This window comes from Populus nigra, chromosome 5, assembly GCF_951802175.1.
Source record: "Populus nigra chromosome 5, ddPopNigr1.1, whole genome shotgun sequence".
In the NCBI taxonomy this organism is placed as follows: domain Eukaryota; kingdom Viridiplantae; phylum Streptophyta; class Magnoliopsida; order Malpighiales; family Salicaceae; genus Populus; species Populus nigra.
This window is the reverse complement of record NC_084856.1, coordinates 19564916-19692607: the sequence shown is the minus strand read 5'-3', so window position 1 is coordinate 19692607 and position 127692 is coordinate 19564916. Positions and strand designations below refer to the sequence as shown.

Sequence of the window (127692 nt, the reverse complement as noted above, 5' to 3'; positions counted from 1 at the left end):
GCCAGAAGATTGAATTCACTAGAACGTGTTTGCAGATAGTAAGCAACAGCACAAGCAGACATCAACTTATCTCTTACAAATTACTCTCTAGTCTCGTAGATATGTGCCACCCTTTTATATAAAATCCCTCTAGATTATACTCAGGAAGGTTGCCCTTCTAGATTATCATGTATTGCCGCCTTGTTGTTCTTTAGATGCTTTTTGATAGCTCACCTGATTTTAACATTTGTTCTTTAGAATTTGGTTTTTGATATTTCACCAGATTTTGACAGTTGTGTTTCTGACCCAAAAGTAACAAGAATAGGAACTTACTTGGAAACAGAAAAGGCCATATTGATGATGCTTAAGGTCACGTCAACTCAATCAGCATTTTGTATAAACAAGAGGTTATAAGAATATCCATACATGTCCACAAAATACCAATTTGTAAAATACAAATTTGATTTAGACACTTTATTTCCTACTAAGTTACAAATCTGATATACATTTGTTGCCTAATGAGTAAGGCTAAGATATTACTCCTTGTCCTTAAACTGCCTCCTCCTCCTCCCCTTGGTATATTATATGTCAATCATAATCCTAATCTCGAATCTTTAATTGCAGTACATATTGAAACGAACTGTCAGATTGGCTTCTAGTTACCTTTGTCATCTTCTATATCCTGAAGTAAGGCACCCCTCACTTTTGCCCTGCTCAAACACCATGAAAATTAGATATTGAAAATGCAGGTTCATATGTAGAACTAAACAGGAGATGCTGATATACCTGCGAAATGCTGGTACAACACGATTGGTAACTTTTGTTGAGGCAGGATCTCGGCCTGCTAGTTTGTCTGATTTAAAGCAGGAGAAGGCAGTCTTAGTTTCTAAACTAAATTTCAATTATCAGCATCTACTGAACGGACTAAAATATCCAAATAAAAAGGACTAATTAAATAGAAGAGACAAATTATTTTAATCAGTCCCAATAGTTTAAAAGGTAAACATTCTAAAAGAATCCAACGAAATAATAATAATATACTATGCACACAAGAAATCATTGTCAATTTCATTAAAAAAATAATAATAACTGTAAATTCTGTATATTGTTTCAATATAATTATCATGTGCTATCTACCCCTAGCATATTGACCATGATATGTTTTCCGGTCAATCCTTTTCACAGTTATTGAATTTTATCAGATTTCATTTACATACGTCACTTGCAAGCAGGCCTCATTCAACACAGAATCAAAATCAAATTGTGGCATACCAGCATCTATTATCTGGTTCAGAAATATTTTGTTTATAGAAGATACAGTATCATCACATTCAGTGATATATATAGAAGCACTCAGTTTACAGATAATCTGAAAACCTCCAAGGCTAAGCACACATCCTAGAAGATATTGCAGGTAGATTAAAGCAAAAATAAAAATGATGCAAACCTGGAGAATTTTGTGCTCCATTACTGGCTGGAGGACCAGAAACATCTAGTCTGTCTGAAGAATTCATCTTTTCTAACTTCTGTCTCTTTCCCAATTGACTCTGGATATTTTCACTCCTCTCCTGACAAAAGAAAGGAGAAATTCAGCACAACAATTCAATAAGCCATCATAGGCATAATTGCTTCACGTCTTTTACACACACCCTCTTGAAAAAACTCATCAATTTAACAATGATGCTAGCACCCTGTTAATTAGATTTTACATAGAAAGCACGACCATGACTAGCAAGCATAAAGTTTATCCACTACTACAAAAACTGGACTTCCCAAGCATGGTTGAGCCGCACAAAAACTTGAAGTGACAAATTACATTTGCACTATTTACTTTTGATAGGAAAAGATTGAGTGGTGTTTGGAGTTTAAAAAAAGAAAGAGATTAGTGTCCAGACGTGTCATATTTTGTATGAAGAAGTAAATTACTGTTTCTTTTTCATCGGGATGGTTGATGGATAGTCATAGGAGAAAAGGAGATCTCCAGATGGCAAAGAAAGTTTCAAGAATAAGAATTGTTGCATACTCGGATGAATAATGAAATGGAGTCCTACGAGAGATATACAAGTTTTTACAAATTTTGTTTTTCTAATGAAGCAAAAACTAACCAAGGATAGTTGAATGAAAGAAAAGTAACCTTGAAGAAATTTTTTTTTGCAACAACAGCATATTTACAATTTAAATGCAGAAAATTCCATGGTGAGTCTATAGGATCTCAATGACTCAGTATTAACTGTCCAAAAACCTAAATCTTTTTATAAGAACATATGGTATCCACAAGCATCTACATCTAACGTTACTGAATAATGCAAAATGACAACTACAAGTAGCATATTGTTGATACCATTTAATCAGGAAGACACTAAGACATCAGACCAGGTCAGTCAGTGCAGGAAGCTTTGCACAAAATGGAGGTTGCGCTACATTAAAAACGGGCATACATCTTTACACAAAAAAAGTTAAAAATCATAACAGTAAAACCATAATATTGTCTGTCTATAATAAGCAACATACCTTCTCGGCTGATATAACTTTTGTCAACTGCAAAGAGTGCTCTTTCTCTGCAAGTGCAATCAAAGAATGTGACAATTAATTGCAGAATTGCTCATTTCGCCCCAAAGTGTTACTGTTAAAGAGAATATGATAAGAAAGAAGTTAAAAGACAACGAAAAATGTAAAGCAGGTAGACACTTACAAGGCATCATGCATGAAAAATGAAAAGGAGTTGAAGACATATGACCATATAATAAGAACATGTAAGCGCACATAAGAACATGACCATATTATAAGAACATGTAAGCGCACATAAGAACAATCATAGACAGGATAAATCTTTTAATTTATCAAGATGTATCATTTGGCTTAGTGTACAATCATGCAATACACTGGAAAGAAAGTCCACTTTTTTAGCATATACAAGTCTGGATACTACACAATTCTATCACATGTTAAAGCAGCAGAATACATCAATATATCAAATTTCCTCAGATATGAAAATCGTTGAAATGATCGTTTCTTGAAAAGTAACTCAAACTATCATCGGACAATTAGCTGTCTTTCTTTAAAAACAAATTGTCCTTCAGTTCTAAATGTCATCACAAATCTAAAAAGGGCACATCTCCATCTTGATATATTTTGAAACCAATACTATTATTAGCAGTTGCAGAATACAACAAAACCAAGTAAATTTTTCATTTGGAAATCATCTGCTAGCTAGTGCGCGAACCAGACTATTAAAATATTTTTCAAACACAGTGACTTCAATATACTGAAAAAAACAATCAAAAGCTTCAAATAAAAGAGGAGGAAACCTCATATATTAGATAAATAAGTCAAAACTATATATCAATATATGAAGAAGAGAAGGTGACCTTGTAGAACCAAATTCTTCGTGCATTTGAATGCCTTGAATAGCCCAAAAGACATGTTTGACATGGCATCCCTAGCTGCATTGTCCAGAAGTTTTGTGAGGGAAATGGAAATTAGTGGCATTCCTTTCGATTTCTGAGCCACTAATTTTGCATATGCCACACCTGAAACACATAAAACAGGAACTCGCGCAATTTAAATGCATACATGTTTGGTCCATAAAAGGTTTCGACATAAAATTTGGATATATAAAAGACTTTTGAGCCATCATCCCCATTAATTCAATTCCACAAATAATAAAAATCTCATTTTTTTTTCCTTTTTTGAATCTTATAAGCAACGTAGTTAACATGAGTCAAACTCGTAAATGCTTTATTTAGCATCTAATCAAGTCTGACTAGAACTACCTTCAGATATCCCAAGGGAGCAAGCAAACCATAACAAAGGAAGAAAAAAAACACAACGCTTTACAACATGTAAGAAATGATATGCCTAAAGATCGCTTCACTTCATTTCACCCTATATCTTCATTAACTATTTATAAATTATAATAAAAATGCAACAAAATTCAATAACATTAATCACCATCCGAATCCGAAAGTTTCTCAAGGACAAGCTTTACATCTTCAGCTTTAAAAGAAGCAACAAGGTACTCAACAAACTCAGTCCAAGACCCTCCAATGCCAATACAATCCCTCTGCATTACCCGATTAAAACAAAAGGAGAGTTACAAACTTTAAAACCCAAATTGCATGAGCTTTAAAATCCATGATTATAATCCAAGAACTAACCATGTCATCAAGCTGCATAACTGACTTAACAGCCTCAAAAGTATTGGAATGATAATCAGTTACTTGAATTTTAAGGTGATTGTCATCAGGAGCAAATATATGCATCAAGAATTGATCCATCAAACCCGAACCCTGGTTTGAATTCTTTGCCCATCCAATTCTGGGTTTATTAAAAATGGGTTCAAATTCTTGAAAACCCTCCATCTTTTACTTCTGTGATTAAAAAAAAACACAGAGAGTTTAAAGTTAAGTTCTTTTCTTTTTTTGAATTTTCTTGGAAACCAAACAAATTTGTATATTTTGAACTTGGGAGGAAAGGATGAGAAACTTACCTGAGAGTAATTTCAGACAGAAAGAATGAGACTTTTTTTATTTTCTCGGTAACCAAACAAGCTTCAACTATACTTCTCGTGTCAAAGAAGCTCCCCTGCACTCGTGCAAGCGGAACTCCTTCCTTTTTCTTTTTATTTAAGTAAATTGAAAATTAAGCCGAAATTTAGAAAACCGATTTATATTTTAATATTCGGTATTGCCCAAATCAATTTTATTGATCTGTTATGGCCCAAATAAATCCTGAATTAAATCATGTTTCTCTTTAGTTTTTACTTCTGGTTTATTTTTATATTTTAAAAATATTTAAGATTTTTTTATTTTTTTATTTTAAATTAATATTTTTTTGATATTTTTAGATTATTTTAATGGATTGATATTAAAAATTATTTTTAAAAAATAAAAAATATATATTATTTTAATATTTTTCTAAGTAAAAAACATTTGAAAAATAGCTGTAACTACCCTCTTAAATATATTTATATTCCTGCATTCCTGCCAGCGAGGCAGATAGCTTACTAAACATGAAAATTTGATGAGAGTTTCTCAGTGATCATAAAATATTAAAACAAGATGATTTATGGGATATTAGCATTCCACCATTTAATATAATTTTTATAAATTGTTTTAAGTTATTTTTTAACATTTGACTATTTAAAAAATCATAAATATATTTGATTAGAAATAAATTTTAACTTAAATCAAATATTTATTATAAAATCCAATCTAATTTTTTATTTAATCTAAAATAGCTATGGTAGTGATAATTACCCTTATTATTGTAAAACTTCAGCCCATGATCTTCCAATAAGAAAGCAAGTGCACATTGCACTTATCATGCGATTGCTTGTGACTATGATAGGGCTTAACTCAAGTCACGGTCAAACTGGAACTGTGTAGAGATTTCAATGCGTTTTTATATCACTATTTATTGTAATATTGTAATTATTATTTTGCTCTTCCAATAAAAATTAATTAACTTGCTATTGAGTAAAACAATCTTATGTTCTATTAGTCATTATAAAATTAAAAATAATTCGGTCTTATATAATGTAAAAGTTTTATTATCCTTAAAATCAAATTATTTCAAAGCATTGATTAGAAATAATTCAGATATATAAAAATAAGTTTGACTTGAATGAGATTAGAAAGAACAGGGTCTTATATAAAAATAATTCGGTCTGAATTTGTTAATATTTTCCATCTAAAATCCCAATATTATGCAATTAAATGGAAAAAAAATCTTTTTTTTTAATTGAAGCTTCAGATTAAGTATTTGTGATGTGATATAAAAATAGATCAGGGATTACAAGAGTTGGGATTCAATTGAGATATAGGTAATAGATCAGGGATTAATTGTTGGGATGGTCTGCATTTACAAGAAAAGGATAGTCAACAATTACAAGAGTTGTCAATGCATGCCTAAACTAGTGAAAAGATTGTAGGAATGCATGTGCCAAGGTTTAGGTTTTCCCAGCTTAACTAGTCCCGGGGCTCTCTAAGTTGCTATTTTTGCAGCATTGTTATAATTTTAGGCCAAAATTTGTGAACTTCCGGTTGTAATTTCACTGGAATTAATTATTGAATCTCGTCTTATGGAGGTTCCAGCACATCATATTTTCCAGCAACTTTTTTTTTTATTTTATTTGCTTGATTTGTTGTTGTTGTTGATAGACAACATTTTGTTCAACATGACCACCTCATCAATTTCGTCAAATTATCATAGGCCACCAACCAAGTCATCAAAATCTAGCCCATCAACATGGTGGTGAAAGTAAAGTGATTTATGATCATTAGTAAAGTGATTTATGAAAAATAGATTGACCGAGTGTAACAATTTCAAGCGATTAATCCATTAAGAAATGGTTGACTAGTTCAATTGATAAAATATAATTTTTATTTATATTAGAATTTTTTTATATTAATTTAATTTCTTGATTGTTTAAAATTTTATACTAATAAAAATAGTTAAGAAAACTTAAATAGCAATACTTAATAAAAATATATTTTTCTCTCCATCTTTTTCTTGTTCTTAAGTTTTTATTTTGCGTAACCATTTTTTTCTTTTCTCTTCTTCCTTTTCCTTGAATCCGGCACCATACCCTCCAAAATCCCCCCAAAGTTTCTTGATTGCCAGCCCAAATTCCCTTGGATCCCTTTTTCAAACCCCTTACTCTCTATTGTTTAGTGTTTAATTTGGTGTAATTTAGGTGAAAAATCAAGAAAAATCACACAAATCCCTCTCTTCTTATTTACTCCATTAGTCGGCCATGAACGGCTTCCCAAGGAAGCTAATCATGTGTAAAAATACTTCTCAATAAATAATAAGTTGTAAATATTTATTTAAAAGTGTGGCTGAAGTTGATAATACATGTTAAATTACCATAGAGAATAACTAATTTATGTATTAATTTGAATTGTATTTAAAGATATATACATTTTCATAAGATAAACTTAAAATATGATGTAATTAATTTACAAAGGTTGATATTTAACAATACCCAAAATTACATACCGAATACTAAAAGTTTTCATTACAAATATTAATTAACAGTTCATTAGCTTGGTGCAATTTAATGAAGACAAAGATCAATCTCCAGTAAATGGCACAACATGCAAGCAATCAGAGTGTGACATGGAAATAAATATAGCTGGAGAGGATGGGATGGGGTAATTTAAGAAGTCTAAAAATTCGTTGTAATTCCAAGGAATATAACTCACCATACGATCTCTGCGAGTGCCTTCAAGCATTCAAAGCCTGATTTCTGCCAATATGGGCAAACCAATGGCATTGCTACAATCCTATGGAGGAGCACATTCACCATCAGCACACCTCCATTACTGACACAAAACCACCATTGAAACAAAGTAGCGCAGTATTTTACATCGAAGGAACCAAGTTTTAGCTTCCCTTTCCTTATTTTTCTTAGCAAGCAATCAAACAAAAAAAGGCTAAAGCATTTATAATAATTTCTTGAGCTCAACACTTTTTCATACCCATCTTCTCCGAAATCCCTAACTTCTGCAAGAAAATCCTCTAACAACATGTGATAATTTGAAAATCTAACACATACCCATTTCAATTCACAGCAAACCACATAAAACCCATCTGAATCTTTTTGAATATATGAACCCTTAATTCTTTGTCAATCTCTCATAGAAGGTAATTGCAGCAAGTTTTCAAGAGCATGGATATAATTGCACTGTACTTGGATAAACAAGAAGACATTTCCCTAATTATTTAGAAAAAGAAACCTGAAAGTTATATAGCTTTCCAATAAGTAACAGTAACCAATACTAGAGGATAATCTGATGGTGCTCAAGGGATGAGCTTGTATCGACCTGAGCCATCGTAGCAACGATCATGATATAATTATCTAGCCATCTGGTGCTTCCTCATCTCCTCTTTCTTCTGTCCTTTTGATCTGAAAAAAAGGAGTTGGACTCAAGAATGTGATCTTAGGTGCAAGAAATGAAAAGGAAATGAGAGAAATATGGCAGCAAAGTAGAAGAAGGACATGGACTGTATTTTTCAGGAGCAGCCCTCTCCCACGGTCCCACCTTGAATACCCAAATTTAGAGAGAGAAAAACCTTCTAGAAAAGAGTGAGAAAACCTTTTAGTTTTTTTTTTTTTTTTGTCAAATCAATCTATCTCATCACCCAGATTCAATAACTGAGCTGGATTAACAAATTTAAGGTAATTATTTGTGTTCATAATTCGTATTTATCAGTCTGTTTTCTTGTAGGTGTTAGAAGCACAGGGCATGAGGTCCCACACGGCTGCTACCACTACTACTGAACTGACACTGATTGGCAAGTTTCAACTACAATCTTTCTTTTCTTTTTTCCCAAAAATGGAGATCAAAAGTTGCAGTAGACTACGGACCAGACGGAGATCAGAGATGTCAATACGCTATTCATGCAGTGCATGGGTCATGACTCCCCACCTTACCACATGTTAATTAGCATCCCCATCCTAGGAGCCGTCAAAAAAAAAAAAAAAAACCGTGAGTTTTATTCATCTCCACTGAAAGAGTTATTTTACAGTGCCTCGAGTGAAGAGATGCTGGCTAGTTCTGTGCACAGCACATTCAGTAAGGAAAGCTAACAGAACTGCATTAACACTTCTGCTATTCAATATTTCTTACATGATTTACTATATTCAGGGATAGAGACACATAAAGAGCAAGAGAAAAAGGCTGGCAACTAGGAGGGATCATTGGAATTGCAGAAGAGAAACATGAGGCTGTTTTGTGTCCAATGTTTCATCTTTTTCATCAAACAAGCACAAATATGCCGCTTGATCTGCCCTCTAACTGGTGGAATCATTTTCTCATTACCGCTTCCTTTCTTAGCCACCACTACTTCAAGCTCGCTTGATCCTAGAGTTGGCGCAATCATCAGCTTATCCATCGATCACTTGAACTCAAAAAAGGGCAAGAGAGGTAGCTACGCAGCTAAAGGAGGGAGGAGGGCTTGGGTATCAAAGGCAAGTGTCGAGTTTCTTTTTGTCGCTTATGTTTCATGCAGTAATAGAGTTTAATTGCTCTGTATATAGAGGGGGGGCCGGGTTGCGTGACAAAAAACCTCTAAATGTAAAGACATTGAAAGAAGTCCATATTCACGGCTTGAGATGGAAATAACATGTAAGAAGAAGGTATCAAAGAGAAACAGACGAGAAATTGCATGGTCAGTGTGAAGGTGGACTGGTGTAAGAAGAATTTATCAAAGAGAAACAGACCGAGAAATTGCATGGTCAGTGTGAAGGGGAACTTGAAAGATTCGATAATTTTTAAAGTTCGCACCAAAAAAATTAAATTAATTTGATTTTCTTTTGTGTTTTTTATAGTTTTAATGTATAGATATCAAAAATATAAAAATATATAAAAAAATTATTTTGATATATTTTCAAGAAAAAGATAATTTTAAAAAATATCATGCACCACAATATCAAACATGTGAACGTTTAGATTGTACTAGATAATTCCTCACACTAAGCTATAGAAGGACCAAAATTGTTTACATGTGAGAAAATAATACCCAGATCAAACGGAATTATTTGATAGTGTTATTAAACCCAACTCAACAGGTTGAACCTGAAGCCTCTCGATCATATTCCTTGCCCAGCTCGAGTTTCAAATTAAATTGTGTAAAAGTTGTTCTGGTGTGACTCAATTGACTTGAAGGCTTAAAGAAAATTTTGACAATTGGTAAAAACATGGTTTGAATTTAAAAATATTTTTAAAATAACATCTTTTCTTAAAAAAATATTGAGACGACGACACATTAGATCAACACGGGTCAACCTAGGTTACTCGTCAAACTCGTGTCCTGGACTATGAACTCCATTTAATTTAATAATTTTGTTTTTTAAAACTATTTTTATATAATTATATGATAAAAAATAAACGTTTGTAAAATTGAGCACCAACTCAGTACCAAGATGGTCTTTTAAGATCATGATAATCTAAAAAAATATAAATCAAAATAAATCATGAAGCTTAATTCTCAATAATTATATTTTTTTTCTTAAAAATATTATTTAATAATATGATAAAAAATAAAAATGCTAAAAAAACCAAATACTCACTCAATGCCAATATGTTTTTCTAAGATCACGATAACCTTATAGAAAATAAATTGAAATAAAATACGAAGTTCAATTCATAATAAATACATTTTTTGAAACCATTTTTTATTTGACAATATGATAGACAATTTGGTTTTTTAAATAATAAAATAGAAAAAAATAGATGATCATAAAATTAAATATCAATCCAATATTAAAATATTTTTTCAAGACCATAATAACTTTGTATAAAGAAACCCAAAATAAATAATAAAGTTCAATTCTCAATAAACTTTAAGATATAAAAATTAAAAAAAAAACCAAAAAAAAACAAAACATGTTATTGTCGCAATGACCTGCATATGAGATATGAAAAGGGGAATAGTGATTTCTCCTCTTGAATTAGTTCTTGTTAATGTTTTTAGGCCACAAAAATAAAACTATGTTTTTTTTGTTTTGAGTTTTACAACATATGTATTTTCATATCAACTTTTATCTATTTATCAATATTAACTCATACTTTTGATCTAATTAAAAATAAGATAAATATATTAAGATTGAGAGATTTATGAGAATTTTAAATTTTCACAGCCTAATTAATCTAGTATTGAAACTTGATGACTAAAAAAAAATTGAAATATTGAGGATGAATTGTCCAACTTGGTACTCTTTATGTGCGGTAAAAGACCCACTTATACTAAGATACATAAAGAATTAAAGATAAAATGCATTACAATAATTAAAAAAAAAGATTTAATTTGATTTAATAGACAAATAACTAGATTTTTTTTGTTTTTTTTAATTTAATGCCCAACATGTTTTTGAGGAGTGAAAAGAGAAAAAAAAAATGAGAGAAAAAACACTTCCTTAGAGCTCATCAAATATTGCTGCTTGTATGGGCATACACATCACCACTATAAGGGGGCGAAGAGATGCATTAAATGTGCCCTGATCAAAGGCAATCAGACTTCTATGGCATTGTATGCACCAACTAATTTTTTATTTAAATAATATTTTATATATATTAAAAATATAATTACTCGAGACTCCACATAAAAATTATTAAAAAAACCAAAATAAAATGATGAAAGTGTCCTTATAACAAAATCCAAAAAGTCTTTAGCAATTATACTATGCAACAAAAATATAAAAAAAATTAACCATTTAAGTAGTAGCTTGGTGGTAAAAGTTTGGGATTAAAAGGTTTGCTCCCTCTATGGTCTCAGGTTTGAGCCATGTGGTTGTTCATATGATGACCACTGGAGATTTACATGGTCGTTAACTTCAAGACCCGTGAGATTAGTCGAGGTGCGCGCAAGCTGACCCAAACACCCACGTTAAACTAAAAAAATATATATAAAAAATTAAATAACTCCATTAAATTTTGTAATAATTAATAAGTCCTATATAAAAAAGACATTCCTACCCCTCAAACCGAGTTGACTAAGTTTGCCCTTCAAGGATAAAAATGATAATTTTAATGTGTGAATTAGACAGTGAAATGCTTAGCTTTTTTAAGTTTTTTTTTCTTAATGATAACTTATAATTATGGCTATGTATCCACCAAAAACATAAGACATAATATTATCTTATAAATAACATATAATTTAACGGTTATATATCTAAAAAAATAATCCCCATTTGACTATAGATCCCACACCTTAATTATGCATGAACAATAGAAGTGACAAAGCAAATAGTATAGTTATTAAATTCACCTGGAGGTAAGATTTGGATTATTAATTAGAAGGTTAACTTAATTTAACCATAATCTTTTGAAAAAATTGTATTAAAAAAATATTATTTTTTTAAAAAATCAACATATTTTTAATCATATTTAATTAGGTTTTACCAAGTAAACCCAATTTCTTTATCAAATCATACCATATCATTCTATCCTCTATTTTTTCGCGAAACATGGACTAGTATATGCCTGGGTTCGGCCCGCCTAAATGGTCTGATTTTATAATAGTGGCCAATATTACTCGTCCAAATAGCACCTACTAAAGTTATTTCTATAGGGATACATTGATTAATTATTCAAAAACTTGAAGATTTTCAATTAATTTGTTTTATATGTACATTTGATACATTAGCATATAAATTTACAGAAATATTAATGAAATAATGTTCATATTAACAAGGACATGCTGGATGGCCTCAATACTTCTTTTTTTTATTATTATTCTTGGATTCGAGGAAACTCTACTTTCTGGAAATTGTATTTTGTGAGTTCAGGTGAGTAAGTAAAATTTCGGCTGTCATAAGCTCTTACAAAAAATACATATCCTGACTCAAACTCAAAATATATTGTGCAGATCTCAAACATTTTGTCTCGATACAATTTGCAGCAGCATAGCAAACAAAGCAGGTGGATCACAGAGTGAAAAGCAATTAGGAAAATTGCAGTACAAAAATATAAAAATGATTTTTTTTATTTTAATATATTAGAAATAATATATATATATATATATATATATATATATATATATATATATATATATATATATAGTTTAGTGTCATAAAGTCATTTAATAAGTTAATAAGACCCCTGGAGGATTACTCTAATCGACTAATGAGTTTGCCATAGAGTGGGCAAATATATAAAAACAAGTTAATTATTGTAAATAAAGAAATTAAATTATTTAAATTATAAAATTAACTAATTATTTAATATATTAATTTTATTTTTAAGCATTTTAAATTTTGACGGTGATCAAATATGCTAATAAATCCTCAAGGAGCATAGCGTGGTGGCAAATGGCTTGAAATCTGCACAGCAGGTCTTGGGTTCGAGTCAGGGCGTGCATCTCTTGTAAGAGCCTAGGACAGCCGGGGTTTTACTTACTCACCTGGACCCACAAAGTGCACTTTTCAAGAAATGGGGTTTTCTCAAATCTAAATATATATATATATATATATATATATATATATATATATATATATATATGCTAATAAATAATCAGTGACACCTGATATCGATGAGTCATGTTCAATGTATGTATTACTTACGTGCATTAATTTTCTTACATCATTGTTTACTCAAATCACGGAGACAAGAACCCTACTTGTCAAATTTGAATTTTTTGAAAAAACTTATATGACAATAATTTTTTCCATCTCGTCTTACTTCTCTCACGATCAACAGAGACTTGGGAATTCTCTCACGTTTAAAAATAAGAGTTGAAAATACTTCAGAAAATGATTTAGTAATCTAGATATCAATACATTTCTAAAGATGATTAATTTAGGACTCGATCGGCTGATTTGTTTTGAGTTTTTTAAAAAATTATTTTGATATAATCAATCGAACCAGTCAAAACTCGTTGATGAATTTAAAAAAAAATATTATTTTAATATTTAAAAAATTAAAAATTTAATAAATATGTTTAGCAACTAGTTACGCACCCTTGCTTGCTTAGGATATTGATTGATCAAGTATCTTTCTCCATAACATGCATAATGAAAATTTGATGAATAAAAGCACGTACAGGGGCAAATATGAGTGTTACATGCATGAATCACAGTCAAAATGTCACTGGTAAATGTGTGCATATTATGATTAAAAAGGCACTGGCTGTTCTAGTAGGTCAATGAAAACGATAATATAATATAATTGAAAACGTTTTTAATTGTAACATGAAAATGAGAGATATGAGCAATCAACTTTTGGCTAAAGTCATGAACTGGTGTGTAATGAAGCTTTACATCTAGAAAATCAAACTTTTTTATGATAAAAGAAAAAAAATCACATTTCATAAAATCATTGAACGGTATTGCTGCTTAATTATTGCGCTAAATCCTATATACATTTAGAAGTGTGGTCGGTCTAAATAAAGATAGGTTAAAATTTAATTTTTTATGTTTAAAATTAATTTTTTTTATAATTTTACATTGTTTTGATGTGTTATATAAAAATACATTTAAAATAAAAAAAATATATATATTATTTTAATATATTTCTGAAAAAAAGCCTCAAAACCTTTAATTTTTCAATGCTAAAGTGTATATATATATATATATATATATATTTAATAAAGATAGGTATTTCATTAAATTGAAATTGAGAAAAGCGTATACATCTGGATAAGAAGTCAACAAAGATATAATATAATTATAGGTGAAGCGCTCTAAGTGACAAAAGGTGCCAAAATAAAACATACGAAAGAAAACTAAATATTTAAAATTCAGATATTAAAAACTAAGGGAAATTTAAAAACATACGATATAAATTTTACAAACAAAACAAAATATTTAAAATCCATAATTTCCTTTCTCTTTAATTACCTATACATTATTTTACTGTTTATCTCTTTTTCACAACCTCTATTTAAGCTGCATTTCTAAACCAGGTCGGTATTACAATAGCTGTTGTAGTTGTGGTTTGAAAAAAATTATTTTATAAAAAGTATTTTTAGTTAAAGTTGATTTGGAAAAATATATGTTTGATTAAAACTGTGGTTAAAATTGAGGTTGAATAAAAAGTAATTTAATGTGTTTGGTTAAAATAATACTTTTCAAATTGAGATTATAAAATAATTAATATATATATATTGATGATTTTTAATTTAAATATTGTAGATTTAACTGATATTATTACACCATGAAATAAATAATATTGATATCAAATATTTTTTATTATCTCATTAAATTATGTGCAATTTTATCACATACAAAATCTATCCAATAATGACTATATTTTCCATGGTTTCTTAAGCGTGCAACAACAAAAACTGAATTTTTTGTTATGTCATCATCTGATCTTCTTCTAATTTTTCAAATAAAACACAATTAAAAATAAAAATAAAAACTGATTTTTTTTAAAGTGAGTCGGACCCGGTAAGAACATAATTGGAATATCGATCAAATTTCGCAAATGCTACGTCATCATGCAATATTCTTCTAATTTATGTAGTGTTATTAAATAATATTAAAAATTAGTTTTTCGAGTAAAATACAATTTAAAAAAAAAATACCGGGTTAGACGCGGTCCAATCAACATCTGAAACACTGTTTACATAAACAGTGTCAAGTGAATCAGTACTGTTCACTTCAAGGGCACTGTTCACTCTTGAAGTGAACAGTGCCAGGTGAATTAATTCACCTGGTCACAGACGCGGCCGCATGAGCACGAATCAGCGGTTTTAACAGGCCCCACATACACAGTATTTTATATTTTATTATTACCAAATATATTGTTTACGGGATCAGCTTCTTAGTTAGTAGGCTTTAACTTAAAAGAAAAAAAATCAATTTGAATTAATCTTCTCAACTCGTGATTCAATCCTCATTGCAGGTCAATAAATAAGTTGGATTTTATAACTATGCTGCAAAGCAGAATGGAAATTTCAGGTTTTGCATGTATTGACCACTGTTTAAAACTAAGAGCGTGTTTGGCAGTGTAGTTGCGGGTGCTTTTCAAATAACTTTTCGTGTCAAAATGCATGCCAACGATGTTTTTTCATTTTTTAAAAATCATTTTTGACATCAGCACATCAAAACGATCCAAAACGTACAAACCATATTAAATTTTAGCAAAAACAAAAAAAAAATTTCAAAATTTTTAGGAACGCGGCTAAGAAATCGGGGCCGACCAGGCAATTTGGTCAAAGGAACACTTATTTTATTATCTTATAATTTATTCTCTCTGTTTTTTAAAAGTACAAGGTAGTCTCTTGATTAATCTTTATTTGAAATTTATAAATTCATTTCTCAAATTCATTTTTAATTTTGCACGTAGCTGGTAAGATTGGGAGATTTAATTATGAAGAGTAACTAATAAAAAAACAGTTTGACTGTGATGAAAATCAACACAAGAACACAGTAATATAAAAGCAAGAGAAAACGAAGGAAAGAAAAAAAACAAGATCAGGCCTTAAACTAAGAAAAATAACAAAAAAAAAAGATAAATATGATAAAAAAAAAACTAAATTTGGGATTATTGAGAAAATAAAAACAAAGAAGAAAGGCTTTGTCGCCACTGACAACAACGATGACAGGCAGCAGCCCGCAATAAAATCGTACGAAAAATAAGTCAAATTAGAGATAGAATAGAGGAGAGAGAAGAGGAGAGTTTATTTTATAAAATTGTTTACGCTAAACCCGTCAGTTGATAAATTTTTAATCCTTCCTTTTTTAATTACTGAATGAATAAGTACATGTTTGGAATTAAAATATTTGTTTGAACACAATAAAAACATAAAATCAGAGATTTATTTTCTTTTTATTATATAAGTCATAATTAAGATATAGTATTTGGTAAAAAAAAAACACATTATATAAAAAGTTTATTTTGTATTATTTAAGGTTTTATGTGATGCATACAAAAGCTTATGATGGAAAAATGGGATTGATAAGAGTTGTATTAATGTTTTAAGCTAATTATTATTAATTACAAATAGAGTTGAGTTTACATATTATATTATTTTTTTTATAGAGAAACATGTATAAAATAAAGACATGGTTAATTAAGCTTTTATTGAATTTATATATTAGTATTGACACGTATTTTTTATTGTCTTATAGTTTTCTTATATGTATAATTCCAAAACTTGACCCAAAATAATGTTCAGGTTACGGATATTGAGAGTTAATCCGGCCGCCGGGTCTACCTTTAAATGTTCTATCCAACTCTTGACAAAAAAGATATGCAGAAGACATCCTAAGACCAAGACAGACTTCATCTCATAGGTCAAGAAAAAATAATTCTGTACAATTCAAAGTCGTAACATGGATTGCGTGATGACAGGAGGGCAGCTAGTGATCTTTTAATTCCCAGATTTTTTTATAGTATTAAACTGCCATGATTTTACGGGTGAATTCAGTGATTGGTGAACTCGAGTCAGGTTTTTTAAAACCAAATTGAACAATGTTTCTATTATTTTGAGAAAAATCTATGTTAACCCTAATTAACTCGTGATCTGAACTTGAAACAACTCCCGAGCAGAAGTATGGTGACTATGGCATTTTCAACCTATAATTTAGGAAGCAAGAAACATTTGAAAAAAGGAAAAAAAAGCTCGATCAAGGTTTCAAATATCAAGAACTTCAATGGTAATTCTTGGTAACACGTTGATAAAATCTAATTACAACTACGCAGAGCAATAACAGAAACGGTACTGCTATATATCCATGTGTTCAGGAAAAGGTCTCGCTTTCTCTTCTCCGTCTGCTAAAACGCTTTAGAATTCTGCGACCAAATCTTGTAAACTGCGAATAAGATCAACCATGTCACAATTGATATCATGCTTGCTCTTGTGCCCTTCTCTATACAATTTGAATTCATGGAGAAAAACTTTTAAGCTTTTCTTATACAGTCTGACGAACAAAAGAGCATCATCCATGTGTTCCGGCGAAGGTCGACTCGCTTTTTCTTGATCATCTTTTAACATGATTTCGAACTCTTCAACCAAATCTTGATAACCATGAAGAAGATTAACCATGTCACAGTTGAGGTCATGTTTGCTCTTGTGCCCTTTTTCGTACAATTTGAATCCAGGGAGAAAATCTTGTAAGCGTTTCTTGAAAATACTGACAAAAAATGGAGCCGCTTCCATATTCCCTAGAATCCAAGAATCAAGACCTATATAATTGTGCTCTCTTGATTAAATCTTGCTTCAAAATTTTGTTCTTTTGGTTCATATAGGAGAGGGGGATGTTGTACAAATAGGATCCTGATGGGAGAGGGAGTTTTACTACTCACAAATTAAGTATCCTGGTTGAGCACAAATTCTATTCAATAATGCAAACTCTATCTACACTCATGAACATGTATTCTTCTTCTTTGTTTAATTTTTAATTTTATTTCTTAAATCATTGATTCTCTATTTCCTTCTTTAACTTGGACATTCATTAATTCTTCTCTTTCTTCTAAGTTTTTTTTAATTAACTACTCACTCACCCTATTTTATTTTTATTTTTTTAAAAGAATCTTGCATCATATCAACTCTTTATACCTTCATTTCATCACCCATTTTATTATCATTTGCCCAAAACTATCAAAGCCAAACTCTTTAGTATGCTATTACATGTATGAGGTGACCTGTCATGTATGTGTGTGTGTATATATATATATATATATATATATATATATATATATATAAACTTTATCAAGTCTAGTTTATAATTATGGCATGTTATTTTTATAGTTTTAAAATCTGATTTGGTTTAATAGATCATCTCGGGATTCAGTTTATTCAAGACTGGAATCGAGTTGGGTTTAAAAAAAATAAGAAAAGTTAAAAACCTGGGTGACTCGACTAACCGGGTGAATTGACCCGGAAAAACCCTGTCAAAAATCCGATTACAACCTATTGACTATTTATTTTTTGACCAAAACAATATCATTTTGATTTATAAAAAAAATAGGGTTGACCTGGATAACCTGGTGACCCGGAAAAAACCCATGACCCAAGCCTTGGGTCGGGTTAAAATCACTGAAGTTGACCCAACCAAGTATCATTCAGTCTTGGTTGAATCAACTAGGTTACAAGTTGTATCAAGTCATCCGGATTTTACTAAGTTAATTTCCTAAAGTTAGCGGGTTACTGGGTTACTGGGTAGATTTGTCAGGCTAGGATTGATATTGTTAAAAACCATGGCATAGACTCGCCAAGTGGGGAAAATTGGTTTTTAACATAGGAACCATGCGCTACAGCTAGAACATCAAAGACTCCAGATTGAAAAACTGCCTAAATGGATAAACAAGTTCAATTTACAAAATGTCTAGCAGCCTAGCAGGTCCGCTTGATGACTTGCATGACTACAACAGCTAAATGGTTCAACACGAATTAGGAAGCTGAGTAAATCTTTTCTTTGTATTGAGACAATCGTGAATTACATACATCATTCCTCAGAAAATGTCCAACTCCAGAATGGAAACTATTTCTTCGAGCTTTGCCAGATTTATCTGGCAACTACTACGTGGTGGATTCAAACTACAATTCGCGAAATCAATTCCTGTATGGATATGAGAAATGGGCAGAACTGGCTAGATGCTTCACTGTTCTCTTCTAATCAATAAGATAGTTGTCACAAAAAACGACGTGTATCAAAAAAAAAGTTGATGATAAAAGTTTCCCTTGTTGGTTTCTAGCTCTCTGCACTTGTCCATCTTGATCTTAATTGGTGTGGTTGACTCTATACCTGTGCAATAAGAAGTTCATTCCATGTGTCTGGAATGCCAGGAAGGCACCAATGCAAGCAGTCATTTACACCCGTTGTTGCCTTAACACTGTACCTTGAGATGTGACCTTCATCTCTTAGCTCAGAGAGAGCAGTGATATCCAAAAGCGTGATATTTGTTCCTTTAACAGCAGCCGCAATAACTGGATCATTCGATTCATCCTGTGAGATTTCGCTCCCTCCAGTCAAAGGAGTGGTATTATCACAATTACCTCCAGTGTTCCAGTCCCCGTTACGAAAATGCCTTGGTGAGATGGTCCTGAAGAAAGCCTTAAGTCGGGGATGAGAAGGAAGTTGAGAATCAAGCCACCTGGCAACACTATGCACTGTAAAATTCTTGGCATTCCCAATTTCCAAGAGTTTTCTATCTTTAAGGGGCTTCCCATTGACATACATCACCCAACGGTTCGCTGTTATCTTCCCTCTGTTCCAATGATGTCCTGTATTAAGAACTAACACATCAAACCGATGGAGGAATCGTCTCATGAAGGCTGGTGCACGGTCCAGATGCATAGCAACATCAGTGGCTTTGTCAGTGATGTTCAAAGGCTCTAAGTCAGCAAGGCTTGCTGACCAGTAATACAAAATGGTGGTATTGGTGTTTGAAAACCGATAAGCCCAGCCATCAGGACGAATGGCTCCACGAGCTTTAACAAGACCATATTCTTTTCCCACATTTCCAATATCTTCCCTCCGTTCCCCACCAGATGCCATGCACATCAAAGACTGGAATTGTTGCCTGCCCAGTGAATCTCCTATAAATGCAATTGTTCTGTCCTGCATCCTGGAATGCAATAATAATCAGGGAACTGAACATATGACATCTTTGTTTGATGGGTCAGAGAACAAGACAACACATATTCTTTCAGAAATCAAACACAAAAAACAGAACCCACCTTCTCAAGAATGCAGATTTCTCAAACTCCAGCATTTTGCAGTTTTCTGGTTGCCATCGATATCCCTCAAAGGAAAAATCTGTCCGTTGGGTTAGTCTACATGCCCACATTTCAGATAACCATTGTTTACATTGAAAACCAGAATACAAAGGCCGCCTGCTATCTGCAACCCATCTACCCTTGGAATAATTGCAGTCTGAAAAGATGACAACACACTTAATATTCAATCAGCCATAAGACTTTGAAGCATGCATAACTCTAGCTGGTGCACCAAAGATTCACGACAAATTTATTGATTCATAAACATACAGGAGAGTTACAACTTCAATGTGTAGTTTCACTATTCCACAGGTCTTTTTTTAATTTTCAAGTTATCGCATTCATTGTTCTGTTATCATAGGAGAACAAACTAACTAAATAACTCACGCCATCCAGACCCCATAAATATTATCATCACCCCTACTGTAGCTTCTCAATTTCATGTCTATTTTTCATTGCAATGCTTTTGATTTCTAAAATTATTGCTGTATTACAAGGACCTTCCTTGCATTTTAATGAAATAAAGAAAAGTCTCCTAGTTTCAATCTCATACTAAATTACCCTAAAAGTAGTAATATAGTAAGCCATGATTTACACCATAGTACAAATCTATAAATCATTCACAAGGATAATCAGTGTGGTTGATCCTTTTTTTCCATTCTTTCCACTTTTCTTTCTATTGCCTAACATCCCATCTAACTGCAAAAATTATCTTAGAAAGCTATATGGCAAATAATGGGATGGCCTGGGCCAGCACTATATCAAAAGGAGAACATATAATTGTCACGCTAGAATAACAAAACAATAAAAAGTAAAATGAGCGGCATGAAAAATCATAAAACTCAACCATTCCGCTATCTATCTTTAGCATGCTGCTAACCCATTCAGTCTCTGGTTAAAAGCCCAGTGCTCCACCAACTGAGCTATATATATATATATTCTTGTCCTCCTATAAGGTTCCCATGTTCTATATAATTGTTGTTGTAAGTTGATCATAGCTTGACCATCAACCAGTAAAGCTTAAATGCAAAACTATAGTTGTAAATGGCAAGTGATAATTACAGGAAATCCTAATAACAAGGTTATTAAGGACACAGTAAGTCGTCTTATGCATTTTCATGTACTCTTATAGGTCATGAAGACTGAACTAAATATTTTTGACACTGAACATGAAAAGAATGCCACAAGCTCTTGACAAGTAGTGTTAATGAAAGGCAAGATGGTTCGACAAAGGAATTTCAACAATATGCATCTCTAAGGATAGTGTAACAAAAATCAGAAATAAATCATTCCACTAAAAGTGCTGCAATAATAATGAGTTCACTGTGGACAAAAATTGTTCCCTAAAAAAACTAAAATAAGAAAGCACCCAAAACAGTAAGGAAATATAATATTAGCCAACGGTTTACATGGTCCCCGGGAAAAAACTATATATATTTCTTATTCTAACCGCGCCAAGTGAGTAGTTTAAACAAGCATTTCAATCATCTAATAAGTGCCAAAGTATACAAGTACAGCAGTGTGATTATAGAATGGAAAGACCAGAGTTACTAGATTTATTAAAAATGATATTTTGCAGGTGTAAACAAAAAGGATTCAACCTTTTATCTTAGAAGACGATTTCCTATCTGCATCACCATCCTCTGTTTGAGAAACAACTGAGTTGGTAAAATTTGAGGCATCAAATTCTTTTTCTGGTATTTTAGATTCTTCTGATCTTGTAGGATCAGAATCTGTTTCCTGAACATGCTCATTTGGGGTCAAAGAATCAAAAGAAGAGCCTTTGGGAGTATCAACAACAAACTCTGAGACAGAACAAGAGGAAAAAGAGTAAGTCAGCCAATAACCATGATATAAAGTTAAGAAATATCATGATTTTATATAGTACCAAAGTATAGAAGTACAGTGTGATTATAGAATGGAAAGACCAGAGTTACTAGATTTATTAAAAATGATCTTTTACAGGTGTAAATGAAAAGGATTCTACCTTTTATCTTAGAAGATGGTTTCCTATCTGCATCACCATCCTCCGTTTCAGGAACAACTGAGTTGATAAAATTTGAGGCGTCAAATTCTTTTTCTGGTATTTGAGATTCTTCTGATCTTGCAGGATTAGAATCTCTTCCCTGAACATGCTCATTTGGGGTCAAAGAATCAAAAGAAGAGCCTTTGGGAGTATCAACAACAAACTCTGCGACAGAATAAGGGGAAAAGAGTAAGTCAGCCAATAACCATGAAATAAAGTTAAGCAACATCATGATTTTATATGGAGTGCAGAAGATTTCAATAACACTCATCACTAGCAAAAATGAAAACTAACTCAACCAGCAAAATATAAAATATAAACAAACCAAACCTGGTTTACAAGTCATTCTTCTTATGCCCAAAACAAATCTTATTGTCTGGTCCATTATCTAGTTCAATCCCAACACTATACACAACTATCAATAGAATAGTCCTACATTATTCCAGTCATTTATTCTACTTGGAGCTATCCAAAAATTTATGTAATGAAAAGGGAATGAAATATGAAAAGGGGACAATAAGACATCTGCCTAAATACAGCAAAAAAAAAATGACAACAGAGCTAACCACTGAATGTTGGCTAAGGAGACTTCCTCTTTATAGTAAAAATCCCCTTATGCATTACCCAATAAGAACTGGAAAAATGTTGCACCATAACGATTGCCTCAGTAGAATGATCCTTCAATAGATCTGGAGCTCTGCTCCAAAAAACACACCTCCACTCCATCCTTCCCTCTCCTAAATAAATCAAAGATACTTCCTCCAGCATATGTGGGACCATCTACAACATATACCAAACCATTGAAAACTGTAGGAATAACTCTATCTCCCACTATCGTGGTACGTAATGCAAATGCTAGGTGATAAGGTCTTATGACACCTCCTAACTCACAACAAGTCATGTTTCAATCTAGCTAACTACCAAAATCCAATTAAAATATTTAACCTTAAGAGGTTACCTTAGCTTTTGAAATGTAATTACCCAAAGGAAAAATTAGGGATCTGGGGTTAGTGAAAGATGAATCAGAAAACATTAACAAAGGAAATTGGCTAGCCCCCCCAAGAGAACATAATCATTCTACTGGTGGATCTCAATGTCAAAGAAAAGGCACTTGGCATTTTCTAGAAATAAATTTTATCAAGGATTTGGCAGTTTTCCTAGAAGTAAGAAAATGCAGATATGAACCTTACAAAATTGCATTCAGCGAGGAACTTCTCTCAGATGTTGAAGCAAAAACTTCTATCAAGATTTTTACCTTTATTGTTATGTGGTATCTTCAGTTGCATGGGCACTTCAGAAAAATGTGAAATTCAAGACAGGGGCCAAACACGACTAGACAAATAAGATCAAGGTAAACTTTCTAGCTACCAACCATGTACCCTTCAAGATTTGAAGCAAAAAGGTAAGGACATATCTACACCCACCTAGAAGATCTCTGATACTTCATATTCATTATATGAGTTCCTATCTTTCAGAAAGTGAAAAATAAGGTAATCAAGCAATCATGTTGCCAAGCTATATCATCAGTAATTTATGCTCTCTTGTACATACTCACCCACACACAAATAAGATGTGTATATATCCGAATGATCAGTGAAATGAGAAGCAAACCTGAAGTATGAAAATTGAACTGCTCTTGCGCTGACCGCAAAGTAGTAACAAAAGGATTCTTTTCCCACGCCCAGAGAAATATGGTTGTAAAAGTAAGGACAAGCAGAGTAACAGAAAGGTGCCTCCCCTTCAATCTACAAAAGTTTCCTTTCATCTCTATTACACGGGAAAGGGGAAAAATCCTGCAGATTTCAATGTATTCTAAGCATTCCAAGTGATAATTTAAAATCAGTAATGTTGAAAATGTTCAGGAAAAATCCACTTTATGATGCCACAGGTCGTCCATTTGTCCTACAGGAGGCTTCAGCTGCAAGGCAAGCAAAAAAAAAAAAAGATCATTTACATGTGGTTATTCATGCTTCTACGTTCTACGTTTCAAATACAGCCATCTCAAGATCTACGGAGTTTTTCCCTATATGAGCTTCCACACAACACTCATTAATAAAAACAAGTTGAGCTATTACATTCCAGTCTCCTTGATGAACAACTACCATTCACATCAATTACAAGCCCTTAAAATTGAATATAAATTTCCACATATCAATCACCCACTTAAAGACTAAAACATTATTGCCACCAGAAAAATTTCATGGCAATCATAGCAAACTAGGAAAAAAAATAGAGAGAGAGAGAAGCAGAGAGTGCAATATCACATGCAGAAACTGTCAAGTTACAAAATTTCCAAGTCTACAATTCCTAGAAGTTCAAAAATCACACAAAATGTAGACTTTCTGCAAGAAGCAAAAACATCAAGAAGTCATAAGATGAACCTACCAATATTTAAAAAAAAAACATTTATTTCCAAATAATTACACTTTAATTAGCACATGAATTCTAAAATCTTACATCGAGGTCCACAACTCCATTAAACAGGCATTATTATTATCAACACAACTTAAAAAAAAAAAAAAACTTGAATGCGTGTAACCACTAAAAAAGGAACTGCCCAGAATTCTATTGGTGAAAAGAAACAAACCCTATTAAACTTGAAAGAGAATTTGTACAATAACAATAAAAATGCGAAGAACAGGAAACAAAAAATAAATAAATAAAATGAAAAACAAGAGCCTGATATGATGGATGACACACCCAGTAGCATATTAGAGCCTCCTCCTCTCTTCAGTTCTCTTCTTTCCTCCAATTTTATTCCTTCCTATAAAATGGCAAACTTTTTTTTATGATCCACAGATCTGCTAAACTGAACCTCTCTCTTTTCTTTACAAAGATCAACTGCAAATCGCAAAGAAATTAATGTAGAACACAAGGGGGAGAGAAAGGCCCACAACCAGCCAAAAAGAAAGAAAAGAGAACGGAGAATTTGTTTTTGGCCTAATTATGTTATGACACTTGTGTGCTGTGGTAAGGTAGAGACTGCTAGCTAGGAATTGTGTTCTAAACAGAAAGTAGAAAAAAAATATTATAAAAAATTAACTCTTTTATATATTTAGATTGTTTTAGTATGAAAATGTTAAAATTAATTTTTTAAAAAATAAAAAAAATATTATTTTAATATATTCTCAAATTAAAAAACACATCAATTTTATACTTCAAACACCCGCTACTGCCCCCATCTGGATCGTTCTGGGAAGCGCGGAGAGTCTCCTGTGTTTTTTGGTTTTAAGGTGAGAGAGAGAGAGAGAGAGAGTCGAGACGGGACGTCATTAGCAAGACTTAATCTGTTAATCATAGTATCTAAGACCAAAACGGTCTATTTCTTCAGTTACTGACTTGGAGTTTTTTATTTTATTTGCTGGTCCACTCAGATGTGCATAGTAAAATGCATATTTGAAAGTTTCTAAATATTAAAATAATATTTTTTATTTTTAAAAATATTTTTTAATATCAACATATTAAAATAATTTAAATATTAATATATTGTTTAATTTAAATACAAAGTTGACTCTCATTAAACTTTGATTTTTAAATTTCTCGAATTAACATGTTAAGGTGGATCGAATTTACTAATATTTTTTTTGTGATATGGTTATTAAATTAATTTATTGTTGCATCAAGCTTTTAGGTTAACATTTGGCAAAATTCCAGATTGTATTTTATTATTATTCAGGAAAAAAAAAAAACTTAATTTTTGGGCTGTAGCTTTGTTTGCGTGTGTCGTGTTTTGTGGAGGTTGGGATGCACACGAGAAATGGCTTCCAAGAATAAAGAAAAAAGGACAGGACCCACCGACCGACAGGAAGACTTTGACGTCATAGTGAGCTGGATCCCACCTTGACTTCATCTTATTCACATGATTACAAGGATTGATTTTTTTTATAATATATATATATATATATATATATATATACACTATTGAAAATTTTGAGGCATTGTAATTAAACATGATTTAAATTTGAAAAGAAATATTTAACTTTTTATTTAATTTTACTTTTAAATTAAACCATGCAGAAACTAATATATTATCACATATCTAAATTAAAAATATTTAAAAAAATAATAATCAGATTAATATTAATCAACCTGCTACACTTGCGACTACCCCCACTAAATTAAATTGATTTTTTATCTTATTATATAATAAAAAAATTAAAAAACAACTCATTTTAACTAAATATTAAAAGGTAAAATATATATATATATATATAAAGGGCTAAAAACTTTTATTATATATTGCATCCCTCAGCCTCAAACCCGTGACCTTGTCTTCACCCAGGGTGCATCAACCAATTCACACAGGGCATGAAGTTGCTAACCAAATTATTAAAAATAATATATCAACCTTATTCATTATTTATATAAATAATTAAACTAACCCCACGTCTTTTTAGTTGTATTTACTAGTTTATAAGTCACTCTATCGTTGCAACTTTGATTAAAAGTTTTTGGAACGTATGAAAATAATATATATATATATATATATATATATATATATATATATATATATATCATCTAGAATTTTTGGGCATTGTTATTAATATTGAGGTTATAAAATAACTAAAAAAGATATATATTAATATTGATGGTTTTTAATTTAAATATTGCAGATTTAACTACTATTATTACATCATTAAATAAATAATGTTTTATATCAAATATTTTTTATTGTTCCATTAACTTATTTATAATTTCATCATATATGAAATTCATCCGATAAGGACTACAGTTTTCATGGTTTTTTTAGCGTGCAATAAAATCAGGTAAAATATCATCAAAAACAAAATTAGAATTGCAATCAAATTTTGTAAATGATACATCATCATGTGATCTCCTTCTAATTTATGTAGTGTTATTAAATAATATTAAACACTAGTTTTTCAAATAAAATACAATAAAAAAATAGATTTTTTTTTGCTGGATCGGACGCGATCCAATGAAGAATAAAGACATTGTTCATGCGAACAGTGCATGTGAAATTCAGCTGGCACTGTTTCAAAATGAACAGTGCCACATGAATTAATTCACATGGCACTGTTCACTTCTCCTGCGAAACTAATACAGATATGCAAGAACAAGGAGAAAAACGCAAGGTGAAAAAACAGAGAAAGGAAAGGGAAAAAAATAGAGAAAGAGAGGGAACAAGGAAAAAAAAGTAGAATAAGATCGGAGAGACAATGAGAAGACCCAGATAACACAAAAAGGGTAGGAGATAAACGGAAAACGGGATAGAACATCGTCTGGTCAGATTGTCACCATTGTCTTCATCTCCAGCCTTCAGCACCAGGTGAGCCTTTCTTCTCCCGCTCACAATTTTAATTACACTCGTAGAGCGTGCATGCACAGATGCGACAGGGAGGGAGAAGCAGATGGATGTTGCTTTCGGCCAACTCACTTTTGAAACTTTAATTGTGGTGGGTCCTGAACACAGTAAACATCGTTTGTCATTTTACCAAATATTTTGTTTCTATGATTTGCTTCAAACGCAAAAGCAATCAGGAAAACAAACACGCTTTTTTATATTGTGGTATAGAATGCTTTTTAAAAAATATATCTAAATAATTTTTTTTATTTTTGATATGAGCACACCAAAATCAATAAAAAAACACTAATTTGATGTTTTTCATGTCAAACATACTTTTAAAACTCATCTAAACATCAATATCATACATTCAAAGAAACCTTTTATGTGTTGATTTCAAAATTAGGTATTGTAATCCTAGATGTATGGAATATCCAACCACTCAACCAATTTTATATGATTATTCTCTTAAGACTAGTAAATGTTCTTTTTTGTGTGATCAACCTATCTATCCATCCATCTTTAACATTCAAGATAGAGGGACAATTGGCAAGGATTGTATTTTGATGACCCTTTTTTTTTGTTGCTAAAATATTTTGACAACAATTGGCCATTAACAGTTCGAACCATGGGCTTAGAAAACTTAACCAGCATTCATGTCTTTCAAAATCAATATCGGCTGGACCCCTCATGGGCTAAAAGGCATGGGTGTGGAAGGATCGATGGGCTCCCCCTTTTACTCTATCGAGTCTCATTTATAGAGATCCATTTCAATGTACAGTCCCAAAGCATCTTTTAGCCTAAACACAGTTTGCATAGCCAAAGCAGAAACATCGTGGTTCTTCCTTACGCCACGCCACTGCATGATCGATCCCACGACAGCATGTGAAGTTGTAGTCATAGGGAGCTGGCTCCCCTTATTAAATATTTACTAGAACTAAAACCCTACAAGGCAAGGCAGCGAGCCATGTGGCTAACACGTTGGGGTTCTTCCTGGGTTCTATTCACTTGACCATGTTTCAGAACATTCTAGCTCATACGTGGACGATCGAGTGGGACCAGACATGCGATCGAGTGGGACCAAGCAGGACCCAGGGCCGTCTTTTCTCGGCGGTGGATATATCAGATGTGCCAGTCCTCTCGAGCTGCATGTGCATATTAGATTGGAATTCGAGAGGTCATGGATGGCTTTGCGTTTGTTCAGCGGAGAGTTGATCTCTATTCTCTAGGCACATAGCGGTATTCTCGAGGAACAAATATTTCGGAGAGGAAAGTCGTGCTTCTTAGCTGTGCACGGTGAGGCCTGCATTTCTTAATCCACGATTAGTCATTTCTTAAATGGGATTCTTTATTAGGTTTGGAAGGTGTTAGGGTAGTGGCTAGATCCATTCTAAAGTCAATTTAGTTGTAAAGTCTTCGATTTAATTATATTGATTTTATTTTTATTCTCCTGAGGTTTTGACTTTATTAGTTACTTCTTCACCACTATCTTCCATTTTAATTAATATTGTTACCGTTATTATTAATAATATTAATTATTAGTTTTATAATTTTATAATTACCGTTAATTATATATATATATATAATTTCATAACAACGCTGTAGGAATCAAATATTAAACTGAAATTTTGGTATAGAATTAATGCTCGCTTACTGACTCCTCCTGGTGCCCATCACGGCCTTTTCTTTCATAATAAAATCGATGCCCATACTTTACTTTTCCACCTTACAAAATAAGGACTTGTTACCTGTTGAAAGAGCCTTGGAAACTTACCAAAGAAAAGAGTGATCATGACAATATATAGGACTGATCAGTTGCTATCGATCTATGATCGGCAAATTAAGCCACTGGAATATATATATATATATATATATATATATATATATATATATATATATATTAATTTTATGATCAATTAATGGAATTCACATCTCTAGTTGTACGTAGTTGTGGTGGCTAGACGGGGGAGATAAATTAAATGGTATACATGATCTCAATGTACTTCACGTTCGATCGATCTGAATAATTCTATGTATTGAAGCGTGAACAAAAACCTCGTGATTGTCATGTTAAAACCTAGCTAGCTAACACACAAAGAAATATGTGGTCTCATAAACAAAAATTAGCCCAACAACACCTCGAATATTGTTAAAAGAAGAAGAAGAAGAAGAAGACAATATTCTCCATTCCCCTTCGAATAGCCAAGGTCGATCGAAGGCTGGCATCATATATATATATATATATATATATATAATCATTAAAAGTTTCATGTAACCTTGGTTATATTGAAGGGGAACAATTAGTTAGAATATCAGTGCCCACCAACATATCAAGATCTAGAAAGCGTCCATAACCATGCACCTGATATGGCATTGAGTAAGTTCTAAGACTACCAGTCCATGACTAGTTTCTTCAATCCCACGTCATGAAAAACCAAACAAATCTTTTAATATTAAGGGGATGTTTGAAAATGTGGTAATGGTTGTTTTTTAAAATGTTTTTCGTTTAAAAATGTATCAAAATAACTTTTTTTATTTTTTTAAAATTATTTTTGACATTAACATATCAAAATGATTTAAAAACACTGAAAAAAGTAATTTGAAGTAAAGAAAAGAATAAAAAAAATCTAATTTTTTAAAATATTTTTAAAATATAAAAACAAATAGATTCTAATATAACATAGGATAGACTAAAAACTTTAAACCATAATTACCAGTTGTATTTAACAACAAAAACAGGAGAAAATGACAATTTAGACAATCTGTCAAATGCTTTAAAACTATATTTTTAAAAAAATTGATTTCTTTCTTGTTTTAAATTATTTTTTTTTATTTTTTAACTCTTTTAATTTTTTAAAATAAAAAATAATTTTAATTATTTTTAAAAACAATCATTATTATATTCTTCGTACACCGACATTTCATGGTTCGAGACTTTAGTAGTTTTATTCTTTGTACTTGGACATGCAGCCCTTCGCTAATTTCCACAATTAAATAATTTGTTAAATGAGAAGAATGAGAGCATATACATGGATCTGCACAAATGATTACAAAACTTGCATCTCCAGACAGGAACAAGAAACCTTAAACGCAGCGACTTCGTTACTTACTTATTAGAAATTAGCTGGTTTAATTGGCTCTTGTTGTGGTGATATTATAATTATAATATTTAGTTAATATATAATTTAACTATATTAATATCATATTCTTGATTGTGTTATCGTAGTCGTTATAATTAAATACATGTATTTGAATAGAATTATCAACAAATCTTTTACCCATGAAAATGTTTATCCTAAGTTCTGTGTAGTTTTATAGCATCTTATTTTTTTCCCAACTTCGTATTAATTTCTATTTTTTTATTAATTAAAATTGAACTTATAAAACTTCTATACAAAAACTAAAATCAAAACGTAATAATTTCTTAAACTATATAATAAAAATATATATTCAACGTGGATCTTAAACTAAAATTTAAAATATGAGCTTTCTATTTATTTAAGAAAAAAGAATTTACAATAAACCTATGCCAAGAAATTGTGATTTAAAGTACTTAGTGTAAATGTAATTAACATCAACAAAATCATACGCTTGGATCCCCTAAATACAAAACTCAAGATTAATTATCTTTGGTCAAATGTAATTATCTACAATAATTATTATGATTATATATTATGTTAAATGTAAGTATGTCTTAGTCTACAATAACTATCTTTGGTTTTTAATTAATTTGTTTTAAATTGATGCCATGTCTTTTAACCAAACCTTCCCATCTTATCTACCTTTTTATATTTTCCAAAAAATAAAAAAAATCCAAAAAGAATATAAAATCACGGAAGAAAATAATTATGAACAGATTTAAAAACTCATTAATTTAGTAAAATCAATGTTTAAAATACAAGGACTATCTGATTGTTTCTTGAAACTATAGGGACTAAGTTTATGATAAACTCTCTCTTCCACTCTAATATAAGTAGGAGTAGAATTCCATCAGGGGATTGCTGATTTCACGGCTGTTCTCGTGGCCTTCACTTTCCGTGTCTTGTTCGACCGTCCCTTTTCCTCTCCCTGGCACATAGTTTATAGGAGTTTTGTACTAACAAAACGAAACCAAACTTATTTCTTCTTCTTTTTCTATATATTTAAACAAGCTCCTCATATATCCATCTCTGTCTTTCTTTCTCCTTTCAAGTTGTAGTTTCGGATCAATATGGATAAATAAGGCTAGACAAGCTTGCATCCTTTACACCCCAGATCTGCTTCTCTTCATTTTATCAACACAAGGTTTGTTAAATGTGATTTCGCACTCGCTTATAATCTTCAGCTCATTTATCATTGGATCTTGATTTTGTTTGTACATTTGTGACTGTCTTTTTTAAGTGTTTATCTGGGTTTCTTTTCTTTTTTGCAAAACACATGTGAGACATGATTAAGGTGTAATGGATCTTGTGCGATTTTAATGGGGTTCCTTTTGGAGTTAAACGTGGTAAATATTTGTTTTCAGCGAAAGGATTGTCATTGTAATGGCTTGATTATATAGATGTGCATTGTTTAATTGTTTTTCTTGTTTCATCTTTATTGGTTTTGCCTGTAATGTTGTGTTTTGTGGTTATTTGTAATGGCGTTTTCAAACTTCTTTTTATTAATAGTTAGAAACCTTTCGAAAGCCAAGCAAGCATTTGGTGTGGTAGTAGTGTGTTTTCTCCCCGAAGATTGGTATTATATACGCTAAAAGTTCGTCAACTTTTTTTAAAGGGTAGTTGATTTGACCCATTCTCGATCTTAGCATTAATATTTGTTTTTTTCTTTTTTTGGCAATTTGTGCTCGAAGCCAATTTCATTTCATTTCATAAGTTCAGAAGATTGTATCTTTTTTCTATTATTTCTACGATTTTTTGAATCTGGATATGTTGTTGTCTATTTGGGGAGCTATTCAACTTCGTGTGTGTTAAATATTGATGAAATGTGATTTGAAGTTTTTGACCGATGTGTCAAAATGTATGCTTTTTAGGCTGTGCTGCGATGAGATTTTTTTGAGTTTCAACTTTGATCTGCAGGTGTTAAAAGTTTTGAGAATTGATTGGCTATAGTAAAGCATGGCGTTAGGCAAATATAGTAGGGTAGACAATAGAAGACATAATTCGAGTTACTGCTCAACAGTCACGATTGTGGTGTTTGTGGGTCTCTGCTTGGTTGGGGCATGGATGATGACATCGTCATCTGTGGTTCCTGGTCAAAATGTAGACGTTCCTGCTCAGGAAAACAAGAATGAGGTGAAACAACAAGTGACTGAGAGCAATGAAATCAACACTAAGCAATTTGAAGATAACCCAGGTGATTTGCCTGAGGATGCAACAAAAGGTGACAACAGTATGCCCGAAGAGAAGCCAGAGGAGAAGCCCGAAGAGAAGCCAGAGGAGAAGCCAGATGCAACAAAAGGTGACAACAGTGTGCCTGAAGAGAAGCCCGAGGAGAAGCCAGAAGAGAAGCCCGAAGAGAAGCCAGAGGAGAAGCCCGAAGAGAAGCCAGAGGAGAAGCCAGATGCAACAAAAGGTGACAACAGTGTGCCTGAAGAGAAGCCCGAGGAGAAGCCAGTAGAGAAAACCGAGGAAAAATCTAATGAAGAGACAAAGTCGGATGATGGTTCAGATACCGAGACACAAAATGGAGTCAACAATACAGAAGATGGGGATGCTAAAACCAACGATGGAGAAACAAACACAGAAGATGGAGGGACAAAGGCAGATGATAGTGAAGGTAATGCAGCTGGACAAGGAGATTCCGAGGAGAATTCTACTGAGAAGAAACCTGATACTGATGAGACCGAAACAAAATCCGATGAGAATGCTGGTGAAGATAAGGATAGGGAAACAGGGAATGATCAGCTAGATGAGAAGTTGGATCAGAAAGATGATAAGGACTCCGATAAAAGTTCTGATGGGCAGGCCAACAACCAGAGTTCAGGCGAGCTACTTCCTTCAGGGGCTCAGTCAGAGCTTTCGAATGAGACCTCCACTCAGAGTGGGTCGTGGTCAACTCAGGCGGCAGAGTCAAAGAATGAGAAGGAAACTCAACAGTCTTCTAACCAGCAAAAGGGGTACAATTGGAAACTGTGCAATGTCACTGCTGGGCCTGATTTCATCCCATGTCTTGACAATTTGCAAGCAATCAGGAGTCTTCAATCTACAAAGCACTATGAACATCGAGAGAGGCACTGTCCTGAAGAACCTCCAACCTGTCTTGTTCTGCTTCCTGAAGGATATAAACGGCCAATTGAGTGGCCTACAAGCAGGGAAAAGGTACGAACAATAAGTTCATGCAAGTTCATTGACGGTCTGCCATTCTTCTTGCAATTTTGGATTAATCGACTGCTTTGCTGCAGATATGGTACCACAATGTTCCCCACACCCAGCTTGCACAATATAAGGGGCATCAAAACTGGGTGAAAGTTACAGGTGAATTCCTCACTTTCCCTGGTGGTGGAACCCAGTTTCAGCATGGGGCTCTCCATTACATCGACTTCTTAAATGAGGTGAACCCAGTTATATGCTATTTTTAAAGCTTTTTTTTGTGTCTTATGAATGTATGGTTGCTGTTTGCCACTCTCCTCACTCTGGGTTGCAATTTTTCTGGAGTTACTATTATAATTGTGCGTCCTGGCTTTGTATTATTATTAGAGATATCATTATCTTTAGTTTTGTAAGTTATTTGTTTTTGTTAGTCTACTCCAAAGGTGTTGGTTGAGGTAAGAACTCTTGAGATCTTGGCCTCACAAATTAGTAACTTGAATTCAAATCCAACTTCAATAATTTTGGTGGTTATTCTAAGCAATAGAGTTCTAGTTTGACTAGATGTGGGTTACTCCTGCACTTGATGGATCAGTATCTTGGATATAAAATTGAATACGTGTTGTAAATCCAAATTCATTAGTCATCATCATATCAGCATAGTATTGGAGGCTTTGGGTTGTGGTTTGAAAAACTTGAAATACAGGTAAATAATTCGAAGGGAAATGCAGAGGTTATTTTTAGGGAAGAAAGATGGATAGAGCTGCAGTGTGGGAGCTGACTTTGAAACTGCTGGATCTGTGTGGGCTAGCATAGATTGATGCAGGGGGGAAATACTCAACTTAAAGTTAGCATTTCCTTTAGTCTCATGTGTGATTGAATGATTATCTGTACACATACACTGTGCCAATTCTCTTGCGTAAATTACATCTGAGTAAGTCTTTGATAATACAGCACCCTTCAACTTTTCCAAATAAAAGTATTTGATAATACAGCATCCTTCAACTTTTCCAAATTCAGAAAGTAAGCATTTTCATATTGACAAGCTTATTTCTCAATTGCTTTTACTTTTTGCATTTTGACAACAACATGCCCAAGCTTTTGGTGGTTTCTTCCTTAATTGTGTGTCATTCTCTTGTGAGATAATTGTGAATGTTGAGATGTATATGCTGCAGTCTGTGCCTGGCATTGCATGGGGAAAACGAACCCGTGTGATTTTGGATGTTGGATGTGGAGTTGCTAGCTTTGGAGGATATCTTTTCGACAGAGATGTCCTAGCAATGTCATTTGCCCCTAAAGATGAGCATGAAGCTCAAATACAATTTGCTCTTGAAAGAGGAATCCCAGCTATATCTGCCGTGATGGGAACAAAGAGGCTTCCCTACCCAGGCAGAGTTTTTGATGCTGTCCATTGTGCACGCTGTAGAGTACCTTGGCATATTGAAGGTATGCACATTATTTTGTATTTCTTCAGATAGGTTTAAGCTCATCCAAACTTTTGATTTTTGTTGGCTGCATTCTTTAATTTGCTCCATCTGCCAATCTCTTGCTCATGTTCAAAACATCATAGCATCTGATTGCAAATCCTGTTTGGTTGCTATATGGTGACTAATGAAAAGATTCAGTGCCTGTTGAAACTATCTTAATTGAGATTTCTTGGTTTTAATTAACAAAATAAAGAAAGCAGTATAGAATATAAGTTTGTTTTATCTTAGCAATTGACATATGCAGGTGGTAAACTTCTTCTGGAGCTGAATCGTGTGTTGCGACCTGGTGGTTTCTTTGTGTGGTCAGCCACTCCTGTTTATCAGAAACTAGCTGAAGATGTTGAAATTTGGCAAGGTGGGTGATTTTTGTAACCAAATATGCACTAATTTTTGAGAGAGTTGATTGATTCTAACAAATTGTGTTTTTCATGGAATTATTTGCAGCCATGACTGAACTAACAAAAGCTATGTGCTGGGAACTTGTGTCTATTAACAAGGATACACTTAATGGAGTTGGTGTAGCTACGTACAGGAAGCCTACTTCCAATGACTGCTATGAGAAAAGATCAAAACAAGAGCCTCCACTTTGTGAAGCATCTGATGATCCCAATGCAGCCTGGTAATTTTACTCTTAAGCCATATTTTTAAGTAATAATCCATTTCTCACTGCTAAAAACTCCCTGTGGATATGTGCCTTTTTAAAAATTGGACCATGCATGTGTATCTTATGAAATCTATGTTCTTTTACATTTTTGTGCACCCACAAAAAAAGAAGAGAAGTTGCATGTGAATTTGGATAATGGAACATCACTGAATTTGAAAGAAAGTGCTGTGATATTTCTTAGATCAAATTTCCATTATTAGAAATAGCAAGCATGCATCACAAGGTGCATGACTTCTATAACTTTATTTTATTCCTGTGCTTAGGAATGTGCCATTGCAAGCATGTATGCATAAGGTGCCTGTAGGTTCACTGGAACGTGGGTCTCAATGGCCAGAGCAATGGCCCGCAAGGTTGGATAAAACACCTTATTGGATGTTGAGTTCCCAAGTAGGAGTTTATGGTAAACCCGCACCAGAAGATTTCACTGCAGATTATGCGCACTGGAAGCGGGTGGTCTCCAATTCATATCTAAATGGAATTGGATTAAACTGGTCATCTGTGAGAAATGCCATGGACATGAGAGCTGTTTATGGAGGGTAAGCACGGCTTTTGTTGTTTCTTGTAGAAAGTGTTTAATGATTAACTCTCCTTTTTATTTCAATGGGAAATACATAGTTAACTTGTTTTTTTTTTTTTTTTTAATCTTTCTGGCCATACTTCTTTGTAATGTATACCTTTGTTTTTCTGGCATGGAGAATAATCTACTTCTCCTTGTATACCTTTGAGCAGGGTTTGGTTCTTTTGCGAAATCATATAATAAAATGAAAATATTGTCTCTTTCCCTTGGTTTGATATTCTTGTTGTGTTGGCAGTTTTGCTGCAGCTCTGAAGGAGTTGAATGTGTGGGTCATGAATGTGGTCACAGCAGAGTCACCAGATACTCTACCTATAATTTATGAACGTGGGCTTTTTGGAATTTATCATGATTGGTGTGAATCATTTAACACTTATCCAAGATCTTATGATCTTCTCCATGCAGACCATCTCTTCTCCAAGGTTAAAAAGAGGTATGTAACAATAATTGAATGCTCTTTTCGTGCTGCTGGAAGTTCCACTTGATAAACCTCACTGTTTCTCTATTTTCTGCCGTCTGATTTTGCAATGTTTTGTGGATCTTACAGGTGCAATCTGGCGGCTGTATTTGCTGAAGTTGATAGAATTCTTAGGCCAGAAGGGAAGCTCATTGTCCGGGACAAGGTGGAGATCATTAACGAGCTGGAGAACATGGCAAGGTCTATGCAGTGGGAGGTTAGGATGACCTACTCTAAGGACAAGGAAGGATTACTGTGTGTTCAGAAATCCATGTGGCGGCCCAAAGAGTCAGAGACGATCAATTATGCTATTGCTTAAGCATGCTTCCAGCCCAATTGTCGGCACTTCCATTCTTGGTATTACTATTGCCAGTGAGCTTAGGAATTCATTTCGCTCCGGTTGCTAAATACAATTCTTGTTACTGTCTGTATCTCAATGTTAGCTGATGTACCATGATAATTAGGCTCGTCACCATCCAACATTTTCACTTGTCTTTTGGTTTTATGATTTCTGTCCCAAATTTCTGTCACAGTTTTCGTTGTAATATTGTTATTAAAAGACGATACATTCTTTAAGTGTAAAGCCCAATTGTTAGAAGTTTGGACGAAAATCAAAGTTCCCATTAAAGAAACAATGTAACGCTGAATTTGTTTCTATTGTATTCCCATGAAAGAAAAGTTTGATTTTGCACAATCATCTACACCTTTGTGTGGAGCTCAAGTGTGGATGGTGAAAAAGAATACGATAATTCTGTTGATAGTTCATATGGAGGAGATTCAATTCTTGCATTTATGATGGAGAGAATGGATGTTTGCAGGCTCTGTTTTACTCCATGTGCCCAATGTCTAGAGATCAATCTGTCACAAACTGAACCACATTTATTTCAGCTGTAATTTGATGTATTCGTTCTGCATGGAGTTGCAGTAACAATCACAGGTAAATGGTGCGAGTGGCACGTAATAATAATAATAATAAACCCTAACAGGGGAAGGTAAAAACACCGTGTACAGAGACTTATTTTACTATTCATTATAATATAAAATGACTGTTTAATCTTTTCCAAAAAAGCCACTTCCTTTTGTTCCGGGGCATGTCTTTTTATATCATCTAATATTGGTCACTAGAGAATTATTTAGGGATGTAATTATATATTTTATTTTTTAAGTATAATAAAATGATATAATTATAAAATATTAATAAAATTGAAGAAAACGGGCTTAATTATCTTTTCACAGTAAATTAATAAGCATACCATTGGATTTAAAAACTTCAAATCATCACTTTAGAGGCCTTTTGATCTTTTCCTTCATTTTTTTTTGTAATTACCATCGCAATGAAATTTATCTTTTAATATCAATTAAATATCAATTAATTCTAAAAGTTATCGTTGTACAGTACACATGCTAGCCTAAGAGATGTTCGTGCTAGTGTGTAGGAGACTCTCACACCCTTTGGGTGGCATAAATGATGTTTTTAGTAACCTAAAATGCTTTTTTGTCATGTTGTTAGATAAGCTGTCATGACTTTTTTCTCTTAATGCGGCGCGTGTCAGTGATGATGGGGTGGTCTATCGCCATTCAACCTTTTTCTCCTTATTCTCTCTTCTACCCTGAAAAATACAGATTGATCTTCTTTGTTGTTAATATCTCAACTTCAATCCTTATTCTTTTGATTTCTAATTTTTATCACTAACTTTTTTGTTAAAGTTTTTTCATTTATGATATTTTCAGTCTAATAATCTTAATTACAGGTTTGAAAAGTTAATGCGAGTTAATATTATTCAAAATATAAGGATTATACGGTTAATAGCTAGTTTAGGGTTTTAGAGAAAGTTGCAAAAATAAAAAAGAAAGAAGAAGAAGCTCTCGGTGAAGAGAAAGAAAGAAAAAAGAACAAATGAGGTGCCCATATATATATATATATATATAAAGCCAAGCTTGAGCCAAGCTAATTCTATAAAAATGGGTTAGAGTTAATGGCCAACAATTATATAAATACACGGGCCTCAAATTTGTGTCAGTGTCTAACTGCAGTAATTAGAATGCTTAATTTAACAGCTCTAGATCTTGCATGGTTTCCAATTTCTGGAACTGTGTAAAAGTTTATTTTAATTACTGTAGACTTAGCATGCGTGAGCCTTTTGAATTAAAATATAAGTTGTATTATACTTTATTTGATATTAAATGGTTAAATTTAGGAATTTAGTGACTTGTTAGATATTTGGGCCTAAAAAAAGCATGTTTCTTCCTTAAAACGAATTCCTCTCACGTAATGTATATATTTTATTTCATTTTAAAAAAAATAAGGGTCCTTGTTTATAACAAAATAAAATAAAACTTATAGTTTAGTATTTCAAATTAAAAATAAAATAATCAAATTCTTAATTTAATTCATTTTATAAGTATTTCAAACAATAAAATTTAATTCAATTTTATAGTTTAGTATTTTATTCCAAATATATTATCAATTAAGTTTAAATTTACTTATAAATTTAATTTCACACACGTAGAAATTTCCAAATCTAACAACTGGACGATTCCAAGGAGAGATTCGATTCGATCCGATCCGATCTATGATCACAACGTAAGATAGACAACATAATTGACTTCCAAAATTCAGTGGCCAGGAGAGGCTGGGAAGAAACAACGTTTGTAGAAGTTTCATTTTCCAACAACTAAATCTAAGTTTTATTCAGTCATGAAAATATTCTAATTACGGAGGCAGTTAACTAATCTATATTTTGAACAGAAGTTAGATTAGGTCATGACAGTTAACTGCCTTCTCCACAAAATTAGCTTATCTGTTAAAAAATCAGCCAAGTCTTTTCTGTTCCCCTCTTCGGAAGCCTATTTTCCTGCTCTTCTTTCTATTTATTTAGTCCATAAAACAACCCTTAACATTATCAAAGTCAAGACCAATCTCTTACACTTTGGTGAGAGTGTGTGCAGAAGAGAGAAATGGAAGATGAAAACCATAAAAATGGAGCAGATGGTCACAGTGGAGAAAGCCCAGAAAGCCCATGTTTAAAGAGTTGCAGCAGCAGCAGCAGCAACAATCACAACAATAGTAAGGAGCAGGATCACTTCCTTCCTATAGCAAATGTTGGCAGAATTATGAAAAAGGAGATTCCAGGCAATGGGAAAATCTCGAAAGATGCGAAAGAAACAGTTCAAGAATGCGTGTCCGAGTTCATCAGCTTTGTTACTGGAGAAGCATCTGATAAATGTCAAAGAGAGAAGAGAAAGACTATTAATGGTGATGATATTATTTGGGCCATCACAACCCTAGGGTTTGAAGACTACGTTGCTCCACTTAAGCTGTATCTCAACAAATATAGAGAGATCGAAGGAGAGAAGCTTAATGTTCCAAAGCAGCAAAGAATGGAACACCAAAGTTCACAACAGCATCATCAACTAGAACAAGAACAAAATATGATACCACCTTACACTAGTATATATTCTTCCTCAGCTCTTATGTCTCAGCCACCATCTTTCATGGTAGCTGATCATAAACCATATCCCTTGCCTTTCTCTCCTAATTCCATCCAAAAACATTTGCAGCACCAAGACAAAGTCGATCCTGTCGAGCATTGGTAAGAGAAAGAAACTATATATAGTAATTGAAATCATTGAATTTTTGTTTTGTTACACATAACTGAAAAGATATTCTGATATAATGTATACGTATTGGAGAAATTAGCTTATTGCCTACTGCCTCCATAAATGAGGTAGTTTATCTTGCAATGATGTAAATAATATGAACAGCTGAAATATATTGCTGATGAAAATTATGCAACTAAGACAAGCAATCAAGCATAATTAATTACAGATAATTGTTCATCATTGTCTGTGCTAGTTCTGGCAATTACTTAAAAATGTTTCTGTAATTAGATCATACATTTTATGAACATTTTGTCCGTGCATTATAGAGCATATGGGAAGGTTTTTAATTTATTTAAAGGCTCATTGGATCTTGGAGACTTGAACTCATTGAAGGGCGAGTTTCTTTTCTTTTGTCTTTTTTATAATTTATGAGTCAATATCATGATTAATCCAAAACTGAACAGCATGAGCAGCTAAGAGCACCAAGATCGATTAAATCGATTATTTCTTTTTTACGATAATTAGTTCGATTTCTAATTGTTACACATATCAAAGACCGATTTCCGAAACCTATTCTTGATATATAGACTAATTTACAATATTGTCAGGAGAAGACACATGAGCAGTACTGTGCCACACATAGCGTTTCTTACTTAATTTTCATGATACAGTTTACATGATTAAAGGGTATATATATCAACTTAAAGTTTTTAGGTGATAATTAAGCATGCTATGATGAGATTGTAATGTTAATTAACTTAGGAGTAGCTAAAGCATTTTAAGTTATTTTGATGACTACATTGAGATTTACTAAATTAATATGCTCCTAAGGTACATAACTTAATTGAAATTCTTTTACAAAATAATGTCTTGGCTATTCAAGAAGGTTGTTATTTTTGTGATTTAATTGGAATAAGATAACAAATAGATATTAATTAAAGATGAATTTTATTCTGGGCCTTCGGGTGTGAATAAGTTTTATTCTTGGTATTTGATTTATTAGTCTTGTTATTAAAGAATTAATAAGTTCTATGCATGATGCAACCTCTGTCTATAAAAAAGGTTTCAAATTTACTACTATTAATTTAGATAAATATTTGTTTCATAGCATTAAAGTATTTTCTTGGTTATTAATTGCAACTTTTCCTACTGTGTTTATTGATACATATAATATTCCTATGTTATGTGGTGATAATTTTGCTTATAAAGGAAAATATTCACTTTGCATTGGGGCATGTGAATTTGGATTCGGCCTTATATATGTATGAACCACTTATCCCCGTTGAATCAAGAAATGCTTAGGATAAATACTGATTATGAGCGGTGAGAGCAATCTAATTGCTTAAGTTTAATGTTTATAATGTCTCGAATAAGTAAGAGTATTAGGGATTTCATTCCTCAATGCTCTAAGATAAAAGATTTTCTGAAGGTCGTAGATGAACAATTTGTTCATTCTAATAAGGCATTGGGCAACACCTTAATGAAGAGGCTTTTGGATATGCCATTTGACTATTCTAAGGATGTGCTAGGCATATTATGGAAATGATTGACTATTCTAAGAGTGTGTGCAAACATATTATAAAAATGAAAGACATTACTACTCAATTAAAGTCTTTGGAGGTTGAGATTCTTGAGTCATTCCTGACTCATTTCATTTTGAACTCTCTTTCTATAGAATATGGTCCGCTTAAGATTTCTTATAACACATATAAGAAAAAATAGTTAATTAATGAATAATTAACCATGTGTGTTCTAGAGAAAAAAGATTGAAACTTAAGAAACTTGAAAGTGATCATTTGGTTTCTCAAGCTAAGACGAATGTCAAGAAGGGTAAAATGACCTTTAAAGTGAAGAAACATAGAAATATACCAATAAAGCAACATGGAAAAAATAATCAATGTTTCTTCTACAAAAAAATAAGGACATATGAAGAAAGATTGCTCTAAGTATAAGAAATGACTCATAAAGAAAGGCAAACTCATCTATTTAGTATGTCATGAATATTTATTCATGGAAGCTATTAGTAATACATGATGGATTGATTCTGGTTCTATAATCCATATTGTTAATATCATACACAACTTTTCAAGTCTAAGAAAGCTTAAAGGAAATGAAAGAGAGGAACCTATTTAGGAAATTGGATGCACTCTAAAATTGAAGTTATAAGGACTTTTAGATTAATTTTAAAACCTAGATTTATTTTGGAAAAATATCTTTTATGTTCAATCATTTTCTAGAAATTTAATTTCAGTTTCTAAACTTTATAATGTTGGTTATGGACGTTCAGATTAATTTTAAAATCTAGATTTATTTTTAGTATTTGCAAAAATAAAATTTTTATTGGTGGTGGAACATTAATTGATGGTTTATATAGAATTGATTTAGACTCTATTTTTTAGCTTAACTATTTATCAATGCATGTTGGTTGTGGCATTAAAAAGAGCAAAATTAATGACAAAATCCTCTATATTATGACATAGGATATTAGGTCACATCTTTATTGAAAGATTAGTAAATGATGAAGTTGTAAACACTCTTGATTTTATTAATTTTAGTACTTGTTTAGATTGCATAAAGGGAAAGTAAACTAACAATACCACTGAAGGTGCCACAAGGAGCTAATAAATTTTAGAAATCATACATACTAATATTTATGGATAATTTAATACATCATGTTTGAATGATCAAAGATATTTTATCTCATTCATTGATGATAATTTTAGATTTATATATCTCTATTTCTTATTCAATAAGGTTGAAGCATTTGATGCTTTTAAGACCTACAAGGCTGAGGTAGAGAAACAAAAGGAAAAGATCACAAGTATTATAAGGTCAGATAGAGGTGGAGAGTATTATGATAAATACATAAAAAAAGAATAAATGTCATGTCTATTTGCAAAGTTCCTTAAATGAAAGGGTATTATTCCATAATATAAGGCTGAAGCATTTGATGCTTTTAAAACCTATAAGGTTGAGGTAGAGAAACAAAAATAAAATACCATAAATATTGTAAGTTTAGATAAAGATAGGGAGTATTATGGTAGGTATATATATATATAAAAGAATAAATGCCAAGTTCATTTGCAAAGTTCCTTGAAGGAGTGGGCATTATTGCACAATATATAATGCCTAACACTCTACAATAAAATAATGTAACTAAAAGAAGAAACCGTATATTTATAGACATGGTAAAGAATATGATTGGTAATTATAATAAACTATTATCCTTATACAATGAAGCACTAAAGACTATTGTGTATATTTTAAATAGAATTTCATCTAAAGTTGTATTTAGAACACATTTTAAATTATAGAATGAATGGAAACTCAATTTAAATCATATAGGATTGTCATGTTGAGGTAAGGATATATAATCCTCAACTAAAGAAATTGGACCCAAGAACAACTATTGGATATTTCAATAGTTATACAGTGAACTTTAAAGAATTTAGGTTTTATTGCCCTTATCATTGTACAAGAATAGTAGAGGCAATAAATGTTAAATTTCTTGAGACTTATAATTTTTTTATATAAAAAAATATATTTAAACTATTATTAAAGTATTCTAACACAGAAATTCAAGTTCAGAAATTATTTATAAATAACAAATCATTGAAAAAAATCTAATTTAACATTTTAGATCTAAAAATTCAAATCATATTTTTCCATTGAAATAATTTATTTTTTATATTTATGAATTTGTTATTTTTTTAATTGAAATAATTTATTTTTTACATTTTTGCACATCTCATGCGTCTATCATCTTCCTTGACTACCTTTGTAAAAAAAACCACACACAGTCTCTTCTCAAGGCAACATTTCTCTGGTTCAAACAGATTTGTTTTGTGGGAGTTCGTGAACTACTGACCAAGCTCTTTTTATCGAATTTTCAAAGCCTAATAATCAGGGCAAAAAGTTCATTAAAGTCTGTTTCAGGTCTTGTCTTATTGTATGATCGTTAGTTTGCGCTTTTTAAAAAAACCTACTAAAACTTGAGTAACTACCGTTCATTTTTCCAGAACTATAAACTTGTGAAGACAAGGGAATGGATATTGGAATTGGGGTAACCCAAGAATTATCTGAATGCTCGAAGGGTAGAACACTAGCAAGGTCTTAGTTTTTATTCTTTCTTCCAATAAAATTCAGAAAGCTACACAAAAGCTGGTGGAAATTGTACCAACCTGAGAAAATAGAGAGAACATAGCTAGCCTAGCTAGTACACAGGATACATAAAGGCAACCAATCATCAAAAGCATCCAAAGCAACTACAAGGTTGATGCTTTATGATTTAGCAGATAGAAGCCATTGAATGAAGCTTTGGAGTGTAGCGACATCAGCTCTGTAGTGTTTTTGCGTGAACTCCAGCAAATCTGACCATGTGAAATCCGGGTACTTCCTCGGCCCTTCTCTGCAAACAAGATCTTGTGGGGGTCTGACGACCTTTTCCTCTTTTGGACTCACAAAGAAAACCAATGATTTCCTCTCTCTCTCCCTATTCACCACTGCTCTGTGAAGGCAGCTCTGGTACCTCCCATTGGATAATGCCTACATATCAAAGAAGCTGGGCACGTATTAATTAACTCGTACTATTCGTTTTGACCTCCAAGAGGGTTGATGGCCATTGGATTTGTGTGGGTGGGTCTCGATGCCATTCATTTTGAGTTGACAAGCTTATAGAAACAGCCACAGTCCAAAAGCTATTACTATATTAAAAAAAAATCATGTCGTTTCAAATTTATTTTCAAAATTTTGGGTGATGCTGTATTTGTCTAAAATCAAATGTCTTAATCTAAAAGAAAAATAATTGATCAAGACATGACTTTGACAACGTGAAATTTCCTTTCGCATCAATGTTGTAACTACCTAGACCAATCGTAATCATCCATTGCTAATTGAGCAACAGCATTTTTAATAATCATTTCGATCATATAGGATTTGAGATTATAATTTTGTATTGTTCTTTGATATCTATTCCTAAGATCAATAATTGTTTCACGGTTAAATCCGATTTAATAATTAGAGAGAAGAAAAATGATAGAGTTTAGAGCAACTATCCATGTGGTTAATCAAATTTAATAAATGACAAAATCTTAAACATTCTTTGATTTTATATTAATCTAACAATCATGAATCAAAACTCATTGTTCTAAGAATATAATCCGAGTCTTATTCTTGCAATTTAAGAACATAAAGCTGATATTGCAGAATAACTATGAACTAGTGCTGGTGAAAATAAAATATACTATATATGCTGCAATTAAAATAAGAGGAAATTAACTTACCGTGAAAGTATCACCAATGTTTACAACTAGGGCATCTGGACGAGGTCGGATTGCTTGCCATTTGTTGTTTGCAAAGACTTCAAGACCACCAACTTGGTCTTGATGAAGGATTGTTAAGGAAGTTGGGTCGCAATGAGGACCAGTGCCAAGAGTGAGGCTAGAATTATTGCAAGGTGGATAATTGTTGCACCTCATTATTGAGCTTCCATCTTCAAAGAATTTCCGATAGTGTAAGCGATCAACTCCCAAGCTAATGCCCAGCAGCTCAAAAATAACTAGAGATACTTTCTTCATTGCTTCGCAATATCTTTGGTAAACCCACCTTCAGAAAGCAATGTTATGTTCGACATTATGCATGATTTTAAGAGAAAACGTACTAAACATAACCAACATGAGAAATTAGGGTTTCTCTACTTTAAGGGTGGATTACTTTTTTGAGAAAGATGGAATTTAATTTTATTACTTTGTCATCACATCAACTAGTAGGAGGCATCGTTTGATTGATGAGGGCATTTAGACCTTGAATTTGGATATTCAACTGGTGACTCTCTAACATATGTATCAGCTGGTAAAACTCCGATCAAAGTTGATAATCAAAACTTGTAAATATATTTATAGAATGATAATATTGGAGCAGGGAGAAGACTACCTCAGCCATGGCAGGCCAGATGGACTTTTCAAATAATTAACAAAGGAAAAAAAATCACTTCAAGAGTATTACTATTAGAGAGACAAGATCGTAAGACGCAGCTGGCTTACCCTGTGTGTTCAAAGTTTTCTCCCAAGACAGATTTGAAGTAATCAACAACAAGTGGCTCAGAATCATCATCCCCATGGTAGCCAAAAGAAAATGTCTCCTTCCATGGCAACTTGGATGAATATCGATGTGCATGGGCACCAGAATATCCACTCACATCGCCTGGCTTCCTACGAGTACTGAGTTTCTTGTCAAGAGGCAGCTTAAAAATTTTATCAATCTCTTCGTGAGCAGCATGAATGAGGCCTATATCAACACCATGGTTAATGACTTGAAAGAAGCCGTGGTTCAAGCAGGCAGTCCTAACAAGCTCAGCCGCATCAGCAGTTGCTCGCTCATCACCTTTCAAGAATCCATCCAAGTCTATCAATGGCTCTTTAAGCTCATCTTGGTTGTGAACTAAGTCTCCAATGGGCCAAATGAACTCTGTGGGCATGTTGGCTTGTTTTTGCAAGAAAGATGAGTAAAGAACAGGAGCATCAGTTTCATCTTTGCTGTGAAATGGAGGAGGAGACAGGAGAAGACTTGAAGAGGTTGAGTCCATTAGGAGAGACATTGATGAGGGCCGGTGTCTCAGAGAAGCAATTTATAGAATTTCATATAGAAAAGCAGAGCTGCACAGTGGCTAGATGTTAAGAGTGTTAACATCAAACCACAGCTCATCTCACTTTTGAGATTTTATGCTAAGATATTTTTTAACATGATATGATATTATAGGTTTTTTAGCTAAATAATGGGAAGTTCAAGTCCTTACTTATCTCAATCGTTTTTATAATTAACAACGGATTTATACAAGTTTTAAAGTTAAAAACTTTAACTTTTATATATATATTAGAAAGTAATATAAAATTATTTCTAAAATCCCATGTAATAAATTAAATAATTACGAGTTCTAATTTAACATCTTCAATTTATTTTTTAATTAAATTTAAATTAATATATGATATATAGTGGTAAGTCATTCTTTGATCAAAAGCTTTTATTTAAGGCAATGTATTTAAATTGGAATGATTTGGTGACATTATAGAAAAAATAATATAAACATGATGTATTTAACTAGATGAGTTTTTAAGATGGTTTTATGTTTCTTTATTCCTTTTAAAAAATCCAAACACATGAACCAGACAAATTATAATTTAACTAGATATTTATAATTAAAATCCAACCATGGTTCATAAAATCGCCCTTTATCGGGTGTTGTGCGCAGCTATTGAGGCTTGGGCAATACCCTAATTTGAATTTCTCATTTTTTTTTCCCATGGTTTACAAGATTTTGATATTTATAATTGTTAGAACATATATTTCTTATAGAAAAGATAAATAAACAAATACTCTTAATATATAAAATTAAAAATGAGATACCAATCTTTAAATTTAAGTTGATTTTTAGAAAAATCTAAATTTGATATTGGTAAATACAATGAGTCATTAAAATAATATTATTTTTGTTTTTCTATTTACATACATGCTTTAGAGTCTGATTATTTTTACGTTTCAAAAATATTTTAAAAAATTAAATTTTTTTATTTTTTCTTTACTTCAAATTAATATGTTTTGGTGTTTTCGTATTATTTTGATGTGTTGATGTTAAAAATATTTTTTTAAAAAATATATATATTATTTTGATGCATTTATGAGCAAAAAACATTTTGAAAAGAATTCACTACCACACTCCCAGACATTCTCTAAATAAAATAATTAAAAAAAAAACAATATCCAAAACAAACAGAGACGAGAAAGAAAGAAATGAAAGAGTTTGAAGACTATATTATTATATATTGTTGTTCATCGCAGAAGGCCCACATAAACACATAACTGAGCTGCATTATCCCCAATTCATTCACCCTATCTTGGCATATATATGATAGCTTCGTTTTCTAGCTTGCTTGCTCGAAATCTTGACCTCTTGTGGCTAGCAAGAGAGATACCACTAAATTTATAAAATCAAATCCGTGGGCTGTTGATAAAATAAATAAACAGAGTATGGGAGCATCAAATGAACATGGATTCCTAGCCAAGGAAAAAAAGGTAGAAAACGAAAAACAGAGAGGAGGCCGGTGAATCAAGGGAAAGGCCAAGGAGGCCGTCACCACTGGAAAGGATGAAATTTAAAGATTTGGAAGGTTGTCAAGGTGCCAACAGCTGAGACGAGTGGTCGTCCTTGAAGCCTCTCTGGCCACTCTCAAGATCAAGATTAACAGAACTTGTACTCTTAACTTTTGGGCACTGAAAACAAAACTAAAATCACCATGCACTGCCTCTTCTTTGTCTCTTCCACCGCTCCAAATTGCGTGTTCCCCATACCAACTTACGTAGATATTTTTTTTATTCAATAAGACGTGCAATAAAATTGTTAAAAATGCATTGAACTTAAAAAAAAGCCTTCCTTCTCTATAATTAGCTTTTAGTTGACACCCGTAGAAGAGACAATCCAATCGAGACTCTACGGATATTGATATGACTCGACCTCGGTGGATAATTTTTTCATTAACTAATTTATTTTTTATTGGTTAATAAATAATAATAGATAATAAATACTTGAAACTCCATGGATAGTTTATGAATATCTAAATTTTTAATCAGATTAATAATGGATAGGATATTGATATCGAGAAATTCGATAAGCGGATACCCATTGCCATCCTTGGTTGTGAGTGGAATTTTAAGTTATTTTTTATATTAAAAAAATCTAGTGTTAGAGATTTCTTTTAGCATCATAAAACTTGTTAATTTAGAAATAGAAATGTTTATGTTTAATACAATGAATTAACAATATATAAACTGATAAATCATATAAAAAGAGTTGTGAATATTAATTAAAGATTAAATTAAAAAGTTGATCTTTCTAGTAAAAAATAAAATATCCATGCACCCATAAATATTTTATTTTAGCTATCCTTTTTCATTTTATAGATTTTATTTTATTTATCTTGGAGGTTTATTCAGATGGTAATAAGTACATAAGATTTTTGTTCTTATAAATGAATCATTCAAATACAACCGATTTATCTCAAATTTAATATAAAAAAGATATTACAATAATTTCTTTGAGGTATTATGAAATTATAGGAACCATAAAAAAGTTTAATTACTAATTAAATAATAGTTAAGCTATATATATAATTTAAAAAAAAATAAAAGAGAAGATATTAATTAAAATTAAATTTGTTTTTAATCAAAATTTTATTTTAAAAAAGATTGGTCACCTTCGTGGTTCAAAAAATTTAGGCTTTGACTTTTAGGATCTCAAAACTTAATTTCAACTTTTCATCTCAAAACATTCCAAAAACATCCTAGAAACCTCTATAAATATACTTTCAACTCTAAAACATTTTTTAATCAATTAGAAATCTGAAAGTTAAACCAAATAAAAAATACAATACTAATCATCATCTACTTTTTGAATTTCTCTCTACTCTTAATATCCAAGAACTAAAATGTAACAAAAATGAATCATAGGACCAAAATATAAAATAGAGACTTAATAATGCAAACTTGAGAACTTCGGAAACCAAATTGAATTTTTTTAGCTATTTAAACAGTGAAAATAAAAAAAAACAATTACCTTTTTTCTATGTTAATTTTGGTCTTTGTTCTTTCAAATTGTTTTCACCATAACTCAAAATTCTATTTTCTAATAGCAATCTTCATTAAACTCCCATTTTTAATATAAACTCATTGATATCAATATTATCTTTTTTATGATCAAACTGTGGTCGATCAAACCCTTTCTCCCCCTCTTTTTTTGTTGAATTTCTCTCTACTCTTTTAATATCCAAGAACAAAAATGTAGCAAAAATAAAGTTTAGGGTCAAAATATAAAAACCTAAAAATAGGAACCAAATAGTATAAACTTGAAAACTTGATGGATCAAACTAATTTTTTTTAGCCTTTTAAACAGTGAAAATAAAAAAATAATTTTTTTATGTTAGTTTTGGTCCTCATTATTTTAATTTATTTTTTTCACTATAACTCAAAATTTTATTTTGTAATAGAAATCTTTAATAAAATGTAAGAATAGTCTCTGACATATTACATATACGTGAACATGGACAACACATTATAATATATAGTACAACACTAATATAACTTTTGAATATCAAAAAAAAAATAGAGTTTAATAATTGAGGTGTTAAAGGACAAAAAATTTCAGAGACCTAAAAGAAAAAAACCCTTGAACAATGATATGAACATTAAAAATATATGGAGATGAACAGTAAAGAAGCTATACTAAAACTTTGAGCTTCTTTAGTTTATTGTATAATGATTACATGATAAATGTAGTGTTCGTTTTGCTTACAATAGTTTTGAGAAAATATTTTCTATAGTTTTTTATGTTTCTTTGACACCAAATATTTTATATAAAAATAATTAAAGGAAAGTATATTTTAGTTAACCCACCAATTTCATTCTATTTGCAAAAAAAAAAATTATTATTCATGGAGTTTCATAAAATATTTTACAAAAATAATGAGCTCGTATAATCACTATCATCAACAAACACAATTATTATTGTATGTGATATCACCACCACTTTATCATTATCACATTTTCATGTCAATCCTTAACAAACATTTAAAAAATATATTCTTTATAAAAAAATTGATCATAAAAGATTTTACACAACAGATGCTAGTGAAATAGTTTTCGAAAGCATTTTTTTGTATAATTGGGTGAGAAATTATTTTTCTTGAGCATGTATGTAGAAACTCTAAGTGAAGCACATTCGCTCAATAATACGTCAATTCAAACAAAATAACCTATATAGTAAATACTTAGTGAAAGATGAGAAATGTTGTAGTTTGTGGCTCATAAGCAGATGTAGAAGTGGAGCAGAGCAGAGCGAGGAGAGAGAAGTGTACTGAGTGAAGCAAAGAAAAACAACTAGGACGGTTAAGATTCCTTAAACGATTTAGGGTCTACTATAAATACATCATATGTAACCCTACTTCGATATAGTGAAAATAAAAGTTCCTCGCTCATATAGATTTAGGCATATTGCTGAACTACATAAATCTTATGTTCTTTCTAGTTTCTAGTTTCCTCGCTCATAAGTTTTTCACAACAATTAGTATCATAACTTGTTTATGATGTCAGAGATTTCTTTTGAAAAACTCGACATAATCAAGCTTGATAGATCAAACAATTTTGGATTATGGTTGAGGAGGGTGAAAGATCTGTTGGTGCAGCAGGACATGGTGAAAGCGATATGCAGAAAGCAACTAAAGGCATGAACAATAAAGATTGGCAGGAGTTGGAAGCAAGGGCTATGAAAACTATCATGCTTTTTTTGGATGATGATGTGATGTATCATGTCATGGATTAGTAGTCACTGGCGGCAGTTTGGGCAAAACTGGAAAGTCGGTCTATTTCCAGGTCATTGTCAAACAAATTTTATCTTAAGAAGAAACTATTTGGTCTTAAGATGTCAGAGGGTATATATATGAATCAGCAAATCAATATGTCCAACGACGAAGACAAGGTGTTGATGTTACTGAATTTCCTACCTACTTCTCCTATATACAAATATTTAGTTATAACTCTAATATAGGGGAAGACACTCTTATATTGAAAGAGATCATAAGTGCCTTATTAAGCTTTATTATGAGAAATAAAACTGGTGATGAGAATTCACTAGGCAAAGGGCTGGTGGTGAGGAGTAATCAGGAGCATGAGAGACACAAGTCGAGAACAAATCGAGAAATAACAAAGCTCGATCTGAATTAAAAAAAAGGAAGTGTATACGATGTTATAAGTGTGGAAAAACAGGGCACATAAAATGAGAATGTCCAAAGCTTTTTTCACGTTAGCCTTGCAAAATTGTTAGGGCTTTTTTTTATTTTAAAATTTATTATTTTTCAATTTCATTACTTTTTTTTTATTTGCTTTTTATGAAGTTATCCTAATCTCATGACCTAAATCGCAAGTTTTACGAGTTAGCCATGTTGATTTGGGTTATTTTCTTAATTAATTTATTTCTCAACTTCATCCTTCAACATTGGATGATTTGGTAATTAGGCTTTATAATTATTCTTTTATTTATTTTTTATGAGGTTATCATGGTCTCATGAATTAGGTCGCGAGTTTTGTGAATTAGTCAGGTTGACACGGATTTGTTTTGTTCTTTTTTTAATTGAATATTATTTTTCAATTTTATTCTTAAATATTAGGTTGATTGAAGATTGGACTTTATAATTTTTTTTATTTGTTTTTTATAGAGTTATCCTGATCTCCTGGCTCGAGTGTGGAAGGTTAACTTAGGTTGACTCAACTTATTTTTTTTTGTTATTTTTTTATTTTATTTTTTTTAATTTTATCATTCAACATTAGGTTGATTGGAAATTAAACTTCATAATTTATTTTAATTTATGTTGTCAAAATTTATCTCGATCTCATAACCCAGGTCGCGAATATGGTTCGTCATCTCAAGTTTACCCGAGTGGTTTTTTTAGTCCTTTTTTAATCTTTTTTTTATTTTATCCTTTAACATTTAATTAATTGATAATTAAGCTTCATAACTTGTTTCAATTTACTTTCTATGGGGTTATCCTGGTCTCATAACCTAGGTTTAGAAAGTTAATTCAGGTTGACTTGACTTATTTTTTTTGTTGGATTTTATTTTTAATTTTATTCTTCAACATTGGGTTGATTGAGAATTGAGTTTAATAATAATAAAAAATTTACTTTCTATAAGGTTATCAGAGTCTCATGACCTGGATAAAAGATTTCATAGGCTAACTCAAGTTGATCTGAATCGATTTAATATGTTGTCATTTTAATATTTAAAAATATATGTATTTTTTTTTCAAATTAATCATGATTTTTTTTTTTCATTCAAGTTATTTTTAGACTTGCCAAGTTAACCAGGTCACATCAAGTTAATTTCTATATAGTTAAAAAAAACAAAATTTGCTAAAAAAAACATTGATAACATCTAAATATATTTTTTATATAAAAATAAATAAATAAATTTAACCCACAGCACAGCATATACAATCTAGTTTAATTAGCATATGTTCTATAGGTTTTAAATTTTTTATTGTCATTTCCTTTACGGCTCTCTTATCCTTTCACTTTCACCATCCTAATTATTTAGGCTGATTTAATTGTGGGTTTGAAGAGGCAAACAGTGGTATTCACGTCCAACACTTTCATTCGAATCCTGCTCAACAATGATGACACCAAGCCATTAAATTGTGAAAGAAGAAGTTATAATACAATATCCATACGTGATAATCTGATTTTTTTTCCCTTTTGCTTTTTTCCAATTTTGTGGTAGTATTTTTTCATTTTTAATTAGTTTTTGTGTGTTAAAAAATAAATCATACAAAAAGTCTGGAAGTTAAGAAAATTTAAAAAAAAATACATAGTTGGGGGTGGAAATTAGACCAATAATTAAGTATTACAAGCAAAAATAAAGTTTATAAATTTTTAGGCCATAATTAAGATTTGAATTGAAAAGAAATTTGAGAAAAGAGCTTAATTTGATTTAATTTGGTTAAGATTGAAAATTCAATGATAAGTTTGAAACAAATAATCAATTTAGAAATCAATTGAGGGCTTAATTTTAGAAGAAAATCAAAATTAAAAGTTAGACCGGTCAAAATTGTATAATTTTAAAAATCAAGAATGAATTTGCAACAAGTGATTAAATTTCAAGATCTAAATTGATTCAATTAGGGATGTAGCTGGAAAGAAAATAGAAATTCAGGATAAGTTTGGTTGAAATTGCATGAATTTGAAGAACAAGGACTAGATTAAAAAGAGGCTAAATTGAAAAGATTAATTTAAGGGATTAAATTGAAAGAGAATTCAAGATTTAACTCTATTTGAGTAAAATTAAAAAAATTCAAAAGTCAAGGATTGTAATGAAATGAGAAAATATTACAAGGACCACTTGACTATTTATATAACATCATCTCAGTCTCATATGTTTCATTCCAATCAATCCAGTCCAATTGAATTGAGTTAAACAGGCCATTTAATTCATATGTTTAGTCCAACTATTTCCAATTGATTCGATTTAGTCTCAATTTAGTCCAATAATTTTGTCAAATTGATTCAATTTAGTCCAAATAAATTGAATCAAACAATCCCAACAATCAAACCAAGATTTCAACCCATCAATTCAGCTCCCCAATCCCAGAATTCTAGCATATCAAATCCAATCCCAGAACTCCAATAATCAAATATCAAACTCCATCAATCATATACACATATACATCAATGTTCATGTTATTTGTATCCATTTTACATAATTTCTTCGTTATAATTATTTTCTTTAACATGATATATATCACTTTTCAATCAATACCTTTAATTTCATTATCTCTTATAATTATAAACTCTCATAGTTTCATTTACTCTATAATGACTTCTCGTTGACTATAATACTACTTTAAACCCTTTAATACATAAAAACCCATATTATTATCACATATATCCACAAGTAGACCTTTCAACATTGACCCACATTCCTTTCAATTTTATATCAATACATTAGCATATGATTTCCACTTTTCTTATTAATTTTTTATCTTCTTTTCAACGCCTTTACATTATTGTTGTTAAGTATTGATTTCATTTATTTCCTAATTTACTAACAATTTAATCTACATCATTAATTCAATATCATTCTCCTTCTTTTTATCTCATTTCTATACATCCTATTATGTCATATTGATGATCATCTTTTATAATTAACAACAATTTCTTTAGTTATGTCTTTTAATGTTTTTTTTTAAATTTTTTTTTGATACCAGCATATCAAAACGATCCAAAAATATATAAAAAAAACATAATTTAAATCTATAAAAAAATTCAAAATTTTCAAAAAACAAGGTATAACAACAAAAGCAAATACTTTATTTAACATTATTATAGCGGTCTTTTTTCTCAAAGTGTTTTTTATATATATATTAAATAATATTTTTTGTTTTATGAAAAATAATGTTTCTAAAAAGACAGTGCTGCAACGAAAACAAACATGGCCCGCAGGCTTACGTTAGGGAAAGAAAGAAGTTACTGTGGCTTTGAACAAACCGCCCAAGGAAGGCATCAGACAAATAGACAGGATTTCCAATGTCACTGTTTCCAAATTCCAACACCTTGACGTTTGTCTTGCAGATCGAGGGCATGTGACCACCCTTTTCAATGCAGTATATTGCAAGGAAATCACATATAGCATTTGTGTGTGTCCCCACTATCGATCCAACTAAAGCATTCTGTGTCTTCTGATTAGGCTGGTGTTTATTTAAAACTATATTTTAATTTTTAAATTTTAATTTATGATACTGGTATATTAAAACGATTCAAAATTATAAAACATATTTTAAATAAAAATAATATCTCAAGAACTCTTTGTAATTACAAAAACAAATACGCTATAGGCAGTCTTAATAAGATTTTTAAAAAATGATTTTTTTTAAATTGAAAAATAGAAAAGAAAAGGTTACGGTGGCTGTTACTCCATAAGCTATATCTTTTTTATAGCTAGTTAGATGGATGTTTTACTTTCTTTTATGGTAATTAGTGCAAGGCATTTACATCATGAAAGTTGGTACCTTGGGGTTAACTAAATGAAAAAAAAAAGTGATAAGGGAAAAAATTAAAAAAAAAAAATTACAGTGAAGGTAAACAATTAAGTCCTTTTACAAAAACATCAAATCTAACGATTAAATTTATTTAGAGTATATTTGTTTTCTTCAAAAATCAAGTATCTTAATAATCCAATGAATATGCATCAAATCAAAGGATATCTTAATCCTGCTTTTTTTTTGAAATATTTTATTTTTATTTAAAATGATATTTTTTAATTTAATTTTAGTTTGTAATACAAATAATTAATTAGATTAAAAGGATACACATGTTTAGATTGGATAAATGCAAACAAAAACAGATTTAGTGAAAATAATGAAATGACTCAAATTACAAATAAGTTTAAAGAAATTGAGTGTTAATTGTTTTAAGATTTGAGTAAACATTTTTAATTATTGGAGGGTGGCATATATGATACCAGTTTCCACAAATACGCGCTTGTACGTATACACATGTATCCATACACTAAAAACAATAATAATAAAGTTGAGTTCTTTGTTAAAACAATTGTACTTCCAATGAAAAGCTTAATTTAAAGACAATGAAGGATAGTATTTTCAAGGGAAAAAGGAGGAGAAAAAGGATAGGCACTTTTAATTCTCATGTACTTGTTCTAGAAACCTGGGGAGAAGCCAAAGTAGATTTTGGTAAGCAAGATAGACAATTTGGTGATCGAAAAGGTAAATGGAAGCCTTGGCATATTAAAAGGATTGTAAAAAGTTTGAAAGAGATAAAAAGGGTAAAAGAGAAGATGAGTTCGATAGGGTAAAAGGTTAAACAACTCTGAAGGTGTAGTTCACTAATCAGGTTTTAAATTTGTTTTCTAGAAATTATTAATTTGAGTTTTATAAATTTTAGAGTCACTGAAGGTGTATATAGTTATTAATTTCAAGGCTCGTGGAATTAATCGAAATACACACAAGCTGACTTGAATATCCATATTAATTAAAAAAAAATTAAGGTTTAAACTCTTGATTTTCTAGATTTTCTATATTTTAAGTATATGTAAAGCGTCTCTTGATTTTCCACTCATACGTCCAGCTCAATTCACAGCCAAAATGACATAGCATGTATGCTGACAGATTGAATCTCTCGTTTTCCTGAGCTATATTAATAACCGTAGAGAAAAGGGAATGGCGTTTGTCAATATTCAAGAAGCTGATTAGAAGAGCATAGCGTCCCAAATCTTAGGAATTGACATCACAATACACCTTAATCGTTTGCCTGACATGATCACACTTGGCTTGTACATTTGGGGCCATGAAACCAAGAAAATACAAAGAGCTTCACGTGGCCTGATGAATTTTTCTTCTTTTTTGTTTAGCAAAGTGGATAGATTACGAGATATTTTATAGTGTGGTGTTGATTGTTTTTCAAAATAGTTTCAGGTCAATTCAAAAGGGGTTATAAAGTCAAGAAAATACAAAGAGTTTCACGTGGGTTGGCGATTTATGTTTTTTGACAAAATAAACAGATTCATAAGTTTTTAAGATTTTGGTGTAGATTACTTTTTGAAGTGATTTTTCGTTTGAAAATACATTAAAATAATTTTTTAAGATTTGTTTTTTGTTTTTTGTTTTTAATATTAGCACATTAAAATCATAAAAAAAAACACTAAAATAAGCATTAATTTAATATCTTTCAAGCCAAAACTATTTAAAAAAAAAACACATAAAAACAGAAGCAGAAATTATGCCAAATTATAACTTTCTCCTATTATACATATGGTCTGCATGTCTCCTCAACCTCAAGCTCTTTTAACCCTATCTGCATATACACTCATATTGCCCCCACAAGTATATGCTGTGTTCTTCTTAGCTTGTGGAATAACATATGGCATGCACGTGAATAAGATTCTGATCTTAGCCCATATCTTATATATTGCTGGCAGATTCGCCAGAAGAAAAACAAAATTCTGCTGTGTGTTTTATTGACGAGATCACAATAAACGACATTATCGTTAATTATTGAACAAATGGAGATGTAAGATCAATGATCGTGATCGATGTATTAGAATCCTAGGGAGGATTCGATCTGGGGATGTATATCTTGTACGTGTACCAAGGGAGGGAGGATGTGATCTATGTGCTTATAGCTAAACCACATATATAATTGAGCGTTAATGAGACAAGACTGATCAAATTATTTCCAAAGATTTAAAACTTATCTTAAAATTAATTAAAACTTATCGCTTGCTATATATCCAAATTAATGAATATTGGGCCAATCTTCGAGTATCAAGATTAATCCCTCTCTAATCATGTTTTAAGAATGCCATTCGTATTCAAACTAGTGTATTAGTGAAAAAATCATGCTTTCAAATCTTTGGAGAACAGAAATCTACTTGCCAATTATCCACGTTAGGCCTCTCCAAGCATTTTTCTAACAAGGATCATCAAACAACAAGCAATATAAACTTGAGAATGGCCCATTCCCTATCATTAACTATTCTTTTTTAAAATAAAAAAATATTCAGAAAAAAATTTAAAGAAAAAAAAAAAAAGGACATGCACCTAGGCTGGACAGCCTATGCCATGCACGCCAAGCCTAGGCACAATCGGTTGGTCTGTCCAACCCAACTTTTAACAAAGAAAAAGTGGACAAAAGAATGGGCTGCTATAAAAAATTATTATATATTAGAAATCAACAGTAATCTTAATAATGATATCCTAAAAAAAATCAAGGAGTTTGGGGTAAATTTTATGTTTTGGATAATTTATTAATCTCTTAATTCTAACAATTTAATTTATTTTTTTTAGTTAAGCTAGTTGTAGGCAGGTGTCTAATACCTATAAAATTTCATCCTTATAAATTTGAAGACTCTCTAATAATTAAGTTCATGACTTTTTAAGAAAAAATAAAATAATATTACAAAAAAGTACTTTGAAAATAGATATGCAATAGAGAATGAAGATTCCAAACCTTTTGTTTAAAAGATTTATAATTTATTTATAACTTATGAATCTTTTTATGAGAAGAGGAGTTAAAGTGTAATATTGTTCTAATAGTATTAAAGAGTTAAAATATCATTGACATATGTATTAATGTGGATGGAAATACGATGAGCTCTTAGAGGATTTTTATATACCTAATAAATACAGGGAGAGTAAGATTCAAAATATAGTTATATCCAAAGAAGATGAGTCCTTCTCTTAACTGAGTCCAAGGAAGATGAGTTCTTTTCTTGACAAAGTCTAATAAAAATTGAGTTTTTTAAGCTCTTAAATAATTTATCAATTATCTTTAAATTTTTATGATATTTATATATAAAAATTTATAAAAGTATTTTATACTATGAGGTTGTATGGGCTATAATGATAGTAAGAGTGGCAATCATGAAAGGAAGAAGGTGATTCCTATAACAAACACACTTGCATGTATAGTCATAATAGATCCCATAAATTATCCAAAAAAAAAATCCTATAAATTAATATGCGTAGCTTTATAATTAAATTGTTTTTTATTTAATTATAAATATTAGTTTTCCCCTATGCTAGGCTAAATTATAATCTTCGACGACAAAATACAATTAATCATTTCTACACAAACACACAAAGTCACTCACAATAATAATCTCTTGCATGTCCAATCGATCTTTAATTATGAGGCAACTGCTTAGTATGAGCTGGACGGCATTATTGTGCGCTTACTCGAATATTTATTGAAGCATCTTCATTGTTTCTCTAATTAATTAAGATTCTATAACATTAAAATTGATAATTTATATTGAATTATTTACTTTAATTAAATGTGATGAAGATTATTGAGTTTTTGTTAATTAATATTTTTTCTGGTCAAATAATAATTTATATATTGTTCATGAAAGATAAATCAATAAATTTAATTTTAAATAATACTTTAATAATAAATCAATTTTCCAACTTCTTCTTCTCTGTTTTTTTTTAATAAAAAACCATCAGGTTAAGGAACCATTTTGAAAATTGGGGACCAGCCACCAATTTGCCGTTTTTAAGAGAGCATCCTCTATATATGATTAACTTGCATATTCAATTATTTGTGTTTTCCATAATAAATTAGCTTCATAATCCATTTTTATCATTGCTACAATTTTGCAATCTCATGCACGTAAGAATTAATGGCCAATCTTAATTTACTTAAACATAATCCTCAAATTCAGAATAATTAATTCATAATATCAAGAATCTATCTACAAATTAAGAGATCTAAAAAGCATATAATTGAAGAAAACTTGAAAGAAAAATGCTATTAGTACAAACAAATGATATCATACTATTAATTGATGCACCAAGTGACAACTAATGAATTGTGAATCTCATAAATATTAATAATTCATTAAGCTTTTGATGAGGTGCCAAAAATTCAAGCAATCTAGGAACATGATTCCTGGATTAGATAATTGGTTAATCAATTGATCCTAACAATCTCATTCATTTTTTCCAATAAAATAGTTGATAGCTTATATTTAATGCTTGGCAGATCAAGATGGCTCGTAGTTAGTACCTACGAAAGGTTCTTTTTGGTGGAGGTAAGGATTTTTTAATGCTTAAATAAGTTTTTTTTTAGAGAGAGAAAATACAATAATATTATAGAGAATGAAGATTATGAACCTTTGTGTTTAAAGGTTTCATGGTAGCGCTCTTTAATCAAATACCCTCCCTGCAAAGGCATGAAATCCAACACCTAGATAGAGTCGAGTCTAAGGTAGAGTGATAGGGCCCTATCCACTCATACTACAATAGATGTCAGAGCACCTCCACTCACAAGAAGAAGCATTTCTGCGGGCTATAGATTTTATTTCAAAAAGATTTGATTTTTCAATAGTAGCCATCTCCAATCTTAAAAGAGAGAAGGACTGGCTGGGGTAGATGAAAAGTTTTTTTCACATTCACAGACCCAATAGATTACTTGAAAAAAACCTATGAGTTTTATCCTTTTATGAAGAAAAGGGATTTGAGAGTAACTTTATCCTCGTGATATTTTGAGTTGTATTGTAAGCTATATTTCACTTATTTTTCCAGCTAAAAGATAGTGTTATGGCTAGCCATAAAAGACTTTAACACATCTAATTATCTTGGTTAGTATAGACTTGTTTAATTAAGTCTTTTTGTTGATAAATAATTCATATACAATTTTATATAAAGATTTATATAATTGATGGTGTTAGATTCAATCATCTCTCTAGGGTCTGGCCAGTTTCAAACTCATCATTCATGTGGCTTGGTATACTGCCAACCTTAATGCGCCTTCATAGGGACATGTTTATTTTTCTCGTAAATTTTTTTTCATCCAGTATTTTTTAATAAAAATACAGTAATAAAAACTTACAAATCAAGCTTAAACCGAGTGCTAATCATATAAATTGTTGTATGATTCAATTGTGTATACAACATTGCCAAACTTGAAAACTCCCATGTATACGTACGTGAACCATAAATTGCCAAGTTTCTTGCTGCATAAAGGTTCAAAGTAAGTACAAGAATTAATTTTGCAACCAAAGAGGGTGAAGAATACGAGGAGAAGGAATGAACGCAAGAGGTAAAACTTGGGAGAGAAAAGGAGGGTTTTCACATGGATACAGAAATTTACGAAGAATGTCATTCCTGCAAGCCAGGCAGGCCAATCCCAAGCCCAATGGTTGTTGGCAAATAAAAACTTTTAACCCACCATTATGGAAAACTATGCAAACCCAGCTCAACAAGCACCCATTTTACAAGTGCATTCATTTCAAGGATGGAACACCTTTCTTCACAAAAACAAACAAAACGTCACTTCAAGCTCAAAGATCATACCATGTGAAGATCGATAAAGAAATTTCCAAACCATGTGAAGATCGTTCTGCAACAAAATATTAGTTATGTTTCTAGATTTGTAGGACCAGAGAAAAAAAAAAACATTTATGCCATGCAAGCACATTTTTTTTTGATAAAAAATAACTCGGGATATATATATATATATATATATATATATGACCAAGAAAAAAAAAATTGGTATATAGACTAATTTTATTGAAAACAAAATAGAACTATGGGAACATGAAAAAAAAACAGTTAAAAAAAATGATGATGAAACTAAGAACTCAGCCAATCAAATATAAAAGAAAAAAGAAAAAAAAAACTTGAGACAACCCGAGTTATTTTTAAAATAAATAAAAAATTTAAAAAATAAATAAAAATAATAAAATTTAATTTTCAATTAAATAAATATTGCATGATGAAATTTAAAAAAAAACATGATTTAAAGAAACAAGTAAAGAAAAAATAAAACAAACTCGAGCGAACATCCTAAATCTGGGTTAATTTCGGTCACGAAATTCATTTCTCAATCAATCTAGTGTTGAAAGATAAAATAAAATAAAAATATTAATCTAAAAAAATTTCCAAAGTAAAAAAAAAACAATAAAATTTGACAGAAAAAAATATATGAGGATGAAATTATAAAAAAAATTAAAATTTATATCAAATAAAATAAATAACACTAAAAACAATGGGGGCTATATTTGATAAGTTGAAAAATAAAAGGGGATGAAGTTGAAAAAGAATTCTAAATTTATAAATTATAAAATAATTTCAAATATCAAAAGATAGAATCAGGAAAAGGTATCAATTTAAAAAATTAGCCCAAGAAAACTCAACAAAAAACAAAAAATAAAAAGACCTGACATAGTCAAGGTTGTTTAAAAAATGAGTGAGAAATTGTACGAAAAGAAAATAAATAAAAAATAATGGAGTTCAATCTCCAATTGAATAAATACTAAAGAATAAAACTAAAAAAATATATGAAGTTAAAGAAAGGACAAAGAAAAACAAAGCAAACCCGGATTACCCTCTAAAATCCATAACCCGTGAAATCCTAAACTTAAACGCAACTAAAATGCTCAACCCCTAACAAATTTAATATTGAAGGATGAAATCAGAAAAAAAAAATATCAATTTAAAAGATTTGTCAAAGTAAAAAAAAAAATAGCAATCAAAAAAATATAGAAAAGATCTGATAGAAAAAAAATAAGAATGATAAAATTATATATAAAAAAATCAATTTAGAAATTAATCTCAAATAAAATAAATAGCAATAAAAAAATATGCACCAAATTTAAAAAACTAAAGAATAAAAGGAGGATAAAATTGAAAAAGTATTTCAATTTTATAAATTATCCAATATTTAAAAAAATTATAATAAAAATGGACCAAGTATGAAGGATTAACAAATTCAAGGGTTGTTTATAATTTTGAAGGGGCTAGTGCGAAAAGCTAGGAGAAAAAAGAAAAGAAGGAGAAAAAAATGATTGCTGTCTTTTGAAACACGCGTTGTCATCCTGAAGAAGATGCCAAGAAGATTCAAAAACCGTCACAGAAGAAGGCTTTTGGTGGTCGAACAACTCTCACTTACCGCTCAAAAGGCACAAAGGTTATGTATACACGAACAACTTTTTTTAATATTTAACATTTGTTAAAATACAAAAACACTCCAGAGTTAACTTGATATTACAAAAAAAAAAAACATAGTAAAAAAACCAAAAAACTCTTGTAAGAGAGTTTATTTGATTTTGTTTTCTAGAGAAATAAAGTTATTTACTTATTCCAAAAAAATAAAAAGACCAAAACACTCATGAGTGAAAGATAATCTATTTTTTTATTTTAAGGTTAAATTAATAATTTTATTGTAAAAAAATAAAATAACTAATGTAACCCTACATAATTTATTAAAAACAATTGAAAAGATCACCTTGTTTTTAATGTCTAATTCAAAGATTTTATGGCTTGAGAGAAGCGAATAGTTGTTTTTTTGTTTTTGTGTCTTGATGCATTGATGCATACTAATTCCCCTTTCCCTCTAGGTATATTTTTAATGTATGATCCACTATAAATTATTGAAATAAAAGAATCTGTGATTTGGTCTTCCGGCTGCTTCCTTTTTCCATTTCAAAAGTTTCCAATCAAGTCGCTCTGTTTTTTTCTTCAGGTGGGGATCACTTGCCTAAAAGTTGATTCTAGACTATAAGATGCCACTGCCCATAATAATAATAATAAATCATCTGGTGGTCCAGTAGGAAGAGTATGGGATCAAGAGATTTGTTCCCTCTGTGGTTTCAGGTTCGAGCCCTGTGGTTGCTCATTGATGGCTACTGGAGGCTTACATGGTCGTTAACTTCAGGACCCGTGGGATTAGTCGAGGTGCATGCAAGCTGGCCCGGACACTCATGTTAAACTAAAATAATAATAATAATAATAATAATAATAATAGTGAAATTAATTAATATTTACACAAATTAAACTAAACATCCACGTATGTTAATAAAAATAATAATAATAATTAGTAGTAGTAGTTGATTGTAGATGATGTTAATTATGTAAATATCTGTTTGGCATGTATCTTCTAATTCCTTGAGTATACCTAATTAAATCGTTTAATTTATACATATTTTTTTTTCATGTGCTTTACGCAACATCCTTCAGTAAACCATGAAATCATATATACAATATATATAGTTTTCTAATGATCGAGATGAAACATACACGACTAATGAGAACATTGAATATAGAGGCTGTAGATTAATGCATTTAATACGTGGAATTAGTTCTTAATTAAGGACTAATTAATTGTAAAAGGAAAAGGAGTTTATGGCAAGACATTGATATTTTATATTATCAGATGACAAGGCAGGGTTTGTTCCACATTACATTAAAGTCAAAAGAGCACGTGGGAATCCTTGAGACTTTGATTGATTGATGATCACGTTACTTCATCCTAACTTAAGACCACGAATTATTGAAACGTGACCGAAAATTCAACCCTCCTAGAAGTAGTTCGTTAAGCAATTGACCAAACTAGGATTAAAAACAAAAATAATAGACTGTAGGTTTACCTGCATGGTAAATTGGTAAATACTATGTCTCGTAATTCTCTACGTAGAGTTCAAATTCTAGGTATACCATGATTATATTAATTGGGAGTTTGGTAATTTTTATTTTTATATTTTTTTAAAAATATAATATTAAATTGGTATTTTTTTTATTTTTTATTATTTTAATGTATTGATATTAAAAATAAAAAAAACTATCTAAAAAATTTATTTTAATATATTCTTAAAAGAAAAGTATTTTTTGAAAAGCATGTTGGATGACGTGATAACAAAAGCTAGTCCTTATGTTATTTATATTGATTTCTTTTTTTATTTTTGAAAGTAAAGGATATTTTCAAATTTGTTTGTATGTGAATGGAGATGGATAAAGATTCAACATTACTTGTATCCTTAAAAAAATATTTAAAAAAAAAAAAGAAAAACAAGGAAGAAGACGCAAGTGGAAGAGAAGCGGACACAACGTGGAATGTGAAATATTGATTGATTTATTGTTTTTTAAAATATTTTTTTATTTAAAAATATATTAAAATATTATTTTTTTAAATTTATTTTTCATATCATTCTATTAAAATAATTTTAAAATATAAAAAATTAAATAAGAAATGCCGTTTGGGTGGCGATGGAAATGCATAAAGAGAAAAGTCAACAAACAAGCGAAATGGTCAAATAAAGTAACTTCAAACCGTACTGAACATTTTTTTCCCACGGTTCTCCCTGTCTTAAGCTTTTTAAAAGGACCAGTGAAGGCATAACCAGAAATCATTGAAGCTACTTATAATTATATCTCTTTGAATTTCATCTTTTGCCTATCCCCCCCTCTCTCCTCTCACCTCTGTTGATAACAGGTGACTCTCTCTTTCTAAAAGTCTTTTTTTTATCTTTCTTTGTATGTGCTCTCGTGGTTTATTTTGTTTGACTTTAATGTACAGCCTTTGATGTTTTTTCTTTTTTCTTTTCATGCAAAGTTTTGGATTTTGATATGTTTTTGTTGATGGGTTTTGGGTTTTTGGTGCTTTGTTGGCATTGGTTTGGTGGTTAAGTGAGAAGCAGCAAGGTGTTTAAGTTTTAGCTTAATCTGTATGATTTTTTATGTCTTTGATAAGTTGATAGATGGAAAGTTCTTCATTTAGTTGGATAGGCGATGTGGAGATATAGATTTCGGGTTAGTCTTGTGGGAAAAATCGGGTTTGTAATTAAGAAGAAGAGAGAAATATGATTATGATGGAAATTATGTGTGTAGTGCTCTTGGCAATTCTGAGTTGAATCTAATCTATTTGTTTGTGATAATTGGTTTGGTGAAATTAGCTATATAATTAGTGTTAGTTTGGTGAACTTTCTAGTTTTGAATTTAGAATTTGGTCACACTCCCACCACTGAGTTGCTGAAATGGCGGTACATGAAACAAATTATGTTGTACTAACTTCAGTTGATGCAAAACCATCTGGAGTATGCTATTCTTTGCAAGTCGTTCTGTTCTTTTTAAAGGACCTGTTCTTGCAGCTTCAGAATGCTGATGTCTCTGTGACATAACTAAAATTAACCTCATCCTTGAGGGTTTTTCTTTTTTTGGTAATATAGGTAAAGAAGTTGTTAAGCATGGGGAACGGGGAATCAACTTTTGATGATCATCAATATGATTTTCAGCAACAATCCCCTTCTTACTCGGAAAGATCGATGGACGATAACTATCAACCTAGGCAGCATCCGGCTTATATAGCTGATAATTTCAACTCGATGGACGATAACTATCAACCTAGGCAGCATCCAGCTTATATAGCTGATAATTTCAACTCGTTGGATCAGGTATGACTCTTGGTTCATTTATTGAATTGTAGAAGAAAACGGATTTCATTAAATACTGTTATAAGATTATGCGCTACACAACAAAATATGACTGGAACTTTGATAGTTCGTGATCAAAACGTCTGCTTCTAAAGGTGTTATAAGCAATGATTTTCATTTAACTACGAAAGGTGTGTGAAATTTGTATATTGATTTCATATATTGCTTTGGTGGATAAGGGAATATAAACTTCTGGGGATGGTTTTAACAGCAAGCCAAGTATTTCTTTGTTTATGAGCGTCATTGTCCAAATAGAACATGAATGAAGCCTAATTTCAGCACCTGGCTCAGCACATAACAATGAGTGGCGACATCAGCCTAGGTATTCTCTTACTGAGAGTATTGCACAAAATATAGGACTTTAGTTGACCGATGTACATGTTTGGCAATTCATATCAACACATGCATGATGACCATTGACCGCTGGACAATCTCATCATCAATCTGCTAAAGCTGACAGGTTTTGAAATATCCAGTCTTGCAGCCATTGGGACGTATTTTACTAAGAACTTTCCACAGTCGAATAGTTATAAGTTATTGAAGTCTTTAATCCAAAGCAGATTATATGACAAGCTGATCATTGCTACTGTACAGTACATGACAATGCAGCTATCTTTTTGTACAGTAAACATACTCTTCACTGGTTTATAAGGAGCTTGAAGAAAAAGTTATATAAATAACAAATCAGTAAAAAATCAAGGATATCAGATAACTGAAAGATGTCATGATAATTGGTGGGAAAATTGTCACACAAACATCTTCGAAGTTGCACGTGGCTGAGTATAAATCTTAAGAAAAAGGGTAAAAAAAATAGAGACCGAGTAGCATACCGCTCAGCTTATTTATTACCTGTCTCAATGGAAAAAAAATTAAGCAAAACAAGTTGTGTATTCTCAGGTTATTTCTTCCCTGAGAGAAGCTGGTCTTGAATCATCCAATCTAATACTTGGTATTGATTTCACCAAGAGTAATGAGTGGACAGGTGATTCTTCCATTCCATTGAGATCTATTTAATTTCCAATTTCATCATATCTGATAAGTGCAGAAAATATGTTTTTTCCTGATGATATTAGGTAGGCATTCATTTCACCGGAAAAGCCTCCATGCAATCGGTAGCACACTGAATCCCTATGAGCAAGCCATCTCTATCATTGGCCGTACTCTGTCTCCTTTTGATGAAGATAACTTGATACCTTGTTTTGGATTTGGCGATGGTTAGTCTCTCTTTATAGCTTCACTATATGTACCCCTATGTACTAGAGTTTTCATGGATTGGTTATTGATTTATTTCTTATTTACTTTTGGTAGCATCAACACATGATAAGCATGTATTCAGCTTTTATCCTGATAATCGACCTTGTAATGGTCTTGAGGAAGCTCTTACACGATACAGAGAGATTGTTCCACACTTGAAGTTGTCAGGTGCGACATTTTCCTGTTTCCTTCTTGCTTATTTCAAAGTGTGATTTGCATTTCTCTTTTCTTTCATTTCGACACCTTGGCTTTTCAGAATGTCATTCATTTTTCTAGTATTGTTAATTCCTCCTTTAAGCTGCTAAGAGGCAATGGAGTCTTGTGAATGAATAAGAAATGGATAATTCCTTATGCATGAGAAGTCTATGTGTTAAATTGTCAAAGGACAAGGACTGAGAATAGCAACCTTCACCCACTTCTGTAGGTCCAACTTCATTTGCTCCAATCATTGATGCAGCGATTGACATTGTGGAGAAAAGCGGTGGACAGTATCATGTTCTCGTTGTTATTGCAGATGGACAGGTTCTTAAATCTCCGTTATATTCATCCCCTTTCTCATCTGCTACTGGGAAATGTGAATGCATTTTGACTTTGTGTTCTTTGCAATGCTTGCTGGGTTTTTTTCCCTATATTTAGGTTACCCGGGGTCCTGATACTCCTCCAGGAAGGTTAAGTCCTCAAGAACATGCAACTGTAAACTCCATAGTTGCTGCTAGGTAAAGTAATGGCATCAGTAATATTGTATGGACATTGTGCTTTCCTCACTGTATTGATGCTTGGCAATTTTATATACAGTAAGTATCCTATCTCAATTATACTGGTTGGAGTGGGGGATGGACCGTGGGATGCAATGCAGCAATTTGATGATAACATTCCTCAACGCGCGTTTGACAACTTTCAGGTACATTTGATATGTATGCTCAGCCTTAGATGGCATGTGTCAGAAGAGAGACCCTGAACCTCTTCTTCTTTGCGAACTAATCTTAGGGCATGCTTAGGATTGAGTTTTCAAAACTATAAGTGTCTTGGAATTTCAAAACCCGTGGTTTAAAATTGACAAGACAACCCACACGGGATACCAAACTTGTTTTCGTCTTGAAACCTGCTGTGTGTGTCAAAACCTCACGTGTGCCGACGCATTTTTCTTTTATCCTCGTGCAGTTTGTAAACTTCACAAAAATAATGTCAGAGAACACCGAAGCATCAAAGAAAGAAACAGCCTTTGCACTTGCTGCCCTCATGGAAATTCCATTTCAGTACAGAGCCACACAAACTCTTCAGCGTGCAAAGTAAGGCAGAAGGTTCGATTTTTAGTTATTGTCGGAAATCAAACCAGGGCGTTCAAGTCTTGAAATATTTATCACTTTTGCAGCTACAATTCAGTTGGTGGTCCACACATAAGGCCACTTCCACCTCCTCGTGAAGTGATTGATCATGATAATGCAGTCAAATCAATCCCGCACATGGCAAACTTCAAACCAGTTCAACCAACCGCTCCAACAGCTTCAGTGGAACCGGTACCCTTTCCCCTCAATTTTTACTTCCTTCGGATTCATATCTGTACCAGGATTTCGTTTTGATATACAAGTTATATTGTTCTAGGTCTGCCCCATTTGCTTGGCAAACCCGAAAGACATGGCTTTCGGATGCGGTCATATGGTGAGTGCATTTCCCTTGCAATTACACGCCAAATGAACTTATGACTATTTTCGCTGGAGATTGTGTGTTCACTTTCCTCTTGTTTCTGCAATGAAGACTTGCAGGGATTGTGGAGCAAGCATTTCAGCCTGCCCTCTATGTCGACAGCCCATAACAACACGTCTGAGATTGTTTACTTGAGCCAAACAAGACTCCCTGCGCTCTGTTTACTCCAGAGAGAATGGCGAAGCTTCCACGACAGGGTGGGGTTAGTTGGCAAAGCCGTTAAACATTAGCAGTTCGTTAGATTTAACGTGTAAAATTTTTCTGCAAAATGACCCTTGAGATTAAAGTCCGTACAAAAGTCACAAACGAAAAATATAAATAAATAAAACCTAACATTTTCTCGATCAACTATTTATGATACATGTGTAAAACATCAACAGATTTCATTAATTTTTTTCATCATGGTTAATCTGTTCTTTCAGCCTAGTCTTTTGATTGGGCTTGAATTGGAAAGGCGTAGTATTAAAGAACTAGGGTGGTAGCTGTAGAACAGCCTCTAGGCCCTAAACAAAAGATGAAGAGCAAGGAGAGCTGAGGAGGAGATGTCCCTTGAGGATTGACCTATACAAACACATCGGGCGTTTGCCTTTCTCGCAGAAGAACAATCATTTATCATTCATGGAATCTGAACTTTACTACAATATTGTAATTTTAGAGCAAATAATTTGTTTGCAGATTTGAAATAAACCCATCCTAGTTTGTATGATGTTTTGTCCTCTATTATTATAAGCATCGTCCTAGACAATTATCAGCAGTGTTTTCACCCCCTGATTTGTTAATAGTTTCCACTTAACATTTTACTTTCACCACTGAATCCATGCGTTTGTCTGGGAGTGAGAAAGAATAAAGTCTATTAATAAAAATAAAGACCAATAAAAAATATACATGCCCTACTTCCACTTGTATACAAAATCACTGATATTAATTAATACAAACAGGATTAGAAGGCTATGCCTGTCATACTTGATTGAACCCCCAACCACCGATCACATCTTTCCCTTGTATCCAGCAAAATTGAACCTCATCATACTCAGATCTTGTTCTTTATGGTGAAAGGAAAAACTGATAAACAGCTTATCCAGGGACTCTGCATCAAAAGAGTTTCCACGAGTGCAAAACCATGTTGCCAAATTGCCGTCTTGCCCATGAACTTTGGAAAACACCTCTGAGAAGTGAAGTTCCTCATTTTCTTGTGTTATCCTCGTTAAGTTGAGAAACATTCCCGGCATATCTATGATTTTTTAGCAATATTTGACTTTGTTAGGGGTATAAGGTACTAACCTTGTTAGAATGTTAGAAGCTCCATCGATCTAATTGCGTCTTAGCACCAGCCATATCTTTCTGTGCCTTTTTCCTACGATAAAATATTGGACAATCCCGACTGGGTCCAAAAGGGAAAAATTACTTAGAAATAGAATAAAGAAAATACACACACACAAAAAAACACATTTTCTTTTCTTTTTTAATTTTTCCTGCGGTTTGAAAAAAGAACCAACATCCACAAGGCAATCCTTACTAAAAGTAAAGAGTATGTAATAGTTTTAGAAAGGGAGGAGATGATAAACCTAGTGCAAAGAACATCCTGGTGAAGAGAGCCTTGGCACTCTTGGCACTGTGTCCACAGCCTCCCAAAAAGTTGCTCTAGTTCAGATACTGTAAACAATCCATAATTTCAATTAACAAACACTTTCCTTCAAATCTACAGAGTCATCTCACGCAAAATTAAAGACAATTCAAATGAGATGCTTGCCTTGAGAAACTGATTTGCAGTACAGCTCTGCTTCTCTCCCTTTGCAGTTTGAGCAGAGAGTTCGATCTGAATTGCTGGTCAGCAACACAATTAATTGCATTAGGACTTTCATAGAACCCCAATCCCATAATTAGTAGACGCCAAAAACAAAGCATCGGAGAAAATTCTTAAAAAATAAAGGAAAATGATATGATGGGCATCATTCACTATGGGACTTGAATTGAGAAGGCGTGTTTTCCTGAAGTTACAAGAATGCCTTCGATAGAAAAATAAAAATGCATCACTGCCTTTCTCCTCCTAGCTTGACAAACAGAATTACTCGAGACCCTTAAATCAGTAACATCTGGGAAATAAATAATGGGCTCCTCAATTTCTTCTGCTAAATGCAAGTTGGTTTATATAAACTCTTTGAATGCCTGGTCCATTGAAGACCAAAATACAAAAGACCCCCTGAATTTTAATTCATTACAGAAGCAAGTCATGTGCTGAAGCACCCATAGCTCCATGAGTGGAATAACAGAAACTTTAGAGACTAGGAAGTACTCCAGGGCCACGCCCATAACAGGAGACTAAGGACATGCATCAACCATGAATTTATGCCAATAGCATAGGCCTTGTGGCGACATAAGGCAGCCAGCTAGTATACTTTTGCAGTCATCAATTCTTAGACATTGAGCTCAATGGAGGTTTGGTTTACTTGGGATTGAGAATGGAATGCGAGTCATTTTGCATTCTTTGTGAGATTCTGTTCACGTCACCGCTTAAAAATTAAAATTCCACACAAGATGAGACATTTTATATCAAATGTGATAAGTTATTCCTTTCTTCCATTGTACTAAAACTCTATTACTAGCAGAATTAGTTTTAAATTGAAGAGCAATATTATTTAGAATTGAATCAGAATCCTATTCTCAATCCATTCCTAATTCAAGAGAAAACCAAACATGGCCCATGGACCTTCCCAAAGTAATCAGGTAGACCCATTGTTAAATCTTTGCGATACACTTCTCTGACAAAATGCTAGACATTCCACTGCCCTATCCTTAATCTATGTTCCCAGCTATCATCTTGCACTCTTCACAAAATCAGGCTGACACAAAGAAAAAGGCCACCACCATATGTAGACTCTGCTAAGTTTAAAATGAAGAACTAAGTTTGCTCCCACCACTTAGATGTGGCTTCAACCCTACCCTCAACAAAATAAATAAAAAAATTCTCTAATGGGAAAATAATGGAATGCAAAACTGGATTCCTGTTTTTTATGAAATTATACATACTAGAAGAGCTCTTAGCTCCTGCTATGCATCCAATACACTTGAAAATTGTTCTTACACTGATATGTTTAAGGTTAAAGTGCCAATAGAAAAATGCTCATCACATGCAGAAGATGGGGGGGGGGGGGAATAAATAACAGAGAAGATATAGAAAATGCAAAAAGAAGAGCAATTCGAACATACCTAAGAAGGGTTTTGCAGCCAATGCATGTGAGCTGTTTCTTTGCAAATTTCATAATGCCACCTGTTGAAGGAGTAGATATGGAAATAGATCTTGTGTGACTTCCATGAAGAAGCTCCTTGCTGGCATTCTTCAAAATGGGCTCAAAAATTCTTAAAAGTGGCTGCAAAGTCAACCCTACTGTTAACATGTAATCTAAACAGATGACCAAAACATAACTTTAGACTACAATTCACTAATCTAACCTTGCTAATTTGGTTTTCCAGATAGTATTGGGGGTCTATTGGTATGTTATTTTCTAGAACATAGATGGGATCCTCTGATTTCTCAAAAGCCTGATCACCAACGGAGATTAAATTTCATAAACCAGGAAAGTAAAAAGAATTATCTTCCACTGGAAGAAATAGAATAGGATAATACAAAGCCACCAGATCAATTACCTTGGCACCTTTTGCACCTTTTATAATGACATAAGGCACTCGATCCCCAACATTTGGAGCAGTGGCAGCATCTCTCTATCAATCACGTGCAACATTATGACAGTTAAATACAGATGCAACATTTAATTATTAAAAATTTCAAGAGCCATAATCTATTTCTTTTTCTAAAGACCAGGATTTGCGATAAATATTAAATAAAGACAGGACACCTACAAAGTTATGTCAGCTGAATGCAAACTTCAGTAACTATGGGACACTACAGTAAGTTAGTAACTCGATTTTTTGAGATATTCATGCATATTTAATAAGTGTGGGTTCAATTTGAACAAATAATGAAAGTCCAAAGTTTGGAACCAGATGGAATTTGAAAACTTGGCAGAATCTGGAAACTTTGAACTCAAAACGAGGAAGTACACGAGTAAAAAGTTAAGCAGACCCAAAAAGCTGGGTACTTGGAGTTTAGGTTTGCATTGAACATCCAAATTCATTGAAAATCCACAACTTCAAACTCATGGATTGGAGAAATTTTGGCCAAATCACTTTGAAAAAACATTTTATCCCATAAATTAGTTTAAAAATATACTCAATTCAACAAAATTTCATAAAAGTGTATCATCTGTAATATGTCCATAATTACACAAGAAAAAGCATCAGCTGCATCAATACACATTCTGATGAAGTAGATAACAGAATCATTAAAGCACCTTGCGCATGCGTTCAGCTAATTCAACATGAGCTGCCTTTACTTCATAATCATCTCCTGTCTTTGTCAAACCCTGTTAAGCTAAATGCTTTAGTACAAATACAGAACATTGATGTCTTTGATGTTTGATGCTTTAGTAAGGATACAAAAATTCTTAAACACACTTAAAGGCAGTTTAAGGATAACATCAAAAGCCAATAGATGGCACCATAGCACCAAAACAATTCCCCACCTTAGTAATAACCAGAAGTGACAAATCCATGCGATTCATGAGAAGATCTGAAATTGTGTTCTTTACAAATTGAACCGCACCAGGCACATCTCTGTCTATTAGTATCTTGTGAAGACACTCAGTTACCAGATTTTTTACCAATAGACAGTTGTCCCTTCGAACTGTTTCAATGCCTGTGCATGACATATGACAAATTAAGAGCCATACTATAAACACTTCAAAAGCTTGAACGTTTAGAAGTTCCAATATTCACCTTTAGTATCCATTTTGTCAAATTTGTCTGGATTTGTCCAGAATAAACCAGCATATCGCTTCTTGCTAATCAATAGATATGGATAATAAACCTTCTCAAACTCTAGCTTGATGGGCTTCGCCACACAAATATCAAATAAATAAACAGAGGGCATTAATTACAAAAACAACCCAAAGAAAGAAAAAAAGTTCAATTAAAAGTGCACATGAAATCAGGTCAACAGTTGACTTTAAAAGAAAAAATAAACATGAAAGTTTTCACAACAAACCATCTAAAATAGTAGTAAAGGCACTTCAACATTACAAGCTTATTAGGGAAATCAAAATGCCAACAAAATACAAATCGCTGACAAGAATAATAATTACAAATCCTAAATAGTAAATTCACCAGCTAATCATAGAATACTGGAATCAATAAATTACAAAGAAATAGATAATAACCCTCTTCTTGCACCATATCACCATGAAAATAGGATAACTTACTTTGATGAAAGTTCCACTAATACACTCAGCAGCTTCACGGCCCAACTTCATCGCTGCTTCTACAGTAGGAACTCCAAATTGCACCATAACTGAATCAGTGTCACCATAAATAACCTGAAATTATTAACTTGATCAGATCATGCTATTACAATAGTAAGGTACAGCTAAGGCGCTGGACCCAAATTGAGGCTTAAGAATATACATAAATAGTTCTAATGGTATCAAATGGGGTAAAGAGAAAGTTGGGACAGATAGGGACAAAATCACATATGCAATGATTGAGCATAATTCTTCAAGGAAAATTTATATATCCTTGGTACGTGCTTCATAGGAGCCTCAATATGAATTTAGCTCATTAGAAGATGGATCTTCAATAAAAGAGATGCTAGAAGCGTTGGCATGCCAAAGGTCATGGGCAGCATACAGAAGAGCTACAGGACCAAATATCAAACCCTTAAATTGCAGCAACAACCTGTTGCAATTAAGGTTTGATCAACAACTTGAATGTATATTGCATCCATGCCCATCACTATATTGGTTTTCAGAGGCACCATGGTATTCCTGCCACTTCTAGAGGTAGTATAGGGCAACTCTAGGAGAGAAGATAAGTCTTTTAATCTCAAGCCATGCACATAGTAACATGTCTGTAATCTCAAAGCTTGAAGAACTTCGAGAGAGCCAATCCATACACATGAATGCATAAATAGGATAAGCTACATGTATATTTGTTTTTTTTTTTTTTTGCTAAGAAACACGGCAAAAGAACTGATAAAGGCAGGCATTGACCAGTTGAGAGGTGCAGATAAATCTGAGAGAAATCTCTCTACCTATCACAAACCAGCTCATATCTAGCCTGCCATTGTCTAATATAGTTTATCACATTATACACACTGAAGTTCGTGATGGCATACCTCTGCATTGTGTTCGTAGCCCCCTAGTATAGTAAACTTGTCTTCCACAAGTTTTTTTGTGTGTTCAATCATCTGTCGACCTTCAAAAAGCAAACAACTAGTTAAACTGAGCAGAACTAGTAAGCAATATACTAATGTTTTTAATCGAAAAAAATTATAATTTGGAAACACATTTTGTTAGAGTACCATAGCTTGTAACACTTGAGGATATTTCTAGACATGGCAATTGGGCAACTGTAGCTCCTGTAAACCCATAAACAGAATTTGCACTAATCTGAAAGAGGAAAAGATGTCAAAGACTTCAAATTAATTGAAAATAGGTACAGGCTACGGAAGATGCCAATCATCTAATTAATTTGGAGCTTTGTAAACTTACCTTCAATGCCAGTTGGCGACCATCTAGAACAGCCTTCTCAAAGGGATCCTTTGCTTCCTAAAATCATAAAAAATTGTAATAAGCAATAAAAAGTCTGAGTACGTGGTTATTGAAAATCTAGGGACTGTGCAATGGGATAGAAACATATAGTAAAAACTTCTAGCTGCAAGCTAATGCAATTAGAAAGGTGATCACCTTCAAATCTGCTTTTGCTCTTTTTCGAGCAGTTAATAGTTCTTCAAGAATTTCAGGTAGAATTCCCTGAAAGTATATTGTATAACATTCTCATCAATAACAAATTTGGATTCACCAATTTCACTCTTTTTTCATGAGAAAACAAATGCCAGCAACAACAAAAATTCTTGTTTAAATCACTAGTTACCTTCTGTAAATTTGACTTCACAAAAGTTTCACCAGATGGAGTTTTATTGATACATTCAGGTGGAAGGTTCAGTTTGCGAACATCTTCAGGTGTTACCTTCACAAAAACCAATAAAGATTTAAAAAAATTGGCAGAAAGCTTGTCATTTAGAATCAATTTTTTGACAAGTTAAACATTTAAAGAAAACAGCTACTGGAAAAAGGTCAAAATGTTCACCAGAGTGCAGTAACATAGATTGTATGCCATCATTATTGATGGATATAGGGATGCAAAATCCAGTGTTGCAATTGGCTTTTCATAGAATCCTGCTTTTGGCTCCAAAACCTGATTTTTTTAACATCCCAAACATTAGCAGAGATATTAAATTCCAAAAGGAGAAGTAAATCACTAAAGTTGGAATACAATACATATACAAAGAACTTAATCTTGTCAAGCTAATCTTTCAAAATGGATTACCATTCTTACGAAAACATCAAAAGCACCATTTCAGATCTAACATGGAATCAGCAGGAACCAAAAACTCCAGAGATACACCCAACAAATATTTCTTCAGACTTAAAACAGTTACCCGCCAGCATACCATGAGTTTAACATTATAAATAATAACAGATTGGCAATAGCAATTAACTTATATCAAGCAAGAATGCAAAACAGAACCATAGCCTACCATGATTCACATTTTGCTACAGGCATAGCAAAGTTTTTGAGTCAACTAGTCAAGAACTACAGAAGCAATATAAAGAAAACACACCGGGGTTTCAGGCCTCCAATTCATTGTGAACTGGGAATTTTTCAAATAAGAGTATGTATTCTTCTTCACACAAGCACTGTTAGTCAATACAGCAGCACCAAAGTAACCTATTAATTAGCTTTCAGTCCTTCCATGAATGGAAGGGGAATAAAGAAGGGGGAAGACAAAATTGCATATCCACAGATGAGCATGCAAGGACATCCCAAACACAAGTGAGCCAAGACGATGCCAAGAAGAATATTAAATAGGTTGAAACAACATCAATTATTACACTTTCATAGTTTCAATTAGCCAGAAATTCTATATTAAGCTTTCCTCCTTCACACATTTGAAGTCTTTCTGAGTCAGTTAAATTCATAGCAATACAAGTGAACAGCAAATAAAGCCCAGGATAAAAAAAAATTAAAAAACTAGGCAATGTAGATGTTGACTCACAGTTGCGCCTTCATATTTTCCTTGTTCAGATCCTGCCTGCTTGACATTCGGAATAACTAGGTTTTTTTCCTTGGCCTTCCTCAACAATTGAGAAAGCACCTGAAAACAATAGTTTAAAATTAGCCTGATTAACTTGATGTCAATTAGCAACCTAAATAAACTGTAACCAACCTAAGGCAGCACAAAATTTTAGATTGGAGAGGAAGATAGGGATAAACAGAGCTATAGCTCAACCAAACTCATAGTGTATGCATGCCTATATAAAAAGGTCTTTCCTAACAGAATCTCGAATTCTTATTCAATGAGCACTGATCAAATTGCAGCATACTTTTCTCTCTTCACTTCAATTATAGATTCAAACTTTTATCGTACAAAAGATCTTCATGTGTGATTTTGTAATGGGAAGTTCTGTTATGAGGTTCTCTTTTTTATACACATCTAGATCAAAGTCCTATGTGCTGAAAATTGCAAATGCATGTACTCTTTTCTATTTGTATAAAAAATTGAGTATAAATAACATACTCATCTTCCATCTAAGATCCTGCATTCACAAGCCGCATAGCTAAAAATGATCATTAAGAAGTTGTTGTAGCACTGTAATGTTTATCGTAACATGAAATCACCTGCCAATCAAATCATAGTTTTTTACCTTCCCTATGCTACTAATGATATTCATAACTAATAGCATAATAACACATCTCATCAATTCTAACCAGTTTGTAACCATGTTTATGACTACAAAACAATAATGATATTGAAAGTCTATATTGATTTTAAACATGCATTGCATTTAAATTCTGCAGCTGAATTCCTTCTAGCTCATTTTGATGTCCAGTGAAATTATTTATTTTCAATTCTGGAAATTAATTTATAAAAATTACATCATAGAAAAACTGTTCTAACTCCAGTGTGGCAATGCATCAAAATAGCACTACCCTGGTCTAACCTTGATGCTTTGTCCCCTGGCAAGAAGAAAAGAGAGAGGGACACCAGTTACACGGGCCATTTCCACATAGTTGTAAATGAGCATCAGTTTGTCCAAGAGACGCTGTGGGAGATATGCATCCTGAAATTCCAACAAGAAGATGTTAATTATGCAGCGAATGAGAAAAAAAAGGCTTTTTACTTCAAACATGCATAATGTACTAGTCAAGAAAACCACTTAATAACATTCGTCAACACTGAGTCCTCCAAAGATTGAGGGAAGGTTGGTTAATGCACAGACATAAATATCTTAAGAAAAGGGAGCTCTTTCTGAATTACTTCTATTCATGACCCATAATGTATTTCAAACCACATTAAAGACTACTACCATCACCAGTTTCCCCGAAAAGTTAAATTTAAATCAGTTTTGAAGAAAAACATTCACAGAATGCGACTGCAAATATAATTCCTTAAAGTTAACACTGCTCTCAATGATAGAATGCTTTTATGCAATAATAGATCTTTGGAATAGGATGACTTTTATTTAAAACTAGAATTTACAGGAGGAAGAATTACTCTTCATAATGAATGACTTTATTTCATTGGAAGATGGACATCTAAGAATATACCTGTTCACACCTGAAATTTAAATTATCAGCAACTATCTAGAATCTAAAAGAAGATAAAGCTTCATCCTAAATAGTTGAGAAGCTAAGTCCACATGTTGAGTTAAGTTATAGTAATGATGAAAGACAAGAAAATACAAGCTCTCTTGCCCACTTGATGAAAATTATCTCTTCAGTGGGTTTGTAAAAAGATTCACCAACTCCTCAACTGCAGGTAACCTCTAATGTGAATGCTTGTTGTGCAGAACAAAGAAAAACCCAAAAACTGGAAATCCATCATCCAACTGCAATATGACAATCATCTGAATCCATCTCTCAATCACTCAGCATTTGATACAAGCATTTCAATAGGTTAAATGCAATTAATAATGAAGCCAATATGGCTAATACGCCAGAGATTCCAAGTAGAAAGATGGGAAAGAAGAAGTTGTCAAGCCAAACCATGCACCTTTAAACAATATACAGCAAGCCGCCTCCTAGTTTCTGCATTCCCATTCTGAAGATCAGATATTATTGAATGGTGAACATCCTCTTTCTGCATGAGACAAAGTGACATCAGCAAGCTCAAACCCAGATGTACATTTAATTCAATAGAAAGCAAACAAGAAAAAGTTCCATTGAAAGGATCAAATGGATAATGTGTTAAAGGGAAGTAAACTGACACCTTATACAGACTCGGTATAAAAAAAATAGTAAATGAGAATAGGTTTTGTTTTTTTCCAATCCATGCCCGTGTCAGAATCTCAGGAAGAAACATGAACAGCTAAATACCAAAATTAAGGCAGAAATGCTTAGAAAGAGCAAATGGGATAGGGGGAAAGGTCAAAAGGTGGAAACAAAAATGATTTTCAGAAAGACAGATTATTCCTGGATGCGTGTACATAATCAAGACAAAAGATTGATAACCAAGACAAATCAGTTATAGAAAATCCATATCGAAATGATATCAAGACAAAGATTGACAACCAAGACAAATTCTGTTGAGCTTTATTGAAACAATATCTCAAAAACTTACCTGCTCAGAGAGAAAGTGTGCTGAAACAGAGTTTAATGAATAAGAACTTAGTTTATAATCTCGTTGCATGACCTGGAAAAATGAAGAACAAACATAATTAATTATGTGAGAAAATATGGATAAACTTCTCTATCATACAAACAAGGAAATGGTTCGTGAAACAAATATGCTATATAGACACGACCTGAAGCAAATCAAATTGAACTCTGCCTTCAACTGTAACTTCTTTACTTTCCCTTGTCCCATATTGCCTGTAATACCAGCATGTATAAGCATACCAATCTTTTCATATATGGAAAGAAGAAAGAGATGTAATGACCAGGAGAGTGTAAAGGAGCCATGCAACAGAAACTATAGAAAATGAAAATCACCTTCTCTTTTGAATTTTTCAGGCATCAATGATAAATGCCAGCAGAATTTACAATCCAACAAATAAGTTAGAGGCATATATGAGATGGGTATTATTTTCTCCCTCTTCCATGCTGAATATATGAGAGAAATTGTTTAGCCTTGCTACTGAGCCCAGGAACAGTTTCTATACACTACTTAAATATCAAGGTGCTATAGTGGAATTAGAAACAAGGGATGACAAGGCTCTCGACATAAAAGATTAAGACCTATTTTATGTTTCAAAAACAGAGAAAAGGTGTTTCCATTTTCAAAGATTAGTCGTGCCTCATTACTAATATCACTACTGGAGTTGACTTTAAATATTGTTTTCAATTAGATTTAAGAAACCATGCTGTGTGTAGTGGCCATTTTCTATACACTACTTAAATATCAAGGTGCTATAGTGGAATTAGAAACAAGGGATGACAAGGCTCTCGACATAAAAGATTAAGACCTATTTTTATGTTTCAAAAACAGAGAAAAGGTGTTTCCATTTTCAAAGATTAGTCGTGCCTCATTACTAATATCACTACTGGAGTTGACTCTAAATATTGTTTTCAATTAGATTTAAGAAACCATGCTGTCTGTGTAGTGGCCATTCCAATCAATTAACCAATTCTCATTAAACAAATTATAAAACATGGTAATTATTATAGTGAGTGTTACCTGGATGAAAAGGTCGCATCTTTGATCCGAACCCTGCTGTTCCTGATGCGGCCCAAGACAGGAAATTCTGATATTCCCAAGGTTGCAGCTCTCTATAGATCAGAAAAAAACTACATATTAAATTTAGACAACTGTAGATATTTTAGCAAACATAAACATTAGCATTTCTAACCACCAAAAAAAAATCCACAAGTGATCTTTGCATTATGATACAAAATTAGGAAAACCTCCAACCATGAAAATGTGCAAAGAGAGTACAAGGAACATCTAAAATACCTCAATGAGATATGGCAGATCAAATTTGCAGATATTATACCCAATTATAATATCTGGATCAACTTCACGAATAAATTCCTGCGAACAAAACCAGCTTTATTATCATAAATGCATAAACAAAGGATAGCAGAATGACTAGTTATGCTCTTCTTGCAGCAGGTCTAATCATTAAACTGTCACTTGGTATTGTACAAACAGGGCTACACTGATATAGGAGGGTATCATTGGCCATGAAATAGTTTAAGAATGGGTATGGATTGCCAGAGTATCAATCATTAACAGTAGAATGAAAGCTAGCCAGCAATAAACAGCAGAATTAACACCTTCCAAGCTATCAGGACTTCTCTCTCTGTATCAAAAGACATAACATCCACACCAACTATTGGAGAACATGAGTTCAGGGTCATGATATTACGAACAAATGGCTGGTCCTCCCCCTGCAAAGTTACTAGATTTGCCACCTAGAAAAATATAAACAAGTCAGAAACAGTGAAGAAAGTAATCCAATTCAGCAACCAGACTGCTTTACTGAAATAATTAATAAGACAAAGCTAGGAATAAACCTGAATAACAGGATCATGCGTAGGCTCAGGAAAATGGCCTTTGCGACCAGCACACTCTATATCAAAACTCAAAATGCGAAACGGGGCCATTTTTGAGAATTCCCCTTCAGCAGCATGGCTGATCAATTCTGAATATCTGGGAGCATCTATTAAGGAAAGAGTTTTCCATCTTGAAGAGCATAATACAGAAAAAAATACTCAAAATTAGAATATTCTGCAATAAAGGATACAAGCAATCAAACTCCAATTGACAATTTGAAAAGCTCTTTGAAGTCTTTCTGTATTTTCCGGCAGGTACTTCAATCCAATTTCCACCAACAACATTGCAGTCAATCATGAAACGGAGAGCAAAGAGGACATTGCTTTCATATGTCATGAAGCTCCTCATACCAAGTCCATCAATCTGTATGCCTTTATCAAGGATACCTGCAAATGATAGGAAAATTTTAACAAGATTGTATCTCCAAATACAAGAAAAACATTAAAGGATCAATGATGCTGTCCATGTATTCTTTCAGAAAAATTTAAGCAACTATCATATCATGGTTAAGATGTTTACCCCGGCAGCCAGAGACCATCGTTGGCAATGCAACTACAATCTTAAGAAAGGGATGAGATTGCTGCTGCTGATAATACATGATGCTCCTTTTATGCACCAATTCAATTCGTCGTACAAATTTGGGTACTTTAGTGTTCCTATTCACCTCCCTCATCTTCCCCTAAACCACAAACAAAAATGATAACTGGGTGAATCAAAACAACCAAATTCAAACAGAACATACATGATCCAATCAACTGATAAAACAAATTACCTCAAGAATCTTATGAAAATGGGAGATATCATCTGGGTTCATTCCAGGAGGACAGCTGACGTAGAAATAGGGCTCAAATCCATGAACAAGACAGCAAACACTATGTCCTAACAAATACCCAACATATCAACTAAATAATAAATCCAAACAAGCCATAAGTTCACATCAAACATTCTTTTCATGCAGATCTAAATATTCAAGATTTTCCCACTTTCCACATAAACCAGCATTATGCATCTAAATCCCTTCTCTTAAAAATGCTTAACCCTGAGACTCCGAAAAACTAACACATTATCATTATGGCTTCGGCTAAAGCACACTTTTTGACAATTCTACTACATTAAGAACTCAAATAGAATTAAACTTTCGCATTTTTATCATAATTCTTGGAAACAATAAGCAGGAAAAACACAAATTTATGAGCATTAACTTACTTACCTTCTCCAGTAACCCCAAAAATTCTAAGAATAGCAGCAGAACCTGACCTATCAGGCAAAAGTTCTTTATGTGTCTCTCCGATCACGTAATCAATCTCGAGTTGCTGAAATACTAAACAAATCACAGAAACACGAACAAAAACCATAAAACTTTCAACAAATTAAAGAGAAAAACCCTAGTAATCAACTACAACTAGTCACACAACAATCAAACACCAAAATCACTCACTGATACTCTGCGATTGCGACACGTAGCCATCTGATAACTTCGGGCGGGCCCATTTTGAGAGACGAGAAGTAAGGACTTGACGTTCTTTATTGAGATTCTCTTCGTCTTCTGCAATGAGGGTTTCGTCAAGGAAGACGTCTTCATCGAGGAATTCTTCGTCGACGGTGGGAGTGATGGCTTGGTGCTTCACCGCCGGTGATGGGTTCGGTGGCTGTGGCGTTGGCGGTGGGCGTTTTCTGGTGGAGCCGCTTCGGTTCATGGTGGTGTCCTTTTGGGTTTTGGGGTTTTGAGAGAGAGTGAAAATGGAGGGATCGTGACATGAGATTCCCGCCAGTTTTAGATTGGGAGTCTTAATAGAGGATGGCACGTGCAATGCACGTGATTTCGGCTCCATTGAAAGATAAACTATATTTCTGCCCTCGTAGATTCATCAGTGTTACCCTTTCATCCTCGTATGTTAGAATTCCCCAATTACCCGTAAGGATTCAATTTTGCTCGTCGCTACAAATATAGCCATGGACAATTCCTTTTCTTAGATCGCTTTTTTTTTTTCTCTCAAATCCGGTGCATTACCTTGTATATCTTAAAAATTCTCATCTAATTTAATTTAAAACGTAATTAAACTAAAAATTAAATTAATAAATTAATTTATAAACAATTTGCTTCTCAACATTTTCTTTAAATTTGTGTTCAGTTCGGTACAATTTGCTTTAATTTTCAGCATAATTTATCACAAACAAGAATAGCAAGTTTTCAATTTACATCTTGAATCAAAAGTCCACGACTATTATTACATTACAGGTGAAGAGTGAAACCTAGACCTCTTGGCAAGTTTCTTCGCCCTCTTCCCTTTTAATGACAGTGGCCTTAAATATCATTAGGATATTCAGTTTTTGCAGTGCTTTTAGATATTCTTCTCCAGTATTTGAATGTGGAAACCATTTGGAAAGATAACTGCTGGGAGTCTGCTGATATCTCCTCCCTTGATCACTCTCCACCTAAAATTAGAAGATTAGATCATGTCAGTCGGCTTAATTTTTAATTTATTATATGAAGATAGGTAAAGAGAAGAAAAACCATCGATATATAAAAGAATAAACCGTTCTGATCGACTGGCAACTTCTTTTTATATGTTCTCTAATGCTACCTGTATTTTGTGACCAAATGGTGGAGAAAAATGGCCATCTGCAATTTCGAAAATTCAGCTCCAGCACAGTCTTTTTAAAGTCCTCGACTCTAGATGTTTGAGATGGTGCAGGCTAGACCTGTAAATGTTGGGAATTTTTGTCAAATCCAAAACCCGGTGGATCTGACATGTTTGTTAGATCTAAAATATTTAGACTTGATGGCCTACAACGTTTTATTTAAATATTAAAACGTTCACAAATCTAACTTTTAATTGTCATTACAATAACTATTTATATTGTTTATGAATCAACGTGCAGGCCAGAGATGAAATCTGGAATAAATTTACCTTTGCCAGAGCTTCTTTCAGCTCAACACTGGCCTGGCCGCACCAGTAATTCAGATGTTTGCATGTCATTTTTTCACCATCTGGAAGAAGTTTTACTGTCATACTTCATGACCAACAAGGTTCGTAACAAAGTTTCTTAGATACCTGTGTAAAGATCCTTCAGCAAAAAGCATATTTTCACTTCCCAAAATCTCACCAGAGCTCTCTGGGTAACAACATTGAAATAACTTTCCTTCTTGCTGGAAAATGAAACGATTGAACTCCATGATTTATAAAGAAAAATATGATGTTATTAATTCTCACTCCAAGGTTTATTATTTTCATTGCTTGATGTACCATAACTATGGAGAAATTTTTAAAATTATTTAATTTTTATTCGTCATAGTATTTTTTCCAGAAAATCATTACAACTCTTTCAATAAAAAAATTAGAAAATCCTAATAATATTGGATAGGAAAAAAATAGAATAAAATTAAAATCCTAGAGTTATTACTATTTTTTTAATAAAATAATTATTTGATTAAATAAAAATAACAAATACTAACAAAATCTTAACAGTTAAGAAGGTAATACAATAAACATATTTGTGCAATAAATTGAATCATATATTCAAAGGAATAAATACTTTGAATATATATAACATTGTTATTAATTTATGCATAGAATATCTCATTATAATCCATGGATTCTCGAATCAAAGCAATTATATCATCAGGATTGAAGATTGAGCACCTACAGTTTCCTGTTGAATTTAAATTCAGAAAAAAGGCCTCTTTGAATGCTCACTTTCAAACTCTTTCAATGACTCATATTTCAGACAAGTTTTTGAACTATCTCCATCTTTTTAAATGATTTTTTCATTTCGTCTTGCCTGTTGTGAACACCTTTTCTTCCCTACGAGATAGCTCATAAGACAATTTACATAAAATAAAAATCGGAGTAAATAAATACTTAAAATTCGAAACAAAACGTGAGCCCCATTCATCGGGCCGGCTATTCTTGTTTGTCTAGTAAAGTAAGGTGGCTGAGGAATCTTGCTTTCGAGCACCATGGATTGCCTTCAGCCTCGAGAAAGTGATATGATCCATTTCTATGGATCCCTTTCAAAGTCCAGATAACTATTTTGTGCTAGAAAGGCAACCAGGCACGAATATTGTTTGTTTGCGTGATCAAAATGTCTCGCTTTCCCTGCCTTATTATTACAGAGTAGGTTTCAGTCTTTCCATGGATGTAAATTGGGCAACATCATCATTCTCCTTGCACGCCCATTTTCAATAAAAGAAAAAGGTAAAAACACTCGAGTGCATCTTTATGAAACATGTATACAGGTAGTGGGGATAGAAAGAAAAAAGAAAAAAAGAGATGGAGATGAAAAGGGGGGCACGTTTTCGAATAGACCTCAAGTGGGTCGTATTCTCTAGAGGAATATTTGACGAAGATGACGTAGCAAATTGATGGAACTCGGCTAAACTCAAACGTGGGCGGCTTTAAGAAATTGGACGTGGATTTCTTGAATCGTTGAGATTAAATCTTGTTTTAGTTAGTAACAACTTAACCATAAATCCCTTAAAATCAAATTAATTTTGAATGGAAATGAAAATATGAATTTAATATTGATTAGCATGTATAACTTGAACTAGATATAATATTTACAACCTCGAAAAGTATAACTTTATTGATTAAATTTTAAATTTATTATTTAAAGTTTACCATTAAAATCATTAAAAGTTTATATAATTATTAAATTTAAAATTTATAAAATTAATTGAGATATATATAAATTAGTTTAAATATCCATTTTAATAAAAAAGAGAGAAAGAGAGAGATATACTATCTACCATAAATTTAAAATGAAATAAAGACAATTAATTATTTGGCAATTGTATTTCTATCTCTTGTTATCATCTATAATTGTTAACTTTGAGTGGGACTCGGTGGCTAAGATTTTGCTTTCGTTGTCTTAATTTTCCACAATCATCAATCACCTAGCAAGAAAGCTTACCTGCCCCTTTATCATCATCACTCCTCCTCCGCCGCCAACGCCAGTATCGCCTCCCTTCCCTGTTATCAATTACCATTAATGAGTCTTGTGTTACTAGTCGATCATAGCTGAAAAAAAAACAAAATAGGTAGTCAGCCACCAGCTGTGCACCTTTATTTTTTAAGGTCATCAAAACTCCACCGGACAGTGCTTGAATTCCTCGAAAGTAATTGGAGGCATCTAGATAGGTTGTGCCGGTTATGCCCGAAACAGGTTAATTTTTTTCTAATATAAAAAGAAATGTTAAAGTAGTATTAGCTTGAGTTAAGATGAATTAATTTGATTAGCATGGTACTTGAGATATAAAATTGAGATAATTATATATATAAAAAATAAAAATAAAAATTATAAAACTCAATGCTTCATAACTTAATGTCGGAAGATAAAATTAAAAAAAAATTATTTTACAAAAAATAATGAATAATAAAAAAACATGAGTCAACACGGGTTAATTAACTTGACCAATTTATCACCGGCTATATGAAACCGAGATAAGAAAAGATTTTTTAAAAAAAATTTGGCAAAAAAAGACTGAAGTTGCATAAAAAACACGAGAAAAAAACCAAGTTAAACCGGGTTAACTTGACTAACTCACACTCAAAATGATTCCACATAAAGAAAATTAAAAAAAAAATCACAAAGCTCCAGGGTCAAGGATTCAATGTTAGGTGATGAAATTGAAAAAAAAAATCAATTTCATAAAAAACATCAAAAAGAAAAAATCAAGTTAATTCAGGTTGACTCGACTAACTCGATACCTGTGATATAAGATAAGGATAAACTCATGAAAAAAAAAGTGAAATAAATAACGAAACTTAAGGCCCGATAAATCAATGTCAAATAATAAAATTAGAAAAAAAATTAATATAGGACCTAAAAAATGTCTAACTTAAATGGGGCTAGTATTCAAAATCAATGACTCAGGTCATGAGATCAAGATTACCCTATAGAAAGGCAAACACAAAAAAAATCGGGTAGTAAGATTTCCAGTCATTAAAAAAATTAAAAACAAAACAAATTGTAATTAAAACAACGAGAACTAAATCTGATATAAAAACCATATAAAAAATTGTAAGGATTAGATTGAAAAACAAAATAAATTAAGAATATGGTAATAAAAAAAATAAAAACCATAATTTGATAAAGAAATTAAATGTTAAGGGAAAAAATAAAAAATAAAAAAATCAAGAAAATAATAAGAAAATATAGCAATAAAAACTCAAAAGAACGGTAACTAAAATTGGATGAAAAAATTAAAATAAATAAAGAATGAAAATGAAAAAAAAAAGAAGAAAAAGGTAAAACATAAAAAAGATAAATAAAAAAATGATGGTTAATTTGGATAAAAAAAATTAAATAAAATAAAATATCTAGGGTTGAAACTGAAAAAAAATAAATTTAAAAAAATAATAAAAACAAAATAAAAAGGAAAAAAAAATTAATGGAAATAGAAACCAGAGGATTTGTTCAGTTTTTAAAAGGACTGTCATGAATTTCAAAGCTAATATAAAAGGAAAAAAAAATCATTAGAACCCGACCACACCTCTACCGGGAACATGTGCCTCACAAACACAAAGAGGATAGCGCACTGTCATGGACATCTCATATTGATCATCAAATAACACCACACGCGTCGTTAGAGAGCAAGGGGTCGTCAAACAGCCCTTAGACCAACCTAAAAGTAACCAAAAAAATAATAATACAAAAATAGCCCTTGAACCAAGCTTAAATTAACTCTACCACTTCACTGTTCTTAAAGCACAAAAAGATGGAAACGACTTCTTGGGCAAGTTTAATGATTTCTTTCTTCCAAAGTAGAAGTCATTATTTTTTATTTGATTTAGTTTTTATATAAAAAAAATAATTAAATTAATTTTTGTTTTTAAAAATTAAAATCGGGTCAAATCAATCGATTTCGGTTCGGTTTTTAGAGAAAAAACCGGTTCAAACCGGTTTGACTCGGTTTTTCTGATTTGACTCGATTTTGGTTCAGTTTTTTCAATTTGACTAGGTTTTGGCTCGGTTTTTTTTCAGTTTTTTTTATTTCGGTTTGATTTTTCAGTTTTTTGCTTATAAAACCGAAACCAAGCTAAATCAACTAGTTTTTAGTTTTTCTAGTTTTTTGGTTTTTTTACTGGCTCTACTTTTAAAGATACCAACGTAATTCTACTACGCAAGTAATTTGAAAAGACAAAATTCCCCTTGGACCAAAGTTATTGATTTTTTTGAAGGGCAACAAAATCAATTCACCATGCGTAAAAAATACATGAATCAATAATTTTTTATTAATCAATTTTATAATATCTAGTGAATGCTGAGAAGAACAATTTTACTCCCAATAGTGATTTTTCCTGAAAACAGCAAAATCGTGAATATATTGTTCCGATGAACAATGCATCTTGGATCATACAGAGCTCTTAATGATGGCTTTTAATTATTGTTTTTTTTAATGATCAAGTAGAAAAGGAGGATATCACTGCTGATAAAAGCTAGTAATTAAGTACTCGCCTGCTAGATTTGCTAGATTACGGATTATTTAACTACATCTTCCAAATCCCTCTCTTAAACAGCTTCCACCGATCATACATGTCGTGCAAATCCTAAAAGGACCGATATGCCTCAAATTGCTTGCCCGCCAATGAACAAGAGTTTGATGATTAGGGAAAGCAGAGGCATAAATTCACAAATTAATAAAATATGTGTGTATATATACAAAGCAAAAAAACATATATACAAATGCATTCCAAGTAAAAACGGATTCATAATCAAGTCGGTGATATTTACATTAAAGGGAAACGACTGCCGTTTTACTTTTCCGATAAGCAATCCCCAACATATAGCACATGAAGTATTTACATCAGCAGCAGCAGCCGCCGCCCATGATTAATCTTCTTCTTTCACTTTTTTCTCCGATGATGAGGAGTTAGACGAAGAGAATCGGAACGCTGCCTGTATAATCTTCTTCTTGACTGGCCACCGTGCCGGCGGAAGATCAGCAAAGGACGAGGAGGGGTGGCCGTGGCCCTTGATGGGCCAGGGGACCTGCTTGTTTGGATCACTCATGTCGACATGCTTGTTTGGATCACTCATGTCCTCTCTGTCAGTGAGTGTTTTTAATTTTCTTCAGTGTGAAGGAAAGGGTTCTGAAATGTGCGGGCGCGCGTGTATATATAAGAGACAAATGAGGGAGGTCCAAACTCCATACCGCGCGTGGAAAATATTGTGTTACTAGATACAATGGCTGCAGCGCAGGTGTACAGTTTCCTTCCAATTTACAAGAAAGTGTGTTTCTTGCTTCTAGAATTTAGATGCCTCCAAAAAAAGATACTTAACGTGACAGTTAAGGTTTGAAATTTCTATATCAAAATTTCAAGTTAAAACCTAACAAGCAAGCAATAGGAGTGAGGATGGACTGTCCTAGTCATATAACCCGAGGCCATTGAAGTCAAGATTCAATTTATGTTACAAATTCACACAATTACAACAATTATCTCATTTTTTTTTACTAGTATAAAATATGTTTTTCCAACATCTTTAAGTTTTAAGTGGAATTTGGCATTGCAATTCAATTATTTGAAAAAAATTACTTTTTTTAGTTTTAATTATTTTTTTTGTTTTTAATATTCTGATATGAAAAATATTTTTAAGAAATTATTTAGGGTACCCGGTCCAGTTGGTACCCTAAATAATTAATTAATTGTATAATATTACAAGAGTAGAAGCCACAAAATTAAACAAGACGAGTGGCCGACTGGGGACCCCTGGCCTTCGCCAGTCAGGTGGGGAGCAGGTGGTGGTCCAAGCCCACAATTAAGATGTACATCAAATCCAAAAAACATGGTGAAAAGATCATTTTGAGATTGGGCACGGTCGAACCGCTTGCCAAGCCATTTGGGCTGCCGCTTGGGGCGGCGGTTCGGTCCTGGCCCCAACGGCTTGGCTGTGGCGGTTAGATTAACTAGCATCATGATTATAAACCGAAGACCCTTGGCCTTGCATGGTTAGGTGATGCACAATCCGAGACCATGAACCAAGGTTCTAGCTTTGGTAGCGGCAGCACTAGCAACAGAAAATCATATACCTGAAATTGACTAGTCCACCCAAGAACATTAAGAAATTGCTCATCCAGTAAGGAAAGATTATAACCTTTCCTTTTCTTTTTTGATTAAGATCGGAGAGACAACAAATTCAAAAAGAAAAGAAAGAAAAGCAACCAAAATCTAGGATCGGAAGACAAACTAGATCGTAATGAAAGAGGTGATGACGAAAGAAAAGAAAGAAAAGCAACCAAAATGTAAACTAGATCGTTTACATTTTCCCTTCGTAGTTAGCAAAATCCATAAACAAACACCTAAAATTTTACAATTCACACAGTGTGAGCAAGGGCTTTTCAATCATCGAAAGAAGAAGGAGCGCGCCCACCCGGCCCTTTCTTCCCATAAATCCAAAGCCTTCACTTGTTGCCTGGTAAGGAGAATAAACTCTGGAGTACTAGCTTGTTCTTGGCTGCCCCCCTTGGCTGCGGGAGGTTAGCAAAGGAGGAGATGCCATAGCGTTGTCCTGGACCAGAGGTTGGCTTGCTTGGTTCACTCATTTCTTCATTGCGTTGTACGGGACCAGAGGTTCGCTTGCTTGGTTCACTCATTTCTTCGCTCTCTCTACTTTCCTCTCCTTCAGAGTGTTGCAAGAGGGTGATGTACTGAGGTGGGCAATTATTTGAGCAGAAAAGCTTGGCTAAAAAAACAAAAAAAAAACATAAATCGATAAAGAAAGGACCAAGTTGGTGCCTGCATTTTATCTAAAAGAACCGACTTTTTTAGTGCCGGATTGGCGGTAGAAAGTCCACATCGCTGACGTCAATATGGTGACGTAAGATAATCAGGAAGAGAGGGTGTAACTAATTTTAGGTTTTTTTTTTAAACCATATAGTTAGAGTTTTATAAATTTAGGGATATTAAAAATTTATATATTTATTAATTTTAATATTTATAAAATTAGTTAAAAATATATTTAAACTGGCCAAAACATTTATATTAATAAAAATAATAATTAAAAGGGTTCTGTTTGGTGTCCAAAATCTTGGATACACATGAAGGAGCATTTTTTTTTCTTAAATCTTAGAAACGAGACTACGTTACTTCTTGTGCTTTACTTAGGAATAAAAAAAATTAACATAAAAAACAATATCTAGATCTCAGAATCTTTTTTTTATTATTATCATTAGATTCTTTAAATTTTTATACTTTTGGCTGAATTATTTACTCAGTTTAGATTTCAAATTAAATTGTGTAAAGATTATTAAAACAACAGTAGTTAATCAGTCCAATGATAGCCTGCCTTCAAGTTTCAAATGCCTGGCAAAACTCCACTTTCGAGGTTTCTTTTTTTCCCTGCTCTGCCGTAGCAAGGAGCAGCCCTTTGAATAAGCGAGGGATTGATAGCTTTCTTTTACTATCTTCTGACTGATTAACAAAGACCATTCCAGGAGAGTAAACAAGAGGAAGGGGAGCAAAAGGAGCACCGGGATTTCACTCCTCCCTTGGAGTTACCGCCCGTGGGAACACGTACCGGAGAAGAGGATAATCGCAAAAATCAATGTGGGAATAGCGGTCAAGATAAGTCGTCTATTTTTTTACAGCACGTGATACGGTCTTATTCGTCGTGATTCGATTAGTTAAGAAAACCCGCAGAATTGATAGAGGCAATCTTGCCATTTAGAATATAATCTTCTTGCCTCCAGATTCAATTAATTTTTATTTTATTTTATTTTATTGTATGATAAAAAAATATAAAAATTAATCAAATATTTAAAATTAAAATTAAAAAATCCAATTAAAACCCAACATTAAAAAAAATCATACAATCCAGAAATACCCAAAGGGTGAAAAAAATATATGTATCAATGATCATGGAGAGAATCATGGATTATCATGAGAGGATTTTGGGAAATCCTCAAAAACCCTTTTTGTTTTTTTTTTTCCTCTCTTTTTGCAATTAATGATAAAGGATTAAAATGGATATGAGGAATTAAGGAATTGAACTTAAATTTTTCTTATGATACCCACCCAAGATACAAACAGTAATCGAAATGAACAACATGCATCAATGATCCAAGGCCTTTGAATCACACAGAAAAACGTAAATAGGAGAATGTATGATCAGTGTGTTTCTTTGCGTGGCTATATTTTTAAACAAGTTGTTGGCTTCTGAAAGTATGGCTAATGATGCAAGGGGTTCGCAATAGTGTGTGTGATTTTGATATTCTCTCTTCCATTAAAGTTGAAGATTGCTTTAAGAAATTGTGGCTGCAATCTCCATGCTTTAATGCATGCCAAAGGCAGTGAGAGACCAATATTCTCTATACAGTAAACCGGGCTTAGGCCGTGCTTGGATCTAAACCATTTTCTTTTTATGACGATGAGCTCAGACAGGTAGCAAGCTTGACACGATTGTCAATTGAAATCGAATATACAACTCGGTTGGCGGCGGATAAGGATAGAAAGAAGAAGATTTTATCGTGTTGGTGGAAAATGAAACTTTGAGCCATAGTAATTTTGCTTAGCCATGGAGTCTTTCATCGGAAAATGTGGCGTAGAACTGTATTTAAATTTGATTTACGTGGAAGATTATCCATGCATATATCATCCTATCTCCTCACTAAAGAAGAGGAAAGATGGATAGAATATTGAAAATGCAGAGTTATTTTCATTTTCCAACTCGCTATGCACAATGAGTGTAAGCCCTCGTAAAACTCAAGGGTAAGATTCTCAATTCATGGACATGTGGAGAAAAAGCAACCCTAATATCTAAAATATTAATTATAAGAAAACAAAGTAGAAACAAAAAGCTGTGCATGATGAATCCTAAGAGAATTACTACGACCTAAAAATGTCTAAAATAACACATCATTAAATAAAATCAAATCAAATTAAATTGGCCCTCCTTCTCAGTATCTGCTTATGAAGATTTGAATGCTTGTTCTGGTCAAAAGAGGGGCTTGCAGCCGGCCGATACTCCGGGAGTAACCTCCCTGTATTGTACCTCACACCACAAGCGTTACACAGTGTTTTCGGACCCAGTGGGCCAATCCTCCACTGCGGCGTTTTGTCAATTTGACAATGGGTGCAAATTCTCTTTCGGAATTCATGATTTTCTAGTGCAGAAAACACAAAATCTTTCATCGGCCACGCACGCTGCTTTAATCTCCGTTTACTTCTTGGTTTCTTTTTAGTCATGCCAAATTTAAAATCTTTCGATGGAGTGGTTTTTATCTCCTCTTTGGATTTTCCCAAAAAATCTCCAAAATCTTCCAAGAAGCTTAACTCATTGGTTGATATAAACCCATCGAAGAAATCAGTAACACACTCTATGGGATCCTGAGGGGCGCTAAGTCCACTGCCTGTCCAATCAAAATCATCACTGACATTGCAAACATCATCAGAAGCTGGAAAAAAAAAGGTCAAGGCATATATAAACAGAGACACCATCGTAGAAGTTAATTGTAACAAATTAAAAGGCTAAGGCACATACAGAGAGAGTCAAAGGGATGAATTAGGTTTTAAGGTGTATTTATATATATATATATAGGAGAAGAAGAGAAGGGTTTTAAGCTGAAGTCCATAAGTATTATGGATATTCATGAACTGCGTGAGAAATTATCTCTACAGAGGTACATAGACCAACCAATAAAACCTAGAACATAGTTTTCTAGCAAATACACGAATACGGCTGTGTTAGGTAATTTTGTTTTTGACGAGGTTTTGTCCTTCAAACACTCAACGAGATTTGGATGAAGGAAGAAGTAAAGGAAATCTTCGATTTTGGTGTTTCATTAGCCTGAGAATTCAATTAAAATAAAATTTCAGTCTGTGCACAAAAAGGGTAGTCTGGAGATTCTAAGAATTTTGTGATTTGTATCATTACCATGCATGTCATAACTTTCTTAGCCATCTTTATGCATCACTCAATTCTCAAAATTCTAATCTTCTCTATAATATATTTTTAAAATTACATGGAAACGAAAAAAAAAATTTCATCAACCTGCAGGGTATTAATTAAAATATAAGAATATATATGACGACTATATATGTAGCTTATAAAGAAAAACAATACAGGAAAAATATGTTAATTATGATTATACATTCTTAATCTCTTGTAATTAACTATATACGTAAAATTTTATCTTAGCTCTCATTTTTTTTAGTGCTGATTGTTGTTATTCATTTTTTTAATGATTAAATTATGGAGTTCCATGCTTTCTCCCATGAGTGTGTGTGTGTGTGTGTGTGTATATATATATAAAGTAATCGTGTAGCAGATTATTTAGCCAAATATAAAGTTCATATAGAAACAAATTTTGTTGCATATAGCTATAATACTTTTTTATAAATTTATATTTTACTTGATTTATCTACATCTATTGAGTAAACAAGAAAGGTAAACAAAAAATTATTGAAATTCACCGTTATTTAATAAAATCTTATTGAGATGGTTCAAATCCCACTGTAAAATTAAAAAATCCACAACTAGAGCAAACTCCGTGAAAAAAAAGAAGTAGGGATCATCAACCTATATAAAACTAATCAGATATAAAAATGACAAAAAGCTAGACACCACGCTAAATCAAAAGCATTAGCTAACGGCTCTGGAATTCATTTTATATATAACCAGCTTAAACTTGTAATTACTAATCGATGTGGGATTCTCCATTCATACAGACATGAGATTCTCTATTTATACGTGAAACTCTACAACAAATGCGAGATAGGCAAATATGCTGGCATCAACCATTACAAATTCACAATCAATGTTTCCCAGCTAGCATAAAAGCTTTGTGGCCGACAGATATAGCCAGTCAGTCTCGCTTCTACAACACTCCAACAAAACTCGCAGGCAATTTATCCACACTTGGTCCTTCGTGTAATTGTTGTCCAAAATCAACAAATAAAATTACAACTCGTTTATGAGCAGGAGTTCCCATCGGTACATAGTTATATGTTCAGCTTATAATCATTTAATTTATGATAAATTTATTATCATAACAACAGGAATATAAATATTTAGTGAAAAAGAGATCAAATTCTGTTAAAAAAAATGCACCCCAAACACTCTTCTTTAACCCCTTGATTGAGGTTGGCCGGAGCTAAGGGATCTGGCTCTATTGAGGTTTAGCATTTCAGTCTTGGGTGGCATCTCCAATGATGTTCGGCATGGTGTCAACTTGATCTCGCCGTGAAAGCTTCAGGGTTAGACCAAAGGAAGAGAAGGCGTCAGGACAGACAAAATTAGGCCTAAAAGCTTACAAAAAAAGAGCACTAATGGCCCCATTTCGGAAAGAGTTTTTATTTTACCATTATTCCCTTTTTCTATCTTCTATTGTTTTTCATGTAACTGGGAAGACTAGCGAGACAGACTCAACAAAGGGGAGAAAGGAAATAGATTCCATAAATACCTTAGCCACTCCCTAATAAGAGAGAAGGTGGCAGCTATATAGAGCTCCATCTCTGCGCTTGAATGCCCGGCCCTGCAGCAAAGGAAAAGTTTTTTCTCTAAATCGGGCATCCCCTGATTCGACGAGAAAGGATGACCCGATGTTTTGCCCTTCCTCGGTTTAGTGCTGTAGCTCAAGGGTCTTCAAGTCAAGACTTGCGATTGAAGTGAACGTTGAGGCCCAATCATGAAAGCGGCGGGCCCAGTGAACTCTCCAATCGTGCACCGAAATGGAGCCCACGGTTCGATAACTCGCTCTGATTTGTCACAAACAAAGAGTTTTGATTTTAGGAATAAAAGTTGATAGAATTCCTCTGCTAACAGTTTTGATTATCCTCTTTAAAATAAAAATTAAATCTGAATATTTTTAAATTTAAATTATATAATTTTTTAGCTGAAAAATCTGTTCAAGTGTCAATGAAGAAATTATAAAAAACTAATTTGATTCTAACATTCAGGAAAAAAATAGTGAAATGAGCTAAAAGAATAAATATTCATGAACTAAACTCAAGTTCATATTTTAGTTGGCAAAAAATATTTTTTATGACGTAAAATATTAATTTACAATAAATCTAGAACCCAAGTTTGAAGACAATTCATGATGTTTAGAACTTTTTCCTTCTAAAAACTTTGGTGCCATTTGGATTTAATTTCAATTTTTCACTAAATACATCATAAAACAAACTTATTTCATTTTGGTAAAGCTTTAAATTTTTTTAAATTTCATCAAAATATTCTAACTAAGAGTTTTTTAAGATTAATTTTTTTATTTACCTATAATTTATTTAAATTATATTAATATTTCATATTAAATAACTTATGTTGATATTAGAGATAAAATTTCAATTCAAAAAATAAACGGATTCCATTTTTAATTTTACTTCAAATATGCGCATTAGCCTTGTTTTAAACATATTTTCCAACAGTAATGACTGGAACTTACCATCTGTAAGAATCTCTAAAATGACAGCTACTTTGTTAAGCACACTTGGTGGTTTCGCTTAGGAACCTAAACCTACAGTCTCAAAAGGAAATGGAAGGTTCATATAGCCACGAAGTAAGTACTGGACATTTGAGTTCTAAGAAGGAAGAGTTGTGTCATGATTCATGAAAGCACTTCATAACAAGTTCAAATTCAGGACTATACAATGCAATCGTAGCACCAAACAGCAGTCCACCTAAACAAACAGCAATAAGAACTTCACGAGACGGCAAGAGTACTATGTTTTGAACTCTGCAATGTATGATTAATTTCAATTGAGTGCTACATCTTGAAATCTGCAATGCATTGCAGCAGAAAAATGAACTTATTCTGAGTCTTCCACGAAGAGCCCTGATGAATTATTTCTGGAGTAAAGAGTGAGTAACTCAACTGACATTTTTTATACACTCCACAGTGGAATCGGTAAAATACTACTACAGAAACTATTAAGTTATGAATGTTTAACGAGGAGATGATTTAAAACTTAGAGCTTGACTTTTCCTGCCAGCATATATGATTTGTAGTTGACAGTTCTAACCAATTCAGGTCCACCCCAAGCACTCTCAAGCTCCCTCACAACCTCTTCAGACAATAAATTCACACCTTGTTCCTTTGCTGTATTCACAGCAGAAGCTGAACTCAACAACTTCAAAAGTCTCTCAAACGACATCTCCCTTGGCATGTCTAATTCCAGAGGCTGCCCCTCACAACCTACGCCTACACTTTCAAAAGGAAATGGAAGTGTCTTGTAACACTCAAATGCGTACATGGCTTTTGGGTTTTGAAAAGGAAAAGTTCCCTCGTAGAATTTCCTTAATAGAGGATCCATTTCTGGGCTAACTTGGATGATATTGTAACTCCAAACAGCTACCACACCTCCAGGCTTCTTTAACACACGCTTGACGACAGGGTAGAATTTTTCTAGATCAAACCAATGCACAGCTGTAGCCACAACAACTAAATCAACTGAATTTTCACCCCCAATTAAGTTCACTAGTTCATCATCAGACATTGATGATGGAGAGTGAAAGTATTGAACTTGGGGATGTTGTATAGCATGCTTTAACTGCTCTTCACTTATGTCAGTTGCAATCACTTGTTTGTAATGCTCTGAGACCTGCAGTGCATTTACAAGGTTGGAAGATGCATCATTTATATCAATTTCTTTTTTTATCAACCAAAAACTGATGTTTCTATAGAGATAAAAAATCAGGAAGCAAATTGTTTGGCTAAGTTGAACCCTTCTATAGTGATGAACCCTGTATTAGGATGAAGTTCCTCATCAGAGCCAAACATTGGTAGAATCTGATTTTAGCAACTTCTTTTCAAGGAAATAAACTAACGTTAGTAATTCATATAAAAGAAAAATAAGACAAAAGGTGATGAACTCAAGATTCAACTGTTGATTTACATCAGAACTTCAAATTAAACCTTGTCACTCCTCAGTCATCACCATCATGAGCACTACTAGGTTTTCAGAATAATATCATCCTTGATTTACCATCATTGATTCCTCTCAAGCTAGCATTTGATAACTTGGATTGAATAAGACGGGACAACTTTTGCTGCTATGTTTGGCATATATGCAAATGGAACAAGTAAAATGAGCTGCAGTTATTGTGCAACATAAAAGGGTGTTTCTAAGTGGCTGCAAAGAATCAACGTGGATCAGATCTCAGTATATTTAGAAAGTTTGAGGGAGAAAACACTAACATCAATAGCAGCTTGACCATTGCCTGTGCCAGCATCCCAAGCTAAAGAGTGGTCAGGGGTTAGAGAAGCCAGCATTGAAAACCATTCGCTTGGATATCTTGGCCTCGCATCCAAATATATTGCTGCCTGCTTGTCAAACAACTCTGCCATCTTAATTCTTGAGGATTCTGATAGTATAATTTCTTGTGAATGTTTTAGGGTCTGTTTGAAGGATTTGCCGAATTTATAAGAAAAAACTGATCCTTCTTTTCTGCTGGTATATTTAATGTTTAAAGAGAGCAAATTTGACCTGCATTATAGGTGTGCTGATGCATGAATCTGAATAGCAGACTAAAGAAGTGGCTCCGATTTGTTCTTGGCTCGATAAAAACAAGTAATGGTCATCTCAAAATGTCTCCATCATTCTCTGGTAAACGTGGGCCAAATTCCTTGGGATGGGCCATTGTGAGAAACGTGACGAGACCATAACCCCAGGCTAATTTCTCACAATCTTAAATATATTTTTCGCCATCTCACACACTTGTCCTGTTCGTTTTTGTCTGTTCTTTCGTTTTATGTATCTTCGATGGTGAGGCTGTAGCTCAAAGGAGTTTACTTTCTTTAATAATCCTCTTTATATCAAGTCGGAGTGAATCTTGGTCCGATGGTGGCTTAAATACAATCAAATGGTTCTATCAACTGACTTGCATGCAGACTTCCTTTTGTGGCTTTGAAAAAAGAAGAAGCTATTAGTTATGATTGTTTTCTAAAAAATGATTTTATAAATTTTTTTTATGGTTGTTTGTCATTAAAAGAATTGATCAATAGAAAATACTTTTCAATCAAAGAAAAATTTACCTTAGTTTCTAGAAAAATGTTTTCCTGAAAAATTTGGACGAAAAACACTTTTCAAAAATTGTGAAAAAATTAGAAATGTCATATTATTTGCTAATTATATCAAATTTGGTCCTTAAATTTTTTATTGCTATATATATTTTATTTTAAATATTTATTTTTCAATTTCATCTCTTAAAATTTAATTTTTATAATAACTTTGGTCCTTATTTTTATAATTATTATTTGCTTTTTCCTTATCATTTTTTATTTAAATTTTTTATCTATCAAATTTGATCCTCATTCTTTTGATTGTTACTTATTTTATTTGAAATAATTTATGAAATGTTAATTACTATTATTTTAATTTCTTCATCTTTTATTTTTTTTATTTTTTAGATTTGATCAATATTATCTATTAAATTTGAAATAATTTATGAAATTATATTTTTTTCAATTTCATTCTCATTCAACTTTTTAATTTGTAAGATTTGTTCCTTATTATTTTAATAAATTTGAGAAAAATAAAACATTAATAAGTTATTTTCCAGCTCATTTTTCATAATATAACCAAATACTGGAAAGTGTTTTCCAATTTATTTTCTATTACACTACAAAACATCATAAAATAATTTACTTTCTTGAATTTCACTTTTTAAAAAAAAATTTCCAGCAAAAAAAATAATTATGTTTCTCGGAATTGGAGTCATAGCCTGCAATATTCTTGCATGAAGTTGTTGCAGTAACCTTCTGATGGTAAAATTGATGAAAACGTCCATGTTTTTGGAGCATGAAGACAAGTCATCTAAAGGGAGGAGGCATATCCGCTGGCATTCATTGTTTCAATAAATTTTTTCACCTCGTTGAAGCCTGGAAAGAAAAACTCACAGCTTAACTTTTCCAGCAATCGTAAAAGCCTTGTAGACGACAATGAACTCAAACACGCAATCTTCCAGTTTTTTTTTTATATATATATATATATATATATATATATATATATATATAAAAAGATGCAATTTTCCAGTTGCCTTTCAAGACTGAAAGCAAATCATTGGGCAATATTTTTTGTGCAATAAAATGTATAAGCAACTAAAGCACTCTCGCTGGAGAAGTAGAGAGAAGTCTGCATGCCCTTCTGATGATTTTCTAATTCAGAAACATGCATTCACTCTTCTCGTTTTCTTTTCTGAGAAAGAACACCAATCTCGAGCTAATAATCAAACCTCCTGAGTCCTGACCCTGTTCGGGAAAACATCAGCAGAGATACAGTACCAGAAGGGAAATAAAATCTAGAAGCCAGAAGTGAGTTCATGTTGATATACAAGAACAATTTAGCGTAAAACAAGAAACTTAATCTTCTTAATTAAATGAAACAACCTTTTTCTTTGTCAAAATCATAACCAGGTTCGGAAACTACTTCCTTGTTTGTGTCCTGCTACAAACTGTAAGAGTATAAGTATTTGAGTGTGAGCAATAAAATAAAACAAGGACCAAATTGCAAAATAAATCTTCTTGTTTTGACCTTTTGGCTTGGACCGAACTCCTCCCCCACTTCTTTCTTCAACTCTCCCTAATCTTTATATTTTTCCACAACACCACAAATTGAACCCCCAAAAAATGGCAACTCTCACTCTCCATCTCTCCCGCCTCGCCCGCCACCACTTCCATTTCTCTCCCCTTCTCTTCACACCCAAACACCTTTCCATCTCCTTCCCCCGCCGCCGCCACACCCCCGCTGCTTTCTTCCCTCTTTGCTCCTCCACCACCACCTCCTCCTCCCGCCGCTTCTCAGTTTCGGCCACCACTCCCGCTTCCACAGGTTCTGGAATAACTCAATTTTCCATTTACCTTACCAAATAATCCTAAAAAGTTTTGTTTACAAAGTTTGAACTTGTTATGGGTGAAATGTATGTGTTAGTTTGAAGGTTTTAAGCTTCATTTCTTGTGAATTGAATGCAAAGGCACATGGTTTCTTTTTTGTTTTGTTTTGTTTGCAGAGAGCTGTAGTGATGGTGGTGGAGTGATCAGTGATGAAAAATATGATGTGATTGTGGTTGGAGGAGGGCATGCTGGCTGTGAAGCAGCGCTTGCTTCTGCTCGTTTAGGGGCGAAAACGCTTCTTCTAACGCTAAATATTGATCGAATAGCATGGCAGGTTTTTCCTTTTAACTTGTGCAACCCCTGTTATTGAATGCCTTACATAATCTCGTTAGTTTTTAGTCAAATGTAACTGAAAGAATCTTGAAAAGAAGAGTTTTTTTTTTTATTATTCTCTTTTTTCTTTCTCAGCCTTGCAATCCAGCAGTAGGTGGGCCGGCGAAATCACAACTAGTTCATGAAGTAGATGCTCTTGGTGGTGAAATTGGGAAGGTCGCTGATCGGTAATGCATAAAAATTAGTATGTTTACTTGAGAGCTACTTGCCAGATTGTGCGCAACTCTGCAAGTGTTATTCTTTCTTGTTGATGGCGTGACTCACTGTTTAGAGAAATTTAGCTCTATAGGATTAGGGAAATGGAATCATGGGCTTTGAGATCTCATATAACTTTTAGGGAAGGACAACCTACATATTAGCGGGACTTGATGGGATGCTAGGAGGGGATTACGGTGGGGGAACCCTATTGGTGAATTGGCGGCTATATTTGGTTTCTTTCATGCTGAGTCCTATATCGCAGTGCCAGGTCATTCTAGATTCCTTGGTCAGGGTAGAAACCAACCACCTCTCCTTCTTACAAACTTTTCAGAATTGCATCTCTTGATTAGTCTTTTTAAGTTCTGCAGATAAGTGACTGTGCCCCTTAATCAAGGATGAAACTGAATTTAGGCACTGGGAAGGGTAGTTGGTTGGGGAAACATTGTTTTGTTAGCATGAAAAGGTCAAGAAGTGAACAAAGATATTTCAATGAGCCAAGTAAGAAAATGACAGGCACCATATCAGGAAAAATGAATTATGAGTCTCAGGTTAACACAGGTTATTATTTTCATCATTTTGATGTATTGCTTGCTTTTTTCCCTTAGGTTATGCTTATTCTCAAAAGTCCTTCATCAATTTGTTTAAAGTGAACTGCCTTAGTGTTAAATATCTGTTTTTTGGTAACATGCTTCAGGTGCTATTTACAAAAGCGTGTGCTCAACACGTCGAGGGGTCCTGCTGTTCGAGCTTTGCGTGCACAAACTGACAAAAGGGAGTATGCTATGGAAATGAAAAAAATAGTGGAGAGGTGACTTAACAGACTTAGCTTTTCTTATTAGCTATGTGTGCTTGCATTTAATAGCTCAAATGTGCCTATACAAAACTTATTCAACCTCATGTTGCTGAAATTGCAATGCTGGAAAACCACATCCAATTTTCTATCAATGCACAGAAGTTATCATGGTCTTTATTTCATACTTCCATAAATAGGCTTTGACCAAACCATGGTCAAAATAACTCTTACAATCATGTTCATGATTGCAATGTCACAGAAGCAGGCCATAGCAGGCAATACATAATAGCCATGGATTCTTGAAATTTTTTTCAATCCAATGATTCAGCTACTATGGGAGTATACTAATACTTTCAATTTTTTATAGTAATTGCTGAAAATAAAATACGAAATTTATCTCATTACATTTGTCACTCTATAATGAGTGTGATGGAGGGTCTCGTAGTAATAATAACTTTCAATTAAGATGTACGAATACCTTTGTGCCTTTGAATCCAAATTTTTTTTCACTACAGATCTGCATTTTTCAATTTTTTCAATTATGGGTTTATTTTTCAGCACTCTTGCAAATAACTGAATTTTTGGATGCCTCAGCATCTATCTACTGATCTGAGCGATTTGCTTCCATTTCAGCACTCCAAACCTTTCTATCAGAGAGGCAATGGCGATAGATATATTATTAGGAAAGAATGACAATGTGGAAGGTGTTCGCACTTTTTTTGGGATGAATTTCTATGCTCCGTCAGTTGTTCTTACAACCGGAACTTTCATGAGTGGTAAAATTTGGGTTGGTAGAACTTCTATGCCTGCTGGAAGAGCTGGGGAATCAGCTTCAGAGGGACTGACTGAGAACTTGCAATGCCTTGGTTTTGAAACTGATCGGTTAAAAACTGGAACCCCTGCACGTGTGGATATTCGTACAGTAGATTTTACTGGATTAGAACCCCAGCCTGGAGACAAAGAGGTCCTTCCATCTAATCTTATGTGTAGGTTCTGTAGATTGCATTCAGCATAATTCGAGATTGCAAATTACGCCTCAAAATTTGGTTTAGAAAACAGATTACAATTGCATAGGTTGTCTTTTTAAGAAAATGTACATGGATATGTGTGGTGACTGGTGAAGATGTTTCATTTATTACCAGCATCCTGCCATTGATTCCCACATTGTCTATTTATCAAACTTTGATTTGTATGTATGCAATGCTCACTGCCACCTCAATTACATTCATGATACAGCACTTACAGAGGTGCTAGTGAATTTGCTAATTTTGCATGCAGTAAACTGATTGGCAGGTTTTTTATGTTGTATAGGGTTCATGTCTCCCTCTTTGACACAGACTTCCTCTACCTGAAACAGAACTTTTATCTAAATATAATGGGCCCTGTGGAATCAAAACCTTGTTTGGAAAATGATTATATTATGCCTCCTATGTGGTTATCAAGTGTTTAAAATCATGTTCTGATTGTAAGTTAATGATTGACAGGTACATTGGTTTAGTTTTGATCCAGATGTACAAATTGAAAGGGAACAAATGTGTTGCTACCTAACACGCACAACAAAAATTACCCATCAGCTTATTAAGGAGAACTTGCATGAAACTCCCACTTATGGAGGATGGGTTGAAGCAAAGGGTCCTCGATACTGCCCTTCCATCGAAGATAAGGTATACATCTGCAGCTAATGTATCCTTCTATACGGTTGCTCTATGTGTCATTCTTTTTCTATAGAAAAGGAGAAGGGGTTGTCCCTATCTTAGCTCTTAAGATGTGTGCATATATTTTACAGAACTTACAGGAGCTTGATTTTAAAATCTGTACAGTTTCTGGACACAAACGACTGTCCTCATTGTATAAAATAAATCAAGATAAATAATTTCCTGTCCTCTGTCATTTTAAATAATCTTAAATGCCCTGCATATTCTCATTCCTAGGTGTGTCCCCCACCCACCGTGGTGTGGAAAGGGGGGCAAAAAAGGAGATCCTGTAGACAATGAGTGGCACCAGTTCGTCGTCAACAGTTTTGTGTATATGACCCCACCCTCCCCCCATTCAAATTCACATGCCTTCTTACATTAATTTAGTGCAGGAGAGTACATGAACACATTTCCTTCTTTGAGGTTTTAATAATTGCAGCTAAACTTTTTCTCTGTTCTCATAGATTATTTTAATATTATTTAAGATGGTTTGTTGGTAAGGGGATTGGTTTTGGAAAGTAATTTTTTTTTTACTTCACTTCATTTTGGAGTATAGTTTAAGCATCTGCGAATTTGATTTAAGTTCCTAATGCAATATGCATGTCTATTATCTTCCCCCCAGATTGTAAGATTTCAAGATAAAGAGTCCCATCAGATTTTTCTTGAACCTGAGGGTAGAAGTGTGCCTGAGCTGTACGTGCAGGTCTGTACCTATCAACTCTGTTCTTCTGTACTATTACTTTGATAAACAGTTGTTTCTTTGTGATTGAGAAGGATTTAACATTTGGACACTTTTTGCAATCAAGTAATTGCAAATTGTGTCTGCATTCTCTAATGTCATTTTGTGACCTGCCGAGCTTCTGGATTAACATGATGCTGAAAATGCAACATTCAGGGGAAGATGCAAAAATTTCCCTTGTGGTTTCAACCTGAACTTTGGTGATGAAGTTTGTTATCTTGCGCCTTAGTATAATTTGGTGTACTCTATTATAAGGGCCTTAACACCATTACTTAAGTCACAAGATTGTATAAATGTTAAACATCTAGTTCAGTTTGCCACCTTATTACCAAATTATGGAAACTAAGGCTCCTGCGAACAGAGCAAACTACATTGATCCTTGTGTGCAAAAGAAATAAACATTTATCACTGGAGTTCATGTGGCCAAATCCACAGGGTATTGTTTTGCATTTCGCTCATAATGATACTTATTTTACCATTTTGACATCAATTGACTATTTACTTGCTTACAGGGGTTCTCAACTGGTTTACCAGAAAGACTGCAGTTACCACTCTTGAGAACTTTGCCTGGACTTGAAAACTGTTCAATGCTGAGGCCTGCATATGCTGTGGAGTATGATTTCCTGCCTGCATATCAATGCTCTAGGTCTCTAATGACGAAGAAAATTGATGGTCTTTTCTTCTCTGGTCAGATTAATGGGACAACAGGGTATGAAGAGGCTGCAGCGCAGGTTATCATCTATCAATAAAGTCAGCTTCTGTCTGTGTATTGCTGATGTTATTTATTTCTTGTCACTTGTTGGTAGTATATTTTTTATTGTTCCTGGCATAAAATGCAACATTGTTTTTTTCCTTGGGTGAATAGTTATATGAGGGTTTTGATTTTTTTTTCCTTTTGCTTTCTGTAGGGAATTATTTCTGGTATTAATGCTGCAAGACATTCAGATGGTAAGCCCCTCATTGTTCTCGAGAGGGAAAGCAGTTACATAGGGACGTTGATTGATGATCTGGTCACTAAGGACCTTCGAGAGCCTTACCGAATGTTGACAAGGTAGATTGCCTCTGGTCTGGAGACTAATTATTCAATTTCATACAATCATTCCTTTAATGTTGCTTGACGCTTATCTTTGGTAGTATACTATGATATGAAATGCTCATGTCTCTGAAAAGCTAATTTGGTAAGTATTTCTCAACCATGGTGTAATTATCAGATCATGTTGTCTCGTGCACAAAGATGAAAAGTAGAGATGGTTTTAGTACTATTTGACACCAGGCTATCTCCTTCCAAAAGCCCACTTCCTGTACCCATGCTTAACGTTCAAGATATAGTTGTTTTTCTATGTAATCAATGAAATAAAAGTGATGGTCTTGACTGTTTAATTTGTAAATATGGTCTTCTATCTATGAACTGCAAATTAATTTCAAATATGCATTGTTGTCCTTTTGTTATACCAAAAATAATGTATTAATTTTTCTCCCTCCTCTTAGCCGTTCAGAACACCGATTGCTTCTTCGATCTGATAATGCTGATAGTCGTCTAACACCTTTGGGGCGTGAAATTGGGTTGATAGATGATAGACGGTGGAAATTATACCAGGATAAGCAAACTCGAATCTTGGAAGAGAAAAAGCGGTTGAAAACAGTCAGGATTTCAGGTTTGTAGACAAATATTTTAATTGTGAAATAGAAATATAAATCATACATATTCATGAATTTCCTAAATGTCCTGTTAATTGATATTAACCTTGAAAATGCTCTCTCGGATAAAAGAGCGGGTGGTAGATGGAGACAGAGAAGCAACCACTATGGAGAAATGGGAGCAAGATACATGACCTTTATTTGTTTCTGGCCAAATGCATTTTTGTGCCTATATTGAATAATTATTAATCCACTAGATTGCAATATTATTGCTCCAAATCAATCTTTAATAACAGTGGACAAGAATCTACACCACGGGGATTTTGGGATTACTGCTGTTCTCTTGTTCAAATTTGGGGATCCAAAACTAATCGAAGACAGAGAGGAAACACAGGGTTGTATGAGGATCCAAGTTGACTGCTGTTTCCAATATTACTTTCAGGAGGAGATTTGGCTGCTGACATTACCCGTGTGTCCGGACAGCCCGTGAGGGACTCTTCAACACTGGAGAGTCTTCTAAAGAAACCACATGTGCAATATGAAGTTTTTGATGAGCATGGTTTTGGGAATGAACAATTATCCAGAGCAGAGAAAGAGTGTGTAGAGATTGATGTCAAGTACGAGGGCTTCATTATGCGCCAGCAAATTCAACTCCAACAGGTAAGTAATCACTGTTCTCTTGTAGGATTAAAGAGGGAATAAATTTTTTTTTCTCACTTTTAAATTATTTAGCATGTCTATATACATTTGGTGTGTGCTAATTACTTCATCTTCGCATGTTTCTTATATCTTGTCATATAAATCAAGTGCTTATTCTACTTGTAGATGGCCCATCAACAAAATAGACCACTTCCTGAGGATTTGGATTACCATGCAATGATAACTTTGTCTCTTGAAGCTCGTGAGAAACTCTCCAAGGTTTGTAGCATAAATAATGCCTGTGGACGTCTCACAGAATTTTCTGTATTCACTCAAACTAAAGTTATGGTGTGAGGGAGCTATTTTTTACTGTCCTGTTAACTTTTTGCTGTGCATTTGGTATTCCGTACACTTTGCCATTTCAATGCCAAGTTCAAATTTAAGTGTTTGTGAATAATAACAAGTTACAATGATATCCTTTTGGTTGTACTTGTTCCTATGAGAGTGAGAATTGAGATGACGCTCTTGTTTTAAATTGTCCTATATATTCCCACTGATAGACATAATTTTTTTTTTTTTAAAATTCTTTAAAAATATGGTTCTGGTCAAATGTAATTTTCAGGTCAGGCCACAAACCATTGGTCAAGCAAGTAGAGTGGGTGGCGTGAGCCCTGCTGACATTACTGCTCTTCTCATCATCATTGAAACCAGCCGAAGGAAAGCTCAGGCACAGAGAAGACACGAGATGCTGACTTCTGTCATGACAGAAACCGATCGTGAGTCCAGTGCCCCTTCACCAAAAACAATAACCTTGTGATGTGTTTGAACAGAGGAGACACAAGATGCTGACTTCTGTCATGACAGAAACCAATCACGAGTCCAGTGTCCCTTCACCAAAATCAATAACCTTGTGATGTGTTTCTGATTAATCAGTGGTTCAGTGCTTATATTCTCTGCCAGTCAGTTCTGCCATATATAACACTGCCATTTTTTTAGAGTAGTTCAACAACAGTTGGCTAAAGACCGGGTCTTACTCTTAATGGAGGCCTTCAGAATGATGCAGTGGCAATTTTGATGAAGTTGTTTGGTGGCAGGACCTGTGATAACTCGCTTCTCCCCGTCGCTGATGTTGTCAAAATCCAGTGACAGTTGTCCTGCTTCCATTGGCTATTACAGAGTGAAGTCTTGTACCGAAGTTCACTTTTATGAGTTACTCTCATAAGCTGTGCGTGGAAATAACTTTCTAACAGAATATTCATCATATAAGTTTTCCTTATTCACAGTGTTGTCATCTTAGCAGGCTAGATTTGTTTTGTTATAAATTAATCATACCCCATGTAATTAGTCTGTATTTATTTCTTTATTTTCATCGTGGAGGTTCCTCTGAATTGGGAGCTCTCACTCTCATGAACCCTTTTTCCTATGAATTTGGACATTGAACCATTGACAGGGACGAGTGAAGGTAACCGTCTGAGTAGATTGCATAGTCCCTCTACAGTCTGCTGGCAGCATATTTGAAAAGTGGACCATGTGAATCACAACTATTCAGTTATGCCCTGTACTGCAAGAAATAGAGGTGAAAAGATGCTAATACAAATGAAACAAAACATCGCATGACAAAAAGAAGCCCTAAGGTATTCCAAGGTATGTTTTTGAGTCGCTTTAATGCGCAGGTGATGTATCGAAAGGTCGATGGAGAAGTGAAACCCAGAGTGCTATCTCTGTTTGGTTCAAGTCGGACTTGGGAGTCTGGGATTGTCTTGTTACTTGGAAAATGATTTGCAAACAAATAGATTTTACAAAAATTTCATACAAAATGTCGAGGAAATAGGATAGACATGTTAGCTGAAGTTTTTGTGCAGGTGAGAGGGAAGGCTGGGAATAATATGAGGTGACGGAGCATATTGTTGGTGGTGTTAGGTGAACATGATGGTTGAGAATGGAAATTTGGATTGCCTCCAATCGTTGTCGATCATACTTCATTTATGGAGCAGGCAAAGGGGAAGAAGATCTTGAGTTCAAGGTGTGTTCCTATCACCTCAAAAAAGATTAAAAAAAGAAAAAAGAAAAAGAAAAGATGGCTAAAAATAGAAATGCTATCAAGTAAAAAAATTAACGAGCCATTTCATCTTGTAAGTAGCACAAATTTTGGGAATTCACAAGCGTGCTCTCATGTAACAACAAGTCCTACCCGATTTTCACTCTCTCGTCTCCCTGTCTTTGGTGTCAATTTTGAATATGTCCACCCTGTGAAAAATCAGACGAAACATCCTCGCTATGCGTGCAATTAACAAGAAGAAACATCAGTGTTCTTCATCGTCATCATCTGTCATGAATTCTTCCTTATCCCCGCAAAATCAAAACCATATTCTCTTAGTGATCACACATACACCAACATCCCAATGAACAAAAATGGACGAGGATAAAGAGGAAATACTAATCATTTGATCTTCCTGTCCGTCAAGTTTCAACACACAAATGCCTGTAGAAGACCCCACTTCCGGGCGCTTATTGATATGGTTCATCTCTTTCTTCATGTTTATTACTGTAGCTGCTGGAGGCAGCTTATTGCTTTTGTATCTTGTCCTCCCTTCAGATCCATCTAGGGCTTGGCTTCCTGTTGCGGGTATAGCCCTGGTTTGCCTGCCTTGGCTTTTTTGGTTTCTTACATGCATCTATCGGTTTCTTTCGCGATTCTTTGGATTTCGGGTTGCTATTGGTTCTGGTGGCGGTGGTGGAGGAGGTGGTCGTGCTCGTGCAAATGTTTTTAATACGACAGGAAATGCAGCAACTAATGGCCAGTCTGGTAACATGGAAACTCAGGGAGATGGGACGCAGGATGAGTTTGAAGGGCCCACGATAACGGTAGAGCAAAATGATAGTGGTGGCAATGGAAATACTGCAATAAAGAGGAATTTATCCTCTAGCAATTCAATCAACAACATGTCTTTTAGATCACATGAGAGTGAATTGCCATTGACCTCATCCATGGCATCTTGATCAATTCATTGAGCTCAGGTGGATTGATCTTATCTTTGGCATGGGATATTGATGAAACCTTCTCAATTCAGTCTCTCTCTTGATCATGGATGCAATATAGGCAATTTACTCATCCATCTTTCATTATAATTATCTTGAGATTGTTTCGAGAGTTTTGCTGCTTCCCAGATTAATTACTAGGGCATTTTCTTTTTCATCCACTGATTTTCTAGGTGTAGGCATTGCTTCTCTTGCTCACTTCATCTATTGATTTCCTGTCAGAAAAACTCAAATACATGTAAATCTTTCTGCGTTTTGCTATTTTATATTCTGGTTTTTAAACTGTGAATAATTAAGTAATGTTAATACAATTTTCAATTAATACAATTTGTCCATGTTTCACGTCCAGTTATAATATCTTAAGACCAAAACAATCCCATGTTCACTATCTGGCATTTGAAGCTAGAACTTCTTGCATGTCTTGTCAAGCTGTTGAACAAGACATGTGCATGGGTTGGCTACCAAAAGACTCTTCCCTCTGTCTGATGATTAGTTCTAGAAATCCGTACGTTTTCGTAGACATACATTGTGTATAGCTTCTTTCATGTTTTTTTACTCTTTAATTATGCCTTCAAAAGATCTGATTTGAGATTATATAATTTTATTGTGTTTTTGGTTTCTTACGGCATAGGACAGGATCCAAACTCAAGATAGGCTGATAATTAAAGAAAAGAGTCGGTTTCAAGGCCTATGTAATCAATAGATAGCAGACCATGAACAACCGCATCCCTAATCTTCTCTTTGATTGAGATCATGGATATTTCCTTAGATATAATATTCAAATTTCATTATTTTTACTTACTCTAAAAAAATTAAATATAAAATAATATAAATATATATAAGCTTTAAATTCAAAAAACTTTCATTTAAACTATTAAATTAAGATAATTTTTTGATATATAAAACTCAACCTATAAACATGTGAGTCAACTTCAATAACCCGCTGATCTAGATCTTAGCCTAAATCAGATAAGTGAAAAACACGATTCATTTTTTTATTATAATAACATTATAACAACATCGTAGGTTTGTATTAATCCAAATTAAAAATTTATATAGGTTAACCCTTGATTTAGAAAATATATATCTTCTCAAGTTACTCTTTTTATAGAGCTCAAGTTTCTCTATAACCCTACGACAACCTTTTTATATACATCAATAGCTTCAAGACTAATAATCCATCTGGGAATACGATTGAAATCATATTTTTTCAAATTAAAAATAGAATTGCTAATTTTTTAATGTTTTTAAACTGTTTTGATGTGCTGATCTCAAAAATAATTTTTTTAAAATAAAAAAAATATTATTTTAATACATTTTAAGCCTGTTTAGAATTATAATAGGGGATGCAGTTTAAAATGCTTTTCGCTTAGAAAAACATCAAAATGATGTTTTTTTATTAGTTAAAAATAATTTTTAAGATCATCATATTAAAATGATCTAAAAATATAATAATAATAATTTTTAGTAAAAATATAAAATAAAATTTAAAAAAACATGGTTGAAATTGCATTTTCAATCAGAATCAAAGCTAAAAACACTTTAAATTACAACCAATAATATAATTCCAAACAAGCCCTTAAGGAAACAACTTTCATCCTTCATGAATAACCATCTTCACAGCTCTAGCTGTGTAAGACCTTGGTTCCAACAGTAAGGAATCAAAGCAAACCCAACATTTGACGAGCATCTAAGCATATAGACTTGAAGTGCAAGTGAGGGTTAGAATACTTCTCTGCTAATGAAACAACATCGTCCTTGGATGTAAATGCTCTCGTCGATGCAAATCTCTTCGTTTTTTTCTCCGGGACTTGGCTTTCCATGTAAATAAAAACATTAAATCATCTAAATTTAATAAAACAACATTAAAATATATTTTAAAAGACATTAATTTTTTATATATAAAAAAACATTTTAAAAAGTACCCGAATCACAATATTATATAATATTACCATTTTTAAAAATAAATTATCTTATATATCCTGGTATTGTAACATAAAACGAACTAATTTTAGTGTCCAGTTATTTATAAAAAACAATATTTATTTATTTTTCAAAGTTTTTATTTCTTCTTTTGATTCATTGGATGATTTATTTTTATGATTGGATCTTTTGTCTAATGTTTAAATAACATAAAATATCAAATTCTCTTTAAAATAAATATTTTAGATAGTCAAGGAAATTGGTCTTTTTCTTTGATTTTTTGAATTTGAATATTTTAACTAATACCGATAAATTGGATTCTTAAAATTATTCAAAACAAAACTTAGTTTTAAATGATATATAAACTCATTTTTCTAAAATCATTTAAAAATAAAATCTAATCTCTGATTAAAGTATAAATTAATTTAAAAATAATAATACATTTAAATGTCAAAGAAAAAAATATCAAAATTAAATTAGTGCAGCTTGTTTGATAGTGTGGTTATGACTGCTTTTTAAATAATTTTTCGTGTTAAAATGTATGTCAATGATTTTTTTTATTTTTTTAAAATTATTTTTAATATCAACATATCAAAATGATTTAAAAACATTAAAAATATATTAATTTAAAATTAATAAAAAAATATTAAATTTTTTTAAAAGCAAAAAACAAGAATAATTGATTCCAGGTTTTATGCAGAAGTGTTTTGTTTTCCAAAGCCCTAAGAAGCAAGAATATTAAATCTTAAAAAATCCCAACCTAAGCGGGAAAACCAATTCAAATTTAATTAAATTTATTTTAAACCCAACGGATTCTTTTCTTTCTCTCTTCCTTCTTTCCTTCCTTCCGTCCTTTATACAAATAAAGTTCTCCTCCTTCCACTTCTAAAAAGACACCCTCCTTTTTCTCCCTCTTCCACTTCCGCTCCTTTCTCTCTCTAAACTAAAAATGGCGGATTTTTCAAAAAGCACCAACAAAAAACCAGTTAGTCTGAACCACCGCCACCACCGCCTCCTCCAAGACCTCTCCGCTCCTCCCAAACAACCACAGTCAGCAACACCCGCAGGTCTCTCTCTTCAACTCTTTTTTGTTTTAATTTTACAAGTTTTGATTTATCGGGTTTTGAAATCTTGAATTGATTTGTTTGGTGTACAGAGGAGGACGAGGAAGAAGAGAGTGTATTCAATGGACGACGTCGTTTTTGCAAAGCTGAAGCAGAGGATGATAACATCCCTAATTTCTGTGGAATCACTGATTTTGATTCTTCTCCTGGTAATATCCCTAAATCCCTATCTTGATTGCCCTAATTATCTTATTTTTAGTTGATCAGCAAAACCCTAAAAAAAGTTTTGGTTTATGATGTGGGGAAATTGATTTTTTCCAGAAGAGGAGAAGCCTACGAAGGTTAAGATCGAAGGAAGACGGAGACTTTGCAAAGTCTCTTTTGGAGATAATGGGGACGGTGAGAGTAGAGAAGAAGTGAAAACTGATTCTAGTTTTGATGATATTGCTGATTTTGATTCGCCCATACCGTCCAAAAATGTTGGTGATTGTGACAATAATAGGGGGATTAATGAGATAAAAGATATTCTTAATGATTTGACCTCAAGGCTTGATCTTTTGTCGATTGAGAAAAGGAGAATGCCTGAAAATGGTAACGTGGTTAAGAAAGTTGATGTGGTTGAATATGCGAGTGCTGGGTCTTCGTTTTCTTCATCTTCTGGCCCATCTGATTCCTCATCGAATGTGAATAAGAATTTTGTGGATGCGTATGAAGATGGTCATTTGCTGAGCGAGTCTTTTGCTGATGAGGTTGATAGTAAGTGCAATGACACTTGTAAAGGGCTAAAGAAGAACGAATATGGAAGGGTGGATGAAAAGTTAGTCCCTGTGGGAAAATCTTTTGCGTCCAATGTTGTGGAAGAGGAAGGCGATGTGCAGATTGTGTCTGACCGTGATGACTATGCCACTAGGGTGGAGAAAACTAATAAAGTTGCTCTAAAAGTGAAGAAAAAAGAACCCACAAGGTTCCATGAGAAATTGAGGTCTGTAGGACGGTCTTCTTTGCTTAGTCTTCGAGATGAATCAGAGGACAAGGAAGATGACTGTGAGGTTTTGACCAGCAAAAAGGTGGTCAAGAAAGTTGGGAGACCTGCTGCCATTACTAAGTACAATTTATTATCTGATGAATCTAGTGTGACTGATGTGTTGGACAATCAAGCAGATTCAGAGGATGATAGTTGCATTACATTGCCTGGACCAAAATCTACATACAAATTATCCGGTACAATTGCAAAAATGCTGTATCCTCATCAGCGTGAAGGTTTAAGATGGCTCTGGTCTTTGCATTGTCAGGGCAAGGGTGGAATCTTAGGAGATGACATGGGCTTGGGGAAAACAATGCAGGTAAGGAAGTGTGTGCAATAATTTATGAAGATAGTTACCATGTTAATACTCCACTGCTATATGTATTAACTTTTATTTATTTTGTTCTGCAGATTTGCAGCTTTCTAGCAGGTCTCTTCCATTCCAAACTGATTAAGAGGGCATTGGTTGTGGCCCCTAAAACACTGCTCTCCCATTGGATTAAAGAACTGTCTGTTGTGGGGCTTTCTGCGAAGACTAGAGAGTGAGGCTGTTTGACTCAAGTCTTTTGAAAGTTCAAATGTTTCTCTTTTACCATTGAAGAAAAGAGGTCTGTTAATGAATACTAATCAGCTTTTGCACTTACATGTAGATATTTTGGGACATCTTTAAAAGCTCGGGACTATGAGCTGCAATATATACTTCAGGTTTTACATGTGCTCTCATTGTTTATATTTTTTGTACTTCCAAGTGTAACCCGTAACATCCAGACAGTTAATATTTGATACCTGCTGCTAAATAAGAGGAAAGAACACAACTATGTTTTGTTTTAATCTGACTTGTGGACTTGAAGCAAGCTAAATTCTGCTGTGTTTAAGTTGAAATATGGCACTGACTAATTCAGACATGAGTTCTGTCCAGTTTTAGGGCTGAACTGATTCATTTGGTTTCTTGAAAGTTTGAATCATATTTACTTCTCTTCAATCTCTTATATGCATCTACCATAACCTTGTTTTTCAAGAGAAATCTTAATGCAATTTTTGGCGGGGTTTCCTGTTATTGTTGATTATCATGGCAAAATTTAACATTTTATTTTTGTCTGGATTCATCTTTTCATTTCAGGACAAAGGAATTCTCCTTACAACATATGATATTGTGCGGAACAACTCAAAATCCTTACGAGGGGACCATTACTTTATCGATGATGAAAGCGAGGATAGTTACATATGGGACTATATGATTCTTGATGAGGTAAACTCTGAAGTTCCAAGTTTGGTTTGTATTATACCTGATGTTTTTACATATCGGAATCATGCAGGCATCAATTGGATACTAGGAATCTTTTTATTTTTCTTTGAGGTTTCAACTTTAAAGAGGTTGTTAAATTGTGCTATGTTTCTCCAGGGACATCTCATAAAAAATCCTAGTACTCAGAGGGCTAAAAGTTTGCTAGAGATACCAAGTGCTCATTGTATTGTCATTAGTGGCACTCCCATTCAAAACAATCTTAAGGTATTATCTTTAGGATTCATACTTTTTTTCCTGCTCTTTCTATAAACTAACACGTGACAGAAAAATGTGGATACTTAACACTTTAGTCCTGTTACTTGAAATACTTGAAACAGGAATTGTGGGCCTTGTTCAACTTCTGTTGTCCTGGTCTACTTGGTGACAACAAATGGTAATTATTCTCTTAATGCTTCAGACTGCTTCAATAAGTTCATGCTCACCTATGGCATCAAATATCGTTTTTTCAGGTTTAAGGAAACATATGAGCATCCCATACTTCGTGGAAATGAAAAAAATGCTTCTGATAGGGAGAAGCGTATTGGTTCAACGGTTGCAAAGGTGTATTTTGTGGGATGTACTGGATTGTGCTTTCTGCATCCTGATTATTTTCTTTCATTTTTCTTTGACATTATGGTGTTGCATATGAATTGTTGTGGCTGTGCCATTTTTGCTATATTCTTCTGGTATGGCTAAAATGGAAAACTGTAGAAGTGTGAATATATGTTTCTGTTGATCCAATTTAGAAAAGTACAGTTAGGCCTGTAATGAACCATGTTTCCTACTCTAGAGGTTCTTATTTTTGCACTGGTTTCTTAGGCTTTGACTCTCATTCTAGTATTCAGGATGTGTTTGTTAGTAGGGTAACTTTTCTCCTTCTCTACTTATGTTTGGTAGAGTTCTTTAGAGGGAGGGAAGTGTTAAGTTGCCTCCTTGTTTACTCATGAAGGCAACATTTCTATATTGGCCTTTGATTTTGCTCCTTTCAAATGAGCATTGAAATAATACATAACACAAGTTGTGATTGCATTACTTATTGATGAAATTTACTATATGTCTGTACTGTTTTTTATTGCAGAATAAAATATCTGGAAGTGTTGAAATTGACATGATACTGAAAAATTAACATTGAAGGGTTATCCATGTTTGCTTTTATGGATTCCTTAGACCTAAAGATCTTCAAAATGTTGTCTGATGAATAGGTTTTATAAGATTCCAAAAGTAATGCACAAAGGTTTTGCCAAGGTACATCAATGATGAGACTGCAGCCTTCTGAATCTTGTTTCTCTAATATTTTTTAACTGATACTTTTTTCAAGAAATGTCTTTATCTTGAACTGCTGTAATGTTCTTTATGTTCATTTGGTGACATAAGTTTTAATGATCCTAAGATATCAAACTAAATGGATTTGTATTAACATTTATTTATTCCATTTTAGTTACTAAGCTGACCATTGGGTTTCGTACTTTGCAACAAACTTGGTTCCTCATTTCCTTATGAAAGATTACTGATTATCTAAAATCCAGAAATAGTCAGTCATATTGTTTACTTTACAGGAATTGAGAGAACGCATTCAACCTTACTTTTTGCGCCGTATGAAGAATGAAGTATTCAAGGAAGATGATGCTACAACTGCTAAACTTTCCCGAAAGAATGAGATCATTGTGTGGCTCAGACTAACTGCTTGTCAGGTGTGGTTTGCTGCACATGCCTGGGTTTGTGTCCATATATCATGCATCCAATTAATCATGCAATTGTTTCGCATGTTTGTGCAGCGGCAACTATATGAAGCCTTTCTGCGGAGTGAGATTGTTCTTTCAGCTTTCGATGGCTCGCCATTGGCTGCCTTAACGGTTTTTACTCTTCAACTTTTTTGATTATGTTTGTTTGAGATGTGCAAAAAGACAATGATTTTCAGTAGAAAGGTGGCGCTTAATTCTTATTATTGTTAACAATCATAGGTGTGTATACTTTGTTGGTTTAGATCAAGGGAGTGTATACATATTAACTCTAGTTCTCTTGAACAATTTGTAGTTGAGTTGAACTGCAGCTTGACTGATTAAATTTTTTTTATTTTCTCCTGCATTAAAGTGGAAATTTTTTATTTTCATACTCTGAGAAGCTCTGAATTTTATCCTCAATTACTGTTTCTTTGATTCTATTGGGTCTGTCCATTGTTTTTTGTTCTTGGTTCATATTTGTAAGATTTTTGGTAGCGAATCAATTAGGAAGTTTTAATGAATAGTTTGAATCTTGTTGAAGAATTATACTATTCTGTGTCACTTTGATATTTTGGTTGCCCTTCCGTAATCAAATAGCTTTTTCCCTGGAGCAGATTCTGAAGAAAATATGTGATCACCCACTTCTCTTGACAAAAAGAGCAGCTGAGGATTTGTTGGAGGGAATGGAGTCAATGCTAAATCCAGAAGATGCAGCTGTAGCAGAGAAATTGGCAATGCATCTAGCTGATGTTGCTGACAGAACTGACACTGACTTTCAAGAGAAGCATGACAACATCTCTTGCAAGATCTCTTTTATATTGTCACTTCTGGTTAGATATGTCTCAGTATTACTATTGATGCTTTTGATTTTGTATTTGATCATTCATGCTTAATGCATATGCTGATCTTCCACAGGATAATTTAATTCCAGAAGGGCACAATGTTCTTATATTCTCTCAAACTCGCAAGATGCTTAATCTCATCCAGGTTTGTAACCATGAATCTTTGTTGCTGAGAATGCAATATGGATTGGTTAATTTTCTGATTTTTCACAAATGTAGCTGATTGGATGAGAAAAAACTTAAGGTGTAAGCAAGTAAATAAGTGGGGTGTGTCCTTGGTGTCAGACAATTTAGTAACAACATCTTCATTAGCATATATTATTAATTCGAGAAGATCAGCAGATATCAAAAGTTACGAAAAGTTTTCATGGTGTGCTTACCTAGGAATTTGGCTTTTCTGTCAATTGCTCATTTCTTATTGTTTATGTGCCATCCGTTGGAAACTGCAATTACACTCAGTGTGTAATATTACATGTTTTCTTCTAATTGTGTTTGTTGAAGTATTTTCTAGTTTGGAAAGTAAATTTAAGCCCACATGTAACATGCAAGCTGATGAATTAATTCAATTTAGTATTGTAGGGGAACGTGGTAAATTGTTTCTGTGATTGTTCTGGCTAAATGAACCTAACATATCTAAATCAAAGTTGTGAAACTCCATCATCATTAATTATGCATGAAAATATCTTTTGGATACATGGACATGTGATTTGTTTTTGCCTTGGATATGCATCGTTGTTGCTTTCTTGCATTATATTTTATTTGAATCATCTATTTATATTTTTCTGTCCTTGTAGCTAGATGGATACTTATGTTTAAAGTAATTCCTGGCCTATTCAAAAGTCTGATTTCTAGAGTATTTATATATTAAATTCAAGGATTTTGTTAGTTTTTGTATCTTTTCTTCTTTAATGTTTAGGCTTTGGCAGAAGGTGATACATGGCTTATCTTTTTGCTGTGATAGGAATCCCTGGTGTGCAATGGTTATGAGTTCATACGCATAGATGGTACAACAAAAGCTACTGACAGAGCAAAAATTGTTAGTGTAAGTTTTCTAAAAAGTCAAAACCATTAGACTTTAGTTATTGCATGTGAAATATTTATTCAAAATCTTTGTTTTCCTGAACCCAAAAAATAAAAATAAATAAATAACTTTTCAGGACTTCCAAGAAGGCAATGGTGCTCCTATATTTCTCCTAACATCTCAAGTTGGTGGTCTTGGTCTTACACTTACAAAAGCAGACCGTGTGATTGTGGTTGATCCTGCTTGGAATCCTAGGTGCTTCTTTAAGTTTATTTCTTTCATTCACTCAGATTCAGCAAACATGAACTGACTACGTCATAAGATCTAGGATAGGCAAATTTGCTAGTGATTACAAATGGATTTGCCAAAAAATTCAGATATTTTAGGATATATCTTTAACTTTTGCAAACATCAATAAGTGTCTTTATCTTTGACGTAAAATGTCCACTACATGGATTACATTTATTTTTCTTTTATCTATCATTTTTATTGGCAGCTTATGGAGTTTATGAATTTTGCATGTTGAAAAATATGTTAAAATGTTTGTGACATCCAGAAATGGCACGATGGTTGCACTTGTACATACTAAACTTTGGCCTCTAAACTAACCAAAGAACTTTTCAACTTCAACGTGTTTCTGATGTTTCACGTACTTTTCTATCATTTTCTATTAAAGAGCTGTCCCTTTCTTGCTGCCTGAGTTTTTTCTGTCCCTGTCAGGCTATGTTAAGAATTTTCTTGGTGTAATTCGTCGGTCAATTAATATATCTCTCTTTGTAGCACGGATAACCAGAGTGTTGATCGTGCATATCGAATTGGGCAAATGAAGGATGTTGTTGTATACAGACTAATGACTTGTGGAACTGTTGAAGAAAAAATTTATAGGAAGCAGGTTCAATGCTCATCTCCCTTATTATTTATGGTTGTCATATGGTATGTACATGAGATGTAGTAGCTGTTTTTGAATTGCAAATATTGTTATTGTTGTCATGGTATTTAAAGATTTTAGAGCTGTTTCTGAGTCAGTTCACCAGGTTTCAATACATTTCTTCAAGTGGTTGAAAAACTATATTGCATGTAATTTGTCTTGACACATTGCGTTGGGGAAGGGTTTATTTAGTAGGAAAAGCCTGAAAAAAATTTAAATGTTCCTCTGTTGCAGATTACAATTTATTTGTAGAAATTTTTTTTATTCTGCTAAGCCAACTCTGTATGGTTTCTTTCCAACTGTCCTCTGTATCCATAATAAGTGTTTACTTTGGATGTTAGTTAGATGCATGGGTTGAATCATGAATCTTTAAAATTGAAACATTAGTACAATGGATGAAGTTGACTCCTAAAAATTTCTGTTGTAGATATTCAAGGGGGGATTATTTAGAACAGCAACTGAAAACAAAGAACAAATTCGATACTTTAGCCAGCAGGTACGTGTGAGGTTTTATTTGTTGATTTACTGGGATAAATTCCTGGCATCTTTTTTAAGCATATGTGATGTTGTCTTTTAAAGTTAAATTGATTTTTTCAGGATCTTCGGGAGCTATTCAGTCTCCCAAAGCAGGGGTTTGATATTTCCCTCACACAGCAACAGTTACATGAAGAGCATGACAGCCAGCACAAAATGTACTGAGGCCTATTAGTGGCAACTTCATTTCTGCCTACTTATTTTTCTCTCTAATTAGCAAAGTTGGACTGTGTTTAATTAATATTTGCTTTTGTAGGATCTTCAGTTTTGGGTATCTCTCATCTTTGATCTTCCTCTCACCAAGAAAACCATTACTATTAGTCGTGTTTTTTCAAATTCCTAAAAATGTGTTTTTGCACAAGCCTTTTTTTGTCTCTTAAAGAGTAGAAGTTAGCAATTCCTTGGCCTGGATCCAAGATAATTAGCAGTCCAGCACCTTTCATCCATTATGATTATGCATCTATGATCCATGTAAAAAAATGCAAGTTTTGTGGAATTGTTTGGTTAAGAATTATTAAATTCCAATGAATTTCTATATGAATTCCATGCCATCTTATCTCTTAATTTGTGTTTTTGTTTCTGTAGGGATGAATTTCTGGAATCCCACATAAAATTCTTAGAGACTCAAGGTATAGCAGGAGTAAGTCACCACAGCCTATTATTCTCAAAGACAGCAACTGTACAAGTTGCACAAAAAGAAGAAGATGAGATAAGGTGAAACTCTGCTCCGTTTTTTCTGCTTTTGGGTGCAAAACAATGATACCTCTATTTTTTTCTTTTTATAAACACGCAGTTCCTTGTTTTTGTATGTGTGCTTCTTTGCATACTGTTCTTGCATATTTTGAGCTAAGGTAAAATGGAATAAAATTACGTGAATTCTAAACCCCTCTTGGTTTGCATGAATTCTCCTTTGATTCTACTCCAAACAATTCATTAGTTCAAATTATGGAGCTACCAGCTGGTTTGTGCATTGTGATAAAAGGCCTGCCATTTTCTTTGCTATAAAATTGGTATCCTGAATTCCACTGTTAGTATAACTACTTGGTTCAAATTATTAGTCCAAAAATAGCATAAAACGTTTACTCTTTTTACCCTTAATTGTAAATCACGCATTCAAACCACAGGAGTATAAGGTAGTATTTGTATTTGAAAGCTTTATTCGTGCAAAGCATACTAATCACTATCCTCATTCCATACCTTTTAAATCTGGTGTGGTTTGGTACTCTATTTGTGGCTTCAGGAAAAAGGTATCCACAATGGTGGGAAATTCATCATCAAGTTATTCACTTGAACGTGATGTTGATGGGTATGATCTTTACATTTGATTATTTATTTTAAAAAATAAACCATCATATTCTTTTAAAGCTATTTAGTGCATGTTATTTAGTTTCTAATAATTGACAGGGCTGTGCATGCTTTCAATCCCAAGGATGTAAATCTGAAGAAGAAAAGCTCTTCCCCAGATAGTGTGGGTAAATTGACAGAATCTGAAATCAAAGAGAGAATCAATCGGCTGTCACAAATACTTGGAAATAAGGTATGATTTAAATGACATGTGAAAAGGCAGATAAAACTATTGCTTCATAGTAACTGCTCGAATTACAAACATTGAAGGTCGAGAATTGCCATCCAAAACATATTGAGTAAATAAAATTGAAGGCTGGTATTGGCTTGACCTTTCGTTTTATTTTTCCTTGCTTGGGAGCAGTCGGGTTTTATTCTAACGCTGATTCAATAGCCCAAATTATTGAATACATTATTTGTTCGTGTTAAATGGATTCAACCCTCCATGCCATCTTCATTTTATGTTACTTTTAAGGAACCATTTCAAGCTGGTCGTGCCTGAATTAAAGTAGAAGCTTTTTAATCGCTTCTTCTTTTCTCAGTTCTGCTTTTCTGTTTACAGGTTACCATTTCAAGGTTACCAGACCAAGGAGCGAAACTACAAAAGCAGATTGGCGAATTAAATTCAGAGCTCAACAACCTAAGAATGGAGAAAGCAACAGAGAGAAAAGGGATCATCAGTCTGGATGATTTAACTGGGGAATTTGAAAGACGATTGAATGTATAGATCATTTTTACTGAAGCAAATGGAGGCAACGAGAGTTGAAAGAATATAATTTTGTTGGCTCTACTGAGAATGGCCATATATATATCTTCAACATACAATGCTTTCTGGGCTGGGGCACGTACTTTCTGCTTGCTGTATATTGAATCAAGTGTAATTAATCCATGTCAAATTACGATATAAATTCTGTTTGGGGCCTTGCATGTTATTTTAAGATAACAATGGTGCCCAAAGAAGCGTTGATATTAATGTTTATAGAACATCTGAAGAGATTGATGAAAATTTCAGTTTGATTATATTATAAAAACTTCGATAAGTAAATACTCATCTTATTTTTAATTCAAACATATATTTTTTTTTTATTAACATGCATATTTGATTTGAAATTAATTATAAATTTAAATATATATTTAGTATATCTGCTATAATCTTGCATGTTCTCCATGATATATTTGTTTGTAAGCTTGTAATCTAAATCTGTATATTTTTTTAATCTTGATAATGTGATCAAGGTGTTGTATGGACACTCAGGTTGAAAAACAAAAATTGGACATATAGATTACTGATATTTACAATTTTACATAGGAAAAGAAAAATAAAAGTATAATATTAAAGCAAATTAATTGGCTGCTATAATATTAAAAATATTCGAATCATAATTTGATTATGAACATGTTTAATTAAAAATAATTTTATTTCAAAAAATACTTTTATTTTCATCCTAATAACTTTTTTTTTTTACCTTTTACATTTTTTGAAATAAAAAAAATCAAATTAAATCAAAAACTAAAATGAAATGAATGAAGATTAATTTATAAATAAATGTATAAACACAGGGACTAAATAACAATTTGTGAAACCACAAAGACTAATTAATTATTTTTACTAAACTACAAAGACTAAATTATAATTAACTAATATTTAATTAAAAAAGTTAGATAAGTAGTGACACCAAATTTTTCATTCCCTGTACCTCCCTCCCTCCCTCTCTACCTCAGTCCTCCAAAATACACTGCATAAATCAAAGAAACATGGCAATTAGATTACTCTACCACCAACCAACCCTACTCACCTCCTCCACTTTTCTCCTCTCTCTCCGCCTCTTCTCCTCCATCCAAAATCATAACTTCTCTTCAGATAACGATGCTTTCTCTCCTCGAAACGATACCCTTCTCCCTACCCTCCAACCTTCAAACGACGCCGATTTACTCTCCCAAATCCTCCTCCACCATCACAACCCATTCCATGCCATGGAATCATCTCTTCAATTACCCGGAATTTCTCTCACCCCTTCCCTCCTCCACCAAACCCTCCTCCGCCTCCGCCATAACTCCAAAATCGCCCTTTCCCTTTTCCACCACTCCCTCTCCCTCCCTCCCACCTCAACCGACACTCCACCCACCTCGACCGGCACTTCTACTACCTCAGCCGACAGTTCAGCTGCAACCACTGTCACTTACAATCTTATGATCGACATTCTCGCCAAAGTACGACAATTTGATGTCTGCTGGCAACTTATAGTTGAAATGGACCAACGTAACGTAAAACCCACTTCAGAAACTTTCTTTGTTCTCATTAGGAGATTGGTTGCAGCGGGACTCACTCGTCAGGCAATTCGTGCTTTTGATGATATGGAAAGTTTTGTTTCTGAGCCTGTGAATGAGACCCATTTTTGTTTCCTGCTTGATACTTTGTGTAAATATGGGTATGTGAAAGTGGGTGTTGAGATTTTTAATAAAAGGAAGCATAGGTTTAGTCCTAATGTCAAAATGTATACAGTTTTGATATATGGGTGGTGTAAGATTGGTAGAATTGATATGGCCGAGAGGTTTTTGAAGGAAATGGGTGAGAGAGGGATTGAGGCTACTGTTGTTACATATAATGTTTTGTTAAATGGGATTTGTAGGAGGGCAAGTCTGCACCCGGAGAGTAGGTTTGAGAGGACGATAAGATTGGCAGAGAATTTGTTTGATGAAATGCGTGAGAGAGGGATTGAACCCGATGTCACAAGTTTTTCTATTGTTCTTCATGTGTATAGTCGGGCGCATAAGCCTGAATTGACGCTTGATAAGTTGAAGTTGATGAAGGAGAAGGGGATTTGTCCGAGTGTGGTGACTTATACTTCGGTGGTTAAGTGTCTTTGTTCGTGTGGGAGGATTGAGGATGCGGAGGAGTTGCTTGGTGAGATGGTGAGGAATGGTGTTAGTCCTACTGCGGTTACTTATAATTGTTTCTTTAAGGAGTATATGGGAAGGAAGGACGCAGAGAGTGCGTTGAAATTGTATAGGAAGATGAGGGAGGATGGTTTGGGGTCTTTGGGTTTGCATTCATATAATATATTGTTGAGGATGTTTATGATGTTGAATCGATTGGATATTGTGAACGAGATATGGGAGGATTTAAAATCTAGTGGTTTAGGGCCAGATTTAGATTCATATACAATGTTGATTCATGGGTTATGTGAGAAAGAAAAGTGGAGGGAGGCTTGTAAGTTTTTTGTTGAGATGATAGAAAAGGGATTGCTTCCCCAAAAGGTTACTTTCGAGACACTGTACAAGGGTTTAATACAGTCTGATATGTTGAGAACTTGGAGAAGGTTGAAGAAGAAGCTTGATGAAGAGTCAATAACATTCGGTTCAGAGTTTCAAAATTATCAGTTAAAGCCATACAGGAGATGATGTGCTATTTCCGCACCATGACAGACTTTAATCATTTACTTCTAGAGGTACTCTATTTTAACTACTGACTTCTTTTTTAAGTTTATTATAAGAGTACTAGTTGAGTTATGCTGAGTCATATGAATCTGAATAGTTTGGTTTTAGAATGGTGATTGATTTGCAGCACAACATTTTTATACATGGTTGGTGTTGTTACCATATTTATTTAGTATCACTCATTGATGAAAAACATGTAATGTTAGCCATTGGCATTGTTTTTTAATCAGTTTATGTCAATTGATCCTGCTGAACTAATGGATATGTTTTTTTAATCCTTTTCTGGCCTATGATTTCTTGAGAAAATTCCTTTCCCTCTCTCCTGCTGTTGCAGAATTGTATCACCGTTTCCATCCCCGTGGTTCTCTTACTGATTTACCCTGCTTATGGACAGAATTGGTTTCTCGATTTGAGCTTGAAAAATGGAAGGAGTGCTTGGCATACGTTTCTCCAGGCTGCTTACTGCATCGGTTTTCAAAGCCTCAGAGCTTAAGCCTCGCCATTAGCCAATTGGTAATGTCCATGAAGACAGAAATGGCATGGCAAGGTGCGTGCCACCAGACAAGTCCCGAGAAAAAAATCTTAGCATATATGAACGAGACAGGATTTGCAAGATAAGTTCTGGTTGATTTCTAGAAGATGACTATCAAAGGCAACAAAGCTAGCAAATCTGGCCGGGGAGTCACCTGAGCTAAGAAAATGCTGTGATATGATTAACTACTGCAAAAGCGCCACATAGGAGCGCACATGATTTGCATTGAAGGTGCATCTTAGTTCAACAACCTCAACCAGTATCATGAAAAGATGTGATAGTTTGAATAGTTCGTGGTAGTTAGGCTGTATGCTGTTGCAGGAAATATTAATATATACTTGTACTTTCATCCTGTCTTTGTTTTGCTACAAATATTTACTCCTGTTGATAGGTTTTATTCTGATTCGCAATGATTGATCTTTACATCTATGTAAAGGAAAGAGTTTTGACATAATGAGAAAATACCTCCAATTTTCCTTTTGGTCACTTGATGTTTGATAGCATGCTACTGATATCGAGCAAGAGCAATGGCAAGAACAGCAGGCATGCTAAATAGGAGCCCGAGTTTGAAGAACAAAAGAGCCTATCTAGAGAGGATGTTTGAAGTTGAAGAAGCAATCCCACGAA

At 33.0% G+C, this 127692-nt stretch overlaps 14 protein-coding genes and 1 long non-coding RNA gene across 22 annotated transcripts in view; 8 read left to right on the top strand and 7 right to left on the bottom strand.

Annotated features, from left to right (window-relative positions):
- LOC133693460 (uncharacterized) overlaps positions 1–271 on the top strand; it is a 1596-nt gene extending 1325 nt beyond the window's left edge. Inside the window, exon 2 of the mRNA XM_062114678.1 lies at positions 1–271. This exon is cut by the window's left edge and continues 228 nt beyond it. The gene's annotated coding sequence lies outside the window, so the exon portion shown is untranslated.
- Positions 272–337: 66 nt separating this feature from the next.
- Positions 338–4621, bottom strand: LOC133693461 (uncharacterized). Its single transcript, XM_062114679.1, has 8 exons — positions 4469–4621; positions 4137–4349; positions 3931–4042; positions 3348–3509; positions 2491–2537; positions 1427–1547; positions 766–832; positions 338–689 (listed from the first exon to the last, which is right to left on the bottom strand). Exons 2-8 carry the CDS (start codon positions 4338–4340, stop codon positions 635–637), a joined length of 768 nt encoding a protein of 255 aa, XP_061970663.1. The 5' UTR covers positions 4341–4349; positions 4469–4621; the 3' UTR covers positions 338–634.
- A 14213-nt stretch (positions 4622–18834) lies between these two features.
- Positions 18835–25437, bottom strand: LOC133694538 (protein trichome birefringence-like 14). 3 transcript variants are annotated; one of them, XM_062116078.1, is made up of 7 exons: positions 24881–25437; positions 24054–24098; positions 23792–23973; positions 22142–22345; positions 21756–21959; positions 20116–20311; positions 18835–20003 (listed from the first exon to the last, which is right to left on the bottom strand). In XM_062116078.1, exons 3-7 carry the CDS (start codon positions 23943–23945, stop codon positions 19175–19177), a joined length of 1587 nt encoding a protein of 528 aa, XP_061972062.1. In that variant the 5' UTR covers positions 23946–23973; positions 24054–24098; positions 24881–25437; the 3' UTR covers positions 18835–19174. The 3 variants fall into 3 exon arrangements, with proteins under 3 accessions (XP_061972062.1, XP_061972063.1, XP_061972061.1); XM_062116079.1 differs by lacking the exon at positions 24054–24098; XM_062116077.1 differs by having other exon boundaries at positions 23792–24098; positions 24881–25436.
- A 6059-nt stretch (positions 25438–31496) lies between these two features.
- LOC133693744 (probable methyltransferase PMT26) lies at positions 31497–37648 on the top strand. The gene is made up of 9 exons (XM_062115032.1): positions 31497–31769; positions 32543–33784; positions 33868–34017; positions 34948–35218; positions 35504–35614; positions 35704–35878; positions 36187–36459; positions 36736–36930; positions 37045–37648. The coding sequence occupies exons 2-9, from the start codon at positions 32582–32584 to the stop codon at positions 37271–37273; spliced, it is 2607 nt and encodes an 868-aa protein (XP_061971016.1). The 5' UTR covers positions 31497–31769; positions 32543–32581; the 3' UTR covers positions 37274–37648.
- Positions 37649–39912: 2264 nt separating this feature from the next.
- LOC133693527 (nuclear transcription factor Y subunit B-7-like) lies at positions 39913–40551 on the top strand. The gene has a single exon (XM_062114753.1). The coding sequence runs from the start codon at positions 39913–39915 to the stop codon at positions 40549–40551; it is 639 nt and encodes a 212-aa protein (XP_061970737.1).
- A 4101-nt stretch (positions 40552–44652) lies between these two features.
- LOC133693470 (gibberellin 20 oxidase 1-B-like) lies at positions 44653–47152 on the bottom strand. The gene is made up of 3 exons (XM_062114689.1): positions 46599–47152; positions 45840–46161; positions 44653–45102 (listed from the first exon to the last, which is right to left on the bottom strand). Exons 1-3 carry the CDS (start codon positions 47150–47152, stop codon positions 44839–44841), a joined length of 1140 nt encoding a protein of 379 aa, XP_061970673.1. The 3' UTR covers positions 44653–44838.
- An 18563-nt stretch (positions 47153–65715) lies between these two features.
- LOC133694626 (E3 ubiquitin-protein ligase RGLG3) lies at positions 65716–70183 on the top strand. 2 transcript variants are annotated; one of them, XM_062116227.1, is made up of 12 exons: positions 65716–65880; positions 66614–66838; positions 67775–67859; positions 67951–68091; positions 68186–68299; positions 68556–68653; positions 68768–68847; positions 68927–69032; positions 69293–69420; positions 69504–69648; positions 69734–69790; positions 69887–70183. In XM_062116227.1, the coding sequence occupies exons 2-12, from the start codon at positions 66632–66634 to the stop codon at positions 69968–69970; spliced, it is 1245 nt and encodes a 414-aa protein (XP_061972211.1). In that variant the 5' UTR covers positions 65716–65880; positions 66614–66631; the 3' UTR covers positions 69971–70183. The 2 variants fall into 2 exon arrangements, with proteins under 2 accessions (XP_061972211.1, XP_061972212.1); XM_062116228.1 differs by having other exon boundaries at positions 66589–66838.
- Positions 70184–70669: 486 nt separating this feature from the next.
- LOC133694624 (DNA polymerase delta catalytic subunit) lies at positions 70670–84279 on the bottom strand. 3 transcript variants are annotated; one of them, XM_062116225.1, is made up of 31 exons: positions 83944–84279; positions 83716–83826; positions 83278–83384; positions 83025–83184; positions 82696–82891; positions 82466–82601; positions 82226–82363; positions 81903–81980; positions 81627–81718; positions 80755–80821; positions 80571–80642; positions 80004–80090; positions 78952–79071; positions 78006–78104; positions 77036–77143; positions 76820–76915; positions 76633–76698; positions 76438–76494; positions 76248–76335; positions 76062–76141; positions 75151–75264; positions 74669–74783; positions 74416–74588; positions 74185–74256; positions 73481–73555; positions 73286–73375; positions 73043–73203; positions 71586–71659; positions 71401–71488; positions 71117–71216; positions 70670–71000 (listed from the first exon to the last, which is right to left on the bottom strand). In XM_062116225.1, exons 1-30 carry the CDS (start codon positions 84200–84202, stop codon positions 71129–71131), a joined length of 3267 nt encoding a protein of 1088 aa, XP_061972209.1. In that variant the 5' UTR covers positions 84203–84279; the 3' UTR covers positions 70670–71000; positions 71117–71128. The 3 variants fall into 3 exon arrangements, with proteins under 3 accessions (XP_061972209.1, XP_061972208.1, XP_061972210.1); XM_062116224.1 differs by having other exon boundaries at positions 70670–71216; XM_062116226.1 differs by lacking the exon at positions 83944–84279 and having other exon boundaries at positions 70670–71216; positions 83278–83332.
- Positions 84280–94381: 10102 nt separating this feature from the next.
- Positions 94382–94945, bottom strand: LOC133694859 (GATA transcription factor 7-like). The gene has a single exon (XM_062116556.1). It carries the CDS (start codon positions 94943–94945, stop codon positions 94382–94384), a length of 564 nt encoding a protein of 187 aa, XP_061972540.1.
- A 1231-nt stretch (positions 94946–96176) lies between these two features.
- LOC133693385 (uncharacterized) lies at positions 96177–97123 on the bottom strand. Its single transcript, XR_009842119.1, has 2 exons — positions 96910–97123; positions 96177–96696 (listed from the first exon to the last, which is right to left on the bottom strand). It is a non-coding gene; the product is annotated as an uncharacterized LOC133693385 (long non-coding RNA).
- Positions 97124–98170: 1047 nt separating this feature from the next.
- On the bottom strand, positions 98171–100007 carry LOC133693793 (uncharacterized). The gene is made up of 2 exons (XM_062115114.1): positions 99643–100007; positions 98171–99046 (listed from the first exon to the last, which is right to left on the bottom strand). Exons 1-2 carry the CDS (start codon positions 99790–99792, stop codon positions 98414–98416), a joined length of 783 nt encoding a protein of 260 aa, XP_061971098.1. The 5' UTR covers positions 99793–100007; the 3' UTR covers positions 98171–98413.
- Positions 100008–102024: 2017 nt separating this feature from the next.
- On the top strand, positions 102025–109781 carry LOC133693110 (uncharacterized). Of its 2 annotated transcripts, XM_062114231.1 has the most exons (13): positions 102025–102274; positions 102453–102610; positions 102745–102836; positions 103562–103675; positions 104294–104624; positions 105145–105324; positions 105977–106057; positions 106606–106824; positions 107002–107144; positions 107582–107748; positions 108174–108391; positions 108557–108649; positions 108993–109781. In XM_062114231.1, exons 1-13 carry the CDS (start codon positions 102073–102075, stop codon positions 109185–109187), a joined length of 2193 nt encoding a protein of 730 aa, XP_061970215.1. In that variant the 5' UTR covers positions 102025–102072; the 3' UTR covers positions 109188–109781. The 2 variants fall into 2 exon arrangements, with proteins under 2 accessions (XP_061970215.1, XP_061970216.1); XM_062114232.1 differs by lacking the exon at positions 102025–102274 and having other exon boundaries at positions 102467–102606.
- A 1067-nt stretch (positions 109782–110848) lies between these two features.
- LOC133694858 (uncharacterized) lies at positions 110849–111370 on the top strand. The gene has a single exon (XM_062116555.1). The coding sequence runs from the start codon at positions 110849–110851 to the stop codon at positions 111368–111370; it is 522 nt and encodes a 173-aa protein (XP_061972539.1).
- A 2825-nt stretch (positions 111371–114195) lies between these two features.
- Positions 114196–124140, top strand: LOC133693268 (protein CHROMATIN REMODELING 24). Its single transcript, XM_062114451.1, has 22 exons — positions 114196–114399; positions 114489–114605; positions 114718–115739; positions 115832–115962; positions 116071–116125; positions 116541–116669; positions 116823–116930; positions 117044–117099; positions 117176–117266; positions 118262–118396; positions 118481–118558; positions 119041–119256; positions 119342–119413; positions 120230–120310; positions 120426–120544; positions 121070–121181; positions 121645–121713; positions 121815–121909; positions 122337–122465; positions 122992–123057; positions 123156–123288; positions 123658–124140. Exons 1-22 carry the CDS (start codon positions 114282–114284, stop codon positions 123820–123822), a joined length of 3297 nt encoding a protein of 1098 aa, XP_061970435.1. The 5' UTR covers positions 114196–114281; the 3' UTR covers positions 123823–124140.
- A 659-nt stretch (positions 124141–124799) lies between these two features.
- Positions 124800–127475, top strand: LOC133693606 (pentatricopeptide repeat-containing protein At2g13420, mitochondrial-like). 2 transcript variants are annotated; one of them, XM_062114849.1, is made up of 2 exons: positions 124800–126544; positions 126928–127475. In XM_062114849.1, the coding sequence occupies exon 1, from the start codon at positions 124851–124853 to the stop codon at positions 126495–126497; it is 1647 nt and encodes a 548-aa protein (XP_061970833.1). In that variant the 5' UTR covers positions 124800–124850; the 3' UTR covers positions 126498–126544; positions 126928–127475. The 2 variants fall into 2 exon arrangements, with proteins under 2 accessions (XP_061970833.1, XP_061970834.1); XM_062114850.1 differs by having other exon boundaries at positions 126868–127475.
- The last annotated feature ends 217 nt before the right edge of the window (positions 127476–127692 follow it).

Bases quoted from the DNA above. Each gene is read 5' to 3' on its own strand.
- LOC133693110 (XM_062114231.1), top strand. From the start codon at position 102,073: ATGGCAACTCTCACTCTCCATCTCTCCCGCCTCGCCCGCCACCACTTC. The intron at 106,058-106,605 runs GTCTGTACCTAT...ACTTGCTTACAG, and splicing joins TGCCTGAGCTGTACGTGCAG to GGGTTCTCAACTGGTTTACC. The intron at 108,392-108,556 runs GTAAGTAATCAC...TTCTACTTGTAG, and splicing joins AGCAAATTCAACTCCAACAG to ATGGCCCATCAACAAAATAG.
- LOC133693268 (XM_062114451.1), top strand. From the start codon at position 114,282: ATGGCGGATTTTTCAAAAAGCACCAACAAAAAACCAGTTAGTCTGAAC. The intron at 117,267-118,261 runs GTGTATTTTGTG...TTTACTTTACAG, and splicing joins TTGGTTCAACGGTTGCAAAG to GAATTGAGAGAACGCATTCA. The intron at 118,559-119,040 runs GTTTTTACTCTT...TCCCTGGAGCAG, and splicing joins CGCCATTGGCTGCCTTAACG to ATTCTGAAGAAAATATGTGA.
- LOC133694858 (XM_062116555.1), top strand. From the start codon at position 110,849: ATGCCTGTAGAAGACCCCACTTCCGGGCGCTTATTGATATGGTTCATC.
- LOC133693461 (XM_062114679.1), bottom strand. From the start codon at position 4,340: ATGGAGGGTTTTCAAGAATTTGAACCCATTTTTAATAAACCCAGAATT. The intron at 2,538-3,347 runs GTCACCTTCTCT...TTGCACTTGCAG, and splicing joins GAAGAATTTGGTTCTACAAG to AGAAAGAGCACTCTTTGCAG. The intron at 690-765 runs GTATATCAGCAT...GTGTTTGAGCAG, and splicing joins GTTGTACCAGCATTTCGCAG to GGCAAAAGTGAGGGGTGCCT.
- LOC133694859 (XM_062116556.1), bottom strand. From the start codon at position 94,945: ATGGTGTCTCTGTTTATATATGCCTTGACCTTTTTTTTTCCAGCTTCT.
- LOC133693527 (XM_062114753.1), top strand. From the start codon at position 39,913: ATGGAAGATGAAAACCATAAAAATGGAGCAGATGGTCACAGTGGAGAA.
- LOC133693606 (XM_062114849.1), top strand. From the start codon at position 124,851: ATGGCAATTAGATTACTCTACCACCAACCAACCCTACTCACCTCCTCC.
- LOC133694624 (XM_062116224.1), bottom strand. From the start codon at position 84,202: ATGAACCGAAGCGGCTCCACCAGAAAACGCCCACCGCCAACGCCACAG. The intron at 82,602-82,695 runs GTATCCTTTATT...AGATGCTCCCAG, and splicing joins CAATTGGAGTTTGATTGCTT to ATATTCAGAATTGATCAGCC. The intron at 80,822-81,626 runs GTAACACTCACT...CTGGTATTACAG, and splicing joins GATGCGACCTTTTCATCCAG to GCAATATGGGACAAGGGAAA.
- LOC133693470 (XM_062114689.1), bottom strand. From the start codon at position 47,152: ATGTCTCTCCTAATGGACTCAACCTCTTCAAGTCTTCTCCTGTCTCCT. The intron at 46,162-46,598 runs GTAAGCCAGCTG...TGCTTTCTGAAG, and splicing joins GAAAACTTTGAACACACAGG to GTGGGTTTACCAAAGATATT. The intron at 45,103-45,839 runs GTAAGTTAATTT...TTTGATATGTAG, and splicing joins ACATTGGTGATACTTTCACG to GCATTATCCAATGGGAGGTA.
- LOC133693744 (XM_062115032.1), top strand. From the start codon at position 32,582: ATGGCGTTAGGCAAATATAGTAGGGTAGACAATAGAAGACATAATTCG. The intron at 33,785-33,867 runs GTACGAACAATA...GCTTTGCTGCAG, and splicing joins GGCCTACAAGCAGGGAAAAG to ATATGGTACCACAATGTTCC. The intron at 34,018-34,947 runs GTGAACCCAGTT...TATATGCTGCAG, and splicing joins ACATCGACTTCTTAAATGAG to TCTGTGCCTGGCATTGCATG.
- LOC133694538 (XM_062116078.1), bottom strand. From the start codon at position 23,945: ATGAAAGGAAACTTTTGTAGATTGAAGGGGAGGCACCTTTCTGTTACT. The intron at 22,346-23,791 runs GTTTGCTTCTCA...ATTCTGTCGCAG, and splicing joins GTTCAATTTTCATACTTCAG to AGTTTGTTGTTGATACTCCC. The intron at 20,312-21,755 runs GTTGAATCCTTT...TCATCTTTTCAG, and splicing joins ATCGTCTTCTAAGATAAAAG to ACTGCAATTATTCCAAGGGT.
- LOC133694626 (XM_062116227.1), top strand. From the start codon at position 66,632: ATGGGGAACGGGGAATCAACTTTTGATGATCATCAATATGATTTTCAG. The intron at 69,421-69,503 runs GTAAGGCAGAAG...TCACTTTTGCAG, and splicing joins CAAACTCTTCAGCGTGCAAA to CTACAATTCAGTTGGTGGTC. The intron at 69,791-69,886 runs GTGAGTGCATTT...TCTGCAATGAAG, and splicing joins CTTTCGGATGCGGTCATATG to ACTTGCAGGGATTGTGGAGC.
- LOC133693793 (XM_062115114.1), bottom strand. From the start codon at position 99,792: ATGGCAGAGTTGTTTGACAAGCAGGCAGCAATATATTTGGATGCGAGG. The intron at 99,047-99,642 runs GTTAGTGTTTTC...AATGCACTGCAG, and splicing joins ATGGTCAAGCTGCTATTGAT to GTCTCAGAGCATTACAAACA.